The 139,450-nt window shown below is 35.1% G+C and overlaps 17 protein-coding genes, 2 long non-coding RNA genes and 3 pseudogenes across 37 annotated transcripts; 14 read left to right on the top strand and 8 right to left on the bottom strand.

Moving 5' to 3' along the window:
• Positions 1-100: 100 nt before the first annotated feature.
• On the top strand, positions 101-12,597 carry LOC116143271 (VPS35 endosomal protein sorting factor-like). The gene is made up of 22 exons (XM_031428728.1): positions 101-300; positions 936-1,199; positions 1,805-1,990; positions 2,443-2,602; positions 2,834-2,930; positions 3,599-3,768; positions 4,520-4,686; positions 5,081-5,269; positions 5,438-5,527; positions 5,988-6,068; positions 6,682-6,825; positions 7,764-7,846; positions 9,392-9,533; positions 9,641-9,724; positions 10,141-10,302; positions 10,379-10,466; positions 10,700-10,777; positions 11,061-11,127; positions 11,237-11,333; positions 11,572-11,688; positions 11,769-11,825; positions 12,155-12,597. Exons 1-22 carry the CDS (start codon positions 187-189, stop codon positions 12,290-12,292), a joined length of 2,775 nt encoding a protein of 924 aa, XP_031284588.1. The 5' UTR covers positions 101-186; the 3' UTR covers positions 12,293-12,597.
• A 2,651-nt stretch (positions 12,598-15,248) lies between these two features.
• Positions 15,249-19,614, top strand: LOC116143215 (protein suppressor of white apricot-like). 9 transcript variants are annotated; one of them, XM_031428647.1, is made up of 4 exons: positions 15,249-15,737; positions 16,447-16,604; positions 17,081-17,878; positions 18,078-19,614. In XM_031428647.1, the coding sequence occupies exons 1-4, from the start codon at positions 15,476-15,478 to the stop codon at positions 19,515-19,517; spliced, it is 2,658 nt and encodes an 885-aa protein (XP_031284507.1). In that variant the 5' UTR covers positions 15,249-15,475; the 3' UTR covers positions 19,518-19,614. The 9 variants fall into 9 exon arrangements, with proteins under 9 accessions (XP_031284507.1, XP_031284515.1, XP_031284516.1 ...); XM_031428655.1 differs by adding an exon at positions 16,752-16,844 and having other exon boundaries at positions 15,597-16,604; XM_031428656.1 differs by adding an exon at positions 16,746-16,844 and having other exon boundaries at positions 15,597-16,604.
• An 8,962-nt stretch (positions 19,615-28,576) lies between these two features.
• LOC116143224 (protein suppressor of white apricot-like) lies at positions 28,577-32,942 on the top strand. Of its 9 annotated transcripts, none has more exons than XM_031428667.1 (4): positions 28,577-29,065; positions 29,775-29,932; positions 30,409-31,206; positions 31,406-32,942. In XM_031428667.1, the coding sequence occupies exons 1-4, from the start codon at positions 28,804-28,806 to the stop codon at positions 32,843-32,845; spliced, it is 2,658 nt and encodes an 885-aa protein (XP_031284527.1). In that variant the 5' UTR covers positions 28,577-28,803; the 3' UTR covers positions 32,846-32,942. The 9 variants fall into 9 exon arrangements, with proteins under 9 accessions (XP_031284527.1, XP_031284534.1, XP_031284535.1 ...); XM_031428674.1 differs by adding an exon at positions 30,080-30,172 and having other exon boundaries at positions 28,925-29,932; XM_031428675.1 differs by adding an exon at positions 30,074-30,172 and having other exon boundaries at positions 28,925-29,932.
• An 11,502-nt stretch (positions 32,943-44,444) lies between these two features.
• On the top strand, positions 44,445-47,927 carry LOC116143239 (probable WRKY transcription factor 31). 2 transcript variants are annotated; one of them, XM_031428693.1, is made up of 7 exons: positions 44,445-44,803; positions 44,914-44,961; positions 45,088-45,252; positions 45,344-45,718; positions 46,096-46,209; positions 46,295-46,960; positions 47,909-47,927. In XM_031428693.1, the coding sequence occupies exons 1-6, from the start codon at positions 44,477-44,479 to the stop codon at positions 46,925-46,927; spliced, it is 1,662 nt and encodes a 553-aa protein (XP_031284553.1). In that variant the 5' UTR covers positions 44,445-44,476; the 3' UTR covers positions 46,928-46,960; positions 47,909-47,927. The 2 variants fall into 2 exon arrangements, with proteins under 2 accessions (XP_031284553.1, XP_031284552.1); XM_031428692.1 differs by lacking the exon at positions 47,909-47,927 and having other exon boundaries at positions 46,295-47,199.
• Positions 47,928-55,058: 7,131 nt separating this feature from the next.
• On the top strand, positions 55,059-58,220 carry LOC116143206 (aspartic proteinase A1-like). The gene is made up of 11 exons (XM_031428633.1): positions 55,059-55,421; positions 55,532-55,592; positions 56,013-56,107; positions 56,213-56,325; positions 57,037-57,205; positions 57,288-57,327; positions 57,435-57,499; positions 57,626-57,685; positions 57,762-57,857; positions 57,949-58,034; positions 58,136-58,220. The coding sequence occupies exons 1-11, from the start codon at positions 55,065-55,067 to the stop codon at positions 58,218-58,220; spliced, it is 1,227 nt and encodes a 408-aa protein (XP_031284493.1). The 5' UTR covers positions 55,059-55,064.
• Positions 58,221-61,711: 3,491 nt separating this feature from the next.
• Positions 61,712-64,717, top strand: LOC116143205 (aspartic proteinase A2-like). Its single transcript, XM_031428631.1, has 5 exons — positions 61,712-61,868; positions 63,343-63,724; positions 63,836-63,896; positions 64,351-64,444; positions 64,546-64,717. The coding sequence occupies exons 2-5, from the start codon at positions 63,353-63,355 to the stop codon at positions 64,715-64,717; spliced, it is 699 nt and encodes a 232-aa protein (XP_031284491.1). The 5' UTR covers positions 61,712-61,868; positions 63,343-63,352.
• Positions 64,718-64,780: 63 nt separating this feature from the next.
• Positions 64,781-66,610, top strand: LOC116143204 (annotated as a pseudogene).
• A 4,968-nt stretch (positions 66,611-71,578) lies between these two features.
• LOC116143203 (mitogen-activated protein kinase kinase kinase 18-like) lies at positions 71,579-73,002 on the top strand. Its single transcript, XM_031428630.1, has one exon. The coding sequence runs from the start codon at positions 71,704-71,706 to the stop codon at positions 73,000-73,002; it is 1,299 nt and encodes a 432-aa protein (XP_031284490.1). The 5' UTR covers positions 71,579-71,703.
• A 6,077-nt stretch (positions 73,003-79,079) lies between these two features.
• On the top strand, positions 79,080-79,880 carry LOC116143202 (annotated as a pseudogene).
• Positions 79,782-83,936, top strand: LOC116143260 (aspartic proteinase-like). 2 transcript variants are annotated; one of them, XM_031428714.1, is made up of 9 exons: positions 79,782-79,915; positions 80,023-80,087; positions 80,214-80,327; positions 80,425-80,489; positions 80,587-80,661; positions 83,069-83,150; positions 83,234-83,353; positions 83,453-83,541; positions 83,645-83,936. In XM_031428714.1, exons 1-9 carry the CDS (start codon positions 79,882-79,884, stop codon positions 83,727-83,729), a joined length of 729 nt encoding a protein of 242 aa, XP_031284574.1. In that variant the 5' UTR covers positions 79,782-79,881; the 3' UTR covers positions 83,730-83,936. The 2 variants fall into 2 exon arrangements, with proteins under 2 accessions (XP_031284574.1, XP_031284575.1); XM_031428715.1 differs by lacking the exons at positions 83,069-83,150; positions 83,234-83,353; positions 83,453-83,541; positions 83,645-83,936 and adding exons at positions 80,827-80,946; positions 81,046-81,134; positions 81,238-81,499 and having other exon boundaries at positions 80,587-80,743.
• A 5,496-nt stretch (positions 83,937-89,432) lies between these two features.
• Positions 89,433-90,774, top strand: LOC116143201 (mitogen-activated protein kinase kinase kinase 18-like). The gene has a single exon (XM_031428629.1). The coding sequence runs from the start codon at positions 89,476-89,478 to the stop codon at positions 90,772-90,774; it is 1,299 nt and encodes a 432-aa protein (XP_031284489.1). The 5' UTR covers positions 89,433-89,475.
• A 1,497-nt stretch (positions 90,775-92,271) lies between these two features.
• On the bottom strand, positions 92,272-93,276 carry LOC116143170. Its single transcript, XM_031428595.1, has 2 exons — positions 92,851-93,276; positions 92,272-92,646 (listed from the first exon to the last, which is right to left on the bottom strand). The coding sequence occupies exons 1-2, from the start codon at positions 93,131-93,133 to the stop codon at positions 92,483-92,485; spliced, it is 447 nt and encodes a 148-aa protein (XP_031284455.1). The 5' UTR covers positions 93,134-93,276; the 3' UTR covers positions 92,272-92,482.
• A 476-nt stretch (positions 93,277-93,752) lies between these two features.
• On the bottom strand, positions 93,753-96,405 carry LOC116143237 (syntaxin-61). Its single transcript, XM_031428690.1, has 8 exons — positions 96,263-96,405; positions 96,107-96,169; positions 95,774-95,887; positions 95,157-95,270; positions 94,755-94,945; positions 94,535-94,625; positions 94,250-94,315; positions 93,753-94,061 (listed from the first exon to the last, which is right to left on the bottom strand). The coding sequence occupies exons 2-8, from the start codon at positions 96,158-96,160 to the stop codon at positions 93,951-93,953; spliced, it is 741 nt and encodes a 246-aa protein (XP_031284550.1). The 5' UTR covers positions 96,161-96,169; positions 96,263-96,405; the 3' UTR covers positions 93,753-93,950.
• An 801-nt stretch (positions 96,406-97,206) lies between these two features.
• On the top strand, positions 97,207-102,992 carry LOC116143242 (imidazole glycerol phosphate synthase hisHF, chloroplastic). The gene is made up of 19 exons (XM_031428695.1): positions 97,207-97,483; positions 97,591-97,673; positions 98,149-98,243; positions 98,393-98,496; positions 98,939-99,108; positions 99,254-99,368; positions 99,511-99,566; positions 99,653-99,691; positions 99,876-99,974; positions 100,133-100,195; positions 100,309-100,371; positions 100,482-100,564; positions 100,735-100,843; positions 100,949-101,002; positions 101,126-101,213; positions 101,833-101,870; positions 102,085-102,190; positions 102,403-102,569; positions 102,680-102,992. Exons 1-19 carry the CDS (start codon positions 97,279-97,281, stop codon positions 102,737-102,739), a joined length of 1,797 nt encoding a protein of 598 aa, XP_031284555.1. The 5' UTR covers positions 97,207-97,278; the 3' UTR covers positions 102,740-102,992.
• Positions 102,993-103,465: 473 nt separating this feature from the next.
• On the bottom strand, positions 103,466-105,002 carry LOC116143243 (annotated as a pseudogene).
• A 1,795-nt stretch (positions 105,003-106,797) lies between these two features.
• LOC116143200 (dihydrolipoyllysine-residue succinyltransferase component of 2-oxoglutarate dehydrogenase complex 2, mitochondrial-like) lies at positions 106,798-107,846 on the bottom strand. The gene is made up of 3 exons (XM_031428628.1): positions 107,688-107,846; positions 107,342-107,459; positions 106,798-106,931 (listed from the first exon to the last, which is right to left on the bottom strand). Exons 1-3 carry the CDS (start codon positions 107,844-107,846, stop codon positions 106,798-106,800), a joined length of 411 nt encoding a protein of 136 aa, XP_031284488.1.
• Positions 107,847-108,209: 363 nt separating this feature from the next.
• LOC116143245 lies at positions 108,210-108,581 on the top strand. Its single transcript, XR_004130100.1, has 3 exons — positions 108,210-108,270; positions 108,384-108,446; positions 108,557-108,581. It is a non-coding gene; the product is annotated as an uncharacterized LOC116143245 (long non-coding RNA).
• An 8,648-nt stretch (positions 108,582-117,229) lies between these two features.
• On the top strand, positions 117,230-124,185 carry LOC116143244. Its single transcript, XR_004130099.1, has 4 exons — positions 117,230-117,311; positions 117,933-117,970; positions 118,185-118,290; positions 124,039-124,185. It is a non-coding gene; the product is annotated as an uncharacterized LOC116143244 (long non-coding RNA).
• Positions 124,186-125,042: 857 nt separating this feature from the next.
• LOC116143255 (probable F-box protein At4g22030) lies at positions 125,043-126,506 on the bottom strand. The gene has a single exon (XM_031428708.1). It carries the CDS (start codon positions 126,429-126,431, stop codon positions 125,178-125,180), a length of 1,254 nt encoding a protein of 417 aa, XP_031284568.1. The 5' UTR covers positions 126,432-126,506; the 3' UTR covers positions 125,043-125,177.
• Positions 126,507-127,880: 1,374 nt separating this feature from the next.
• Positions 127,881-132,909, bottom strand: LOC116143235 (dihydrolipoyllysine-residue succinyltransferase component of 2-oxoglutarate dehydrogenase complex 1, mitochondrial). The gene is made up of 14 exons (XM_031428688.1): positions 132,832-132,909; positions 132,657-132,722; positions 132,355-132,415; positions 132,206-132,251; positions 131,444-131,514; positions 131,161-131,235; positions 131,006-131,061; positions 130,846-130,890; positions 130,447-130,719; positions 130,204-130,298; positions 129,421-129,511; positions 129,205-129,315; positions 128,626-128,820; positions 127,881-128,397 (listed from the first exon to the last, which is right to left on the bottom strand). Exons 1-14 carry the CDS (start codon positions 132,892-132,894, stop codon positions 128,206-128,208), a joined length of 1,440 nt encoding a protein of 479 aa, XP_031284548.1. The 5' UTR covers positions 132,895-132,909; the 3' UTR covers positions 127,881-128,205.
• A 2,010-nt stretch (positions 132,910-134,919) lies between these two features.
• LOC116143234 (glycine-rich protein 23-like) lies at positions 134,920-135,385 on the bottom strand. The gene has a single exon (XM_031428686.1). The coding sequence runs from the start codon at positions 135,373-135,375 to the stop codon at positions 134,920-134,922; it is 456 nt and encodes a 151-aa protein (XP_031284546.1). The 5' UTR covers positions 135,376-135,385.
• A 2,904-nt stretch (positions 135,386-138,289) lies between these two features.
• LOC116143233 (glycine-rich protein 23-like) lies at positions 138,290-139,041 on the bottom strand. The gene has a single exon (XM_031428685.1). It carries the CDS (start codon positions 138,957-138,959, stop codon positions 138,438-138,440), a length of 522 nt encoding a protein of 173 aa, XP_031284545.1. The 5' UTR covers positions 138,960-139,041; the 3' UTR covers positions 138,290-138,437.
• Positions 139,042-139,450: the final 409 nt, after the last annotated feature.

Raw genomic sequence — 139,450 nt, 5'->3', positions numbered from 1 at the left:
CATTTATAGTGAATATGAGTAAAACGGTGCGTAGCGGCAATTCGTTTGATTGTATAAATGAACACGATCAAAACGGTGCGATTCCGAATAACCAAACGCAGACAAAACAAAACACTCTTGATCCCGATCCTATAGCTCGAGGCAAAATCAAAGAAGTTGAAGAAGCACAGTACAAGCTGAGCTCCAATGGAGTTCAGGCCTCGGGATTACGCGGCCGAAGATGAATCTCACGCGCTACCTCGCTTACACGCCGACGATCATCCTCTCTTCTCTCCATCTCCACTGTCAGACCACCATCAGGTCTAGTTCGATTTAAATTTATTCGACTTATTGAATTCGTAGCTAATTGCACACGTGGAATTCAAGCTTTGACTTTCTCTTCACTTTGTCGAATTTGAATTTGTTATCAAATTGACATAGTGTAGTTTTTGTTTCTGTTTGGTTCACGAGAAAATATTGCTTAAAATTTAAATTCTGATGACTGTTTTATTGAGTTGAATTTTTCTATTTCATTGATTTTCTCTGAAAAAAAGGAACATATACACATTAATTACGTGTCACATCATTACAAATTTTACGTTTAATTTAAACACTTTTAAATTTCACATTATATATCTTTTTAAATTTTTTCTAATTTTACTTTACGTCTGGTATCGATAAGCATTGGCATTGAAGTTGTATTTTGACTGTGTTTTATGTTTATATTGCAAGGTAGTTGTGTTATATTATATGAATCTAAGCAATTCATCTTTTAGCGTAAGAAGAAAATGTTTATAATGAAGCTGTAAATTGTTATTTTAATTGTGAGCCTGTTTGAGTGTCATTTCTGGCTTGCGAGTGTGGAAATTCTGTAGCATTTGACCATGGTTTGTTTGTTTAATTTCTTTTTGGTTATTTTTATACTTTTGGAGGAGTTACTTAAAATTGTTTTATAGGTTGAGGATGTTGTGGACTGCGAAAATAGTGATTTCTTTGATCCACTAAGAGCAGCGGATGTTAATGCGGTGGTTCCTATCGAGGATATAGAAGATGGTGAGAGTAGTTCAATGCTTTCAAGTGAAGCTTCAAGTCAAGTTTCAGTTAAAGAATGGATATCTTTCAAGAGATTCTTAATGCAGAAATTTCCTGTCTCCAAAATGGTTTCGCTCTCTTCAGTAAGTAAAATATTCATTTCTTTCCTATTTATATTTAAAATTTTAGTTCAAATTTAGCTTGCCATGCAACTGCATTCAAATCATCATTATTGCAGTAGTTTCTACAGATATGGATTTTGTGTTTTGACATATTCTCATGGGTATTCATTTTATTTGGTTGCAATGACACTGAATCAATGGTTGTGGTGGTTGTCATGGTAGTTTCCTTTGTAGGTTCCTATTTAAGTATGATATACTCCTTGTTAAATTTAATGGTTTATATTATGTTGAAGAATGCCTGTTATTTGGTCTCTTGGCTTAAGAAGGAAGTGTTGTGACTTCGTTGATAATAATATTCCCCTTTTTGAGCAAGCTTGATGATTACCTAGTACATTATACCTTTTCATTTTTCTGTCTTCTACTTATAAGTCATAACTTTGAAGATTTTTTTTTTTTTTTTTTTTGTCACAGTGTCTGATGTAATAATTAACTGGCACAGGTATGGTAATCATCTCTTATTTAGTTTTTAAGTTGTTTATTTATTTATTTATTTTTAAATCTGTAATGAATATTAATTATTTTGTTGGCAAGAATTATTTGCTGAATTTTTTTTTTTTTTTTTTTGGGTTGTGAATTACTTGGTTATCTTTAGCGATTTATTAATTTGGTAGGGCAGGCCAAAATCTTCAACAAGTATGCATCTAGAGGAACTGGATGATCCACAAAAATTTGCTGATGAGGGTGTAAAGGTCATAACTGGGAAAGAGTATGTCTCACGATTACATGAACTGAAGGATGAAATTAACCGTTCTTGGCATGCTGAAGATCGTGTAACATCACTGAAATTATCTATAAAGGTGAACATTATGTTTTAATTTCGGTTATTTGTTTTCAAAATTTTTATATGAATACCATTTTGAAGATCGAATCCAGGAGATTTGTGAAAAGAAAAAGCAAAGACCAAAAAGTAGTGGTGCTAGTTAGGTTTTTGTCTTCAACTATCTGTCTTGAGAAAATTATTTAGATTGTTTAGGATCCATTGCCAAGTGATAGTTTGTGAAGTTACTTGTTAGTTGTGCATTGCAGTTCTAGCTTTAATGTTTTACTCTTTTAGCTGATCTAAAGACTTCATTATTCTTTTGTTCAAATTTATGTAAATATCTTTTGTTCTTCTCACTCTGTTTGATGGAAAATTTCACGCAGCTGTTACTTTATCATCAGCATATATTTTTGAAATTTTTGGTCTGATAGCAATAACCTAATTACTGATTATTTATGTGATTTTCAAATCACTTCTTCCGCTCTACAGGTGGCTAGGCTTCTGATGGATACATCGGTTTTACAGTTTTATCCCACATTATTTATTCTTGCCACAGAGGTAATGGACATACTTGGGGATATGGTGTGGGAACGCATCAAGCAGAAAGCTGAATTTGCTGAGGATGGAACTAGATTTTGCTCTTTACCAGGTGACCATTTAATCAGTTTGGATGTTTCTCTCTCTCTCTCTCTCTCTCTTTCTCTCTCTTTTGCATCGCTTTCTCTGTTTGTGAGTTGGTATCTCTGCTTTTCACCTTTGTATGAATGGAACCAAATTTACCATTATTAATTTGTTTAAGATTTATATTGATACTAGCTGTTTACTTTCACCAAAGAAAAGGTTATAAATTTTCTTATGAAACCTTTGGGATTTATGGCAGAGAATTTTAAAGAGAGCAGTATTTGCTTTGATGCCAAAGAAACTTGCAATAACTGGTTTCATAAAGTTGGTACCATCCGAGAGCTTCTTCCACGCATGTGAGGTCCTTATCTTCTCATTTATTCTCATATTCTCTATATTTTTATTCTAAGCTTCACTGATAATAGTCACATGAAGTAGATTTTTTTTTAAATCATGAGACAGAAATATTTTTTTATATTGCTGTGTTGTTTCAGTTTAATCAGGACTCAAGTTACAACTCTCACGTGCAATGAGTTTGTAGATTTAAGTTTCATTTCAAATTAGAGTGGCCTCATGCTTGGTATTGCCTTGGTTCTAATTTGCTAGTACCAACCTGAATAATATGCTTTATCTCTAAAATTATATATGTTTTCTTAAAGACCATTCTATGTTTACTTATCATAAGAATTAAGTTACTGGAACAAAAACCCAAATATACAATTAAAATTTTACTCTATAAAATCTCATTACTTCTTATATGTTAGTCTGTAGTAACAATGCATGCAAACTCACCAGTTTTTTGAAAATTGAGTAAGGAAAGCTATTATGAATAAATGACAACAATGAAGTGAGGAAGTAATAAAGCAATTATTTGTCAGTTTTAGCTAAATACATGAGTGTCTTAGAGTTGGTTTCTTAAGATTGCCAGTGTTAGTATTAAATGTGCTGAACTAGTTGTGCTTGATGCACTTGAAGATATAGATTGCTGATATTTGTTATTTTTTTATTTGATAATGTACTTCAGTTATTTGGAACTGGCAATATTGCCTTGCTGGCGTTTTTTGCATGATCAACATGTTGATACTCTCCAGCGCCTGGTATTGATGACAAGAGGGTTAGGAGATCCATTGGCATCTGCGTATTGTCGTCTGTATCTGGCTCATCGTGCACGGAAGTTACCCTCATATGATATGGGTATATGTTTACAATTATTCTACAGACAGAAACATACGCTTTTCTTCAGAAATGGCATATCTATTTTTACATATATTCTAAACAGTTTTAGCTTGTGCAACCGGATGAACTTGGGGCATAATATGCTGTGGGTTTAGTCTATCTGGTTCAGGATTCAAATACTGGTGTAACCAAGTTTGATTCTTGCAATAGTGGCTATATATGGTTTTCTTATATTAGTTGTTCTCGCCTAAGGACACCATTTAACCAGGCATTTTAAATTTCTTTTTTGGCCTTGGTTGAAATGAAGATTGATTTTGGCTATCAAAGATTTTTTGCAACCCTTGATGATTGTTCTTTTTCTAAAAGAATCGTTTATCTTTTTATGTTATTTCATAGCCTATCGGGTTTTATTTTTGCCATCTTAATAAGATTAAAATGTACATAAAAATTAGGAGAGAAGATGTTTAAAGGACCTACGATCCTATTGACAGTTGTCCATTCTTTACAAATTTTCAAAACAGTGCCCAAGCTTGTATTTGGGAAATAGGTATCTAATAAATCCAATAGGCTCTATGATCCTATTAGATATGTATGAATTAACCTGGACTTTAATTTACATGTGTTATGGACCCGGGCAAGTGCTAGACCTTGGTTTTAACTCTTGCTGTATTTTCTTATCAAGCACTTAACTCGTTCCAATGGTAAAACAGGTCTCATAGAATGTTTATATCAGTTAATGTCAGAATGTTTATACTCAGATTTGTCACAGGACACTTAATTACATCTGTTAATGACATCAAAATCCTATTGATGTGGAATTCATCAACAAAGGAATCAACACATGGGAAATCTACAGATAACAAAAGGTTGCTTGTCAGTCTAATGGAACCAACTATTGAGTACATTATGAAGTGCATCTTTAAGGATGCATCTCAGGTCAGTAATTTAGTTTCCATGGTAATCTTGATTGTTTTAATCAATCTATTTAAAATGGTTTAAATTGCCATTTTCCTGTAATTCTTGTCCATAAAATATAGGCAGCAAATTGATTAGTTAGTTACCCCTGGTGCATAATTTACTAATTTTAAAGAACATAAATATTTTTTTACTCTGAACACTTAATAACACAAAAGTCATAGAGTGCAGCAGACTAATTTAGCTTTGGACTTCGCAAAAGTTGTTAAAGAACTTCCTTTATGATTATATTGAACCCCCATTTCATCTCTTTTGCATACCTGTATGATGCTGGTGAAGTTATTTTATTCTGAATTGTTTCTCTAGAATCTGCTGTCCTTGTGACATACTGACTTAATGATTTATATATTGAAAGAGGCAAGTGGGCAATGCCCTTGTGGAGCTTGGACTGGGAAGGAATCAAGTTGAGTTGTTTGGGAGTAACCCATATGTCTCAGTTATTCTTCATCATCTGCTCAAGGAACTTCCCACTGAAATAGTCAGCTCTAATGCTGTGGAGATCCTTCGTCTGATTGAGTGCAGCAATGATGATTCTTTTGATCAGGTCTTTATCTGATGAGTACATTTATCCATAAGTATTTTCATGTTTACTATGACTTTAATTTTCAATATCAACTATTAATTATTATTATTGGTGTTGTTTGTTATTATTATTTACTAATATTATTATTGTTGCTGTTCTTACTTACAACTATTTTTTGCACATGAGCAGTGTTTAAATCACAGATTACTTGGATTTAGATTGAGTGAGAGCAAACCTACAATTGGCATTATCCATGCAGTTGTTGATAGAATTATTCAGGTATTTAGAGTGTTCATTTCCTGTTTGCTTCTAAATTCTTTTATTATTTTTTCTTGCATGTGTTTTTATCAAGAATGCATAATCTCATTCAGTACTTTTTAAGTAGGTGTTACATCAATCTATGTTAGGGCCCAATTATTTGGTTTCTCTATATTTTATTTAAATGGTAGATGGGATCATTTGGGTGATTCTTCTAAGAATATCATTGGGTATAGTTAAAGTAGATTATTATTTATGGGGGAGAAAGAATGCAATTTAGTCAAACCGAGCAACTAAATTTCTTATAGTCAAACCGAGCAACTAAATTTCTTACAGTAAATGCTCAACTCTTGTACAAAAAGCAGTTAACTGGGTAGTAAAATTTCCTGTTGACAAATACATAAACACATACAGATGTGTTTGTTCTCTGTATTTGTTCCACTTGTAATTATTTTCCATTGTTTTTTGTGCTTTCAATCAGGTTGTAACTGTATATGATAAACTTGATGACTACCTTAAGGTTGTGGATGCTTATGTGGATATCATTCTTCAGGATCGGATGGTGAGTTTGAGTAGATTGTGGAATTGTGATACCCTTGTGGACCTCTATTTCTTCTAATGAATACAGTTTCGGCAGCTTGCTCTGCTGTTTTTATCTGGTGGATTATCAAAGTTTGTTTTGTTGGTCATGAGTTAGATCCTAGGTAATTTCTTGTATGCCCATGAAATGGATGTCTGTGATTGTTGAATTTGTGGTTATCTGATTAATTTGTACTTTTAAGATTTTTACTTTTTTTTATGAAGCTTCTGAGACAAAGTGAAACCGTGCTGTGTTAAGAAGAATGGAGTTCTTTTAGGTTATGCTCAATCTATGTTTAAAGTTTCATGAAACTAGGTTCAGCTTTAAATTCTACTGGAATATGTATGAAAAATTCTTCCAAAGTAGTATAATGAAAAATGGTTCTGAGAATAACTGGGATGCTACATTTTTTATTTGCTCTGCTGGAACTTCGTTTGCCTTCTCTCTATGATGTGTTCACTTTATCATTATTTCAAGTTCATATATTGCTGCACTTAAAATTAATGCAGGCTTGTACCTGTAAACATAGTAGTGTAAATGCTTCATTTCCATATGTTTGCTATGTTCTATTTTCTCTGAATCTAATGACTGGCAGGATAATCATCTGAACACCATTTTAGAAGGCATTTCAGAGCGAGCATGCTGTAAAGAGATTGTTGAAGATGAAGTGGTAGGCCTGCAGTCCATCTTGATGAAGTTTCTTTCTCATTTCAGGAACTTAGAAGATGTATTGGCTTTGGTAATACTTCTACCTTGTCTTCTGCATTTGTTTTTTGTTTTAATTCTACCAAAGTAGCCAAAAAATTGTAAAACCCGCCAAATTTTTAATGTTATCACCCCCACCCTTTTTTTTGTAAATATCTTGAAAATTCCGCTAAACCTTCAGTGATTTTATGGTTCTATATGATAAATAATAGATTATCCAAAGATTTTAAAATCTTAGGGGTGCGTTTTATATAATATAAATGAAAACAATTTTTTTTTAATTGAAAAAGGATAGGTAATAGAATAAATCTTAAAGGGTTTACATAATATTTAATAGAGATTCCGCTTTTCTCTTGATTGAAATTCATCTCTTGTTATTAAGAATTTTCAAACTATAGGGACTCCATAAAATTATGTCATACTATAGGAGTTCCTAAAATAGCATAAAACTATGGGGGCTTTTTGAATAGCGTCAAACTTTCATCAAACTATAGGTGTTTCTTGGAATAGCCTCAAACTATAGGGGTTTCTTAGAATAGCGTCGAACTATAGGGGTATATTGCTTCAAACTTTAGGGGGTTTTTATATAGTGTCAAACTGTAGGGGTTTCTTAAATTGCACCGAACTATAGGGATTTTTTTTTTCTTCAGATTTTTAAATTTCTTTGTATTCTAACAAACCTCAAGGGGATTTTGTAATATTTTTCCTAGAAAAAGGTTAATATTACTTAGAGCCCTGATTTTGTCATCAGAAACTAACTCACCACTTTGAAGCTAAACCTTGTTTATTCTAACAAACCTCAAGGGGCTTTTGTAATATTTTTCCAAGAAAAAGGTTAATATTACTTAGAGCCCTGATTTTTTCATTAGAAACTAACTCACCACTTTGGAACTAAACCTTGTGTATTCGGAGAACTTAACAGAATTTTATGATTGAATAACTTGTAAGCATTTAAAACTTTTTATTTTGTAGGGACATTTTCTAGAGATCTTGGATGTGATGTATGGGAACTCTCAAAATTTTATTTATATGCAAATCCTTAGTATGGCAACAAGGTACTGTTTTCTAACTTTTTCTAATCCTAACTACTCTAGCCGAAATCTTGCCTGCCCATTGCTCTGCCATTTATTTCTTCGACCACCCTTTACCTGCATGAACCCCATCTCACCTTGGTGGAGCAGCCACTGCTAACATTAAGCACTAGGAGAATAGTGGTGGGTTAATATTAGACCTGGCAAAAGGGTGGGCCGGGTGGGTACGGGGCCGGGTAGACACGGGTCATGGGTAAAACGGGCACAGATCCACGGGTCAAATTTTTCTACAGGTCGATACATGCATGTGCAGGTACGGGTTGACCCGCGAGTCACCCGCATATAATGGCATTTTCTGTTTTTTTTTTTTCACTGTTTTTTGTTATTCAAATTCGAAATCATACAAAAAAAACACAATGCTCACAATGCAAATAATGCATCAAAACTCAATGCTCATAGTGCAAATAATGGTAGTTAAATGTATTGTCTTGTTTGCCCAAAGCGTTTGCCAACTTGTGAAAGTGTTTACCTCTGAAAGTGACTGTTGTTGCTGAGAGTTAGGCGACGTTGGAGTGAGAGAGAATGAGAGTGAGAGGAGAGCAAAAGCTGTTTCGTCATCGGCCTAGGTTTAGGAGTTGCCGTTCATCGGCGTGACAGGGTGAGAGAGTTCAAACTGAGCTGAGAATCGCGTTGGAGCAGAATGAGAGTGAGAGGAGAGCTGCAGTTGCTGCTGTTTCGTCGGCAACAGCCTAGGTTTGGGAGTTGCCGTTCGTCGGCGTGAGCACGAGAGAGTTGAGACTGAGCTGAGAGTCGCGTTGGAGCAAAATGACAGTGAGAGGAGAGCTACAAGTACTGTTGTTTCGTTGGCAACAGCCTGGGTTTGGGAGCTGCAGTTCGTCGGCGTGAGTGAGCACGAGAGAGTTGAGATTGAGCTGAGAGTCGCGTCGGAGTAGAATGACAGTGAGAGGAGAGCTACAACTGCTGCTGTTTCGTCGGTGGCGGCCTGGGTTTGGGAGCTGCCGTTTGTCGGCGAGAGTGAGCTATGACCGTGGCTGTGTGAGTGAGCTGTGAGTGTGCTGCGTGAGTGAGCTGTGAGTGTGCTGCTTGAGTGAGCTGTGAGTGTGCTGCATGAGAGAGTTGAGTGTGTAGTGTCTGACTAAGTTGCGTTTAGACTTTAGGGTTTGTTAATAAATTGTATTTTAAATTTTTTTTTTTTTTTTTTTTTTTAAATTCAATTGCGGGCACCAGTGGGTATTACCCGACCCACCCACAAATTTCACGGGTAGGCTGGGTACGGGTAGCTTTGAAACATGCATTTTAGAGGGATTCGTTCACCCACGGGTCTGGGCCCTCTTTTACGAGGTCTAGTTAATATTGACTATTGAAGTTTTATTTAACACTCACACAATAAAGCATGTGTAGAATCCACTTTTTACCACTTTTTAGTAGGATATTTTTATGGTCCTTTAAATTTTTAATTTGTAATTTCCTCTCTCTCTTTCAGCTCACATTATGATTGATTAGTTTGTATATATAATAATATAACTTATACTTATTTTTGTTGTTCAGAAATGGTAATATACATGATCCAACCACTGTACAGCTAGTTTTTGAAATTTGTCAATCTCTACATGATGGTATGGATTTTGCAAACATGAAAGATGATGATCATCAACAACCAGCACGGCTGATTTCTCGTTTTGTCCAGATGGTATTACATTTAACTACATACTATCCTAGAAATTGATATTTATAAGTCAATAAAATTGTGGCTATCAATTTGAGTTGTGATATTCATTTTTTGCTCGTTATTGTTAGGTTGACTATGGAGTAGAGATGGAAGGGCATTTAACATTTTTAGTTGAATGTCGTGGTGCATTTGGCGGCATAAATGAACTGAAGGTCTGCATAAATTTTTTTTGTTTTACTTTTCTCTGCTTCAAGCAAGCATGGTAACAGAGGCCTTTATGAATTTCAAAATTTAATTACAAGTCCTTTAATACTCATGTATGAATGTTATATTAAAGTTGTGTAATTTTCTGAGAATACTGAATTACATGCTTCCCCCGTACAGCCCATTTTCAGTTGTGGTTACATGTTGTGCAGTTGCCCTTTATATTAAGGAGCATAAATGGAGCCAATATTTATTATTATATTTCAATTACAATTCCTTGTCAGTTCATATATCCTAGATTTGAGGGAAATTTTGGTCTTTGGATGTTGGCATTATAAATACATACATCATACATTCATAATTGTTTGTTTTATAAATATATTGATACATACATTCATTGTTGTGCTCTTTAATTTACTTGTAGGAAACTCTTGTTCACTCAAGCAATTGTTTGGTGACAAAAGCTTTGAAAGATGGAAGAAAACATCTTAGTTTTGTCAAATCTTGCATTGCATTTAGCGAAGTCACAATACCGTCTATTTCTACTCAAATTAGGCAGTTAAATCTTTACCTCGAGACAGCTGAGGTAATGCTTCTTTTTTGATATAGTTGTTCATGTCAATTGCACCATATTAATATACTTATTTATTTCAAGAATCCAGGTTGCCATGTTAGCTGGTTTGGTTTCTCATGCTGATGGATTGATAGATTCAGCAGTAAGCTGTTTAAAGAGTGTGGATTTGATTAATGGTTGGTTATTTACTTATTATTGCAGCACTTGCTTAAGTTACTTGCATCTGCACTCTTTTTATATTTTGTTTTTCCCTCTTCTGGTTTATAATGTCATTGCTCTTGTTAGATTGCTTATGCTCATTGTGTTTGTTCATTTCATCAATGATGTAATAGTTCATGTCCAGCTGTTATATGACATTTTGATTTCAATTGGTTTCTAAGTCATCTTTTCTTTTCTGTTTTTTCTGTAGGCTTCCAAGCGCAAGCTGATGTTGATGAAATCGTAATCTCAATTCGCAAACTATGCAGCCTCTTGGTTATGGTCCCAGGTCATTAAAATTTTTCTTCTTTTTCTTAAGTTGGTTATGATCCAGTTGTGTGATTGTTGTTTTCTATATAAAACCTTGGTTAGAAAAGTGACAAAAGAGGAATACAAGATGAAGATAGATTATTGGCTGAATATGGAGAACCCCCTTTTCTTTATATTTTCACTTATTTTGTCGAGTCTGAATTTAATTGAATTTCTCTCATATATGTATGCGTGTGCATGAATATGGAGACGATGTGTATATATATATATATATATCACTGACTTATTTTTCACATTTGAAGGTAATCCTGAACTTGGATTGACGTCCACTCTAAAGAACATACTTCCTCTTGTTAATTCGCAATCATGGTGAGCCTTGTTCTCTCATCTTTTAATGTTGAAAACAAACTTCAATTTCATTTTCTGATTCAGTTCATTATATTTGGTAATCATTTGATACTTTAAGACGTTATTGTAGGATGACATCAAGAATGAAGATAAGGATATTTTCTGCAATAGTATCATTGTCAGCCACACTTTCACAAAATAAGCTCCCATACCATACAGATCTTGAGGTAATTCCACACTTCTATTGAAAGGTTTCATGGAAATTTGCAATTTCTAAAATGATTCTGGGATTTGGTCCGAATATTGATATTATTTGTTGAAAAAGATATTTGATGCTCTTGAAATTTGGGTTGGCTTTGTATTGGTACAAAATAATTTTGGGATTATGCATTCCATAATCATATATCTACTAATACATTACTCCATCTCCTGGTCTCTTGTGTATCTTGCCCTTTTTCCTTCTAGATTCCGGGCAATGACTTATTGTTTTACGGCAATTCATCCTACGTAGAAGAACTTGCCTCTTTCTCTGAAGATGTACTTAAGAATTTAGTTGAAGCCATTGAACAAGAACCTTCAACGGTAACTCCTTTGATTAAATCATTATAATGTATACATACAACAATTTTTATATGTATTGACTTTCAATGCTGCAAATATAGGCTGCTCGAGGAAACATGGCTCTTGAAGCTTGCAACTGCATAGTATCATCTTTCAAGGTTCGGTATTCAACTTTCTCTACCATTTTAGGCTTTTTTAAGAGAATTTTGATTGGCTAGAGAGAAAAACTTCTCGATGTTTTCTCTGCTTTTTTAATCCTTTCATTTCCTCCGCTAGTAGTAAACCAGACATTGCATTAATGATTGTCTTACTGAATGAAAATGGCATGGGATCCGATCAAACATTGGTGAGATCCCATTGCCGATAAGCAAACATTCAAAGAGGACGATTTCATTTTGCTCTCCAGGGCTTCTATCGTACCAATTTTGATATGTTTCATTATTCGTTTTAATTATTAAAATCATCGCCATCTTTCAATTTTGAGCAGATTAATGAAGATATACGACCAATCTGCTCCAAACTGATAGAGACTGCCAAGCTGCATTTAAACTCTAACAACGAATATCTGCAATCGACCATCAAATTTTTGGATCAGCAGTCGCCAACTTCTGGAGTGGCAGCTTAACAAAACCATTAGAGTTTGAACTTGGTGAATGGTTCAATTATGCTTTATTCTGTTCTTTGAATGATAATTTGCAAGTATTTTTAGAGACATGAAATTAAATGCTATAACCAAACTAGTTTTGTATAGAAAATAATATTGCCGGTTGTATAGATTATTTTCAAGTGAATCTATTGTATTTGTTATCTGCCTTGTAAAGTTTTGTGCTGATTTTCCAAACTTGAATATGATAATTGATGGATAAGCAAAATTTGCGGAAATTTACCCAACTTATCGGAGGTTTATTGAAATGTTGTACAATATTATGAACACCCATACAATTTGTCTTAATATTAGGCTTATCCTTTTAAATTCTTAGATGTGGAACAATATTTCACTTTTTTTTTTATTTTTTATTTTTTTTGTGTTATTTATAAATAAGTAATTCTGATATAGTATTACTAATCGATAACTGTCTAAAATTAAGGATTATTTCAAGTAATTCACGTCTTTGTTAATAGGATAAGGGCATTATTGCAAAGAGTACGTAAGCACAAATGACTATTCCTGGAGAAGATTAATTGAAACAAAAAGAAGTTTTGAAAACCAGAAATTTGCAAAATGCCAACTTGATTTTGCAAAATAAATTTACTTTAATTTTGTTTTTTTTAATTTTTATTGCAAGTATGGATTCAAATTCAATATTAACTTCGTTTTCTTGATTTTGTTTTTATTACAAGTATGGATTCAAATTCAATGTTAACTTTGTTTTTTTAATTTGTTTTTGAGATGGGTTTTCATTTTTTGTGAGCGGGATGCTTCGGCCTATTGAATATTCTACAAGGTCAATGGGTTAAGTAAATCACATATGTGATAGATGAGCACTTCGTAAAACTCGAATATAAAATCTCTAAGCTCCGTTTGTTACGCATTTGGGAATACTATTAGGGTGCGTTTGGTTCAGGAAATGTTATATTATTGAGAAATATTGTATTACTAGAAAGATAAATTACTAGGGAATCTTTAGAGAAATGTGTTTGGTAGGTTGAAATAAATTGATGGGTATGTTATAATAATATGTTTGGTTGGGAGGATAAATGAGTGGGTATGTTATATAGATTATTAAATTACCCTCATTTTAAAAAAATAATATAATATTATTTTGATTATTATTTTATTATATTATTTTTAAATTATTTTTTTAACCCCCTATATTTGAAATTTTACTAAAACACTCCAACCATATACAACTTTAATTTATAACAAAATCACCCCTACTCACCCCAAGCCACCCCTGGTAGCCACCACCATCACCGGAAGCCGCCGTAAAGGCGCACGACCAGTTGGATCTGGCTGGTTGTACGCCAATATGGCATAATCCGGCCAGATCTAGCCGTGAATATGGTCGTTTCATGGTTAGATCTGGCCGTTAATATGGCCATTTCATGGCCAAAGATGTGGCCGTGAAAAGACCAGATCTGTGGCATTTCACGGCCACATCTTTGGCTGTGAAACGGCTAAACCTGACCATTTCCGGCCATGGATCACAAATCCATGGCCGGAAACGTCTTTATCGGCACACGACCGGCAAGATCCTGCCTGTCTTGTGCCGATATGATGAATTTCACCAACGGCCAGCGGTGGTAGCTAGCGGCCGGTAGTGGTCTTTGATGGTTGGGGGTATTTTGTTAACTTTTAAACTTTTTGTGACGGGGTGTTTTAGCTAAATTCTCAAATGTAAGGGGTCTGGGTAATTGTTATTTGGTAGACATATGAAGACAAATATATCCGAAATGATAAATTATTAAGGGCAAAATAGGGTCAAAATTAAGGGGGTGTTTGTCTGAGCTTATGAAAATTAGCTTATAAGCTAAAATTAACTTATAAGCATTTGAAATTTTAAGCAATTACGTGTTTGGTTAAAGTACTTATAATTGACTGATAAGTAATTGACGTGTTTGGTAAAATGTGACTTATAAGTACATTTTATTATAAAATTACTAAAAAAGGTACTACATTAAATAAGGGCATACTATAGAATTTTAAAATTAAACAAGGATAATGTGGTAATATACTTGGTCAAACTAGCTTATAAGCAAAGTGCTTATAAGCAAAAAAAAAAAAGTACCTCCCCCCAACTTATTTTTTTTAGTTTATAAGCTCAACTTATAAGCTCAAAAAAATTATAAACAAACAGGTCAACTTAATTTTAGAACTTATAAGCAATTTTGATCAGCTTATAAGCTTAGACAAACACCCCCTAAGATTACCTCGATAATCTTATAATAACACCCCTTAGGAAACTAATCTGATTACCCCCAATATTACCAACAGTAAACACTATTTGCAATAAAAGATTACGTAATATTTTATTATTTGACAACCAAACGAGGGAATATTGAAAATTAAACAAAGATTACAGGATTAATCTTATATCACTCTGAACCAAACGCTACCTTATTAGTATTCCCAATACAGTTAAACAATAAAATTGACTTATTATCAAAATATTGTTCTATATTATTCAATTTCTTTTAAAACCCCATAAATTTGTTAATTTAACTAAATACCCCTAAATATATTTTTTTTAAATTACAAAAAAACCCCAGCAACCCTCCAGCGGTGGTGGCCAGTTGTCCGTACTTAATGGGTGGATTGGGGGTGTTTTTGTTAACTTTTAATATTTTATTATAGCGGTGTTTAGTAAATAAACAAATATAGGAGATATTTTGTTAATTTTTAAATCTTATATAGTAATACCCATCTAATTTAATTTTTTTTTAAAATATTATTCTAAAAAGTATAGAATAATGAATTAAACGGATATTAAGTAACCTAAAGTCTTGTCATTTGACCATGAGCCAAGTGATTCGGATGGTTTTTCTATCATGTGGTGAAGACTATCGATGAAATGTACAGTTTTGCATGATGAATTTTTTACGAAGGACCTTATAATTCATTATGTGGCTAGTTTCTTTCAAGTCACCCTAACCTTTTGATTTTTAATGGACCCCCAACTTTGCTATATCTGGATACTTCCCCTCGCAAAATCGACTTACACGGTTACACCTTTCCTTGTAGACGAAGAAGATAATAAAAACCGCCTATTTGACCGTTTCTCTGTAGAAGTAAAATTAAAACGTAGGGTTCCATTCAATCTCCCTCTCCCACGCTCCAATCGAACGGAAAAAAAAAAAAATTCAATCGATGGATCTGGAGGTGATTGGCCGCCACGCGCTACTCTTCGACGACGACACCAACGCATCGTTCGTGAACTCCGCGGCCGCCTTGGTCGAGTGGAACTCGCTCTCCATCGACCGTTACGACGTCCGCCATCTCCTCTCTGCTCCTCCGCCTCGTGTCAAGCGCCGCCTCTCGCCTTCACGTCATCCGGATTCCCCGTCGGAATCGGAGCTCGATCACGAAAGATACCTCGATTTACCTTCCCCGTCAGCAGAAGACAAACAAGGTAGTACTTTACACGTCAATAGTATATATTTTTTTATATCAAAGTATTGCATTTTTGAAGTTCTATGTGTAAATTAGGGTTTTAATGAAAGTGTTATTTTTGTGCTTTAATTGTTGTATATAAAAAGAATATGTCATTTGTTTATTTGTCACATTATTGAAGTGTTACAATCAGTTAAAGTGAAATGTATCGGTCAGTGTTAAAATTGATATTCTCTTGGGCCGTTTGTTTGGCGACTGAGAATACGATTGAAAAGAAAACAAAATATTCAGTTTATGTTTCATGTCATTTCGTTATTTGTACTTGTTTGGTTGTATGGAATGGGAACTAGGAAGACAAGAAATTTTTGAATTTTATGTTACATTTAGTTATTTTTATTAAAAGTGTGAAGCCAGGCTTAATGAAGAAACATAGTCGATATTTCTTTTACAGAAGTCGCTTTTGAATGCATTATCAGGCCAAAAATTTGGAGCTTAGTTTTTAGTTTGTGTGGATGTTATTTATTTCGTCAATATTCAAAAGTTGCAGGAAGAATGGTAGTTTCCAACAGTTTCATCTTTCAGAGAGACAAGTAAGAATATTCTCATCTCTTTTCCTTTAAGTTTCTTGGGCTCTTTGCAGATATGGATTGCTATTTGCTAGTACCATTAAAGGTAAAATGGTTGTATTCAAGATCGGTTGTTAACTCTACTTTTCTTTTTATTTCCAGATTTGGATGATGGAGCCGGACCTGTGAATGACGGTGGCTATAATGCTGTTCCCTTTTCATATGGAAACACTGGTGAATCCACCGGTGAAAGAAATGCTGATGCTGAGTCTGGGTTTCGGCCACCCTTCCCAGTGCCAGAAAGTTTACTTCAAAACCTAGTAAGTAGATGGGATGATTTCTATTTATGTCATGATTTTCGATGTTGTCAGCATATAATTGTCTGTTTGATACTTAACCAGATTGGCCGAATGATAGTTGTGAAAGGTGCATTTGTTATTCTAAGGCTTACCATGTCTAAGTTTCAGATACTTGGAGCAGAGATGGAAGTTCTTGTGACCCAAGGTTGCCATTCGTGGGCTCCTTGTTTCCTTGTGATGTCATGACAAGGGGCCGTGCAGGTGGGATTAGGATGATAAAAATTTGTTGCTTTCACAAATCTTAACCCTTGAGAGCAAATGGGATGATACATATCTTCGTAGAGTTCTGTTTCTTGATCTTTGTGGTTATCTTAATATAAGTGAGATTTGATTGGTTTTTTCACTTGGGATATCTTGTTAGACTTTATTGGTTTTTGAATTTCTGGTTTATGTTTGATAGTATTGAGATAGACATATTGTTTTATTTGTTTTTTCAGCCACCAACAGAGAAGCTACATCAAATCATTGCAAGGACTGCTATGTTTGTAAGCAAGCATGGTGGGCAATGTGAAATAGTTTTGAGGGTCAAACAAGGAGACAACCCAACTTTTGGGTTCTTGATGCCTGATCATCATCTGCATTCATACTTTAGGTTTCTCGTTGATAACTCAGATCTTCTGAGTGAAGAAAACAAAAATGAAAGTGGGCTTGATCAAGCCAGTGGTATTGGAGGAGGTGGTGCATTGTCTTTGCTTGGTTCTGTGTACGGTTCTGGGGAGGATGAGGATGGTGGAGCTGAGGATACCCCAGAACTTAAAAGAAACGAGTCTGGGAGCGCTTCTGATTCTGTTAATGCAGCCATTTCAAAGGGTTCCAAACAGACAGAATTGCCTGGAGATATGGCTAGGAAAGATGAGAAAGTTTCTAGGCATTCACTTCCTTCTTCAAAAGAAAAAGCTCCTTTGATAAAAAGAAACCAATCCATTAGCGCGGTAAAGGTTAGAACTTCAAGTGGGACGAAAAAAGAAGGTGACTTGGCTTCACTTTGCCCTGCTGCTGATAAGTTACAAGCTTCTGCTTCACCAAGCATGCCCAAGGTTGAATTACCAGTTGTGGAGCCTCCATCTGATATGAAGAGAGCGGTTGATAAGATAGTTGAATTTATCCTCAGAAACGGGAAAGAATTTGAGACCATTCTTGTCGAACAGGATCGTACATATGGAAGATTTCCCTTTCTTCTGCCATCAAATTTGTATTATCCCTACTATCTTAAAGTTCTTCATAAATCTGAAGAGGTGAGTTTCTCTGATGTTATGTTTTCTGTTCTAATCATGAATTATTTTATCACAAGTTTGTCATCTATTTGTTTAAGATCTTCACATTCCAAATTCCATGTGCTATGACTACCCTTAGAATTTGTCCAAAATTTCATTATGTCCAAGAATTTTCTTTTCCCTTCTTTTTGCTGATATGTTGTTTATCATTGGTTTACAGTCAAAGTTACCTGGCAAGGGTTCCAGTTCTGATAGGCATGATTCAACAGGGCTGGGGGTGGACAAGAAAAAGGCTATATCCAAAGAGAGTGATATGCTATCCTTAGGATCTGATATACCTTATGATTCTGACAAGAAGGAAAAGTTTAAGATGGTAATAAGCAAGTCAAAGAAGGATGGACAAGAACAACCTTCAAAAGTCACCCAGCCTAATGTTGGTGTCACTATGGATGCAGCTGCAGCCGCTGCCATTCTTCAGGCAGCTACACGAGGCATTAGAAACCCCAATCTAGATATTCTATCAAAGACATCTTTAAATGGTTCCAGTCAAGGCCCTAGCAGTGAGGGTGGACAGGCTTCTCAGCCTCAGAGCTCTAAACAGTTGCTGGATCAGAAGGGGAAGCCAAGTATTCCTGTCCCTGTTGCGAATGCTATCGCAAAGTCAGCTGCTATTGCAGCTGCAAGTGAGGCTGACTCATCCGAAGCCAGCTTGACAGAAGAGCAGAAGTTGAAGGCTGAGAGATTAAAGCGGGCAAAGGTGTTTGCTGCCATGATTAAAGGTAAAGCAGCACCTTCAAAAGATGAAACATTGCGCGGCTTATCTGTAGAACCTCCAGATTCTGGGTTTTCTGGGTCAGGTGCTGAGTTTGCAAATCTCTTGGGCAAAGAAAGAGAGGGCAGTTCGGTTCCGGTTGATGTTGATACTTTTGACAAAAATGAGAACATTGAAATGAAAGATACTGGTGAAGATAGTGAAAGACGTTCAAAGAGGAAGTATCGTTCAAGATCTAATAGGGATGTAGAGGAGGAGGAAGAAGAAGAAGAAAAGGAAGAAAATGATCACAAGCGCTCTAAAAAGAAACAGCATTATCGTCGATCTTCACACCACAGCAGGGACAGAAAAAGACATTCCTCTTCGAAGGACAGAGATTCTCGGCATCGGCACTCACGACATCGGCATAAGCAACATAAATCCTCTGATGATGAATCTCAACAGTCCAAGGATTTACAGAAGCGTGATAGCTCCTGCGACAATGAGCATCACCATTCTCTATCTCGACACAAGCATGGTTGCTCCTCTGACGATGAGCACCACCGTCGTCGACATCGAAGCAAACACAAATATAGCTCCTCTGATGAGGAGCACAGACACCGAAGCAAAGGTCATAAGCATAGGAAGAGGTCTCACTCGGAAAGAGAAGTGGACTTGGAGGAAGGGGAGATTAAATCAGATCAATCAAAAGCAAGCAATATCAATGCCCGTAGTAGAGAAACTTCTGTGGATATATCAAAATCATATCATGCTAGTAGGGAACCATCTGTGGATTTATCAAAATCAAATCATGATGGAAGGGCTTCATCTCAGCCTTCCAATTCAACTAATGAAGTTCCTGATGATTTGAGGGCAAAAATTCGAGCCATGTTGATGGCAACCTTGTAATATTTACTTAAATTAGCAGCGTAACACTTTAACCTTCTTTTGTAATATTACTTATCATAATCTATATTTTTGTTTAATGTAAGCCAATTTTGCAATCTTTCTTGTACTAAGGATCTCTTTTCTAATTTACTATGATGAAGGCATGGTTTTAAAACCCAAACCGGCCCAACCGGTTTAGCCGGTTGGACCAGGACCCGGGGTCTTCTCTGGGTCGGGTCACTCTTTTTAACTATTTCAAGTTCAAAATATAATAAACACATCCCTGATTAATACGCATCAGTCCTTGAAGGTTTCAAATCTAGCAAACACACCCTCTGGCCAAATGCAAATCGGCAATGACTTTCCCTTTTCCGGTAACCTTCCACCTTCCCTTACTGTCGGAAACCACCTTCTGACTTTCTCTGGCGCTGTCACGCTTCATCTCTAGCCGTCGTGTGATGTTTCGTCTTCCACCTTCGCCGCCTGATTTTTCTTCCATTTCCCGGTGTCGATCAGCCTTCTCCGGCATCGACAGGCTTCCTCAGCCACTGATCTACCTTCACCCAAGCTCCCTTGCCGTCGTTCACGAAGATCCAGTCATTTCACCAAAAAAAGCCACCGCGACCATTGACTTCCACCATTGATCTGCCATTTTCCGGTGATGCCTCTACTTGCTAGCTGCCGATTCGCCCTCCCCATCATCCGATCCACCCTCCCTGGTGTGTCGCCGTTGCTTTCCCAATCAATCGTCGATTTGCATTTCGCCACGGTTGTGTTTGCTAGATTTCAAACCTATAGGGTCTGATGGTATTTATCAGGAGTGTTTTTGTTAGATTTTAAACATGTCAAACCATTGGTTCAACCGACGGTCCAACCGGTTGAACCGTGACCCAGCCATTAGAGCGGGTTGCCCATCGGTTTGGTTTTTAAAAAAGTGGATGAAGGTACCAAATTCTTTGTGTGTTTCATTCATTTAAATGGTTAAAAATAGTGTTTTAATAACCAACCCAAGTAAAACCTAGCAAAGTTGTCGGGTCCTAGGTTGACTAGTTTGACCGTTCGATCAAATCGGGTGGCCAAAAGTTAAAAATTTAGCAAATACACCTTTGAAAATTACAATTGAGTCCCTATAGATTTGAAATTTAGCAAACACATCTCATATATAAATCGGTGGTCGACTGGTTGGTGGTGGCGACACACCAAATGCAATCTCAATCATCCTCTGAGCCATTCCCCAAAAAACCTACCCAAGATATGATCGAAATCGGTTCGATTTCGGCTAGATCTCACCATTGCCAACATCGACAAACCTAGGTCAGATCTCACCACCACTAGCGTCGACAACCCTCCCTATCACTACGAAAATACTCCCCTCAGCCTTCTGACCAAAACCTATCTCACCCCACTCCCGTTAGCCTCGCCAATTGTCAACAAAAGCCAACTATTGCAGCCACGAGTTTTTTTTCGATTTTTGGTTGATTTACTCATCGGAAATCACCTCCGTCGCGATCATTGCACTCACTGGCCATTCCTCTTCAAAAGCCCCAACATCACAGCCTTCAATTGTTCGCTCATCACCATCCCAATTTCTAGGGTTTTCGATAAATAGAAAAATTGCTAACCTGGCCCCGTGAAGGCTGAGGGTCTTGGTTCAACAGGACGGGCCAGACCAGGTTTTAAAACATTGGTTAAAAATGAATAATACTATGCATACAAATTAGTTCATATAAACTGGCATGTTATAAAATAATTGAGGAACCTAAGATCAAAGATAAATAAAATAAAATGGATGATGAGGGTCAACTTATGAGGCTATTGTATCCGTTTGTATGAATTAGTATGAACAGAATCTAAATGCTGAGCCTGAGATTGTAAAAGACTTTAAGTTAGGTCGCTGAACCTAAGACATGATATTGTCCACAAGCCATTTTCTTTGGCAGGTCACCCGGGTTTGATCCTTAGTGGGCGTTTGATTCAGAGAATGTTGAATTACTGGAAATGTTGGATTACTGGGAATGTTGGATTACTGGAAAGTTAGATTACCTTGAAGATTACTAAGAATCTTTAGGAAAATGTGTTTGGTTAATTAGTGGGTATGTTATATTAATATGTTTGGTTGGGAGGAATAAATTGGTGGGTATGTTATTTAAATTATTGAATTGTCCTCTAATTAAATATTATTATTATATTATTTGGATTATTATAACCCCACTGCATTTAAAAACATAGTAAAAACAACCCCATAATAAAAGTTTGAAAAATAAACAAAGCACCCCCACCAACCTAGCTACTGTCAGCCGCCGGCAACCTAACGGCGCATGGTAGGTAGGAAATGACCTTCGTGCGTCGTATGACCATTTTTGGCCAGAGATCTGGTCGAAAATGGCCAGACGTGACAGATTTGATCGTCGATGGCCATATCTAATCTAGCCGTCAACGGCCAGATTGATGGCCGTTAACAACCACGTCTACGGCCAGATCGATGGTCATTGACGGCCATAGACGTGGCCGTTAACGGCCAGATCTGGCCATTTTCGGCCAGATATCTGGTCAGAAATGGCCATATCAGTGCATAGTAGCTATTTTCGGCCTTCCGTGTGTTGTTCCGGCGGTAGCGACGGTTGGCTGCGGCGGTGGTTGCCGGCGGCAGGTGTGTGGGGGTGGTGGCTTGGGTGGGCTACAATTTGTTTTGAATTCAAGGGTAATTTTGTCCAAAAATTTAATTAAATGGAGTGAAATAGTAAAAGCCATATTCATGAAAATAAATTTAAAAATAAGGGCATTATTGTCCTAAAATTTTATTAATAAGGGATAGAATTGTAATAAAAAAAGATAACCATGGTAATCTTAGAATACTTAAGAAAATAGAGGTAATCAGATTACCTCTAATATTACCAATAATAACTACTATTGGTATTTGAAGATTACTGATATCTTATATTACTTGATCTTATATTACTTAACAACCAAACATAGTAATTAAGTAATATAAGATGATTTAACCCCAGTAATCCTACATAACCCCCAACCAAATGCCCCCTTAAGCGTAGGATAGTGGTTCAAAAATGTTTTGGGCAATGACCCACCCATCACTTTCTTTGGTTGGCCACATATTTGATCTTTGGGAACAGGATAGGGGTTCAAAAATGCTTTAGGCAATGATCTACCCGCTATCATTTTAAAGGGGGAAAAAAAAAAAAAAAAAAAATGGTGTAAGGTCCTCTTTAGAAAATCTTAGGACAAAAAGTTTAATGGTCCTGTACATGCCTAACTTTGGGGGGGAAGAACTATTTCTTAAACTCAACTTTTGGGCTACTTTACTAGACCAGTGTTGATAATACAGTTACATATAGTATATAGAACAGTAAAGCTAGCAGGACCATGGCAGTAATGGTGATTCTGGGAGACCACTTTTCTGTTTTAATAAGACTTGTCTTTGCTTTGATTTTCTATGGAGTTTGGTATAAGTTACCTGGCTATAGCTTCCTTGTGTATTTTTGCCACATTAATTCTCATAAATCTAGTTTTGTAGCCACAACAGAATTCACCACAGTACCACACCAGTCTAGGCACTTCATTTTTTCTAATCTCCAAGAATAAAAGGAAACTTTAGTCACATTTATGTTAAAAATCACAACCTCGATAAAATCCTATATATATTTTGTTATAATACAAGCAGTCAGGAGAGACGAGAGTAAAGTACATGTATTTTATGTATGCTATATCAATTTATTGACTAGTTGTATTATAACAAGATACACATAAGATCTTCTCTATCAAGAAATACTTACAAGAGTCAAATGTCATCAAAGTTATCATACTAACGTAATGTGGTTGTCCAACTGAAATTAATCATATAAGTTGTATATTTTGCTCTGTTTTAAAACTTGAAACGGACTGGCCGGTCAGACCAGGACTCAACAGCTTCTTCGGTCCGATTCAAATTTTAGGAGGTTTTTGTAATATTCCAAATTTATAGGGGCTAATTTGTAATTTTTTAGGGCTATTCTGGAGTATGTCAAAAGTTTAGAGATTAATTGGTAGTTTTTTGGGGTATTTTTTAAATAAATAAAAATTTTAGGGATTAATTTGAAAATTTTAGGGGTATTTTTGTAATACACTAAAATTTAAGGGATTAATTGTAATCTTAAAAAAATAAAATTATTGTAGACGAACCGATTGACCTGTGACCCAATCAACTTACTGGGTCTCACAACGGATCGGGTTTTAAAACAATGACATTTTGATAATCTATAGATAGATTCACCACGTACGTTAGTGTGACCATTTGATAAGACCTTTTTATGTAAGTTTTTTTCTTCGTCGTCATTAGTTTAACTTTAGTTATTTTTTGAACCATGACTTTGAGCTAACATGGTAAACAAAATCTTACAAATTGAAGAAGAAACAAACAACCTTACAAGCAAGGTAACGTGACGGACCCGTGGTCATTATCAATTAGTTGCACCATTAATGGAGGCCAATTATTTGTTAGTGGTCAAATTAGGGAGCCTAATTAAGTTTAAGTTATTATGTAAGGAAATAGGTTAGTATTTTGAAGAGAGATTTTTTCTTTAATGTCAAATCCCAGTAGTTTTGGCTTTGATCAGAACTTTGCAACAAACAGAAAGATTTTTTTTTCTCAATGGTCAAGGACTTAGACTTGAGATGAGAGCATGCATAAATATAAATATATACAAGAACGTATAATACAAGTTAATTAGCTTCATTGACTCTTTATTAATTAGCTTGCTAGATGAATTATTTAGTTGTGTCATACCACTCATTTTCACCGACAAAATTTCTCTTTCGATAATCTATAATCCCTAACTTTCTTTTTTTTTTTTTTTATTGACCGTAGGTGTTCGAGCCAGCTTATCCACACCTCAACTAATGTTTCGGGATCCTGAAACTACCAACTAGGTAAGAATTCCAATGACTACCTCTATTAGCAACGTACCGAATAGGGACTCAAACTCAGGACTTCTTGAATAATACACTCAAGACCTCTATCGAAAAACTCGACCACCCAGAAGTAGTTAAAATGGAGCTTATGTCGAATCTTGCATGACTGCTTGGTTAAAACCCCTTGTGGATTCATTTTCACCGTCTAAATCATATGATTAATTTTAAGAATCGTCTTACTATTTCTTTATACAAGTTTCGACACAACTTTTCAGCATTCATATTGATGTATTTAAACTACTTAGATATTATAATTAAAATTTTAAAACTATATCAAATCTCAACCATTCAAAGTACCTTAATCTAAAGCATTTTCAAATTTTTCTAAAGTCTACTATGTTTCTTCATTAACTTTAACTTTAATTTAAACCTAATGCCTAACCCCAAATTTTCAAACCCACCTTAGTTAAAATCCCTTTAAGTAAAGGTCAACACAAAATTACTAATAATTAATTATTGTATTATCAGTCAGTCAAGTTCTAACCCTAGCTCACTTTTTTTTAATAATTAAATTAAATTCTGTTTAGTTTAATTTTTAATTTAATAGAGGTTGATTGTTGGAGCAATATGAAAACAACAAATTATATGTATATATATTCTCCTCTAGACCTAGTCAAAGTCTTCAATTCTTAAATATTATAATATAATTAATTAATTCAAACTCATGTATTATAATATGTAAGTTGATTTTGGTAAGCAAAGTACTCTCCAGCCACCTGAAGAAAGCTATATCACAGTTTTTAATTTGGACTGTTTGAGTGACTTCTATTTTGTTTCATCCCCATCTCTTCATAATTTTCATCTATTTTTTTTATAATATAAATCAATTCATGTTGTATTTGAGAGTCATTTTAGTTTATATTTGTTGATGCTTGATTTTGACATCAACGACTCGCACGTACAAAGTACTAAGAGAGTGTTAGAAATTACACGTGATAGATTCATAAGATTTAAATATGGTGCTGAGATTATATATGTTTGCAGAAACATAAATAATAGATATACAAGAAGGATTTTTATAGTGGTTCGAATGCTTAAAACGAATCCTATATCTACTATTATTTTATTATTCTCTGATTATTTCCATGATATTGTCTGTAAGGCGTACAAATATAGAAAAATACTTTGTTTATAGAGAAAAATAAGCTCTCATGTGTCTAACTCTCATATGCTCAGCCTCTTCTTTTATGAAAAGAGGTGCTAATTTATACACATTTGAGGTCGATGTAATGAGTGCTTTTGCAAGTTGTCTTAACACATGAAGAGCTCTCATTCATCCTTATCTTAAAATGACTTAGGGTTGGTATAAAATAACTTTGAGGCAGTATGAGCTTGACAACTAGTACACTTAGTCTTTTAGGCACTTGTTGAGATAACATTAGTATGATTTTTTAGGCATAACAGAACCTCCCTAGTTTTTGGAGTGCGTAATCGCACTTCAAAAACTCATGTCTTAGATCTAAATGGTTGTCACACTATAGGCTACAGTCTCGAACTGAAGAGCTTGAACTATGCCTGACACGATCGGGTGCTGAGAGCTAGGACTATGATCTGAGCACTTGGAGCGATTCGAAACTGAGCGCGATCTGACAACTGACATAACATGTTTAGTAGATAAATTGCTGAAGTCAAAAGCCCAAACGCACGACTTAAAGGCCTTAAACGAACAAGCCAACTTAAAATAATCATAACTTTTGATTTGGGAGAAGTTTTGGAGCCTGTAAGATATCAATGGAAAGCTCGTTCCGTGCTCTACGTCATGGCAATTGGGGAACCTAAAATCGAGTTGGGACCATTTTCAGGGCCAAAATCCACCGTTTCGGCATGTTTTGGGGATGTTTTGAGTTTTCTATGCGTTTTTTCTGACGCTGGCAGTTAGTCTCAATCTAAGAACTGAGAACTGATCACGATTCGAGAGCTGAGAACACAACTTGAGGCTATTCGCAATCTCAGAGCTAAGAGCTAATCGCAATTTGAGAGCTAGAAGCTGATCGCGATTTGATAGGGGCTCGACTTGAGAGTTTGAGGTGTGCGATCTGAACGATCTGATGCATGCGATCTCAAGCAAACGAGCGAACTTATGTGCCCAATCAGAGAGCATAAGGAGCTCAATCAGAGAGCATAAGGAGCTCAATCAGAGAGCATAAAGAGCTCGATCTGAGATCATAAAGAGCGCGATCAGAGAGCATAAGGAGCATGATCTAAGATTACAAGAAGTTTGATCAGAAAGCGCAGAGCTTGATCTGAGAACAGAAGGACTTTGATCAGAAATGGCGAAGATTGATCTGAGAACAGAAGGAGTTTGATTAGAAAGCGGAAGCTTGATCTGAGAACAGAAGGAGTTCGATCAGAAAACATGAAGCTTGATCTGAGAACAGAAAGAGTTCGATTAGAAAGTGCGAAGCTTGATTTGAGAACAGAAGAAGTTCAATCAGAAAACACGAAGCTTGATATGAGAATACAAAGAGATCGATTAGAAAGCGCGAAGCTTGATATGAGAATGCAAAGAGTTCGATCAGAAAGCGTGAAGCTTGATCTGAGAACAGAAGGGGTTCGATCAAAAAGCACGAAGCTTGATCTGAGAACAAAAGGAGATCGATTAGAAAGCGCGAAGCTTGATATGAGAATACAAAGAGTTCGATTAGAAAGTGTGAAGCTTGATTTAAGAACAGAAGGGGCGATCAAAAAGCACGAAGCTTGATCTGAGAACAAAAGGAGATAGATCAAAAAGCGCGAAACTTAATCTAAGAACAAAAGAAGTTCGATTAGAAAGCGCAAAGCTTGATCTGAGAACACAAGGTGTTCGATTAGAAAGCGCAAAGCATGATCTGAGAACACAAGGTGTTCGATCAGAAAGCGCGAAGCTTGATCTGAGAACTCGAGATCAGCGATCTGGCTGCTCGAAAATGCGATCTAAATTATCTAAACGCATGATCTCAACGATCTTGAATGCGCGATCTGGATGATTTGAGCACGCAATCTGGGCAATCTAAGTGTGTGATCTCAATGATCTTGAACTCGCGATCTGAACGTGCGATCTGCGATCTAGCCACGCGATCCGAGAGCTCTGATGTGTGTGATCTAATCAAGCCATCTGAGAGCTAGAGATCTAAGCGATCTGAGTGCGTGATCTCAGCGATCTTGAATGAGCGATTTGAGCATGCGATCTGCGATCTGGACATGCGATTTGAGAGCTCTGATACGTGCAATCTGATCACGCCATTTGAGAGCTCTGATGCGTGTGATCTGTGATCTGACCACACCATCTGAGAGCTTTGATGCATGCGATCTGCGATCTAGCCGCACCATCTGAGAGCTTTGATGCGTGCGATCTGTGATCTAACCACGCCATCTGAGAGCTCTAATGCGTGCAATCGCATCTGAGAGCTTTGATGTGTGCGATCCATGATCTAGCCACATAATTTGAGAGCTTGGATGCAGGTTCGAGACCTACATGGGCCACCAAACTATTGATGCTTAATTTTGACACCAACGACTCGCACTTGCAAAGTGCTAAGAGAGTCTTAGAAATTACACGTGATGGATGTTAGGAAACGACCCGGTTACGCAGCGGAAAACAAAAACATAAACTCTATGGATCGTTCCTTAGAACCAAGATCCGAGTACAAAAATCACAGTTTATATAAAATAATCAAATCTGCAAAAATTCAGTTCAAGGTTTGAGAAACCATACCCACGTTTGGAGGCTCCACCAATNTTCTTGATTCTGTTTTTATTGCAAATATGGATTCAAATTCAATATTAACTTCGTTTTCTTAATTTTGTTTTTATTGCAAGTATGGATTCAAATTCAATGTTAACTTTGTTTTCTTAATTTGTTTTCAAGATGAGTTTTCTTTTTTTTGTAAGCGGGATGTTCCGATCTATTGAATACTCTATAAACTTAAAAGGTTAGTAAATCACAGATGGATACTTCGTAAAATTCGAACATAAAATCTCTAAATAACCTAAGGTCTTGGAATCAGACCACACAAGTCAAGTGGTTGGGATGGTTTTTCTATCATGTGGTGAATACTCTCGATGAAATGTACAGTTTTGCATGATGAATTTTTTACGAAGGACCTTATAATTCATTATGTGGCTAGTTTCTTTCAAGTCACCCTAACCTTTTGATTTTTAATGGACCCCCAACTTTGCTATATCTGGATACTTCCCCTCGCAAAATCGACTTACACGGTTACACCTTTCCTTGTAGACGAAGAAGATAATAAAAACCGCCTATTTGACCGTTTCTCTGTAGAAGTAAAATTAAAACGTAGGGTTCCATTCAATCTCCCTCTCCCACGCTCCAATCGAACGGAAAAAAAAAAAAATTCAATCGATGGATCTGGAGGTGATTGGCCGCCACGCGCTACTCTTCGACGACGACACCAACGCATCGTTCGTGAACTCCGCGGCCGCCTTGGTCGAGTGGAACTCGCTCTCCATCGACCGTTACGACGTCCGCCATCTCCTCTCTGCTCCTCCGCCTCGTGTCAAGCGCCGCCTCTCGCCTTCACGTCATCCGGATTCCCCGTCGGAATCGGAGCTCGATCACGAAAGATACCTCGATTTACCTTCCCCGTCAGCAGAAGACAAACAAGGTAGTACTTTACACGTCAATAGTATATATTTTTTTATATCAAAGTATTGCATTTTTGAAGTTCTATGTGTAAATTAGGGTTTTAATGAAAGTGTTATTTTTGTGCTTTAATTGTTGTATATAAAAAGAATATGTCATTTGTTTATTTGTCACATTATTGAAGTGTTACAATCAGTTAAAGTGAAATGTATCGGTCAGTGTTAAAATTGATATTCTCTTGGGCCGTTTGTTTGGCGACTGAGAATACGATTGAAAAGAAAACAAAATATTCAGTTTATGTTTCATGTCATTTCGTTATTTGTACTTGTTTGGTTGTATGGAATGGGAACTAGGAAGACAAGAAATTTTTGAATTTTATGTTACATTTAGTTATTTTTATTAAAAGTGTGAAGCCAGGCTTAATGAAGAAACATAGTCGATATTTCTTTTACAGAAGTCGCTTTTGAATGCATTATCAGGCCAAAAATTTGGAGCTTAGTTTTTAGTTTGTGTGGATGTTATTTATTTCGTCAATATTCAAAAGTTGCAGGAAGAATGGTAGTTTCCAACAGTTTCATCTTTCAGAGAGACAAGTAAGAATATTCTCATCTCTTTTCCTTTAAGTTTCTTGGGCTCTTTGCAGATATGGATTGCTATTTGCTAGTACCATTAAAGGTAAAATGGTTGTATTCAAGATCGGTTGTTAACTCTACTTTTCTTTTTATTTCCAGATTTGGATGATGGAGCCGGACCTGTGAATGACGGTGGCTATAATGCTGTTCCCTTTTCATATGGAAACACTGGTGAATCCACCGGTGAAAGAAATGCTGATGCTGAGTCTGGGTTTCGGCCACCCTTCCCAGTGCCAGAAAGTTTACTTCAAAACCTAGTAAGTAGATGGGATGATTTCTATTTATGTCATGATTTTCGATGTTGTCAGCATATAATTGTCTGTTTGATACTTAACCAGATTGGCCGAATGATAGTTGTGAAAGGTGCATTTGTTATTCTAAGGCTTACCATGTCTAAGTTTCAGATACTTGGAGCAGAGATGGAAGTTCTTGTGACCCAAGGTTGCCATTCGTGGGCTCCTTGTTTCCTTGTGATGTCATGACAAGGGGCCGTGCAGGTGGGATTAGGATGATAAAAATTTGTTGCTTTCACAAATCTTAACCCTTGAGAGCAAATGGGATGATACATATCTTCGTAGAGTTCTGTTTCTTGATCTTTGTGGTTATCTTAATATAAGTGAGATTTGATTGGTTTTTTCACTTGGGATATCTTGTTAGACTTTATTGGTTTTTGAATTTCTGGTTTATGTTTGATAGTATTGAGATAGACATATTGTTTTATTTGTTTTTTCAGCCACCAACAGAGAAGCTACATCAAATCATTGCAAGGACTGCTATGTTTGTAAGCAAGCATGGTGGGCAATGTGAAATAGTTTTGAGGGTCAAACAAGGAGACAACCCAACTTTTGGGTTCTTGATGCCTGATCATCATCTGCATTCATACTTTAGGTTTCTCGTTGATAACTCAGATCTTCTGAGTGAAGAAAACAAAAATGAAAGTGGGCTTGATCAAGCCAGTGGTATTGGAGGAGGTGGTGCATTGTCTTTGCTTGGTTCTGTGTACGGTTCTGGGGAGGATGAGGATGGTGGAGCTGAGGATACCCCAGAACTTAAAAGAAACGAGTCTGGGAGCGCTTCTGATTCTGTTAATGCAGCCATTTCAAAGGGTTCCAAACAGACAGAATTGCCTGGAGATATGGCTAGGAAAGATGAGAAAGTTTCTAGGCATTCACTTCCTTCTTCAAAAGAAAAAGCTCCTTTGATAAAAAGAAACCAATCCATTAGCGCGGTAAAGGTTAGAACTTCAAGTGGGACGAAAAAAGAAGGTGACTTGGCTTCACTTTGCCCTGCTGCTGATAAGTTACAAGCTTCTGCTTCACCAAGCATGCCCAAGGTTGAATTACCAGTTGTGGAGCCTCCATCTGATATGAAGAGAGCGGTTGATAAGATAGTTGAATTTATCCTCAGAAACGGGAAAGAATTTGAGACCATTCTTGTCGAACAGGATCGTACATATGGAAGATTTCCCTTTCTTCTGCCATCAAATTTGTATTATCCCTACTATCTTAAAGTTCTTCATAAATCTGAAGAGGTGAGTTTCTCTGATGTTATGTTTTCTGTTCTAATCATGAATTATTTTATCACAAGTTTGTCATCTATTTGTTTAAGATCTTCACATTCCAAATTCCATGTGCTATGACTACCCTTAGAATTTGTCCAAAATTTCATTATGTCCAAGAATTTTCTTTTCCCTTCTTTTTGCTGATATGTTGTTTATCATTGGTTTACAGTCAAAGTTACCTGGCAAGGGTTCCAGTTCTGATAGGCATGATTCAACAGGGCTGGGGGTGGACAAGAAAAAGGCTATATCCAAAGAGAGTGATACACTATCCTTAGGATCTGATATACCTTATGATTCTGACAAGAAGGAAAAGTTTAAGATGGTAATAAGCAAGTCAAAGAAGGATGGACAAGAACAACCTTCAAAAGTCACCCAGCCTAATGTTGGTGTCACTATGGATGCAGCTGCAGCTGCTGCCATTCTTCAGGCAGCGACACGAGGCATTAGAAACCCCAATCTAGATATTCTATCAAAGACATCTTTAAATGGTTCCAGTCAAGGCCCTAGCAGTGAGGGTGGACAGGCTTCTCAGCCTCAGAGCTCTAAACAGTTGCTGGATCAGAAGGGGAAGCCAAGTATTCCTGTCCCTGTTGCGAATGCTATCGCAAAGTCAGCTGCTATTGCAGCTGCAAGTGAGGCTGACTCATCCGAAGCCAGCTTGACAGAAGAGCAGAAGTTGAAGGCTGAGAGATTAAAGCGGGCAAAGGTGTTTGCTGCCATGATTAAAGGTAAAGCAGCACCTTCAAAAGATGAAACATTGCGCGGGTTATCTGTAGAACCTCCAGATTCTGGGTTTTCTGGGTCAGGTGCTGAGTTTGCAAATCTCTTGGGCAAAGAAAGAGAGGGCAGTTCAGTTCCAGTTGATGTTGATACTTCTGACAAAAATGAGAACGTTGAAATGAAAGATATTGGTGAAGATAGTGAAAGACGTTCAAAGAGGAAGTATCGTTCAAGATCTAATAGGGATGTAGAAGAGGAGGAAGAAGAAGAAGAAAAGGAAGAAAATGATCACAAGCGCTCTAAAAAGAAACAGCATTATCGTCGATCTTCACACCACAGCAGGGACAGAAAAAGACATTCCTCTTCGAAGGACAGAGATTCTCGGCATCGGCACTCACGACATCGGCATAAGCAACATAAATCCTCTGATGATGAATCTCAACAGTCCAAGGATTTACAGAAGCGTGATAGCTCCTGCGACAATGAGCATCACCATTCTCTATCTCGACACAAGCATGGTTGCTCCTCTGACGATGAGCACCACCGTCGTCGACATCGAAGCAAACACAAATATAGCTCCTCTGATGAGGAGCACAGACACCGAAGCAAAGGTCATAAGCATAGGAAGAGGTCTCACTCGGAAAGAGAAATGGACTTGGAGGAAGGGGAGATTAAATCAGATCAATCAAAAGCAAGCAATATCAATGCCCGTAGTAGAGAAACTTCTGTGGATATATCAAAATCATATCATGCTAGTAGGGAACCTTCTGTGGATTTATCAAAATCAAATCATGATGGAAGGGCTTCATCTCAGCCCTCCAACTCAACTAATGAAGTTCCTGATGATTTGAGAGCAAAAATCCGAGCCATGTTGATGGCAACCTTGTAATATTTACTTAAATTAGCAGCGTAACACTTTAACCTTCTTTTGTAATATTACTTATCATAATCTATATTTTTGTTTAATGTAAGCCAATTTTGCAATCTTTCTTGTACTCAGGATCTCTTTTCTAATTTACTGTGATGAAGGTACCAAATTCTTGGTGTGTTTCATTCATTTAAATAGTTACAAATAGTGTTCTAATAACCAACCCAAGTAAAACCTGGCAAAGTTGCTGGAGTTGACCGGTCGATCAAACTGGGTGGCCAAAAGTTAAAAATTCAGCGAATACACCTTTAAAAGTTACAGTTGAGTTCCTATAGGTTTAAAATTTAGCAAATACACTTCAAATACAAATTGGCGATCGATTAGTTGGCGGTGGCGACATACCAAATGTAATTCCAATCATCCTCTGAGTCATTCCCTAGAAAATTTATCCAAGATCTAGTCGAAATCGGTTCGATTTCGGCTAGATCTCACCATCAACAACCTAGGCCAAATCTCACCACCTTGGCGTCGACAACCCTCCCTATCACCACGAAAATACTCCCCTCATCCTCCTAACCAAAACCTATCTCACCCCACTCCTGTTCGCCTCACCAATGGTCAGCAAAAGCCAACTGTTGTTGCCATGGGTTTTTTTCGATTTCTGGTCGATTCACTCACTGAAAATCACCTCTGTCGCTACCATTGCACTCCCTAACCATTCCTCTTCGAAAGCCCCAACATCGCAGCCTTTAATTGTTCGCTGATCACCGTTCTAATTTTTAAGGTTTTCGATAAATAGAAAAATTGCTAACCTGGCCCTGTGAAGGCCGCGGGTCCTGGTTTAACCGGCCGGGCCGGACGTAGTTTTAAAACATCGGTTAAAAATGAATTATACTATGCATACAAATTAGTTCATATAAACTGGCATGTTATAAAATAATTGAGGAACCTAAGATCAAAGATACATAAAACAAAATAAAATGGATGATGAGGGTCAGCTTATGAGGCTATTGTATCCGTTTGTATGAATTAGTATGAACAGAATCTAAATGCTGAGCCTGAGATTGTAAAAGACTTAAAGTTAGGTCGCTGAACCATCTTCTTTGGCAGGTCACCCGAGTTTGATCCTTAGGGGTAGGATAGTGGTTCGAAAATGTTTTGGGCAATGACCCACCCCTCACTTTCTTTGGTTGGCCACATGTTTGATCTTTGGGAACAGGATAGGGGTTCAAAAATGCTTTAGGCAATGATCTACCCCCTATCATTTTAAAGGGGGAAAAAAAAAAAAAAAAAAAATGGTGTAAGGTCCTCTTTAGAAAATCTTGGGACAAAAAGTTTAATGCTCCTGTACATGCCTAACTTTGTGGGGGAAGAACTATTTCTTAAACTCAACTTTTGAGCTACTTTACTAGACCAGTGTTGATAATACAGTTACGTATAGTATATAGAACAGTAAAGCTAGCAGGACCATGGCACTAATGGTGATTCTGGGAGACCACTTTTCTGTTTTAATAAGACTTGTCTTTGCTTTGATTTTCTATGGAGTTTGGTATCCGTTACCTGGCTACAGCTTCCTTGTGTATTTTTGCCACATTAATTCTTATAAGTCTAGTTTTGTAGCCACAACAGAATTCACCACAGTAACATTTATGTTAAAAATCACAACCTCGATAAAATCCTATATATATTTTGTTATAATACAAGCAGTCAGGAGAGACGAGAGTAAAATACATGTATTTTATGTATGCTATATCAATTCATTGACTAGTTGTATTGTAACAGGATACACATAAGATCTTCTCCATCAAGAAATATTTACAAGAGTCAATGTCATCAAAGTTATCATACTGACGTAATGTGGTTGTCCAACTGAAATTAATCATATAAGTTGTATATTTTGCTCTGTTTTAAAACTCAAAATGGACCTGTTGGTCTGACCAGGACCCATCAGCTTCTCCGGTCCGATTCAAGTTTTAGGAGGTTTTTGTAATATTTCAAATTTATAGAGCCTAATTTGTAATTTTTAGGGCTATTTTGGAGATATGTCAAAAGTTTAGGGATTAATTGGTAGTTTTTGGAGTATTTTTGAAATAAATACAAATTTTAGGGACTAATTTGAAAATTTTAGGGGTATTTTGTAATACACTAAAATTTAAGGGATTAATTTGTAATTTTAAAAAAATAAAATTATTGTTAATGTCACTGATCCAACCAGTTGAACTGATCAACCTGTGACCCGGTCACCTTATCGGGCCTCACAATAAGTCGGGTTTTAAAATAATTATATTTTGATAATCCATAAACAGATTCATCACATACGTTAGCGTGACCATTTGACGAGACCTTTTTATGTAACTTTTTTCTCCGTCATCATTAATTTGACTTTATGAACTATGACTTTGAGCTAACATGGTAAAAAAAAAATCTTACAAATTGCAGAGGAAACAAACAACCCTACAAGCAAGGTAACATAACCGAGCTGTGGTCATCATCAATTAGTTGCACCAGTAATGGAGGCCTATTATTTGATTAGTGGTCAAATTAGGGAGCCTAATTAAGTTTAAGTTATTATGTAAGGAAATAGGTTAGTATTTTGAAGAGAGAAATTTTTTCTTTAATGTCAAATCCTAGTAGTTTTGGCTTTGATCAGAACTTTGCAACAAACAGAAAGATTTTTTTCTCAATGGTCAAGGACTTAGATTTTATGATGAGAGCATGCATAAATATAAATATATACAAGAACGTATAATACAAGTTAATTAGCTTCATTGACTCTTTATTAATTAGCTTGCTAGATGAATTATTTAGTTGTGTCATACCACTCATTTTCAACGACAAAATTTCTCTTTAGATAATCTATAATCCCCAACTTCTTTTTTTTTTTTTTTTTAATTGATCGTAGGTGTTCGAGCCAACTTATCCACACATTAACTAATCTTTCGGGATCCTGAAACTATCGATCGGGTAAGAGCTCCAGTGGCTACCTCTATTAGCAACGTACCGAAGAGGGACTCAAACTCATGATTTCTTGAATAATACATTCAAGACTCCTATTAAACCACTCGATCACCTAGAAGTAGTTAAAATGAAGCTTATGTCGAATCTTGCATGACTGCTTGGTTAAACCCCTTGTGGATTCATTTTCACCGTCAAAATCATATGATTAATTTTAAGAATCGTCTTACTATTTCTTTATACAAGTTTCGACACAACTTTTTAGTATTCAGATTGATGTATTTAAACTACTTAGATATTATAATTAAAATTTTAAAACTATATCAAATCTCAACCATTCAAAGTATCTTAATCTAAAGCATTTTCAAATTTTTCTAAAGCCTACTAGGTTTCTTCATTAACTTTAACTTTAATTTAAACCTAATGCCTAACCCCAAATTTTCAAACCCACCTTAGTTAAAATCCCTTTAAGTAAAGGTCAACAAAAAATTACTAATAATTAATTATTGTATTATCAGTCAGTCAAGTTCTAACCCTAGCTCACTTTTTTTTTAATAATTAAATTAAATTCTGTTTAGTTTAATTTTTAATTTAATAGAGGTTGATTGTTGGAGCAATATGAAAACAACAAATTATATGTATATATACTCTCCTCTAGACCCAGTCAAAGTCTTCAATTCTTAAATATTATAATATAATTAATTAATTCATATATTATAATATGTAAGTTGATTTTGGTAAGCAAAGTACTCTCCAGCCACCTGAAGAAAGCGATATCACAGTTTTTAATTTGGACTGTTTGAGTGACTTCTATTTTGTTTCATCCCCATCTCTTCATAATTTTCTTCATTATTTTCATCTATTTTTTCTATAATATAAATCAATTCATGTTGTATTTGAGAGTCATTTTAGTTTATATTTGTCGATGTTTGATTTTGACACCAACGACTCGTACGTATAAAGTACTAAGAGAGTGTTAGAAATTATACGTGATAGATTCATAAGATTTGAATATAGTACTGAGATTATATATGTTTGCAGAAATATAAATAATAGATAGGTAAGAAGGATTTTTATAGTGGTTCGGATGCTTAAAACGAATCCTACATTCACAATTATTTTATTATTCTCTTATTATTTCCATGATATTGCCTGTAAGGCGTACAAATATAGAGAAATACATTGTTTACAGAGAAAAATAAGCTCTCATGTGCCTAACTCTCATATGCCCAGCCTCTTCTTTTACGAAAAGAGGTGCCCATTTATACACCTTTGAGGTCGATGTAATGAGTGCTTTTGCAAGTTGTCTTGACACATGAAGAGCTCTCATTCATCCTTATCTTAAAATGACTTAGGGTTGGTATAAAATAACTTTGAGGCGGTATGAGCTTGACAACTAGTACACTTTGTCTTTTAGGCACTTGTTGAGATGACATTAGTATGATTTTTTAGGCATAACAGAACCTCCCTAGTTTTTGGAGTGCGTAATCGCGCTTCAAAAACTCATGTCTTAGATCGAAATGGTTGTCACACTATAGGCTATAGTCTCGAACTGAAGAGCTTGAACTATGCCTGACACGATCGGGTGCTGAGAGCTAGGACTGTGATCTGAGCGCTTGGAGCGATTCGAAATTGAGCGCGATCGAACAACTGACACAAAATGTTTAGTAGATAAATTGCTGACGTCAGAAGCCCAAACGCACGGCTTAGAGGCCTTAAACGAACAAGCCAACTTAAAACAACCATAACTTTTGATTCGGGAGAATTTTTGGAGCATGTAAGATATCAATGGAAAGCTCGTTCCGAGTTCTACGTCATGGCAACTAGAGAACCCAAAACTGAGTTGGGACCATTTTTGGGGCCAAAATCCACCGTTTTGGCATGTTTTGGGGATGTTTTGAGTTTTCTATGCGTTTTTTCTGACGCTGGCAGTTAGTCTCAATCTAAGAACTGAGAACTGATCACGATCTGAGTGCTGAGAACACAACTTGAGGCTATTCGCAATCTCAGAGCTAAGAGTTGATCGCAATTTGAGAGCTAGAAACTGATCGCGATTTGATAGGGGCTCGACCTGAGAGTTTGAGGCGTGTGATCTGAACGATCTGATGCATGCGATCTCAAGCAAACGAGCAAGCTTATGATCCCAATTAGAGAGCATAAGGAGCTCAATCAGAGAGCATAAAGAGCTCGATCTGAGATCATAAGGAGCGCGATCAGAGAGCATAAGGAGCACGATCTAAGATTACAAAAAGTTTGATAAGAAAGCATAGAGCTTGAACTGAGAACAGAAGGAGTTTGATCAGAAATGGCGAAGCTTAATCTGAGAACAGAAGGAGTTTGATCAGAAAGCATGAAGCTTGATCTGAGAACAGAAGGAGTTCGATCAGAAAGCATGAAGTTTGATATGAGAACAGAAGGAGTTCGATCAGAAAGCGCAAAGCTTGATTTGAGAACAAAAGAAGTTCAATCAGAAAGCGCGAAGCTTGATATGAGAATACAAAGAGTTCGATCAGAAAGTGCGAAGCTTGATATGAGAATACAAAGAATTCGATCAGAAAGCGTGAAGCTTGATCTGAGAACAGAAGGGGTTCGATCAAAAAGCACGAAGCTTGATCTGAGAACAAAAGGAGATCAATCAAAAAGCGCGAAACTTAATTTAAGAACAGAAGAAGTTCGATCAGAAAGCGTAAAGCTTGATCTGAGAACACAAGGTGTTCGATTAGAAAGCGCGAAGCCTAATATGAGAACTCGAGATCAGCGATCTGGCCGCTCGGAAGTGCGATCTAAATTATCTAAACGCATGATCTCAACGATCTTGAACGTGCGATCTAGATGATCTGAGCATGCAATCTAGGCAATCTAAGTGTGTGATCTTAATGATCTTGAACTCGCGATCTGAACGTGTGATCTACGATCTAGCCACGCGATTCGAGAGCTTTGATGTGTGCGATCTAATCACGCCATCTGAGAGCTAGAGATCTAAGCAATCTGAGCGCGTGATCTAAGCAATCTGAGCGCGTGATCTCAGCGATCTTGAACGAGCGATTTGAGCATGCGATCTGCGATCTGGACATGCTATTTGAGAGCTCTGATGCGTGCAATCTGATCACGCCATTTGAGAGCTCTGATGCGTGTGATCTGCGATTTGACCACACCATCTGAGAGCTCTGATACGTGCGATCTGCGATCTGGCCACACCATCTGAGAGCTTTGATATGTGCAATCTGCGATCTAACCACGCCATTTGAGAGCTTTGATGCGTGCGATCGCATCCGAGAGCTTTGATGCGTGCGATCCACGATCTAGCCATGCAATTTGAGAGCTTGGACGCAAGTTCGAGACCTACATGGGCCACCAAACTATTGATGTTTGATTTTGACACCAACGACTTGCACTTGCAAAGTGCTAAGAGACTCTTAGAAATTACACGTGATGCATTCATGAGATTTGAATATGGTTATGAGATTATATATGTTTGCAGAAACATAAATAATAGATAGATAAGATGATTTTTATAGTAGTTCGGATGCTTAAAATGAATCCTACATCCACTGTTATTTTATTATTCTCTTACTATCTCCATGATATTGCCTGTAAAGCATACAAAGATGAAGAAATACTTTGTTTATAGAGAAAAATAAGCTCTCATGTGTCTAACTCTAATATGCCCAACCTTTCTTTTTACGAAAAGAGGTGTCCATTTATACACCTTTGATGTCAATGTAATGAATGCTTTTGCAAATTGCCTTGAAACATAGAGAACTCTCATTCATCCTTATTTTAAAATGAGATAGGGTTGATATAAAATATCTTTGAGGTTGTATGGGCTTGACAACTAGTATACTTTATCTTTTAGGCACTTGTTGAGCTGACATCAATATCATTTTTTAGGCATAACAATATTTTTCTAAGAATAGTCATAGAAAATAGTGTTTTCTTTGTACACGTTTTATATAATGATCAGTATATATATATATTCTTTTTGTCTGATCTCAAAAGTATATTCTTAGTCAAATAAATACAACTATTTAGGTGTAAAGATATGTTTTTGCTCATTTTATAGAGTTGCTTGCATATTTGTATCTGATTTTCAGAAAATTTTATTCAAAGAGGGATATAACTAATACAAAAGCTATAAGTTCTATTAAGGATATAGAATTAGATATAAGTTTTATTAGAAATAAAATATTATTTAATCATAGAAAAGAAAGGAAAACACCAGTATTGAAAACTATAGTATTATAATATGTAATTATGTTTGTCGATCTCGGTTTACATTATTATTGTAGACAATTTATGCATCAAGCGATGTTAAATAGATATGTTAACTTATCATATCTTTTTGTGTAATGTGATTTATTATTTACACTTAAAATCTCGATAGATATTTATTATATACTTCTGCATGTGATTTCTCTGAACATTAAAAACAATTAATATTAACTCTTGAAAAATACAAAAAATGCGTATCTAATTAAGTTAACACCCACCTTGTTCAAATTATATATATATATATTATATATATATATATATATATATAAAACATGTTTTGAGAGTTTAATACTTTGGAATATCAGTAATAACAAGATCTTAATTTTCTCATATATATAGTGTTGGTATTAGCTATTAACTATTAATAATCCAAGTGTTATTAATTATAAACAGTAATTAATAAGGTAATAAGGAGAAAGAGAATTAAAAAGAACAAGTAATAATTAGATAAATGGCACGAGAAACATAAGTAATATTGCTTTTTACTATTTTCGTGTGCTTTTGGTTAATTGCTACAATACATACATACATACAATAGCAGATCCAGAAATTTCTGTTAAGGTGTGTCAAAATAAAAACTAATTGTACATTAATATTTTTGTTCATTAATATTTTATCCATTAATATTTTGTTAGAATGAGTCAAAATCTAGAATTTGTACATATATTAGTATTTAAAAAAAAAAAATTGAGCATGGGCCATGACTAGGCTAGATCCACCCCTGCATACATACATAACCCTAATTCATTTATATATATATATACTCAATTGTTTTCTCCTACTTTTAGTTATCGTCACGTTGTTAATATTTGACATTCCGAATTCGAAACTAGAACTTTCTTCAAATTCTATAATTTGGGAAGTGAGAAATAATAACCAAATTAGATTTGAATCCCGAACCTCTTGGGATTAATTCAAGGATCTTGCTATCCATCCCTCACAAGTATATAATTATTTATTAATATAATCTATCATATGTATAATAATGTATGTATTACTCTATAAAAAGGAAAAAAAATCACCATTTAAGTTTTGGATATATTTCAGCTTAATTAATTAATTAGTTTTTTTTTTCGGAGATAAATAGTGACTTCTAACAAAACTCGAAAGCCAGCTAATTAATTAATATGTAACAAGTAAATATAGAGAGGAGGTAGCCCAAGTTTTGACTTTGCATTGGCCAATAAGTCCCCGAGCCTAAGCTCAACTAAATCAATTAGGCATATATTACTTTGAATAATGACTGAAATTTAGATGACCTATTTAACAGGGTAGATAAAAAAAGTCATTTTTGGTCACATGTTCTTGCTAATTATCGTAGAGGCATCCTAAACATGTCTAAGTCGGCTCTCTCTTTACCCTCTTAAAGTCTTACTCCTGACAAATTTTCAATCAACTTATTGATTAATTGACATAATCAAGAATACAAGATATTAACTGTGCACTTATTGATTAATTTGGTTTGATTCAACGACGCCTAAATCATGCGTATAAAATAGTCGACATGGGATATTGCTTATTGTCAACTAAGTAATGCCCTATTGTAAAATAGTCAACAAACTACCACAGGATGACCTGATGGTTTCCTGAGTTCGAGTCCTCTAAGCATTAATAGGGGTGGTTATTGAGAAGATCTATCCGATCGTTCACTTTAAACCTCAGGAGATTAGTTGAGGTACGCACAGAGTCGTTCACTTTAGAGTCTCGAGGGATTAGTTGAGATATACATAAGCTGATCTTAACACTCCCGATCACCCAAAAAAAACTAAAAAAAAAAAGAAGTAGTCAACAAAGAACATTTCGTATCATCGATTAAGTAATGCCTACTACGGTCGACTATTCTATTTTATACTACTATTTTCAATAAGAAAAACAACAACAAAGAAGTATTAAGTCCTTTTAAACCCTAAGTATAAAATTCTATATATATATAAATAAATCGTTTTCATATCGTTTTAACTTGAAATAATAACGAATCCACGATTTGTGGATTCGAAAATATTTTTCTTTTGACTCTTAAAATCGCTAGCTTTTGTTGATTAATTTCAACTGAAAACAGAAGATCCTTTCAACAATTACAATCAAATTTACTGTAGATCATGTGAATCTCACAGCTTTCAAAAATCCAAATCCATTAGTAAATAGTAATTTACAGCTAATGATAAATTAAATTTTCAAATATAGCAGCTTCCATTCATGCATGCACGAAACTAACATTGAAATGGTCAATTTCCAACCACGATCAATTAATCTAGAAAATTTTCTTTCTGCTGATCCCAAAAATGAAAAGCTACGTATAATCATACCGCTAACAGTAAACGAAATATCAGTATTCAAGTTGGTGTAAAATTCAAGTCTTATACACAGTCTGCAGAGGAGTAGACAAAATAATAACTGAAGGAGACCAGACTACACATGAAATTTCGTGATTAGCTTTTTACAGATGAAGTTTGATTTGAACATTATTATTATTATTATTACGAGATGAGAAAGGAAAAAGTATGAAGATTATTGATCGTGACTATAAATACTTTTTTTCTTTATATATATTTATAAGATAAGATGATAATAATGTTAACGTGACACAATCTCTTTTTTTGTAGTATTTCATTGACTTTATCTAGAAGAAATTTTTCTACTGTTACTTTGAAGATAGACACCAGGATTACGAGAGACCCAGACAAAAGAGTCTTTTTAGTTTTCTTATTAGGGTTTGCAGTATAAAAAAAACACTGACCATAGAACCTGCCCAATAAGTGGACTACATTAGTTGTCCAGTCTCAGGTTAGATAGTTAAGGGTCAGAAAATAGCAATTACTCATTCTTAAAATCAGCGGTCGAACAAGGAGTAATCACTCATTCTTAAAACCAAAGAGTCGGGGCAAAATCTGTAGCTGGATCTTTCGAAACCACAAGAATCCTTACTAAATTAATTTTTAATGGCTTTTCCAACACCGTTTCAACATCAAAAAAACTAAAAATGTGTCAAATAATGTAAATACGGGGTTTTCTTGTGACAGGAAAAAGTTTATGATACTATATTAGTGGTATCACGGATCAAAACATACATGTCAAATAATTTTATTTTCTTTTTAATTTAATTTTCACGGTCAACAAAGATAAATTAGAGAGAAAAAATATTCACGTAAGATACGTATTTGTGAGATTCTAAATTTTCTCTTCAAGCATTAGGTATTTAGTTGAGTGATGGGTGTAAAACAAATTTTATTTTTATTTTCAATTACAAGTTATAGGAAATAAAGGAAAAATTGTTTTGTTTATCCTTTTATTTGCTTCTTGTTTATGGTATAACAAACGTGGGCGTTCTAAGTATGTGGTGGTGCTGTAGGTGAGAGCATAATGGTCGGAGAACCCTGGCCGTCAATCCATTGACTTTACTCTCTTCACCCTGAATCAGTCAAACTCACGACTCTCAATTTTTTTTTTTTTTTTTTTTTATACACGACTTAATTGAAATTACAAACTCTTCAATTATTCTATCTTATTATATATATTCTTTAATTTGAACAAACTAATAAATAAATAAATTATTTGAAATAAATATTAGATTAATTTTTAAGATGCTTTAATAAAAACCTTTTTTATTTATTAAATATATTTTAAAATCATTTTGAAATCATCAATCTATTATAATTTAGTAGTTAAAAATAATAATCTTTAATTAAGAAATATAGTTGACAAACATTTCTCAATAACTTTCTTTTATAAACGTAACGTAATAATTTGTAAGAGGTTCGACAAGACCTATTGTTAGTTAAATATTACTTATTATAAACTGTCATTTCACTTTTGTAAGAAAAAGTTAATAAGAAGTATTTGTCAACTTAATATTATTCATCTTTAATTTCTTTCGAGAATATATTAGTCATTAGATTATTCTAAATCTATGGTCAATAATCAATGTCGTCTCAAACTAATTATAGATTTCAACACTTAATAATTAAGTTTTTAATTTAAGAAAAAAAAAAAATCTTTCTTGTGTTGCTAAACTTTCTGTCACAATTTGTCTCAAATATTAAATATTAAAATTTAAAGTTAAAGATCTCTCTTTGATTCCATCTCTCTTTCTATGTTTGACATAAACTCATAAAATCTCTCTCTCTATCTCCTTTGACTTTATACTTAAACAAGCCACGTGTAACCTTGACGCACTACCTTACCTCATACATTACAACTAGAATCTTGTTTCACATATGCACTCTTTAAAGACTTCACACAATTTCTTCCTTTTTACATTATTAATTACTTCTTCTTGTTCTTGTTGTTCTTGGTCTTAGTCCAAACCCCTTTTATTTGCCGAGTCTTTTGCATTTCTTGTTTATATTATTATTATTATTTACACAAGTCTTCAATCATCTCTCTCTCTCTCTCTCTCTCTCTCTCTACAGAAGCAATAACCCTTTTATGGACAAACGACTAGGACTCTTCTTTGATACTCTTTCTCCTACTTTCTTCCATCCCTTCACAAAACCACAGCTCAACTCTAATTCTTCTTCGTTTCAGTTCAATACCATCAAGAAAAATTTGACCATGGACGTCCACGCTGCTGCTCCAGATCGAATTCTCATCAATTCAGCAGGAGGAGATGGGGATTCTGAGAAAAGGGTGGTCAATGAAATGAACTTCTTTGCTGCTGATGATCATAAAGAAACGTCGTTCTCGCTTGATGTCAAGAAAGAAATAGCTTCTGTTCCTGATAGAGATGCGCAAGAAATCAAACTCGATATTAATGTAAGTTTTCGACCTGAGATTTTTTTTTTTTTTTTTTTAATCATATTAGTAATTCAGTGTTATTTTTCTTTCTAATGTGTATAAATTTCTTTTTTTCTTTTTTATTGTAGACTGGTTTAAATCTTTCAACAACCAGCACGAGTAGTAAAACGGATCAGGTTTGTGTCTGAGACTGTGATAATTAATATATTGTTATTCGTGATGACCTGTGTATATTGTTTTGTGTTGTTGATCAGTATATTTTCTTCTTCTTCTTCTTCTTCTTCTTCTTCTTGATGCTACAGATGGCAGTTCTCCGAGCTGACTTGAACAAGATGAACGTCGAGAATCAACGTCTAAAGAGCCTGCTTAATCAAGCCAACAATGACTATCGTGCTTTACAGATGCATTTGTACACATTTATGCAACGCCAACACCTTTTAAAAGCCGGAAACTTACAATCTCCTGAGGTAATTAACTTTACTGCAATTACGCCATTAATAATTTTGTACGCCTTTATTTACGAAGCTAGTTTTGATATGAGGCCTGTTGATTAATTAGATGGTGAAGAGGAATGAAGGTGTCACTGTTGCAAAGCAGTTTATGGATCTGGGTCAAGCTGAAAAAGATAATCATGAACTTGTTCAATCTTCTTCAGAGAATACAAGATCACAGGAATTTCCTATATCGCCTGAAAACATCATAGTTGAGTCCATGAAGACACCGAAGATTAACAACAACAGTAACGAAATTGTTGCACTTGATCGTTTGGATAATAGAGAAGAAAGCTCAGAGCGAGCTCATACATCTGGATGGATTTCAAACAAAGTTCCCAAGTTTAATTCTTCAAGAGATGTTGAACACGCCTCAGAAACCATGACTTCCATGATCAGAAAAGCTCGAGTCTCAGTTCGAGCTCGATCAGAAGCAGCCATGGTGAGTTTTAATTAAATTAAGTTTGAAGATCAAATTTTTCATTGGAGGTTTTACAACTACTATTTAGAAATCATCATCTCATTTGACAATAATTGCAATATAAAAAAAGAAAACAAATGAAAACACATGGGCCATGGCAGACATAGATGCACGAGCACACAATTACACCGCACACAATTCTAGGTTTATACCGCGCCTGCTTTTGTTGAAGTAAAATTCAAGAAAGAGACAAAAAGGAGACTGACTACTGAGGCTACATTGTATACTATTCCTCCCTAGTTATATATAACTTTAGCAGCCTTAATTTAAACCCCATTTATATTGAGGTTGAATAATTTTTGAACTCATTTTGCTCTTTATTTATTGCTATATAACAGATCTCTGATGGATGTCAATGGCGAAAATATGGGCAGAAAATGGCTAAAGGAAACCCTTGTCCTCGCGCTTACTATCGTTGCACCATGGCCTCTGGTTGCCCCGTTCGCAAACAGGTGCATACTTGTTAAGACCTTAACAAAATGAGAAATTTATCAATAGATTAGCTTAAATACTGATTCATTTTTGTGTTCGAAATAGGTACAACGATGTGCGCAAGACCGAACCGTTCTTATAACGACTTATGAAGGTAATCACAACCATCCACTGCCACCGGCTGCCGTGTCGATGGCATCGACGACATCTGCCGCGGCGTCGATGCTGCTTTCGGGATCAATGCCGAGCGCTGATGGAATGATGAGCTCACATTTCAGTAATCTAGCTAAAACTGCACTCCCTTTTTCACCAAGTTTGGCATCACTTTCTGCTTCAGCACCATTTCCTACTGTTACATTAGACCTCACTCGTCTCAATCCCAACAATCCCTCACAGTTTCAGCGCCCACTAAGCCAAGTCCATGCCGCTTCTCAAAACTTGCCTCTCAATTCTGTCACCATGCCACATGTTTTTGGTCAGGTTAATAACGAATCAAACAATTTTTTGGGTCTTCTTAGATCATTGGGAGTTGAGACTCCTCATTCACCGCAAAATCAGATGCAGGCGCCTGCGGCAAATGACACCATTAGCGCGGCAACGGCTGCCATTACTTCGGATCCGAGCTTCACTGCAGCTCTAGTGGCCGCCATCACTTCTATCATCGGCAATTCTCATCAAAACCAGCATACTGGTAACAACTCTACAAGTACAAGAAACAACAGCGACACCAACTCGTGACACCATCAGCTTGAAGAGATTTATATATCTAGGGTTAGCTACTTTCTTTTTCCTTTAGAAAACCTGCAATCTTTTTTATTTTATTTTAATTTTTCTTTTTTCACTACTTTGTCAAGGATGATAATCAATAGGCACAATCCTTCATGTTTCTCCTATACATATGTAGGACATGAAGCAAAAGAGAATCAATAGGATTTGTTCTAACACTTTGATATTGTTGAATGAATTAATTACCTTTTGTACAAAGTAAATGGTGAGTGTTTTGTTTACTGTATTTTGCAAATTAGGCATGCAAATTATATAGGTACTCTTTTATGTGGGTAAGACTATACTTACCGATTCTGCATACCGACTCTCCATCTCGACTGACATGGAGTGCAACGTGGTTGGGTTGGGGACTCCCCACGTGTCAGAATGGGGAGTCGGTATGCAAAATAGGTAAGTTCCTAAATAATTTTAATGATTTTACTTACCTGTCTTTTCTATCAAATTATTTCCTATGGTGATGAAAATTTTGGTGTGTTTGTTTTATTATTTTGAATAGTATTTTTGAAAAAGTTGAGTTAGGTTATTATTAAGAGGATAGGATTTAAATTTGAAAATGTGTTTGGTAAGACTCTTTTTTAATCCCCTATATCTGTTAATTTAGTTAAACAGCTCTTACAATAAAAGTTTTAAAATTAAAAAAAAAACACCCCCACCCACCCATTAAATGTCGGCAACCAGCCACTGGCTGTTGGGAATATGTGGAGATGTTTTTGTCAAATTATAAACTTTTTTTGTTGGGGGTGTTTAGTCAAATTAACAAATTTAGGGGGTTTAAAATTATTGAATATAATATAATTTGATTTTAGAATAAGGAAATAAATATGTATTTTGGGTAGGATAGGAATATGATATGGTAGAAATATTAAAACAAACATAGCATATAATATGTTATTTATGCTGTATGAATGATGATCCCTTTTTTTTTTTCACAAGGTCAAGTGATATAAAATTAGCCTGTGATTATTAGTTAAACAGCCAGAATTATACAGGTACTATATTATGTTTTATTTTATTATTATTTTTTTTTTTTTTTGGGAGACTACACTTACCGGTTATGCATATCCGAATCTCCATCCCTACTGACAGGGAGTGCGACGTGGTTGGGCTAGGGACTTCCCACGTGTCAGGACGAGGAGTTAGTATGCAGAATTGGTAAATTTAGTATTTTCCTTTTTTTTTAGCTAATTTTTACTGTATAACACTATTTAAATTCTTGAGAAACTGTTGATGAATAATGAATAGAATTTGAGACGTGTTATAGAGTTAAGCTAAAGGTATATAATCTCACCTACTTATGTATACATTCAAAGAATCTAATCTCTACTAACATAGACAATTAATTAAATTAATTAAAACATGCACTAACTTCTACACTGGACAAACAGTATCCCATTATTTAATTATTAATACATCAACCCTCTTGTTACAAGATCAATTAACAGATCTCAAATAGTTATAAAATAGAACCAATTAATTTTAAATCATCTGAATTCTGCTCATTTTTATACATAAATAAACTGATCATATATATCTTGTGAAATATTTAGTTGCACTTAATGTAATGTTAGAAAATAAATGTGATTCATATTATATTACTTTTTTTTTTTTTTTTAATGATCAAGGGTGTCCGTATCAGTTTACATGCACCTCAATTAATCTTTTTGAATCCTAGAACTATCAGCAGAGTAAGAGATATAATGATTATCTTTATTAGCAATCGAGGTGAAACTCGAACTCATGACCTTTTAAGTAATATACTTTAAAGTCTCTATCGAACCATTCGATCACTCAGAAGTAGTTTATATTATATTATTCGGTTCTAAGATTTATCAAACACAATATGAATCTCCTCTTATGCAGAGACAATTCAATTGTGTTCATTGAATGAATGAATTATTACTGTAATTAGTAATTAGCTTAATTAATAAGAAACCAAAGGGATCGATATAACATGTATAAATCAATGGTGGAGGTTGCTTAAGCTAGTTGAGAAAACAAACGATTTAAACGTTGTCGTAGAGCTGAAAGATCAGCAGCCCTAATTTTTTTTCTTCGTCTTTTCAAAGTATATATCAATATTGGTGGAGGTTGTGAGTTCTTCTGCAGTTAACTGATCACTGAGATAATTAATTACTTCTATGGAAGGTCTTTAATTAGTTCAATTATAAATTAATAAGGTAGGTCGCAATTGCCGGCCTATTTGTATTAAGGTTTATCTGTCTTGCCTTGTATGATCTTGACCTAGAAGGTGTTTTGTAAGAGAAGAACATGGAGGAAGTGCTTTTTTCAAAAGCTGTGCCTGTACCCACCTAATCTAACCTGATTTGTAGTTAACACAAAGTGCTTAAGCAATTAAGCTTGCTTAAAGGCCAAAAATTAGGCTACTGTAAATGGCCTCTTTGGATAGCTTATATATATATATATATGAAAATATCATATATTTCTTTGTTTCATTTACTAAAAAACTAACAATCATTGACTTATATCAACTGAACCGTTCAATATAGAGAAAAGACTAGGAGATATTTTGATTTCCATCATAGCAAATTAAGATGTCCTCTTAGCATGTAGTAGGGTTTATGTGGCTTACATTGATTTCATACTATGTTTGAATAATTGTTTTTTTTTTTTTTTTCCGCTTTCCTCAAGGTCCACTTTAAGCCGAACTCGAGAAATGCCAAACCCATCTAGTTTTTTATATCAATTGAATACTCTACAAACCCAATAGACCGGGTAAGCAGTGACAAATGTGATAGGTGTGGTCACTCCTTTGGTGAATCAAACAAAATATCTCCAGGTCCATTGATAAGCTAAACCCAATGGTCCACTGTCCGACCACAAGGGAATTGGTTGAATGATTGTTTTTGTGAATAAAGAAAAAAAAAATAACAGATATTAACATGGCTGATCTTGAAGACAAATTCTCAAAATAGTTGTTGGGCAAGAAGTCAACCAATTCATAGGTAGAGAATCTGATGTTACTAACCTAGCAACTTCATGCATTGACAAATTAGCTTTCCTTCTTGTCCATTGAAAACCAACTAAGGAATAACTGTGGGCTATATCTCTCACAATTCCGTCAATCTCCCAAAAAGCTTTTTCCATCTTGTAAACCTTAATAAGATCTAAACAGCAATACATTAGTCAAAACCGAATCGCAAGTCAAAGCTAATAAACAAGAAATTATATAGGCTGCATTTGTTTAGTTATTTTTTATATCCTATTCCCATCCTACCCAAAATACATATTTGTTTCATTATTCTCAAAATCCAATCTTATTCTATGTAACTCAAAATATTTAAATTTTTTAATCCCCTGGGTTTGTTAATTTAACTAAACAGCCCTCAATGACCATATCTACTTATATTTGACTAGAAAAAGCTAGATCAGTGTACTATCGACCAGATCCCGTCGGTAGTATGCCATTACGGTGAATTTCTACCACCTTTTAATGCTAGTGACTGGAATCTAGCAAATGCGGGTGGGTGGGGTTGTTTTTGTTAATTTATAAGTTTTTTTGGGGGGGTGTTTATTTAAATTAACAAATGTAGGAGATGTTTTTGTTAATTTTCAATTCTATCATAACAATCCAACTCAACTTTTTCAAAAATATTACTCAAAATAATAAAGGGTGCATTTGGTTCATTATTCTAATACTTTTTAGAATAATATTTAAAAAAAAAAGTAGGCTCCGTTTGTTTCACAATTTTTCACTACTCTATTCCTTATTCTATCCAAAATACACATTTATTTCCCTATTCTCAAAATATTATTCTATATTATTTAACTCTTTTTAAACCCCCTAGATTTATATTCTTTAAACCCCCTAGATTTGTTAATTTAACTAAATACCCCCGAAAATTGTTTTTTCTAGAAATTCAAAAAAACACCCCAGCAACCCATATTTGCCAGATTCCGACCACCACTGTCGGAAGCTGGCCGGAATCTGGTATAATGGCGCACTATAGGATGGATCTGGTCGGTAGTTCTCCGATCTAGCCTTTTTTGGCCAAATCTACGGCAAAAAATCTAGTCATCTTTGGTCGTAGCCAGTCGTTGATGACCAAATCCATAGATCTGACCTTTTCCAGCCAAATCAACCGTGGATCTGGCCGAAAAAGGTCATGTTGACACACGACCGGTCAGATCCAGTCGATCGTGCGTTGATACGGCGACTTTGGCCACCCTTCGGTGGTGGTGGATGGCTGTCCGTACTTAATGGGTGGGTTAGGGGTGTTTTTGTTAATTTTTAATATTTTATTATAGATGTGTTAGTAAATAAACAAACATAGGGGGTATTTTTATTATTTTTCAAATCCTACATCGTAATGAACCAAACGAACCTGTAAAATTGGGTGGATATTACGATGTAGGATTTAGAAATTAATAAAAATACCCTCTATGTTTGTTTATTTACTAAACACCCGTATAATAAAATATTAAAAATTAACAAAAACACCCCTACCTACCCATTAAATACGAACAACTAGCCACAATCGCCGAAGGGTGGCTGGAGTCGCCGTATCAACGCATGATCGGTTGGATCTAGCCGATCGTGCACCGATATGGCATTTTTCTGCCAGATCGGTAGATCTGGCCGCCGCATTTGGTCGTCAACGATGGCCAAAGATATGGTCGTCGTTGACGACTGGCTACGGTCAAAGATCTGGCTGTCAACGTCCAGATCTTTGGCTGTAGATCTGGCCTTTTTTGGCCAGATCCATCATGGATCTAGACAAAAAAATGCTAGATCGACGTACTACCAGCTAGATCCAACCAGTAGTATGCCATTATATCAGATTCTGATAAATGTGGGTATTTGGGGTGTTTTTGTCAATTTCTAAATTTTTTTTTTTTTTTTTGGTGTTTAGTTAAATTAACAAATCTAGGAGGTTTAAAAGAAATTGAATAATATAGAATAATATTTTGAGAATAAGGGAATAAATATATATTTTAGATAGAATAGATAATAGAATATTGAAAAATTGTATACCAAACCGAGCCAAAACAAATACAGTTATGACTTTTGAAATGTTAAGTGGCTTGGACCCATGGACTTAAAAGAAGGGTGGGTGGACTTCTTTAGCCCAACTTATTAAAATTTCAAATCAAGTACTCCTGAGCCCAACCCAAAGGTGTATAAACATATGAAGCCAATTCATGCACTCCTATAATAATGCTGCCTTCCAATAATGAAGTTTGCGCGTGACTCTTTAATTTAATTTTGAATAACAAGTTTCTTATCAAACTCTTATATTAAAAAGAATAATATTATATTTACACCTTTCTTTACACCATTTTCATTATATTATGATTATTTTACTAATAAAAATTTTATTATAATATTAAAAATTAAAAATAATTAAAAATTTGTATGAACATGACATATATCACATCATGATATAATGAAAATTATATAAATAATGATATAAGGTAGTATTACTCATTAAAAAATCTGACCTAATTATTATTATTATTTTAATTGGAAAAACAAATGGTCATTTTAACGTGTCAGCGTCAAGTTTGGTAGTCACCGACTGTGGTTGGAAAAGACCAGATCTGACTGTCGTTGTTAGTAGTCCTTGACAGCCAGATCTAGACTTTTGAGACCGTCAACGATCAGATCTGGCTATAGATTTAGCCTTATCCGATTAGATCCGTGGTGGATCTGGTCAAAAAAAGTCATATCGACGTCCTCCTTGCCAGATCTGACCAGTCTGCATAGTAACGTTATTTTTCGACCAGATTTTGACAGTAGTGATCAGAATTTGGTATTGTGAGTGGATGAGAATATTTTTGTTATTTTACAAAATTTTTATATATTAGAATGTTTAGTTAAACTGGTAAACTTAAGAAGTTTTTTTATAAATTTTTAAATTTTACTTCGTAATATTCGTTTATTCAACTATCGATATAATTTCTAAAATTCTATTTAAAATAATAAAACAAACGGATCAATAACTACCAAGGAAAGAATATCCGATCATCACCTACACGTGAACGGGGTTCGTGTCCTAAAATAACCCGCTCAACCGACTCTCCAGCGCTTTAATAACTGCACCAAAAGTCCAAAACTGCAGTAATCCTTACCCCACAATTCTTACTCACTTCGACAACTCTCTCTATCGCTTCTCGACCAACTGCGCGGGTAATTTTAATTTTTTATTTAATGATCTCGCATTAATTTCTGATTGTCGTTTCGATTACTCATGATCAGTGTTTTTTTGCGAGTTTGACTTTTTTTTCTTTAATGTAATCGTTCTGTTTGGTCGCTGAGAAAATGCGAGAAAAAAAAGACAATCGGAAGTAATATGTGGAGGGGAAAACTATTTACTGTCTCTATTGATTGTGTTTTGATTATTTTGACGGTAGTTTTATGGTAGATATTGATATTTCGTGGAGTGTTGAGGTATTTTTTTTTTTGGGAATTGAACTTGCGGATAATGGAGTTATTATTGTGCTTGGTTGCTGAGAAAATTCGGTAAAATAAATCGATAGGAAGTAATGATTAGCGGAGAATATTAAGTACTGTCTCTACGGATTTTTCGATCATTTTGACTTTTATTTTTAATTTCATGGAGTTTAAGATTTGACCGAAGTTACATAATAGAGTTTATTTCCTATGGTTTGAATGGAATAACCTTGTGTTTTGTCAGCACTGTAGCTCTCGCAGAGATACGGTCTTAGTTATATGTGATTTAGTACATGCCAAGATATTGGGATTAGCACCCAAGTATGAGATCTCGGACCAGCTCCATGCGATTTGGCATCTTCCTGATTAGCTTTGTGGGAAGTCTGCGTGCTCTTTTATGCCGATTTGTGGCTTTGTGGTCTATGGCATCTTCCTGATTTGTTTTGTGGAGAGCCTGCGTGCTCTTTTATGCCAATTTGTGTTTTGTGGAGAGCCTGCGTGCTCTTTTATGCCAATTTGTGGCTTTGTGGTTTTCTTCCATGTGTTTTTTTGATTGAGTTTTATCAGTCTTTCTCTTCCTCTTGGGGTATGCCCCTCGTATTTGTACATTTTTTTGTCTCTTTTATAAAATTCTTACCATTACCCCAAAAAAAAAAAAAAAAAAAAAGTTTATTATTCTGTTTGGTTGCTGAGAAATAATGAAAGAAAATAGAGAATTGGAAGTACTAAGTGGTGGAGAGATGTACGGTCTACTCCTGTGTTTTGATCATCCTGAGTCCTGACTTTAATTTTACGGAAGATATTAATTTTTTATTTTACTCTTGTGGTGCTTCAAGAGTTCATGGGAATCAAACTTTTGGAAAATATTATAATTTTATTTTATTTCTTTAATAGGAAAAGTAGAAATGTATATTAATGAAAAAAACTTAAGACATTGGATCATAAATGCACTCCTACAAAAACTTATAATTTTAATTCTGTTTTGTTCGACATGTTTATTTGTTTGCTTTTCTCAGTAACTAAAGACCATGAAAGGAGGGTTTTGGTATATATTTTATTTAAAAAAAAAATTGCTTATTTTTTATCTGGAGTTTTGAATTCCTGTTTTCTGTCACTTCTACTTGTATTCTTTGCAGTCTCCGCAACAAAAAGTAGCTTAAAAAAAATGAACTTTTTTATAAGTTGGGTGTATTTTATTCAGGCTTGCCTGTTTCCTACAATTTATTATTATGAAATGCTAAACTGAAGTTGTTGACGCTAGATATTGAGGAGTTTTAGACCGTTGGTGTGCATGCTATGAGCATTTGAGCATGATACACTAGTGAAGCTTAATTTTTTGCTCTTTTGATCAGTGTTGATGTAAGCACATGTTTGTGTTTCCTCGTAAAATATAATAGAAGTTAGTATGTGTAGTAGCTCGTACAACAGAATGGAGTTTTCAGTATTTGTAATGCTAACCTCTGTTTATTTTAAATCAATAGAGTGTTGTTAATCCAATTATCTTGCTATGAAAACAATTTTCTTCAGTTGTGAATAATATTTTAGAAATTATTTGTTATTCTAGGTTATGTAAAACAATACTCAATTAGTAACATGCGCATCTTTTTTTACCTTGTAGTTAAGATTAATATAGTTAATATATAATGATTTTGCCTTTAAATTTACAGTTTTGTCAACATGGGAACAAAATTGAAATCCATTACAGCCAGTTTCTTCCTTTGTTTGCTGCTTTTTCCTGTGGTTTTCTCTACCCCAAATGGCGGGTTGTATAGAATTGGACTCAAAAAGAGGAAATTCGATCAAAACAACCGGCTTGACCCCAAGGAGGGAGAATCACTCAGAGCTTCTGTTAAAAAATATTATCTTCGTGGAAACTTAGGAGAGTCGGGGGATGCTCATATAGTAGCGCTTAAGCTGAAGAACTACAAGGATGCTCAGTACTTTGGTGAGATTGGTGTTGGTACACCTCCACAAAATTTCACTGTTGTGTTTGACACTGGTAGTTCAAATTTGTGGGTGCCCTCATCTTTCTCGGTGAGTATTCTGCTTTTCACTGGATGAATCTCTTAAGTGGGATTTATGTGTTGGGCAATGTATGTATAAATTTTTTTATCAGGGTAACATCATTGTGCATCTGGGTGCAGGATGTTTTCCAGAACCATCCCAAGTACAAATCAAGCAGCTCAAGTACTTACAAGAAGAATGGTTCGTAGTGCTTCCTATCAATTTGAATGTTGCTTAATTTTTTAATTTTATGATTGCCAAACTTTTTCCCTTGCAATCATACTGCTCATATGTGGGTTTTCTGTATGCCCTTTTGATGACCAAATGTATTTTATGGCTGAAGAATTATCATAGTTTGATTCCCTTTCTTGGGATATTTGCAGATGTATACATTCTAGTACTCTCAAACATGTTAATCATGCACATCGTGTAAAGCTCTTTTAATCGGTGTTTAAATATGTAGATGATAGTTGGCAGTATTATGGTCCTTTCTCTCTTTCCATCACTGTTTTTATGTGTGATTGTATGAATGTTCATGTGCATGGCAATTCAATAAGAAGTAGGTAGTAGGAGTTTGTCTATAGATGGCAGAGAACTTATTCAGTTTTGACCCTTGCACAGGTAAATCAGCCGATATCCATTATGGAACTGGAGCTGTTTCGGGGTTCTTTAGTGAAGACCATGTCAGAGTTGGTGATCTTGTGGTTAAAGATCAGGTAATTTTAAGGTCTTGGTCTTCTGTTGTAACTGCAGTAATAATAAAAATATCACTTTTTAGCTTTTGGCTTTTGCCTTTGCTTGATAGCTATGGTATGTTTCAGGAATTTATTGAAGCAACGAAAGAGCCTGGCCTTACATTCCTGATGGCCAAGTTTGATGGAATACTTGGACTTGGATTTCAAGAGATTTCTGTTGGACATGCTGTTCCTGTGTGGTAAAGTGCTGCACCTTAGCTCTTATTATTTGCTTTTCTCGATTTTTTATTTGAGTTTTATTGGTTAGTGTTATCCAATCAACCTAAAATGCAAACTGAAACAAACAAGAAACCAGAAAACCACAAACAATAAACACCGGATTTTTACCGTGGTTCACTTGCCCGATTTGAGTAAGTTACATCCACATTGAACTCTGGAAAGGGAGTTCGCTGATTAAAGAACAACCGATTACAGTCACGATTACAAAGAATGACACCCAAGAAACCCAGATCGAACAACTCTGATCTGAACCCATAATCTGCCCTAGGACTCCTCTAACCTGGAAATCCCTATAACAAGAACACAGTAGTTCTTCCCTTGATTGATTAACCCAAACCACTCAAGAAACCCACAGATTACACTGAAATCAAACCCAAAGAAAGAACCCTAGTTTTTCCAAAGAAAACGAAAAAACTGCTCTCGACCTTTTCTGTTTGATCTACTGTTACAATAGGAAACCCTAATCCTTTTATAGTGTTGACTGGAGGCTTGATCTCAGCCGTTGGCTTTTCCTCTGAATCAGCGGTCAGGATCATCCACGAACTGTCTCAAAACGACACCGTTCCATTAATTCAGTACGACGCCGTTTCAGCATTCACTCACAACAGTTAGAGATGAGTAGGTGGTGTAGAAATTCCATTTATGAGATGCCTAACTTAGAAGTGCTTCAGGTACAATATGGTGAATCAGGGTCTTGTTAGTGAACCAGTTTTTTCATTTTGGTTTAACCGAAATGCTGATGAAGAAGAAAGGGGTGAAATAGTTTTTGGTGGGATGGATCCTAACCACTACAAGGGTGAGCACACATATGTTCCTGTGTCGCAGAAGGGGTATTGGCAGGTTTGTGGTCTTCTTTTGCTATTTATTTTACGATGTGTCCATCTCAATTTTTTAAATATGATCTGCTTGTCTTTGTTGGCAGTTTGATATGGATGATATCTTGATTGATGGTAAAACAACTGGTAAGTAAACTATTTATCACTTTTTATATTTTGTTTTATGGAGTCACTGAGTGCAGTTCTTGGTCATGAATTGGTTTTCTTCCTTACTGTTGGCTTTCTTTTTCCAGGGTTTTGTGCTAGTGGATGTGCAGCAATCGCTGATTCAGGAACCTCTTTGTTGGCTGGCCCACCGGTGTGTATCAATATTTTTGTGGAGGATTTACGATTTTCAGCCATCGACTGCAGTTTTTACATACATAAGAGTACATACTGCTGTTACATGGTTGATTGAAGTACCTTTTATCTATTTAACTTGCAGACTATCATAGCTGAAATCAACCATGCCATTGGAGCTAAGGTATCTATAAGCAGCTGGGATGCCTTTACTAGAAATGGTTTAGAATAAATTATCGTGATCGTGTTTGGTTTTTAATTGTCACTGATATGTTTACCAGAACGGGACTCGAGCTGTTGATTGTGGCAGTTTGTCTTCTTTGCCTAATGTTTCCTTTACAATCGGTGGAAAGACATTCGACCTGAGTCCTGAGCAGGTATTTATTATAAATTAGTTTGGACTAGTGTTTGTGTTTATTGTATTTGTCATGATTATTAACAAATTTCATTTGGTCGATGGCAAAACAGTACATCCTCAAAGAGTGCGAGGGAGAAGCAGTCCAATGCTGTGGCGGATTTACAGATCAGGCGCCCGAACCAGGTGGACCTCAATGGTACGGCTATTCTTATAAATTGTTATTTTATCTGTATCTACGTACATTGTCATGAAATGCCACTTACTGGAACCTTGCCATTTGTATTTGTTGAAATGCAGGATCTTGGGGGATGTTTTTATGGGCACCTACCATACAGTTTTTGACTTTGGCAATATGAGTGTGGGATTCGCAGAAGCCGCGTAAGCATATATAGCTTTCTTTGTCTGTCTAAGGTGTCGGAGTGAACCTTAAATGACTGTCGCAGTGCAAATAGTTGTACTGTCTGTCTTACGTTCTATTTCAAGTTGCAATTTGGTAGACGGAGATATAATCACGGAATATCCGTGGGAAGTACTTAATTATGTTTAAATCTTTTTATAATGATATTTTTTATAGAAATAATTTTTATGCAGTTATAAAAAACTATAGTCTTAATTTAGATAGTTATAAATAAGAATAAATTTTATATTGTAATAGGTTAATATTTTTTTTTAATTCTTGACTTACAAAAAATTGTTTTTATATAATAATAATTATTTGTTTATTGTAAAAAAAAATATATTATATTATATTAAAGGTTTAAGATGAAATAAAATATTTATTTAAAATTATTTTGTATAATTATTTATGCTTAAAGTTATTATTTCATTTTTTAACTTGTGAATATGCAATAAGTTGTTAGTATAAACATTTTTGTTAAAGTTAAAATATTTTTAATTTTTTAACCATATTTAGAGTTTTCTAACAATAAATTTTATTGTAGTTATTAAAATAATAATTAAAATCTTAATACGTCCTACTAAAATATGAATATAAAAATAAAAAATCTAAAACAGTAATTATACTTTTAATTACTTTTTTATAGTAATAAATTAGTTTCATTTTAACATTATGACCGTAAAGGAGCTTTATTGTATAGCAGTGAACTTATTATTATCTTTACTTAACATTGGAATTTTTTGTCGAGAAGGCGGGATTATGCTTTCAGTATGTGACGTTCGTTATGGAACTTATGGTCACTATATTATATTCGTGTCCAAAAGGTAGTTATGTTGACTAACAGAAGTTGATTTTGTTGTCAATCAACAACGTTAGTATGGCCGTCAAAGCGAAAGTTATCCTTATCGGTATCAACAGACGTTAATTCATTAGTCAAATAACTTAACTCTGATGTCAGTTGATGGAAGTTAAGCGGGGGTCTACTCTATGGTTGTTAGTATCTTATTATATCCGATACATATCATACGATACAATTTGATACAGGTTATCAATAATATATATCAGAGAATATATTCTTAACCTTTTGATACATTAATATATATCTTACAATACAATACGTATTCGTTCGTGTCTTTAAAAATATCGATATGATTTTATTAATTTTGGCCAAAAGCTCAAAAAATATTTTGGATCAGAACCGGACCATCCAATCTAGTTCATTAAAACCTTTCCAAATTTATCCATTTTGCATGGTGAAAGTGAAGAAGAACATGTGTTGCCCATTTTGCATGATAATAATAATTCAAGTAGAGATATAGATATTGACATTGATCTTGAAAATGATATGAATGGTTGAAAAAAAATATTATAGATTCTTAATTTTGTGATTAATTTTAATTATGTAATACCATAATTTAAAGTCAATAATACCACAAAATTCTTTAATTAATTTTGGAGATAATATTAATTTTTAGAAAATTTTGATTATTTTATTATTTTTTTTTGAAAAAAACGTATCCTACTATACTATACGTGATATAAGATTCAAAAAATTAAGTTTTCCACATATCGACAACTATGATTCACCCTGCCACTGACAATGTACAGTTAAATAACGGACTCTTTGCGACAGTTGACAAACGCCGTCAGGGTCATACAAAACTTGTTTTTCATTCACTAGAGCAACCCATTTTCTAAAATTTCCCATCGAGATCTTACCCAGAATTCATCGCTACCCAAAATTTCACATTTCAGGATCTCCTGCAAAGCAAAATTCTAAACACCAGCACCTACGTGATTCGTGAAACCAATAAAAAAATTAGGCTACTGTAAATGGCCTCTTTGGATAGCTTATATATATATATATATATATATATATAAAATATCATATATTTCTTTGTTTCATTTACTATAAAACTAACAATCATTGACTTATATCAACTGAACCGTTCAACATAGAGAAAAGATTAGGAGATATTTTGATTTCTATCATAGCAAATTAAGTTGTCCTCTTAGCATGTATTAGGGTTTATGTGGCTTTCTTTGATTTCATACTATGTTTGAATAATTGTTTTTTTTTTTTTTTTCCTGCTTTCCTCAAGATACACTTCAGGCCGAACTCGAGAAATGTCAAACCTATCTAGTCTTTGATATTTATTGAATACTCTACAAACCCGATAAATCGGGTAAGCAATGACAAATGTGGTAGGTGTGGCCACTCCTGTGGTGAATCAAACAAAGTATCTCTAAGTCCATTGATGAGCCAAACCCAATGGTCCACCATCAGACCACAAGGGAAAATTGGTTGAATGATTGTTTTTGTGAATAAAGAAAAAAAAAATAACAGATATTAACATGACTTATCTTGAAGACGAATTCTCAAAATACTTGTTGGGCAAGAAGTCAACCAATTCATAGATAGAGATTCTGATGCTACTAACCTAGCAACTTCATGCATTGACAAATTAGCTTTCTTTCTGGTCTATTGAAAACCAACTGAGGAATAACTGTGAGCTATATCTCTCACAATTCCATCAATCTCCCAAAAAGCTTTTTCCATCTTGCAGACCTTAATAAGATCTAAAGAGTAATACCTTACTCAAAACCGAATCGCAAGTCAAAGCTAATAAACAAGAAATTATATAGGTTGCGTTTGTTTAATTATTTATTCCTATCCTACCCAAAATACATGTTTGTTTCATTATTCTCAAAATTTAATCTTATTCAATTCAACTCAAAATATTAAAATTTTTTAACCCCCTACTTTGTTAATCTAACTAAACGGCCGTCAACGACCAAATCTGGTTGTATTTAGTCGGAAAAAGCTAGATCGGCGTATTACCGACCATATCCAACTAATAGTATGCCATTACAGTAGATTCCGATCACCTTTTGATGGAGGTCGCTGGAATCCATCAAATGTGGGTGAGTGAGGGTACTTTTGTCAATTTATAAACTTTTTTTATTGGAGTGTTTAATTAAATTAACAAACTTGTAAGGTGCTTTTATTAATTTTTAAATCTTACCTCGAAATAACAATCCAACTCAACTTTTTCAAAAATATTATTCAAAATAATAAAACAAATATAATTATAACTTTTGAAATGTTAAGTGGCTTGGACCCATGGACTTAAAAAAAGGGTGAGTGGACTTATTTAGCCCAGCTTATTAAAATTTCAAATCAAGTATTCTTGAGCCCAACCCAAATGTGTATAAACATATGAAACCCATTCATGTACTCCTATAATAATATCGCCTTCCAATAATGATGTTTATTGCGTGACTCTTTAATTTAATTTTGAATAACAAGTTTCTTATCAAATTCTTATATTCAAAAATCTTACCTAATTATTTTTTTTTTTTTATTTGAAAAAACAAATGGTCATTGTAACGCGTCAGCATCAAGTCTGATAGTCAACTGAGGCATGGCATCAACTTTACTTATTTCAATCTCTTAGCTACCAAGAAAAGAATATCCGATCATCAACTACACGTGTACGGTGCTCGTGTCCTAAAATAACCCGCTCAACCGACTATTCAGCGCTTTATTAACTGCACGAAAACTGCACTGATCCTTGGCTCACGATCGTTACTCGCTTCGACAACTCTCTCTCTCGATTCTCAACCAACTGCGTGAGTAATTTTAATTTTAATTTTTTGTTTAATGATCTCGCATTAATTTCTGATTGTCGTTTCTATTACTCATGATCAGTGTTTTTTTGCGAGTTTGACTTTTGTTTTTCTTTAATGTAATCGTTCTGTTTGGTTGCTGAGAAAATGCGAGAAAAAAAAGACAATCGGAAGTAATATGTGGAGGGGAAAACTATTTACTGTCTCTATTGATTGTGTTTTGATTATTTTGACGGTAGTTTTATGGTGGATATCGATATTTCGTGGAGTGTTGAGGTATTTTTTTTTGGGAATTGAACTTGCGGATAATGGAGTTATTATTGTGCTTGGTTGCTGAGAAAATTCGGTAAAATAAATCGATAGGAAGTAATGATTAGCAGAGAATATTAAGTACTGTCTCTACGGATTTTTCGATCATTTTGACTTTTATTTTTAATTTCATGGAGTTTAAGATTTCACCGAAGTTACATAATAGAGTTTATTATTATGTTTGGTTGCTGAGAAATAATGAAAGAAAAAAGACAATTGGAAGTACTCAGGGGCCGAGAAAAGTACGGTGTATTGACTGTGTTTTGATCATCCTGACTTTAATTTTACGAAAGATATTAATTTTTTATTTTAATCTTGTGATGCTTCAAGAGTTTATGGGAATCAAACTTTTGGAAAATATGAGATTAGAATTTTAATTTTTTTTTTTTCAATAGGAAACGTAGAAATGTATATTAATGAAAAAAACTTAGAAAGTGGATCATAAATCCACTCCTACAAAAACTTATAATTTTAATTCTGTTTTGTTCGACATGTTTATGTGTTTGCTTTTCTCCGTAACTAAAGACCAGGAAAGGAGGGGTTTGGTATATATTTTATTTAAAAAAAAAATTGCTTATTTTTTATCTGGAGTTTTGAATTTCTGTTTTCTGTCACTTCTACTTGTATTCTTTGCAGTCTCCGCAACGAAAAGTAGCTTTAAAAAAAATGAACTTTTTTATAAGTTGGGTGTATTTTAGACAGGCTTGCTTGTTTACTACAATTTGTTATTATGAAATGCTAAACTGAAGATGTTGACGCTAGATATTGAGGAGTTCTAGACCGTTGGTGTGTATGCTATGAGCATTTGAGTATGATAAACTAGTGAAGCTTAATTTTTTGCTCTTTTGATCAGTGTTGATGTAGGCACATGTTTGTGTATCCTGGTAAAATATAATAGAAGTTAGTATGTGTAGTAGCTCGTACACCAGAATGTAGTTTTCAGTATTTGTAACACTAACCTCTGTTTATTTTTAAATCAATAGAGTGTTGTTAATCCAATTATCTTGCTATGAAAACAATTTTCTTTAGTTGTGAACTATATTTTAGAAATCATTTGTTATTCTAGGTTATGTACAACAATACTGAATTAGTAATATGCGCATCTTTTTTACCTTGTTGTTAAGATTAATATAGTTAATATCTAATGATTTTGCCTTTAAATTTACAGTTTTGTCAACATGGGAACAAAATTGAAATCCATTACAGCCAGTTTCTTCCTTTGTTTGCTGCTTTTTCCCGTGGTTTTCTCTACATCAAATGGCGGGTTATATAGAATTGGACTCAAAAAGAGGAAGTTCGATCAAAACAACCGGCTTGCTGCCCGGCTTGACTCCAAGGAGGGAGAATCACTCAGAGCTTCTGTTAAAAAATATCATCTTCGTGGAAACTTAGGAGAGTCGGGGGATGCTGATATAGTAGCGCTGAAGAACTACATGGATGCTCAGTATTTTGGTGAGATTGGTGTTGGTACACCTCCACAAAATTTCACTGTTATATTTGACACTGGTAGTTCAAATTTGTGGGTGCCCTCATCTAAGTGTTATTTCTCGGTGAGTATTCTTCTTTTCAGTGGATGAATCTCTCAAGTGGGATTTATGTGTTGGGCAATGTATGTATAAATTTTTTTTATCAGGGTAACATGATTGTGCATCTGAGTGCAGGTTGCTTGCTATTTCCATCCCAAGTACAAATCAAGCAGCTCAAGTACTTACAAGAAGAATGGTCGTGTGGTGTTCCTATCCATTTGAATGTTACTTAATTTTTTAATTTATGATTGCTCTTAGCTATGATGCCAAACTTTTTTCCTTGCAATCATACTGCTCATATGTGGGTTTTCTGTATGCCTTTTTGATGACCAAATGTATTTTATGGCTGACGAATTATCATAGTTTGATTCCCTTTCTTGGCATATTTGCTATGTATACATTCTGTACTCTCAAATATGTTAAAATGCACATCTGTAAAGCTCTTTAACCGTGTTTCAACATGTAGATGATAGTTGGCAGTATTATGGTCCTTTCTCTATTTGCATCACTGTTTTTATGTGTGGTCGTATGCATCACTGTTTTTATTGTGGTCGTATGAATGTTCATGTGCATGGCATTCAATAAGAAGTAGGTAGTAGGAGTTTGTCTATAGATGGCCGAGAACTTATTCAGTTTTGACCCTTGCACAGGTAAATCAGCCGATATCCATATGGAACTGGAGCTGTTTCGGGGTTCTTTAGTGAAGACCATGTCAGAGTTGGTGATCTTGTGGTTAAAGATCAGGTAATTTAAGGTCTTGGTCTTCTGTTGTAACTGCAGTAATAATAAAAATATCACTTTTAGCTTTGGCTTTTGCCTTTGCTTGAAGCTATGATATGTTTCAGGAATTTATTGAAGCAACGAAAGAGCCTGGCCTACATTCCTGATGGCCAGTTTGATGGAATACTTGGACTTGGATTTCAAGAGATTCTGTTGGACATGCTGTTCTGTTGTGGAAGTGCTGCACTTAGCTCTTATTATTGCTTTTCTCGATTTTTATTTGAGTTTATTGGTTAGAATGAGTAGGTGGTGTAGATTCCATTCTGGGATGTCTTAACTTAAAAATGCTTCAGGTACAATATGGTGAATCAGGGTCTTGTTAGTGAACCAGTTTTCTCATTTGGTTACCGAAATGCTGATGAGGAAGAAGGGGGTGAAATAGTTTTTGGTGGATGGATCCTAACCACTACAAGGGTGAGCACACATATGTTCCTGTGTCGCAGAAGGGGTATTGGCAGGTTTGTGGTCTTCTTTGCTATTATTTTACGATGTGTCCATCTCAAATTTTTAAATATGATCTGCTTGTCTTTGTTGGCAGTTTGATATGGGTGATGTCTTGATTGATGGTAAAACAACTGGTTAGTAAATATTTATCACTTTTTTTTTTTGTTTATATGGAGTCACTGAGTGCAGTTCTTGGTCATGAATTGGTTTTCTTCCTAACTGTTGGCTTTTTTTCCAGGGTTTTGTGCTAGTGGATGTGCAGCAATCGCTGATTCAGGAACTCTTTGTTGGCTGGCCCAACGGTGTGTATCAATATTTTGTGGTAGTTTTTACGATTTTCAGCCATCGACTGCAGTTTTTACATACATAAGTGTACATACTGCTGTTACATGGTTGATTGAAGTACCTTTTCTATTTAACTTGCAGACTATCATAGCTGAAGTCAACCATGCCATTGGAGCCTCGGGGTTGTTAGTCAGGAATGCAAGGCTGTAATTTCACAATACGGAGAAACTATATGATATGCTTTTAGTAAGGTATCTATAAGCAGCTGGCATGGCTTTACTAGAAAGTTTTAGAATAAATTATCGTGTTCATGTTTGGTTTTAATTGTCATTGATATGTTTGCCAGGAGGGCCTAAAAAATTTGTTCACAAATTGGTTTGTGCACATTTGACGGGACTCGAGGTGTAAGGTGAAACTCTTAACATGCATCTTCTTGTTGGATGTCTTAAAAGAATTTTTGTTTTAATTGCTTATGAATGTTTCTAAATGTGATGTGATCAGTATGGGAATTGAGGCGTTGTTGATGAGAATTCGAAGAGATCATCTGGTGGTGTGCGTGATGCAATGTGCTCTACATGCGAGATGACAGTTGTATGGATGCAGAATCAGCTCAAGCAGAACCAAACACAGAGCACATCATTGCTATATCAATGAGGTGAAATATGTTGTTTTTATTCGGTATATTTTCTGAGTGTACCAGTTTTGTTGTTCTCCACAACTTTCCTTCGATAATCCAGCTCTGTGATCGGCTGCCTAGTCCAATGGAGAATCAGCTGTTGATTGTGGCAGTTTGTCTTCCTTGCCTATGTTGCCTTTACAATCGGTGGAAAGACATTCGATCTGAGTCCTGAGCAGGTATATATTATAAATTAGTTTGGACTAGTGATTGTGTTTATTGCATTTGTCATGATAAACGAGTATTAACAAATTTCATTTGGTCGATGGCAAAACAGTACATCCTCAAAGTGGGTGAGGGAGAAGCAGCCCAATGCATTAGCGGATTTACAGCTCTGGATGTGCCCCACCACGCGGACCTCTCTGGTAGGCTATTCTTATAAATTGTTGTTTTATGTATCTACGTACATTGTTATGAAATGCCCCACTAACTGGAACCTTGCCTTTGTATTTGTTGCAATGCAGGATCTTGGGGATGTTTTTATGGGCCCCTACCATACGGTTTTTGACTATGGCAATATGAGAGTGGGATTCGCAGAAGCCGCGTAAGTATATATAGCTTTTCTTTGTCTGTCTAAGGTGTCGGAGTGAACGTTAAATGACTATCGCAGTGTAAATAGTTGTACTGTCTGTATTACGTTCTATTTTAAGTTGCAATTTGTTAGACGGAGATATAATCACGTAATATCCGTGTGAAGTACTTAATTATGTTTAAACCTTTTTATATAGAATACCTTATTTTATATAGAAATAATTTTTATGCAGTTATAAAAAATTATAATCTTAAATAAGAATAAATTTTATATTGTAATAAGTTAATATTTTTTTTAATTGTCAACTTAAAAAAAAAAAATTGTTTTTATATGATAATAATTATTTTTGTATTATAAAAAAAAAAATATTATATATTATATTAAAAGTTTAAGATGAAGTAAAATATTTATCTAATATTATTAAACACAATAATTTATATTTAAAAGATATTATATTATTTTTTAATTTATTAATATGTAATAACTTGTTAAAATAAATATTTTGTGTAGATATCTTTTATTGAAGTGAAAATATTTTTAATTTTTTAAGCATGTTACGAGTTTTTTGACAGTAAATTTTATTATGATTATGAAAAAAAAAATTGAAATCTTAATTCGTCTTACTGAAATGTGAATATAGAATAAGAAACTAAAGCAGTAATTACATAATAACTTTTTTATAGTAATAAACTAGCTTAATTTCAACGTTATAACTGTAGAGGAGCTTTATTGTATAGCCGTGAACTTTTTGTCATATTCACTTAACATTGGAATTTTTTGTCGGTAAGGTGGAATTATGCTTTTCAGTATGTGACGTTCGTTATGGAACCTATGGTCACCATATTATATTCGTGTCCAAAAAGTAGTTACGTTGACTAACAGAAGTTGATTTTGCTCACTCAACAACGTTAGTATGACCGTCAAAGCGTAAGTAACCTTTATCGGTATCAACAGACGTCAATTCATTTGTGTATAGTTAAATAACGGACTCTGTGCGACTGTTGACAAACGCCGTCAGAGTCATACAAAACTTGTTTTTTCATTCACTAGAAACCACCCATTTTCTAAAATTTCCCAACGAGATCTTACCCAGTATTCATCGTTACCCAGAATTTCACATTTCAGGATCTACTGCAAAGCAAAATTCTAAACACCAGCACCCACGTGATTCGTGAAACCAATAAAGAAATTCATTTTTAACTGGTTCGTGAAAAAAAAAAAAAGTTTCGGATTCAAATTTAGAAAAAGTTAAGATTTTAATAAAGGGATTTTCGTTTTTGTGGTTTTTGCTGCGGAGAGCGTCATGTCTTTCTTGTAATGGGATTGACTAATTATTGCAAGTTTTAAATTTAAACAATCATGGTGGTGAAGAAAAGAAAAAACAAAAAGAAGAGTATACAACTATACATGGTTTAGCTTTAATGGGATGGTCGTTAAATGATGGCATATGTCGGTATGAAATTTTTTCTCCGGGAACTCCGGTTTATCAATCCTCAAAGGAGTGGGCAAATCCCATTTCTATAGTTTCGGCGGAAACAGTGATGTAATAAAATCTTAAGTAAAGATGTTATAGGAAAAGATATATAATAAATTGTCTCATTAACAGCCCGAAAACCCCCTCGAATTAATGGATCAATGATTCTTAGTGGGGTTTTGCTATCATCTTGTTGGGTGGTAACACTTTTAGGTAAAGATTAGAGTAAAATTCCCATCTTAAAGACGTCACACTGACCTCGTAAAGATGTCACAGATCATATTAGGGGGGAAAAATTGTTCTAGAAAAGATGAGCACTTAGTGATTGTTGTGAAGATGATGAGTCAAAAGACTTCAAATTTTTCTCAATTGAAACTAAAGGGTCAGCTTCAATTTAGGCATTAAAATTGTTACGTGGCGGAAATGTGTGAACACAAAGTGGCTAGATTAGATGTTTTGTGGATGATGATAAAGCTTTTGACTTGAAAAGAGTAAAAGCCAGGAACAGTTTTGGAGTTATTCCAAGTAAGAAGAAGTGGGTCTCTGAAATTTGCTTAACCGAAAGTATATGTTTCCCCTTAATTTATTCATATAATTATTCTATTGGTTTAAAGTACTTGGGAATTTGGTTTTGAACTGATTCTGGTCAGCCTTGTTGATTACTATAATCACCTCTTTTTCTGAATTTCGAGGTTTTTGGGTCAACATAGTTTAGGGAAAATACACAGAAACCCATTTCTTAAAGCAGTTGACTCACTCTATTGTTTTGACTATCTCAAGGGTTTAAGATTATTAAGTGTTTCTAACCTTGTTCTAGGTAAATTCTATGGGCACACCTAACTTATTTTAAAAGTTAATATAACAAATTCATTTGAGTTAGTGTCTAAATCAAGTAATATCTATTCAATTGGGTCTAAACTATTATAAGTCGATGATTGTGTAATGTAATAATTACACAAAAGACAATAGATCTCCAACGTAACAGTTCGTAAATTTGATAACCCTCGTAACATAGCCTAAGACCTTTGAAATGTAAATTGAATTCTAGAAGACGTGATGCTAAGTGATGGAGGAAAACTAAAAGTGGGGGTGGTCCTGTTTATTCCAAATGAAGATGAAAACAAAAAATGAGAAAAAGATTGTGATTCAAGTGATGGATGGATGTAGCTGGAAAGTTGAAGATGACTAAAAAGCAAAGATGAGATTCAGTTGCGGCCAGGCCAGCCACTGGTAAGAAAGAAGGAATAGCTGCCTGCCACCGACTCGTTCAAAGGATAAAAAAAATCCATCTATCTGTCTTGAGAATAGTGATTTAGATAAAACGACTTTCACTTTATCATCCAAAAGAAGGTAATGGAGGAGAGATGGCTGCAACAAAAAGTAACCTTTCATAATTGGAATTGCTTCAATCTCACTCATACGTATACGTCTAATCATCAGTATGAATCACTTTTGCCTTAAATTAATGAAGAATTAGACGACTAAAACCCAGTTTTGTAATATCAAATTCAATTCAAAAATCTTGATTGATTCTTCACGTCAAAAAGTATACTTATGCATGAGAAGAGTGGCCATGTGAAATTCACGCGGTTTCATTTGGTAATAGGAGTATATAATAATGCCCCATCAAAATAAAAATTATTATGTTCAATTTGTTCTCACATTGGAACATGATTAAAGTAGTAATTTTTAAATGCCGGGGTGTTGAATTTATGTGGCGGCAGGCAAGTCACCAAACCTATTATACCACATCATTTTTATTTTTTTTAATGGCCGACGGTGTTCAGACCCTGATAAGAGTTTTGGTGGTCATGCCTATTAGGGGTGATGGGAACTCAAATTCAAGATACCATATTAGATCTTCCTCTTACTTTTTTTATTGGTTATCGGGAATGTTCGGACTAACTTACGTGTATCTTGACCAGTCTCTCGACCTTAAATAAGACTTCCGGAATAGGGTAACTCCTTACAGTTCATGACCAACAATATTAATAACTGTTCTTGTGATTCGAACCTGAGACTACAAGGGGAGCAAACCCCTTGACGTCAAGCCTTTAGGCACTCAACCAATCCATTGTTACTCTTTTTTTTTTTTTTGGTTATCGAGAGTGTTCGAGCTAGCTTACGTGCACCTTGCCCAATCCCCCGACCCTGAATAAAGCTTTCAGAACAGGGCAAGCCCTACAGTTCATGACCAACAATATTAATAACTGTTCTTGTGATTCAAACATGAGATCATAAGGGGAGCAAACCCCTTGGCGTCAAGCCTTTAGCACTCAGCCAACCCATTGTTGGTTCTTCTTTTATTCTTTTACCATTAAGAGGACTTGAACTAAGAAGATTATGTTAATTATAAATAGGGTTTTCTTAATTTCATTCATCATCAACAAATTTAATCAAAATTTGGTCTTGTATTCTAGATTCAATACTTTTCTTAGTTCACACTACATTTATCCCTTATCCATCTAGAAAGTAAAAAAAAAAAAACCCTATAATATTAAAGTCTAACCTAATCAATTCTGACCTAGATATAACATTCTGATTTATTTAATATATTTATAGTTTTTCTTTCTCAAAGATATTCGTAATTCTCTTAGGCAAAAATAAATTATTTATTACAAGGATTTTTATTCTTTTCTGAAAATTGATCCAATCTTAACATTCCTCTAAACTTAGAAAATGTTTTACTACTAAAAAAAATCAATAAGTTAAATAAATGTTTTTAATAGTTTAATAGAAAGATTGAATTGGATGCTCTAAAAATCAATAAATAATTATAAAAATCATGGTGCTACGTATCATACCATCATGTTACAAATTACAACTACATACACCTGTACAAATAACAATGCTAAAAAAAGAACATACATTTTAAAAATAAAATATTCAAAAGAATACAAATCAAGCTAGGCTATGAATCTAGAAAGCTTAAGAAATAATTAAATAAATAAAAAACTATAGGATAAACAGCTTGCATACACATTACACAAAAAAAAAAAAAAAAGTGTAACGCGATTTTTAATTTTTGGTTTCACATTGTGTTAATTGCCGCCGCAAAACCCAGTTCCTTAATTAAGGATATTCTCTCTTTCAATCTTCCGCCATTAACGCAATCTCGCCACGTGCTCACGTGTCTTCATGTGCCCGTCTTTACTCTTTGTAGTTTTTAACTTTTTATTCCTTCCCCAAGTTACCGGCTTACCGCCGTCCACAGGCGGCCATTCACGCGCCTCTTTTCACTTCCTCTCCCCTTTCGCCACGTGGCCCATTTTCCAATTCTGTTATAACTATGGGATATTTCCTTCACTCCCTCAAGGTTTGGGTTTAAACATTCACATACCCGAAGAAATTTAGAAAATATCTTGTGTAGAATTAGTGAAGATAATAGTGGGTAGAGTGATAGAATGGGTAGGAAATGTGTGATTTATAACATTTTTCCAAATTTAACTATAATAAGATAATTATATAACGTTATCAATATAGTAGTTAAATCCAGTAAATTAACTGAATGAAATAGTGGCTAAAATGAAAAAAGAAAATAAATAAACGAGTGAAAATTTATATGTATGTTTGTTTTATCTAAGATATTTTCGAAAAATTAATGATAGCATCTCTCTGTTTGAGTATTTTGTTATAGTTCTTTTTGACTATTTGTTAGGACTGGGTGTTTTTGTTATTTAATAAAGTATGTGGGAGTTAATTGTCATCAAAATAGACAAATGACACATCTCAAACGTATTTAAATACCAACTAAATTACAGATTTTTCACTACAATTGTGAGTTCTGTGTTTTGTGTATTGTTTTATTCTTTATGGAGTGGAGAAGAGGACCCGTCATTGGCCGTGGCTCCACCGCCACGGTGTCACTGGCCACGGTGGTTCCTTCTGGCGAGCATATAGCGGTGAAGTCCACGGAGCTTTCCAAGTCTGAGTTTTTACAAAGAGAGCAAAATTTCTTGTCCAAAATGAACTCTCCTTACATAATTAAGTACGGAGGGTTCAGTGTCACAGAACAAACGTACAATCTTTGCATGGAGTTTGCGCCCGGCGGCTCACTTTTCGATGAAATTCAAAGGCATGGAGGAAGATTAAACGAGCAGAGGATTAAATTCTACACGAGCCAGATCCTCGAAGGCTTGAATTATCTTCACATGAATGGATTGGTGCATTGTGACATCAAAAGCAAGAACATTTTGATAGGCAAAGATGGTTTTGCAAAGATTGCCGATCTGGGTTGTGCTAAATTTGTGGAGAAATTTGATGACAATAAAAATTTTGCAGTGTCAGAATTTTGTGGTACACCGGTGTTCATGGCGCCGGAGGTGGCAAGACGAGAGGAACAAGGGTTTGCAGCTGATATATGGGCTGTTGGGTGCACAATTATTGAAATGGCCACTGGAACTAATCCTTGGCCGGAGCTGAATGACCCGGTTTCCGCCCTTTACCGGATCGGATTCTCCGGTGAGGTACCAGAGACACCGCGGTGGTTGTCGGGGGAGGCGAAGGAGTTCTTGAGCAAGTGTATGAGAAAAGATCCCAATGAGAGATGGACAGCTAAAGAGCTTCTTGAACATTCATTTGTTAGTGAAGTATTTGAGTCTCACAGTTGCTTTAATGAAGAAGTTGATATGAGTTCTCCATGCACAGTTTTGCATCATGGCATTTGGGATTCCACATTAAGCCCAGAAAACTCAACACATAGAGTTAGCTCTTTGAATTCTTCCGGCGAAAAGATTCAGAAATTGTTTGGAAGTGCCGCAAATTGGAGCTGGGATGATGAAGATTGGATCACAGTTAGAACAAATGAGGATCATACTATTGAAGAAACAAATGAATTATCAGCTCCAACAACATTAGTTTTAGATTTTGCTTCTGCAGAAGAAGTTCAAAGTTCAATTTTTTATGAAGATTTATTGTTAGAATCCTCTGTTGAAAGTACTACTTTCACAGATGATTATTTTGTATTGAGAAATATTTGTTTTGAGACAGATAATAATGAAGATTCATGTTTGATTCAATCTCAGTTATATTTTCCTTTACTATTTTCATTTCAGATTCCATTTTTCTGGTTTAATTTTGGTTTCTTCACTGTTCCTACTGATGAGTTTTGAACAAAGTCATCTCATGGGTCGTTGGGTTTAGATTTTTTTAAGTGTGTGAACAGAGGAGACTTTTGATTTTGACAAACTGTGCAAGTCAATGGTGGTTCCTTGCAATTAATTTAAGTCCATGAAAGTCTAGGAACATGATCCAATTGAGATGGCCAAATTGGCCAAGTTGGAACCAGTCAGAATGGCACTGCCATGACCATGTAATGCCCAGAGACGACTGGCATTTAGCCCACAAGAACAGAAGTAGAAATTAAATTAATTATAAATGCTGGATGGATCCACAAAACTTTCCCTTGTAGTTTATTTTACTGAGTCTTGGCTGATGAGTAGATTATTTGCATTGATGAATACTAGTATAATCTGTAATCTCAACATCCAGAACTCGTATTTTTCACATCCTAGGAATTACAACCCCGGTAACCCAGTAACATTACCGGAGGGGTAACGAAGTAGTGTCATAAGCCTGTTGGCTAAACAATAGTCCAAACTTGCACAACATGAGAGGGGAAGGATTTGAAGCCTTTTGACTTTTAATTTCTTATATTAATATGATGAAAATAAAGAAACTTCGAAGTTTAAAAAGTCAACTACTTTTTTGGTAATGTGAACTCAAGAGATTAGGTGTATTAAAAGCAAAGTGGTGGAGGGTCAACAATGTTTTTGAGTTTATCTCTTCTTCTTCCAAATTTCTAGAATTGGTGGTTGAATTATGACCAAGTGTTTTAAAATTTGAGGGATTTGGTCATGACTCATGATGGGAAGAGGGAAGTTTTCTGTGGTTTGGTAATGTGCGCCAGCTTGACCATTCCGCTTTGCTTATGATTTCAGGGCAAACTTGGGTTGGTGATATAACAGATATGGTGAAACTTTTCTCCAACCAAATCATTTGGCCCCATTTTGTTGAGTCTTGTGTTTACATTGGTTAAGATTTACAGGTTTAAATTGGAAGCTTCATTGACTCATCTTATTATAGCTTAGGTAACTTGTTATTCTGGTTGTTTTCTCATCAATTTGCTCAACCCTCTTGGCTGATATTCTGTTGTTTCAATGTTACAATAAGAAGCTCCGCTGGTAGGATCAGCAAATTTCATATAGCTTTATATATAATGTCACAGAACAGTTGTCAAACATCGAAAATATTAGTTAATCACGACTCACCTCTGAGTTGTTTTAGGGAACTAACATAATAAGCTCAAATCTTCCCTTTTATTGGTTTAGGGAGCTTGCGGAACTTTTGTCGGACGTTTGTCAACTACTATCTAAAGACTAGTGTGTACTCAACTCACCCCTTACTCAATTTAGGGCGTTTCCAATTCTATTTCTAGTCCGATTCAACATATGTTGGTTTGGTTGCTTGCCCACCCTTATAAACTCAAGTTCTAACTCATTCCTATCCTACGAGGGATCGCAACAGTAAGTTATATACTTATTTTTAGATAATCAGGATCATTATCGGCTACTCAGAATGCATGAGCATAGATAAACTATTAAGGCATCAATCTGTGTTAGTAGGGGACTGCATTCTTCATATTTGTGATGTTATTATCATATGTATGTACAATAATTATATTATTACAATATACATTTTTATCTATTCTCAATATAAACTAATACATAAGTTATTTAAATTATTATTAAGGGAAAGAAACATTCATGTCCAAAGTTTAATCTTGCATCAATGTTGCTTGAAGAACCTGCTTGCCTTTGCCTAGCTTTTGTCTTCAGGATCTAGTTGGCTAACTTTCGCCTTCTTGCTCTCTTCATGATCCTTGTTGATGTTCATTGCTTGTTCCAATTGCCTCCTCACCAAATGGACCTCTTTGATATAGTAGTGTAGTCTATCTACCATTAGTGCAAGGAAAAGAGAAAATCCTGCAAAACATACATTGAAGGAAGTTTAAATAACGGACTCTTGCGACGTTGACAACGCCGTCAGAGTCATACAAAACTTGTTTTTTCATTCACTAGAAACCACCCATTTTCTAAAATTTCCCATCGAGATCTTACCCAGTATTCATCGTTACCCAGAATTTCACATTTCAGGATCTACTGCAAAGCAAAATTCTAAACACCACACCCACGTGATTCGTGAAACCAATAAAGAATTCTTTTTACTGGTTCGTGAAAAAAAAAAAAAGTTTCGGATTCAAATTTAGAAAAAGTTAAGATTTTAATAAAGGGATTTTCGTTTTTGTGGTTTTTGCTGCGGAGAGCGTCATGTCTTTCTTGTAATGGGATTGACTATTATTGCAAGTTTTAAATTTAACAATCATGGGGAAGAAAAGAAAAACAAAAAGAAGAGTATACAACTATACTGGTTTAGCTTTAATGGGTGGTCGTTAAATGATGGCATATGTCGGTATGAATTTTTTCTCCGGCTCCGGTTTATCAATCCTCAAAGGAGTGGGCAAATCCCATTTCTATAGTTTCGGCGGAACAGTGATGTAATAAAATCTTAAGTAAAGATGTTATAGGAAAAGATATATAATAAATTGTCTCATTAACAGCCCGAAAACCCCCTCGAATTAATGGATCAATGATTCTTAGTGGGGTTTTGCTATCATCTGTGGTGGTAACACTTTTAGGTAAGATTAGAGTAAAATTCCCATCTTAAAGACGTCACACCGACCTCGTAAAGATGTCACAGATCATATTAGGGGAAAAATTGTTCTAGAAAAGATGAGCACTTAGTGATTGTTGTGAGATGATGAGTCAAAAGACTTCAAATTTTTCTCAATTGAAACTAAAGGGTCAGCTTCAATTTAGGCATTAAAATTGTTACTGGCGGAAATGTGTGAACACAAAGTGGCTAGATTAGATGTTTTGTGGATGATGATAAAGCTTTTGACTTGAAAAGAGTAAAGCCAGGAACAGTTTTGGAGTTATTCCAAGTAAGAAAAGTGGGTCTCTGAAATTTGCTTAACCGAAAGTATATGTTTCCCCTTAATTTATTCATATATTATTCTATTGTTTAAAGTACTTGGGAATTTGGTTTTGAACTGATTCTGGTCAGCCTTGTTGATTACTATAATCACCTCTTTTTCTGTATTTCGAGGTTTTTGGGTCAACATAGTTTAGGGTAAATACACAAACCCATTTCTTAAAGCAGTTGACTCACTCTATTGTTTTGACTATCTCAAGGGTTTAAGATTATAAGTGTTTCTAACCTTGTACTAGGTAAATTCTATGGGCACACCTAACTTATTTTAAAAGCTAATATACAAATTCATTTGAATTAGTGTCTAAATCGAGTAAATATCTATTCAATTGAGTCTAAACTATGTAACGATTATACAAAGACAATAGATTTCCAACGTAACAATTTGCAAATTTTGTATCAAACGATAACACTCGTAACACACCTAAGACCTTTGAAATGTAATTGAATTCTAGAAGATGTGATGCAAGTGATAGGAAAACTAAAAGTGGGGGTGGTCCTGTTTATTCCAAATGAAGAAAACAAAAATGAGAAAAAGATTGTGATTCAAGTGATGGATGGATGTAGCTGGAAAGTTGAAGATGACTAAAAGCAAAGATGAATTCAGTTGCGGCCAGGCCAGCACTGGTAAGAAGAATAGCTGCCTGCCACCGACTTTGTTCAAAGTATAAAAAAAAATCCATCTATCTGTCCTGAAATAGTGATTTAGATAAAACGACTTTCACTTTATCATCCAAAAAAGGTAATGGAGGAGAGATGGCTGCAACAAAAAGTAACCTTTCATAATTGGAATTGCTTCAATCTTACTCATCCGTATACGTCTAATCATCAGTATGAATCACTTTTGCCTTAATTAATGAAGAATTAGACGACTAAAACCCAGTTTTGTAATATTAAATTCAATTCAAAAATCTTGATTGATTCTTCACGTCAAAAAGTATACTTATGCATGAGAAGAGTGGCCATGTGAAATTCACGCGGTTTCATTTGGTAATAGGAGTATATAATAATGCCCCATCAAAATAAAAATTATTATGTTCAATTTGTTCTCACATTGGAACATGATTAATAGTAATTTTTAAATGCCGGGTGTTGAATTTATGTGGCGGCAGGCAAGTCACCAAACCTATTATACCACATCATTTTTATTTTTTTTAATGGCCGACGGTGTTCAGACCCTGATAAGTTTTGGTGGTCATGCCTATTAGGGTGATGGAACTCAAATTCAAGATACCATATTAGATCTTCCTCTTACTTTTTTTATTGGTTATCGGGAATGTTCGGACTAACTTACTGTATCTTGACCAGTCTCTCGACCTTAAATAGACTTCCGGAATAGGGTAACTCCTTACAGTTCATGACCAACAATTAATAACTGTTCTTGTGTTCGAACCTGAGACTACAAGGGGAGCAAACCCCTTGACTCAAGCCTTTAGGCACTCAACCAATCCATTGTTACCTTTTTTTTTTTTTTGGTTATCGGAGTGTTCGCTAGCTTACGTGCACCTTGCCCAATCCCCCGACCCTGAATAAACCTTTCAGAACAGGGCAAGCCCTACAGTTCATGACCAACAATATAATAACTGTTCTTGTGATTCAAACGAGATCATAAGGGGAGCAAACCCCTTGGCGTCAGCCTTTAGCACTCAGCCAACCCATTGTTGGTTCTTCTTTTATTCTTTTACCATTAAGAGGACTTGAACTAAGAAGATTATGTTAATTATAAATAGGGTTTTCTTAATTTCATTCATCATCACAAATTTAATCAAAATTTGGTCTTGTATTCTAGATTCAATACTTTTCTTAGTTCACACTACATTTATCCCTTATCCATCTAGAAAGTAAAAAAAAACCCTATAATATTAAAGTCTAACCTAATCAATTCTGACCTAGATATAACATTCTGATTTATTTAATATATTTATATTTTTTCTTTCTCAAATATCGTATTCTCTTAGGCAAAAATAAATTATTTATTACAAGGATTTTTATTCTTTTCTGAAAATTGATCCAATCTTAACATCCTCTAAACTTAGAAAATGTTTTACTACTAAAAAAATCAATAAGTTAAATAAATGTTTTTAATAGTTTAATAGAAAGATTGAATTGGATGCTCTAAAATCATAAATATTATAAAAATCATGGTGCTACGTATCATACCATCATGTTACAAATTACAACTACATACACCTGTACAATAACAATGCAAAAAAAGAACATACATTTTAAAAATAAAATATTCAAAAAATACAAATCAAGGTAGCGATGAATCTAGAAAGCTTAAGAAATAATTAAATAATAAAAAACTATAGGATAAACAGCTTGCATACACATTACACAAAAAAAAAAAAGTGTAACGCGTTTTTTTACTTTGATTTTAATTTCACATTGTGTTAATTGCCGCCGCAAAACCCAGTTCCTTAATTAAGGATATTCTCTTTCAATCTTCCGCCATTAACGCAATCTCGCCACGTGCTCACGTGTCTTCATGTGTCCGTCTTTATAGTTTTTAACTTTTTATCCTTCCCTAATTTACCGCCGTCCCGCAGGCGGCCACTCACGCGCCTCTTTTCACCTCCTCTCCCCTTTCGCCACGTGGCCCATTTTCCATTCTGTTATAACTATGGATATTTCCTTCACTCCCTCAAGGTTTGGGTTTAAACATTCACATACCCAAGAAATTTAGAAAATATCTTGTGTAGAATTAGTGAAGATAATAGTGGGTAGAGTGATGGAATGGGTAAGAAATGTGTGATTTATAACATTTTCCCAAATTTAACTATAATAAGACAATTATATAACGTTATCATATAGTAGTCAAATCCAGTAAATTAACTGAATGAAATAGTGGCTAAATGAAAAAAGAAAATAAATAAACAGTGAGAATTTATATGTAGTTTGTTTATCTAAGATATTTTCCAAAAATTAATAATAGCATCTCTCTGTTTGAGTATTTTGTTATAGTTCTTTTGACTATTTGTTAGTATTGGGGTGTTTTTTTGTTATTTTATAAAGTATGTGGGACTTAATGTTATCAAAATAGACAATGTGTGCATCTCAAACGTATTTAAATACCAACTAAATTGCAGATTTTTCACTACAATTTTGAGTTGTGTGTTTTGTGTATTGTTTATTCTTTATGGAGTGGAGAAGAGGACCCGTCATTGGCCTGGCTCCACCGCCACGGTGTCACTGGCCACGGTGGTTCCTTCTGGCGAGCATATAGCGGTGAAGTCCACGGAGCTTTCCAAGTCTGAGTTTTTTACAAAGAGAGCAAAATTTCTTGTCCAAAATGAACTCTCCTTACATAATTAAGTACGGAGGGTTCAGTGTCACAGAACAAACGTACAATCTTTGCATGGAGTTTGCGCCCGGCGGCTCACTTTTCGATGAAATTCAAAGGCATGGAGGAAGATTAAACGAGCAGAGGATAAATTCTACACAGCCAGATCCTCGAAGGCTTGAATTATCTTCACATGAATGGATTGGTGCATTGTGACATCAAAAGCAAGAACATTTTGATAGGCAAAGATGGTTTTGCAAAGATTGCCGATCTGGTTTGTGCTAAATTTGTGGAGAAATTTGATGACAATAAAAATTTTGCAGTGTCAGAATTTTGTGGTACACCGGTGTTCATGGCGCCGGAGGTGGCAGACGAGAGGAACAAGGGTTTGCAGCTGATATATGGGCTGTTGGGTGCACAATTATTGAAATGGCCACTGAACTAATCCTTGGCCGGAGCTGAATGACCCGTTTCCGCCCTTTACCGGATCGGATTCTCCGTGAGGTACCAGAGACACCGCGGTGGTTGTCGGGGGAGGCGAAGGAGTTCTTGGCAAGTGGGTATTGGCAGGTTTGTGGTCTTCTTTTGCTATTTATTTTACGATGTGTCCATCTCAATTTTTTAAATATGATCTGCTTGTCTTTGTTGGCAGTTTGATATGGGTGATGTCTTGATTGATGGTAAAACAACTGGTTAGTAAAATATTTATCACTTTTTTTATTTTGTTATATGGAGTCACTGAGTGCAGTTCTTGGTCATGAATTGGTTTTCTTCCTAACTGTTGGCTTTCTTTTTCCAGGGTTTTGTGCTAGTGGATGTGCAGCAATCGCTGATTCAGGAACCTCTTTGTTGGCTGGCCCAACGGTGTGTATCAATATTTTTGTGTAGTTTTTACGATTTTCAGCCATCGACTGCAGTTTTTACATACATAAGTGTACATACTGCTGTTACATGGTTGATTGAAGTACCTTTTATCTATTTAACTTGCAGACTATCATAGCTGAAGTCAACCATGCCATTGGAGCCTCTGGGGTTGTTAGTCAGGAATGCAAGGCTGTAATTTCACAATACGGAGAAACTATACTTGATATGCTTTTAGCTAAGGTATCTATAAGCAGCTGGCATGCCTTTACTAGAAATGTTTTAGAATAAATTATCGTGTTCATGTTTGGTTTTTAATTGTCATTGATATGTTTGCCAGGATGGGCCTAAAAAAATTTGTTCACAAATTGGTTTGTGCACATTTGACGGGACTCGAGGTGTAAGGTGAAACTCTTAACATGCATCTTCTTGTTGGATGTCTTAAAAGAATATATTTGTTTTAATTGCTTTATGAATTGTTTCATAAATGTGATGTGATCAGTATGGGAATTGAGAGCGTTGTTGATGAGAATTCGAAGAGATCATCTGGTGGTGTGCGTGATGCAATGTGCTCTACATGCGAGATGACAGTTGTATGGATGCAGAATCAGCTCAAGCAGAACCAAACACAGGAGCACATCATTAGCTATATCAATGAGGTGAAATAATGTTGTTTTTATTCGGTATATTTTCTGAGTGTACCAGTTTTGTGTTTTCTCACAACTTTCCTTCGATAATCCAGCTCTGTGATCGGCTGCCTAGTCCAATGGGAGAATCAGCTGTTGATTGTGGCAGTTTGTCTTCCTTGCCTAATGTTGCCTTTACAATCGGTGGAAAGACATTCGATCTGAGTCCTGAGCAGGTATATATTATAAATTAGTTTGGACTAGTGATTGTGTTTATTGCATTTGTCATGATAAACCGAGTATTAACAAATTTCATTTGGTCGATGGCAAAACAGTACATCCTCAAAGTGGGTGAGGGAGAAGCAGCCCAATGCATTAGCGGATTTACAGCTCTGGATGTGCCCCCACCACGCGGACCTCTCTGGTACGGCTATTCTTATAAATTGTTGTTTTATCTGTATCTACGTACATTGTTATGAAATGCCCCACTAACTGGAACCTTGCCATTTGTATTTGTTGCAATGCAGGATCTTGGGGGATGTTTTTATGGGCCCCTACCATACGGTTTTTGACTATGGCAATATGAGAGTGGGATTCGCAGAAGCCGCGTAAGTATATATAGCTTTTCTTTGTCTGTCTAAGGTGTCGGAGTGAACGTTAAATGACTATCGCAGTGTAAATAGTTGTACTGTCTGTATTACGTTCTATTTTAAGTTGCAATTTGTTAGACGGAGATATAATCACGTAATATCCGTGTGAAGTACTTAATTATGTTTAAACCTTTTTATATAGAATACCTTATTTTATATAGAAATAATTTTTATGCAGTTATAAAAAATTATAATCTTAAATAAGAATAAATTTTATATTGTAATAAGTTAATATTTTTTTTAATTGTCAACTTAAAAAAAAAAAATTGTTTTTATATGATAATAATTATTTTTGTATTATAAAAAAAAAAATATTATATATTATATTAAAAGTTTAAGATGAAGTAAAATATTTATCTAATATTATTAAACACAATAATTTATATTTAAAAGATATTATATTATTTTTTAATTTATTAATATGTAATAACTTGTTAAAATAAATATTTTGTGTAGATATCTTTTATTGAAGTGAAAATATTTTTAATTTTTTAAGCATGTTACGAGTTTTTTGACAGTAAATTTTATTATGATTATGAAAAAAAAAATTGAAATCTTAATTCGTCTTACTGAAATGTGAATATAGAATAAGAAACTAAAGCAGTAATTACATAATAACTTTTTTATAGTAATAAACTAGCTTAATTTCAACGTTATAACTGTAGAGGAGCTTTATTGTATAGCCGTGAACTTTTTGTCATATTCACTTAACATTGGAATTTTTTGTCGGTAAGGTGGAATTATGCTTTTCAGTATGTGACGTTCGTTATGGAACCTATGGTCACCATATTATATTCGTGTCCAAAAAGTAGTTACGTTGACTAACAGAAGTTGATTTTGCTCACTCAACAACGTTAGTATGACCGTCAAAGCGTAAGTAACCTTTATCGGTATCAACAGACGTCAATTCATTTGTGTATAGTTAAATAACGGACTCTGTGCGACTGTTGACAAACGCCGTCAGAGTCATACAAAACTTGTTTTTTCATTCACTAGAAACCACCCATTTTCTAAAATTTCCCAACGAGATCTTACCCAGTATTCATCGTTACCCAGAATTTCACATTTCAGGATCTACTGCAAAGCAAAATTCTAAACACCAGCACCCACGTGATTCGTGAAACCAATAAAGAAATTCATTTTTAACTGGTTCGTGAAAAAAAAAAAAAGTTTCGGATTCAAATTTAGAAAAAGTTAAGATTTTAATAAAGGGATTTTCGTTTTTGTGGTTTTTGCTGCGGAGAGCGTCATGTCTTTCTTGTAATGGGATTGACTAATTATTGCAAGTTTTAAATTTAAACAATCATGGTGGTGAAGAAAAGAAAAAACAAAAAGAAGAGTATACAACTATACATGGTTTAGCTTTAATGGGATGGTCGTTAAATGATGGCATATGTCGGTATGAAATTTTTTCTCCGGGAACTCCGGTTTATCAATCCTCAAAGGAGTGGGCAAATCCCATTTCTATAGTTTCGGCGGAAACAGTGATGTAATAAAATCTTAAGTAAAGATGTTATAGGAAAAGATATATAATAAATTGTCTCATTAACAGCCCGAAAACCCCCTCGAATTAATGGATCAATGATTCTTAGTGGGGTTTTGCTATCATCTTGTTGGGTGGTAACACTTTTAGGTAAAGATTAGAGTAAAATTCCCATCTTAAAGACGTCACACTGACCTCAAAATGCCCTCTCGTATGGATGCCTACATGCGAGATGACAGTTGTATGGATGCAGAATCAGCTCAAGCAGAACCAAACACAGGAGCACATCATTAGCTATATCAATGAGGTGAAATAATGTTGTTTTTATTCGGTATATTTTCTGAGTGTACCAGTTTTGTGCTTTCTCACAACTTTCCTTCGATAATCCAGCTCTGTGATCGGCTGCCTAGTCCAATGGGAGAATCGGCTGTTGATTGTGGCAGTTTGTCTTCCTTGCCTAATGTTGCCTTTACAATCGGTGGAAAGACATTCGATCTGAGTCCTGAGCAGGTATATATTATAAATTAGTTTGGACTAGTGATTGTGTTTATTGCATTTGTCATGATAAACCGAGTATTAACAAATTTCATTTGGTCGATGGCAAAACAGTACATCCTCAAAGTGGGTGAGGGAGAAGCAGCCCAATGCATTAGCGGATTTACAGCTCTGGATGTGCCCCCACCACGCGGACCTCTCTGGTACGGCTATTCTTATAAATTGTTGTTTTATCTGTATCTACGTACATTGTTATGAAATGCCCCACTAACTGGAACCTTGCCATTTGTATTTGTTGCAATGCAGGATCTTGGGGGATGTTTTTATGGGCCCCTACCATACAGTTTTTGACTATGGCAATATGAGAGTGGGATTCGCAGAAGCCGCTTAAGTATGTAGCTTTTCTTTGTTTGTCTAAGGTGTTGGACTGAACCTTAAATGACTATCGCTGTGTAAATAGTTGTACTGTCTGTATTACGTTCTATTTTAGGTTGCAATTTGTTAGACGGAGATATAATCACGTAATATCCGTGTGAAGTACTTAATTGTGTTCAAACTTTTTTATAATGATATTCTATATAGGGATAATTTTTATATAGTCATAAACAAATTATAGTTTTAACTTAGGTGGATATAAATAAGAATAAACTTTATAAGGTAATAAATTAATATTTTTGTTTTAATTCTTAACTTAAAAATATATTTTTATATAATAATAATTACTTTTATAAAAAAGTATTATATTATATTAAAAATTTAAGATAAAGTAAAATATTTATTTATAGTTGTTTAACATAATAATTTATATTTAATGTTATTATCTGATCTTTGAATTTGTGGATATATAGTAACTTGTGAAAACGAACATTTAGGGTAGACATTTTGTTGAAGTGAAAAATAATTTAAATTTTTCAAGCATGTTTAAATTTTTTGTAGTAAATTTTAATATGATTATTAAAAAATAAATTGAAATCTTAGTACGTCCTGTTAAAATGTGATTATTGAATATTAAATAAGAAACTAAAGCAGTAATGACGCTTTTGATAAGTAATAATTTTTTCATAGTAATAAACTAGCTTGTTTTCAACATTATGATAGTAGAGAAGTTTTATTGTATGGCGGTGAATTTTTTGTTATATTTACTTAACATTGGAATTTTTTGTCGATAAGGCGGAATTATGCTTCCAGTAGACGTTCGTTATGGAACCTATGGTCACCATATTATACTGATGTCCAAAAAGTAGTTATGTTGACTAACAGAAGTTGATTTTGCTGTCAATCAACAACGATAGTATGATAGTCAAAGTGAAATTTACCTTTATAGGTATCAACAGACATTAATTCATTTGTTAATGGAAAATAATATAGTTATCGATGATAATACATCAAATTTATATATCGAATAACGTAATAAAATCTTGATTATTGATTAATTTTAATTTAATATTAATTAACTGTTAGAATTTTGTTATATCATCTGATGCATAAATTTGATATACTATTTCAATGATTATAACATTACTTTTTGTCAAGTAACTTAATTTTGACCTCAATTGACGGATATTAAGAAGGGGTTGACTGATGATATATGTGTACAGTTAAATAACGGATTACTGTTGACAAACGCCGTGGGTCATTCAAAATTTGTTTTTCATTCACTAGAGCCACCCATTTTCCAAAATTTCCCATCGAGATCTTACCCAGTATTCATCACTACCCAAAATTTCACATTTCAGGATCTGCTGCAAAACAAAATTCTAAATACCAGCACCCACGTGATCCGTGAAACCAATAAAAAAATTCGTTTTGAACTGGTTCGTGAAAAAAGAAAAAAAAAGTTTCGGATTCAAATTTAGAGAAAGTTAAGATTTTAGTAAAGGGATTTTCGTTTTTGTGGTTTTTGCTGCGGAGAGCGTCATGTCTTTCTTGTAATGGGATTGACTAATTATTGCAAGTTTTAAATTTAAACAATCATGGTGGTGAAGAAAAGAAAGAACAAAAAGAAGTGTATACAACTATACATGGTTTAGCTTTAATGGGATGGTCATTAAATGATGGCATATGTCGGTATGAACTCCGGTTTATCAATCCTCAAAGGAGTGGGCAAATCCCATTTCTATAGTTTCGGCGGAAACAGTGATGTAATAAAATCTTAAGTAAAGATGTTATAGGAAAAGATATATAATAAATTGTCTCATTAACAGCCCGAAAATCCCCTCTAGTTAATGGATCAAGATTAGAGTAAAATTCCCATCTTAAAGACGTCACACTGACCTCGTAAAGATGTCACAGATCATATTTGGGGGAAAAATTGTTCTAGAAAAGATGAGCACTTAGTGATTGTTGTGAAGATGATGAGTCAAAAGACTTCAAATTTTTCTTAATTAAAACTAAAGGGTCAGCTTCAATTTAGGCATTAAAATTGTTACGTGGCTGAAATGTGTGTGAACACAAAGTGGCTAGATTAGATGTTTTGTGGCTGATGATAAAGCTTTTGACTTGAAAAGAGTAAAAGCCAGGAACAGTTTTGGAGTTGTTCCAAGTAAGAAGAAGTGGGTCTCTGAAATTTGCTTAACCGAAAGTATATGTTTCCCCTTAATTTATTCATATAATTATTCTATTGGTTTAAAGTACTTGGGAATTTGGTTTTGAACTGATTCTGGTCAGCCTTGTTGATTACTATAATCACCTCTTTTTCTGAATTTCGAGGTTTTTGGGTCAACATAGTTTAGGGAAAATACACAGAAACCCATTTCTTAAAGCAGTTGACTCACTCTATTGTTTTGACTATCTCAAGGGTTTAAGATTATTAAGTGTTTCTAACCTTGTTCTAGGTAAATTCTATGGGCACACCTAACTTATTTTAAAAGTTAATATAACAAATTCATTTGAGTTAGTGTCTAAATCAAGTAATATCTATTCAATTGGGTCTAAACTATTATAAGTCGATGATTGTGTAATGTAATAATTACACAAAAGACAATAGATCTCCAACGTAACAGTTCGTAAATTTGATAACCCTCGTAACATAGCCTAAGACCTTTGAAATGTAAATTGAATTCTAGAAGACGTGATGCTAAGTGATGGAGGAAAACTAAAAGTGGGGGTGGTCCTGTTTATTCCAAATGAAGATGAAAACAAAAAATGAGAAAAAGATTGTGATTCAAGTGATGGATGGATGTAGCTGGAAAGTTGAAGATGACTAAAAAGCAAAGATGAGATTCAGTTGCGGCCAGGCCAGCCACTGGTAAGAAAGAAGGAATAGCTGCCTGCCACCGACTCGTTCAAAGGATAAAAAAAATCCATCTATCTGTCTTGAGAATAGTGATTTAGATAAAACGACTTTCACTTTATCATCCAAAAGAAGGTAATGGAGGAGAGATGGCTGCAACAAAAAGTAACCTTTCATAATTGGAATTGCTTCAATCTCACTCATACGTATACGTCTAATCATCAGTATGAATCACTTTTGCCTTAAATTAATGAAGAATTAGACGACTAAAACCCAGTTTTGTAATATCAAATTCAATTCAAAAATCTTGATTGATTCTTCACGTCAAAAAGTATACTTATGCATGAGAAGAGTGGCCATGTGAAATTCACGCGGTTTCATTTGGTAATAGGAGTATATAATAATGCCCCATCAAAATAAAAATTATTATGTTCAATTTGTTCTCACATTGGAACATGATTAAAGTGGTAATTTTCAAATGCCGGGGTGTTGAATTTATGTGGCGGCAGGCAAGTCACCAAACCTATTATACCACATCATTTTTTTTTTTTTTAATGGTCGACGGTGTTCAGACCCTGATAAGAGTTTTGGTAGCCATGCCTATTAGCGGTGATGGAAAGTCAAATTCAAAAGACCATGTTAGATCTAAGGGTGTTAAAAAAAATTCAAAAACTGAACCGAACCGGTAACCAAACCAAAAAATCGGTTAACAGAAAAAACGGTTTGATAACGGTTTGATTACGGTTTAAAAAATTCAAAGAACCAGATTTTCAGTTCAGTTACCAGTTCGGAAAAAAAATAAAAAACGGTTAACCGAAACCGGTTTTTTGAACCCCATATATATATATTAAATAAAAAAATAATTTCATTTTGGACTTTTATTTGTATCAATTTTTAATGTATTGTTAATAGTGGTCAATGGATATGTATGAATGTTTAATTTTTATTTAGGAAAAAATTTAAAAAAAAAATGAAAAATTGGTTCAGAACCGGTTAACCGCTTTTTTTAAAGTGGTTTATCAAAAAACCGGTTTTCCCTCCAAACTGGTTCGGTTTCGGTTCAGGAATCTTCTCGAACCGAAAAATTGGTTCGGTTAAAAAAAGCGGTTAACCGCTTTTAAACACCCCTAGTTAGATCCTCATCTTACTTTATTTATTTATTTTTCTTTTGTTATCAGGATTGTTTGGACCAGCTTACATGCACCTCGACCAGTCTCCCGACCCCGAATAAGGTTTCCAAAACAGAGCAAGCCTTGTAATTTATGGCCAACAATAGTAGCAATCGTTCTTGTGATTCAAATCTGAGACCACAAGGGGAGCAAACCCCTTGGCATCAAGCCTTTAGCACTCGGCCAGCCCATTGTTGGTTCTTCTCTTATTCTTTTACCATTAAAACAACTTGAACTAGGAAGACTATGTTATATACTCTTTGACTGTTTTACCATCAGGTCACCCACTGTCTACTGGTTGTTTACACCACATCATTTTAATTATATATAGGGTTTTCTTAATTTCATTCATCATCAACAAATTTAATCAAAATTTGGTCTTGTATTCTAGATTTAATACTTTTCTTAGTTCACACTACATTTTATCCCTTATCCATCTAGAAAGTTAAAAAAAAAAAAAAAAAAAAAAAACCCTATAATATTAAGTCTAACCTAATCAATTCTGACCCAGATATAACATTCTGATTTATTTAATATTTTATACTTTTCTTTCTCAAAGATATTCGTGATTCTCTTAGGCAAAATGATATTTCATTCTTTTATGAAAGTTGATCCAATCTTAACTTCCTCTAAACTTGAACAAATTTTACTACTAAAAAAATCAATAAGTCAAATAAATGTTTTTAATAGTTTAATAGAAAGATTAAATTGGATGCTCTAAAGTCAATAAATATTATAAAAATCATGGTGCTACGTATCATACCATCATGTTACAAATTACAACTACATGCACCTATACAATAACAATGCTAAAAAGAAAATACACATTTAAAAATAAAATATTCAAAAGAATACAAATCAAGCTAGGCTATGAATCTAGAAAGCTTAAGATAATTAAATATAAAAAACTATAGGATAAACAGCTTGCATTAAAAAAAAAAAAAAGTGTAACGCGATTTTTAATTTTGGTTTCACATTGTGTTAATTGCCGCCGCAAAACCGAGTTCCTTAATTAAGGATATTCCTCTTCAATCTTCCGCTATTAACGCAATCTCGCCACGTGCTCACGTGTCTTCATGTCCCGTCTTTACTCTTTGTAGTTTTAACTTTTTATTCCTCCCCAAGTTACCGCTTACCGCCGTCCACAGGCGGCCATTCACGCGCCTCTTTCACTTCCTCTCCCCTTTCGCCACGTGGCCCATCTTCCAATTCTGTTATAACTATGGGATATCTCTCTTCACCTCCCCAAGGTTTAGGTTTAAACATTCACATAACCGAAAAATTTAGAAAATACTTGTGTAGAATTAGTGAAGATAATAGTGGGTAGAGTGATAGAATGGGTAGGAAATGTGTGTTTATAACATTTTTCCAAATTTAACTATAATAAGAATAACATATAACGTTATCAATATAGTAGTTAAATCCAGTAAATTAACTGAATGAAATAGTGGCTAAAATGAAAAAGAAAATAAATAAACGAGTGAAAATTTATATGTATGTTTGTTTTATCTAAGATATTTTCGAAAAATTAATGATAGCATCTCTCTGTTTGAGTATTTTGTTATAGTTCTTTTTGACTATTTGTTAGGACTGGGTGTTTTGTTATTTAATAAGTATGTGGGATGTTATTGTCATCAAATAGACAATGACACAGCCAACGTATTTAAATACCAACTAAATTACAGATTTTTCACTACAATTGTGAGTTCTGTGTTTTGTGTATTGTTTTATTCTTTATGGAGTGGAGAAGAGGACCCGTCATTGGCCGTGGCTCCACCGCCACGGTGTCACTGGCCACGGTGGTTCCTTCTGGCGAGCATATAGCGGTGAAGTCCACGGAGCTTTCCAAGTCTGAGTTTTTACAAAGAGAGCAAAATTTCTTGTCCAAAATGAACTCTCCTTACATAATTAAGTACGGAGGGTTCAGTGTCACAGAACAAACGTACAATCTTTGCATGGAGTTTGCGCCCGGCGGCTCACTTTTCGATGAAATTCAAAGGCATGGAGGAAGATTAAACGAGCAGAGGATTAAATTCTACACGAGCCAGATCCTCAAAGGCTTGAATTATCTTCACATGAATGGATTGGTGCATTGTGACATCAAAAGCAAGAACATTTTGCTAGGCAAAGATGGTTTTGCAAAGATTGCCGATCTGGGTTGTGCTAAATTTGTGGAGAAATTTGATGACAATAAAAATTTTGCAGTGTCAGAATTTTGTGGTACACCGGTGTTCATGGCGCCGGAGGTGGCAAGACGAGAGGAACAAGGGTTTGCAGCTGATATATGGGCTGTTGGGTGCACAATTATTGAAATGGCCACTGGAACTAATCCTTGGCCGGAGCTGAATGACCCGGTTTCCGCCCTTTACCGGATCGGATTCTCCGGTGAGGTACCAGAGACACCGCGGTGGTTGTCGGGGGAGGCGAAGGAGTTCTTGAGCAAGTGTATGAGAAAAGATCCCAATGAGAGATGGACAGCTAAAGAGCTTCTTGAACATTCATTTGTTAGTGAAGTATTTGAGTCTCACAGTTGCTTTAATGAAGAAGTTGATATGAGTTCTCCATGCACAGTTTTGCATCATGGCATTTGGGATTCCACATTAAGCCCAGAAAACTCAACACATAGAGTTAGCTCTTTGAATTCTTCCGGCGAAAAGATTCAGAAATTGTTTGGAAGTGCCGCAAATTGGAGCTGGGATGATGAAGATTGGATCACAGTTAGAACAAATGAGGATCATACTATTGAAGAAACAAATGAATTATCAGCTCCAACAACATTAGTTTTAGATTTTGCTTCTGCAGAAGAAGTTCAAAGTTCAATTTTTTATGAAGATTTATTGTTAGAATCCTCTGTTGAAAGTACTACTTTCACAGATGATTATTTTGTATTGAGAAATATTTGTTTTGAGACAGATAATAATGAAGATTCATGTTTGATTCAATCTCAGTTATATTTTCCTTTACTATTTTCATTTCAGATTCCATTTTTCTGGTTTAATTTTGGTTTCTTCACTGTTCCTACTGATGAGTTTTGAACAAAGTCATCTCATGGGTCGTTGGGTTTAGATTTTTTTAAGTGTGTGAACAGAGGAGACTTTTGATTTTGACAAACTGTGCAAGTCAATGGTGGTTCCTTGCAATTAATTTAAGTCCATGAAAGTCTAGGAACATGATCCAATTGAGATGGCCAAATTGGCCAAGTTGGAACCAGTCAGAATGGCACTGCCATGACCATGTAATGCCCAGAGACGACTGGCATTTAGCCCACAAGAACAGAAGTAGAAATTAAATTAATTATAAATGCTGGATGGATCCACAAAACTTTCCCTTGTAGTTTATTTTACTGAGTCTTGGCTGATGAGTAGATTATTTGCATTGATGAATACTAGTATAATCTGTAATCTCAACATCCAGAACTCGTATTTTTCACATCCTAGGAATTACAACCCCGGTAACCCAGTAACATTACCGGAGGGGTAACGAAGTAGTGTCATAAGCCTGTTGGCTAAACAATAGTCCAAACTTGCACAACATGAGAGGGGAAGGATTTGAAGCCTTTTGACTTTTAATTTCTTATATTAATATGATGAAAATAAAGAAACTTCGAAGTTTAAAAAGTCAACTACTTTTTTGGTAATGTGAACTCAAGAGATTAGGTGTATTAAAAGCAAAGTGGTGGAGGGTCAACAATGTTTTTGAGTTTATCTCTTCTTCTTCCAAATTTCTAGAATTGGTGGTTGAATTATGACCAAGTGTTTTAAAATTTGAGGGATTTGGTCATGACTCATGATGGGAAGAGGGAAGTTTTCTGTGGTTTGGTAATGTGCGCCAGCTTGACCATTCCGCTTTGCTTATGATTTCAGGGCAAACTTGGGTTGGTGATATAACAGATATGGTGAAACTTTTCTCCAACCAAATCATTTGGCCCCATTTTGTTGAGTCTTGTGTTTACATTGGTTAAGATTTACAGGTTTAAATTGGAAGCTTCATTGACTCATCTTATTATAGCTTAGGTAACTTGTTATTCTGGTTGTTTTCTCATCAATTTGCTCAACCCTCTTGGCTGATATTCTGTTGTTTCAATGTTACAATAAGAAGCTCCGCTGGTAGGATCAGCAAATTTCATATAGCTTTATATATAATGTCACAGAACAGTTGTCAAACATCGAAAATATTAGTTAATCACGACTCACCTCTGAGTTGTTTTAGGGAACTAACATAATAAGCTCAAATCTTCCCTTTTATTGGTTTAGGGAGCTTGCGGAACTTTTGTCAGACGTTTGTCAACTACTATCTAAAGACTAGTGTGTACTCAACTCACCCCTTACTCAATTTAGGGCGTTTCCAATTCTATTTCTAGTCCGATTCAACATATGTTGGTTTGGTTGCTTGCCCACCCTCATAAACTCAAGTTCTAACTCATTCCTATCCTACGAGGGATCGCAACAGTAAGTTATATACTTATTTTTAGATAATCAGGATCATTATCGGCTACTCAGAATGCATGAGCATAGATAAACTATTAAGGCATCAAGCTGTGTTAGCAGGGGACTGCATTCTTCATATTTGTGATGTTATTATCATATGTATGTACAATAATCATATTATTACAATTTACATTTTTATCTATTCTCAATATAAACTAATACATAAGTTATTTAAATTATTATTAAGGGAAAGAAACATTCATGTCCAAAGTTTATTCTTGCATCAATGTTGCTTGAAGAACCTGCTTTCCTTTGCCTAGCTTTTGTCTTCAGAATCTAGTTGGCTAACTTTCGCCTTCTTGCTCTCTTCATGATCCTTGTTGATGTTCATTGCTTGTTCCAATTGCCTCCTCACCAAATGGACCTCTTTGATATAGTAGTGTAGTCTATCTACCATTAGTGCAAGGAAAAGAGAAAATCCTGCAAAACATACATTGAAGGAAATTAGTCTGATATTGCTTTAAACCATGCGCCCTTCTATCCATCTGGCCACAAGTGGATGGTTTGAAAGATCGATTTTTTGAGATTTGAGTGTTGAATTACTTGATAAAAGACTAACGTAACTTAGAATAAAAAAATTATACATCCTAGGACTAATATTCAAAGGCTATGAAAATAAGTTACCCATAAGAGATGATTGAAGAAGGAGATTAGCCATGAGAACTTCATCTGTTGGATTGATAACACCACCATCCTTTGAACGTTTCTGAATCTCCATTGCAGTGAATAAGGTTGAGGTAAAAACAACCACTACAGTTGCTCCAACAGTCCTTGCAATCAAGGGACCTGTCCCCTGCTTCAGCAGGTCCAACCCCATGACCAGCAAATTCCTTAGAGGGTTTCTGAACAGAAGGATCAGAATCAAACTCATTTCTGTCAACACAATTGTAAACAGAAGATAAATCATCTCTTCAGAGTTCTTGAAAAAACTTTCAATTTGGTTTCAGAGAAGTGCAATGAATTTTTATATGGAGAATTTTGGGATGAATAGTTGCCCACATTTTGGTTCTTGTCAAGAGTTTTTGGAACACTTCAACTGCTTTTTCTAAGCTTACAGTTCAATTAAGGAACTTAATACTTTTCGCTACTTGAGAGGTACAGAATTTCTTTACAGGAGGAAAGTTGAATAAAAAAACAAAAAAAGAAAAAAAAAATTCTCAAACTTGTTTCAAAAACTAAAACCTTCCCTGAACCCTACTGGGAAGCTGAAAACCCGGATTCGAAACTAAAACCTTCACCAAACCCTACAAACTTCATCATCCAACTAACCTGTCCGGGTAATTACAAGGTTCTTTTTATCAAGTAATGAAGATAATTTTGTAAAGTAATCCTACTGATTTGCATTATAGGGTGGGATCAATTGTGCCTTCATGCAACAATTTGTTAAATATTCTCTCAAAAAACATTGATTGTAAGAGGCTCAAGGCATCGAGACAACGGCAATACCATTACATATAAGAGAACTTGAAACATAGATACAAATACTATATGCTACGGAGAATTATATAAAACTCTTATCCAACAAATTTGAACTCAAAATTTATATGAAATTCTGGTCAAGTTTAAAAGTAATTAAAAATCTTCATGAACACAGATTCTTTCTTTGGTTGAGCATTTCCACGCCACAAATCCAGTTCAACCATTCCATTCTTCTGTATTCCTCTTCTCAATGATTAAATGCCTTCTCTATCTATGAACATTGTGGTTTGGTTTCGCTCTTTAGCTTAGGTAAAGAAGACGAGAACAAATAGGATGATGAACAGAGCTAGCAAAAAACATATCATCATTATCTGACCCTTGACACCAGCCTTCTTCATGACCATAGCCACTTTTTTCTGCAAAGGAGAATAATGGTAACTTTAATTTAACACTAAATTAATTTAATTAAACGACTGCAATTTATTTCAAGTTATCATTAGAGGACTCAAAGACAGTGTCCTCTATTTCATATCATGGATAAGATGGTTTCATCATATGCAAATGAAGATAACTCACAGAACGAAAAGTACATGAAGAAAATAACCTGAACAAAATCCAGACGAGTTGATGTACTATCCATTTCTGTACCCAGTTCATCAACAATCTTCTCCTGAACACCAAAATATTTGAAGTTTACCATTTAAATCAGCAAAAATGACCCTCAACTGGAGTTGAACAAAGATAGTTCACACATATTTATTGTTTGTAACTTAACCAAAATGCATGAAGAAACACACACGAACTACAACTTTTCTGCCAGCTCCTACCAGAGGGATGGTGGTGGAGGGCCTGAAGGCATTAAAAATAACAGAAACTCATTAATCCAAACCTGTGCAAGGAGTTCATCGTGTATGGTAAGCCCAACGCCTCCAATTCTCTCCACACTTGCACTAAGCTCATCCAACTCCTCATCTTGTTGCCTAAAATCAACAAATTAGGAGGTCATCAGAGACAAATCCAACATAGTTCAAAATTGAAACACTTTTACAGATAGAAACAAAAGGAAGAACAAGAAAAAAAATATAAGGGGAACAGTAAAAAGACTTTACTTTATGAGAAGCATTTGTCTATCTGATTCTGATTGGATAAAATCATCATCTTGGGCTGCATACTGGTTGGATCTGTCTGTCTGATTATTGTTAGGCATCCTCATTAGTTCCCGGCGCATTCCACTTGCACTAGTAGACCCAAAACCATTCAGATCCCGTCCAGCTATGACAGTTTTCTTCATGTTGCCAACCTAATAAAGTACGGCAATCCTTTAGGGTTCCATAACTGAAAAAATTTAAAGCCAGGATTCACCATGCGGTACACTGTCCAAAACTTAAGATAGAACTGAGAGTGACCATGGTAGCAAACAAATTTTGTTTATCTTTACAATTAATTATTATTTAACACATCTTTACAAGTTTACTAAAACCTTTTGTGTACTAAACTTATTTAATTGATACCTGAGTACGAGCGGTGCTGGTCCATCTCCTTCGTTTTTCAAGTTCCACTTCATCAATGCCATACCAAGAAGGGTCTCTACTTGCAACACCAATTGCTTTGTCCAATTCATCCACCTTCCTATCAAGAAAGAAGGGTTTCAGTGGTTGCAGATAAAAAACCATTAGTCTAAACCAAGCTATAAAGTTGCATCAAGAATCCAACCAAAAGATTTTGAAACAAAATGGTAGCATTCGATTTAATGAAGTTCAACTAGAATGAGATTCAGTTATCAGATTAGAAAATAAGCCTGCTGAGGGTCACAGCTCGGGTGCACACACACCAGGCTTTTGTTGAACTACTCAAACTCAGCTGGATTTGTTGACAACTAGATCTAGAATGTCATTAAGCTTCATTAAGTATCACAAATAGATTGCTTAATATTCTCGAACTAGACACTAGATTTTATTTCTTTTTGCTATAAGAGAACACCATAGAGTTTGATTCAAAGCTGAATAACAAAGCCAATTCTCATCAAATCTTATACTTAATTTTTATAGTATCCATATGTCGAAAACTACCCCATTCATTCATACTCAAGTTCAAGCTTCAACTACAAAAATACAATAATTTGCTGTACCTGCCACTCAATGCTCTCGCAAGAGGCAAGTAGCTCCTTCGTGAGATGCACGTGCTCACCACTATCACCAGGACTATTTTCCCATTGACGAAAAGTAGACTGCAACTTATCAATCTGGCCAGAAAAAAAATAGAAAGGAAAGAAAGAAAGAAATAAAAATACAATTTAATTATATCAGTATCAATCATTTATTCAACAAATCCAGTAATTCAGTTTAATTTATCCATAAATCAACATTTTTAAAAAACCTAATAACTACTCAGTAAAAATAAATAAAATCAGAGGAGCTGCAGATCTAAATAGAATTTTTAGAAGAAAAAAAAAAGAACTTACAGATTCTTGAATCTCTTCCTTGACGATGTAAAATGGATCTTGAGCGGACGACATAGCGTATTTCTACACAGCAATGATTTCATAAATTATGTTTTATGAAAAATTATTAATAAATTCGAATTCATCGAAGAATTTAAAAGAGAAAATAAATTTTACCGGCGACCGGAATAGGAGATGGCGATGGGGAGATAGATTTTGTTTCTCTTCAGTGTCTCTATCTCTCTCTGGTGCAGAGATCGCGCTCCTAAAACTGAAAAGGAATTGTAGACGAAGCCAACGATGTTTTACGAAAACTACAAAAAGACTAAAATACCACTGTGATTGTTTTCGGTTACGAGAGGTAGGAGTGTTAAAAAAAATTTAAAAACCGAACCTAACTGGTAACCGAACCGAAAAATCGATTAACTGAAAAAATGATTCGATTACGATTCAAAAAATTTTAAAAACCAGATTTCTGATTCAGTTACTGGTTTGGAAAAAAATAAAAAACGGTTTACCGAAACCAGTTTTTTGAAACAATTATATATATATATTAAATAAAAATAAAAATATATATTAGATATAAAATAAAAAATAATAATATTATATATTAAATAAAAAATAATAATATTTTTAATATATTGTTAGTAGTGATCAATGGATATATATGAATGTTTAATTTTTATTTGGATATATATTTTTTATATTTACAATTTAATTTAGGAAAAATAAAAAATAAGTTTTATAAAAAAAATAAAAAATCAGTTTAAAACCATTAACCGTTAATTGGTTTTCCTCTAAACTGATTCAATTTCGGTTCGAAAATTTTTTCGAATCAAAAAACTAGCTCGGTTAAAAAAAAAGGTTAACTACTTTTGAACACTCGTAAATTGAAAGGTAAATTTGTGGTCAACAACTTTTAATAATTAATATTATAACATAGAGTGGATCAACCCGAATCCAATACCAAATTGATCCGGGTCAAACCCTAATACATACAAAGAAATTATTTTTTACTTGGTATTTTTTATTAATGAATGAATAATTAAATTCGTCAGTCAGAAAGAGGGGATAAAAACGCTGCGTTTCATTTACAGATTAAAGTCAGTTAAGTCATTTGCTCGAGCAATAACATCAACTCAGAGACGGCGCAAACTACGCACTCCATATTACATTAGAAAGAGCCGCCGCAAATGGAGGCGGCGCCACAACCACCATTTGCTTCAGTTTCAGATTCACGACTGAACAGAAACACTCGATCATTCTCCTCCTTCTCTTCTTCTTCATCTCTTCTTTTGTCTCGCAAAAATGCTTTCTACAGAAACAAACACAGCAGAGTCAAGTTCAAATCATCCTCAACTCTCTGTCTTCGCGCCTCCTCTTCTTCTTCAGATTCGGGTCCTCTCTCATTCTCTACTTAGCTTCTTATCCTTGTTACACTACTTTTTTTTCCAAATAATTCTGAGAGACTGATAATTTTCTTTGTTATATGTATTTTTATACAGTTGTGACTTTGCTTGATTACGGTGCTGGAAATGTTCGTAGTGTGAGGAATGCAATTCGTTTTTTAGGTTTTGACATTAAAGATGTAAGTAAGTTTCTTTATTTTTTTATTAATCCGTTAATATCTGAGGTCATTGTGAATCCAGAAATAGTTTAAAGCTGAAAATTTTGGCACATTGGTTTATGATTTGAAAATTATACTAAAAATTAATATACAATTAAAAATTCTATCCGATATGTTAAAAATTTTAAATTTTTAACTCTATAAACGTGTTTGATTTATTATTTAAATATTATTATTTTTTGAAAACCAAACGCGTTTTTCTACCCCAAAAAAATTCAAAAACAGAACTTTATTTAAGTTTTATATCAAACAAGATTTTTTTCTGTAAAGTTCTTCACTATGTAATTGTTTGTTTGTTACTTAGTGTTCATATGTTGCAGCAATGTATATGTTTGACATAAGAAACGTTAAAGCCATACTGATACATGCAATTTTAGTCTCAACAAGTAGGCAATTATTCAAAAAGTTTTTTTTTTTTTTTTTTCCCTCTGTGAAGGTGCAAACGCCGGAAGATATTCTAAATGCAAACCGGCTTATATTTCCTGGTGTTGGTGCATTTGCTGCAGCCATGGATGTACTCAACAAGACAGGGTACCTTTTTTCGCTTAACTTCTGATTAATTCTTTTCTTACATTTGGTTTCAGTTTTGATCGGTTTACGACTTTCTGCTATGTGATTTAACTACTTAGTTACAAGTTTGGTATGTCAATGTGAAGGTTTTCTGCTGTTTGATGTTGCAGAATGGCAGAAGCATTATGTACTTATATTGAGAAGGATCGCCCATTTTTAGGCATATGTCTTGGACTTCAGCTTCTTTTTGAGTCTAGCGAGGAGAATGGACCAGGTTAGTTTTTGAATTTTCTGAGATGCTGCTTCTTGTTTGTTGACATGCATTTAATCTTGGTTGTCAAAGGCTTGGATAATAATGATGCTTGTCTGTACCATGTTTTCCAGTGAACCAGAATTGTAGTTTCTATTTTAGCATGTTATAAGGGAATCTTATTGTAATATTAGATTGTAGATGAAAACATCATTATTGTTGTTGTCATTACATAATAGGTGATATATTTAGATAGGGGGAGATCTGCAAGCAATCAGGAAGGTGAAAAGGATTAGTAAAAAGTTAAAAGATAACTACTTTATATTCTTAGGTAGATGTTCAAAAAGTTTCATTTTCAGCATTATGTATACGTATATAATGCTTATCTTTTTCTTCTTTGAACTCAAGTTCACATTTTTTCTAATGAAAAAAGAAATTTGAATCTGCTGTTATATATGTGTTGCAGTGAATGGTCTTGGCTTGATACCAGGTGTGGTTGGGCGTTTTGATTCATCTGGTGGCTTCAGAGTGCCACATATTGGCTGGAATGCTTTGCAAATCACAAAAGACTCTGAAATTTTGGATGATGTTGGAAACTGCCATGTTTATTTTGTCCACTCTTACCGTGCCATGCCAGTATGCTTGCCCCGCAACCTCCCTCCTTGCTCTCCTTTAATATTTTTCCTTGCTAATGTTTCTTGAGCACATCAACTATGTTTTCTTAATTTGGAATTGAGTTCGGTGATCCCGTTCTTATTTATATATTTATTTATTTTCCTAGTCAGAAGACAACAAAGAGTGGGTTTCATCTACATGCAACTATGGTGACAAATTTATAGCATCTATTAGAAGGGGGAATGTGCATGCAGTTCAATTCCATCCGGAGAAGAGCGGAGGTAAGATGTATTTTGCCTTTGAAGTTTTTTTTTTTTTTTTTCGTTTCTGATAAATATTTTTGATCTAGAGCAAGTGCTCTGAAAATGTTTAGTATCTGGTAAGCATTCTTCTTCATACTCTTAAATGAATTGAATGATTCAGATGTCGGCCTTTCCGTATTGAGAAGGTTCTTGTATCCAGAGTCGACTATGCTAAAGGTAGCCTTTGTAATTGACTTATATGTAACTCATGTTTTCCCTTGCTGTCATTCCATCTAATGATCAAATGGTTTGTATGAAGACAGAAGCCAACTGAAGGGAAGGCCTCACAGCTTGCAAAGAGGGTAATAATTGTTGAACCTTTAATCTCTTACAAGTTCTTTCTTGTTCTTCTGTGAAATTATAAATTTGGTAGTATATATCGGTTTGGCTGATAAAGACATAAAATGGCTTTATTGATTATTCACCTCTCATTATAATATGTATGCTGATTATGTGGGCCCTCAACTGTAATATTAATTCTGACAGGTTATTGCTTGTCTTGATGTGAGAGCAAATGATAAAGGAGATCTTGTTGTCACCAAAGGAGACCAGTATGATGTAAGAGAGAACACAAAAGAGAATGAGGTACTTCATAGAATTCTAGATCACTGTTCATGTGATTTGTATGGATATCAGCATGTGATATGTGGGCGAATATGGTTGCGCATAAAATAAATATATGAAGCACCCTTACTTATCATATGTATATTTGGTTGTGATAGAGAGTACATAAATTTTTGCAGGTTAGAAACCTTGGCAAGCCTGTAGAGCTTGCTGGACAGTACTATAAAGATGGAGCTGATGAGGTATGCTATCTTAGTATAAGACAAAGTTGATAGTTAGATTTTATTAAAAAGAACATACGGCTAAGTTCAATGTTGATCTCACAGTTTTGTTTATTGGATTGATCGATTTTCAGATTAGTTTTTTGAATATCATCGGTTTCCGTGATTTCCCGCTAGGTGATTTGCCAATGTTGCAGGTATTTGAAGTGACTTTGTAACAGATTTTCCCTCATAAATCATTTAATTTTGACAAGTATGACATCTTTTGTTCTGTAAACTCTTTTCATCCGCTTCTTGTGCCTTGTAGGTGTTAAGGTTAACTTCAGAGAATGTTTTTGTGCCTTTAACTGTTGGAGGTGGGATAAGAGATTTTACCGATGCAAACGGCAGGTATACGATGGGGTGTTATGGTCTGGATTGCTGTTTATATTTTTGTTTATCGTCTTCAACTCCTCTTAAGTGATTATCTTTGTATTGTAATTCTTTAGTTTCCAATAGGTTTTTATGTAACATTTTCTTGTTAAATGCATGGACGCTTATTTTAGTTGCTCTTTTTCCAGGTACTATTCTAGTTTGGAAGTAGCCTCAGAATATTTCAGGTCTGGGGCTGACAAGATTTCTATTGGAAGTGATGCAGTTTATGTTGCTGAAGAATATTTAAAAACTGGAGTATGCAATACTTTTGATCATCTGTTTCCATGATAGTTCTGGAGCTGATCTGATTGTTCATATCTACATATATGCCCCTGGTAATAGTTTTAAATGCTTTTTCAGGTGAAGACTGGAAAAAGCAGCTTAGAACAAATATCTAGAGTTTACGGGAACCAGGTAATATCCAGAGTTTGGGTAAAACTGGGTGGTTAGTTGCAATTTGCACTTAAGAGAGTGGTGATTATTGTTAGGGAGGCTGGAGATTTGACATTATTAGTTGATTGAATGCTTTTTTTGTAGGCAGTGGTTGTTAGTATTGATCCTCGTAGAGTATACCTTAATAATCCTGATGATGTGGAGTTCAAGGCTATAAGAGTGACAAACCCAGGTGAAGAAGCAATTATCTTTTTTTCTTATTCCTTCCTTTTTTTTTCATTTTTAGGTTGGATTAGCCATTAAGATGCATTATTACAGTGTCCATAAAACCCCTATTTGCCAATTTTTTTGAATTTGATCAATTCATTGTTTATGTTGAAATCAAATCAAATAATGTAAACAGTCATTACTATTACTAGTCTGGTTTTCAAAGTCTATTATGAACAGTAGTAAGGTTGGGTGTGTTCCAGACCAGAGATTATCAGCCAGTGCCATGACAAGTCCTAGATTCACCATGGATCTTTTCTGGCTACTTTTCTGTGAGCTTGCTTATCCTTCATATCTTTTCTTGAAATGGTCATCAATCAAAAATCTTTTCCCTTTGTTCAAATTGTCTTTCAAATAGCCATTGGGCAATTATAAGTATCTCTAGTTGCATGTCAAAGTTATATGACAGTTTGAAGAAAAAAATAACTTATTCTTCCTGCCTCAGTAGTTCGTGAGACTGCCTGATTAGGTTTGGATAGAAGCCACATCAAAAAAGTTAATTATACAAGTCATGTGATATTTCAATAACTTGTTCCAGATTTTACCTGTATTGTTAGTAACCATTTTTCTAATGGTGGTGTTAGGTCCAAATGGAGAAGAATATGCTTGGTATCAGTGTACAGTAAGCCTGCTTTGCTTTCTTCGTATTTGCAGTTTTATTGTTCATATGTGATTTAGAGATGACCAAGTTTCTATTGTGACATGAGTAAGATAGGCTGGGTGAAATATCATAATCACCAACTCCTTCGTTTGATTAGATTTTGTGAGGCTATAGTTTGAATTCCACAGGGCTATATTGTTGAGCATTTTAAATGACTTCCTATGATATTTTTTAGGTTAGTGGTGGGCGAGAAGGTCGACAAATTGGAGCTTATGAGCTTGCAAAAGCAGTTGAAGAGCTGGGAGCCGGAGAGATACTATTGAATTGCATTGATTGTGATGGTAGAAAGAATTCTTTGCTTAACAAGTTACAATTATATGTTTTATTTTTTAGCTTCAAATTGTAATTTGAAGCATGTGTGGATATTTTATATTATAAATTTATGAATACGTTTAATGAGTGCTTGATTCTAATATTGTAAGGGCATTCAAATCATCAAATTTTATTTTAATTTTGTTTCTGTGGATGTAATGCAATCATGTTGCTTTTTTAGGTCAAGGCAAAGGATTTGATGTAGATCTAATAAAGTTGATCTCAGATGCCGTGAGCATCCCTGTCATCGCTAGTAGTGGTGCCGGTGCTGTTGAACACTTCTCTGAAGTGTTTAGGAAAACAAATGCATCAGCTGCCCTTGCTGCCGGCATTTTCCATCGGAAGGAGGTAACACATCCAGTTTTTGTTATATAGAGTGAACTAGTTCTGTGACAATCTTTCAACATCTTTGTGACTACTATGCTCTCTAATACCCTTCATAATTCTGTGGGTTGCAGGTGCCCATTCAATCTGTAAAAGAACACTTGTTCAAGGGAGGCATAGAGATCAGGATCTAATTTAATCAAACCTGTGAAAGCAAAGAGAAATTTATCTGACTGAAGTTCGAAGAGCATAGAAGTGCATCGTTTTCACCAGGCGCCTGCTGCATGTATTAGTAGTAATTTTTTGCAGCTCCGTAATCCAGGTTCAAATAAATTCACTTTGAATTATTCACAATATAAATTATGGGAATCATCTGATGCTAAGAACTTCCCTTGAAATTTCTTTTCTGTTACTATGTATTCAACAGTTTTATCCGAAAAGTTGATAGACAATTTAAAAAAAAAAAAAAATAATGAGACATTTTTGCTTGCAAGAACATATGTTATATAACCACCATTGGATGGTCGAGTGGTCAATTAGGATTCTTGAGTGTATTACTCAAAAGGTCCCAAATTCAATTCACCTCGACCTTTAATATGGTGGTCACTAGAGTTTTTACTTGGTCAGTAGTTTTAGGGTCCCAGTGGATTAGCTGAGGTACACGTAAGCTAGTTTGACATCCCCAATCATTAAAATTATAATAATAATAATAAAACATATGATATATTCAAATTTATGGCGATTGTGTGGCTGAAAAAATGAGTTGACTTCAGTTGATATTGGCGTTCTGCTGTTGGTTTGTGTCTCTGGTGTCTGTCTCAATTCAAGTTAGGTGGTTTGTTTGACCAATTTGCTTTCAAAAATATGTGAAGTCAAAAAAGTATTTTCAGAGACTAATAGAAATTATTTCACTATTTTCTATTACTGTGAGGCTACTGGTTTAAATACATGATTGAGAAATTACTTTTGCTGCACAAATTGCAAGTATTATATTTCTTAGAACCCAAAAAATGGAGTATTAGAAATCAAAAGAGCTTGCTTGCAAGCTCTTTTTTCTCCTCCCTGTATGATGAAGGTAAATGTGAATCATCTGCAAGTTTTTTCAGCTCCAGTAAGCTCCGTCCAAGTTCAAGAGCTACTTTCACTTCAAACACTTCTCCATTTTCTCTCTTATTAACTTCCCTTTCCTTCAACGTCGATTCTATTGACTCTTCCATGAGCTTAAAGAATCCGGCGGAGCCTCGATACATCTCGAAAATCATACCGACTTGCCCGCCATGCTCCAAAGTGTTCACCACATGACCACAGTAGCCATGGCTCCAAAAACCACCCCAATTACTGCTCCCAGTGAACCACAAAAAGGTGATCCCACAAAAGCTGAAGCTATTGCAGCAGAACCAGTGAATAAAGGGCCACAAATTGCCAGAATTTTGTCAACCTTTAGTACTATTTTGCTTAGTTTCACATATTCTGCTGAATCTTTCATCTTTAGAATCCCGACAATCTCCTTCATTTCCTCTTCAAGATTCCCATTCCAACCATTTTTGTCATCCTTTTTAACAGTCCTTTCTGCTTGAGCCTTCACTTGTGGCCACCACAGAGCAGGCTCTACATGTTCTGGAAACTTATTAAGCATATTTCCCAGCAAGGGAAGTGGGTATGCTTCCTCAAGAGCCAAAACTCTCCATTGCATCCTTCACATGAACCGGAGTCGGGTTCCGAAGAGCAATGGTTGATTTGATCTCTTCATGAAGCTGCTTAAAAAGTCTTGTAGCATTCCTTTGTTCTTCAGCCAACTGAGATGGCTGAATCTTATTCATCACCAGTAAAATCCCAGTCACTGCAGTGTAAAGTAAACCAGAAGAGAGCTTCACAGCCACCAATGTTGCTCCAACTCCATTGCTGACCGCTGCAAGACCAGCCATGGTTGCAGCTATAACCGTCATTCCATTAACAGAATTCAAAAGAAGACTGTTCCAATTGTCGCGTTGCCTCCTGATGTTCTTGTGCATCTCAGCTCTATCCGCAACAATTTACATTATTGTATATAGCTCTTGCACCACCATTGAATTTGAAATTTCTTCATTTTTTCTTTCTTTCACTTCTAGTTTAGGCTTCACTCCCATATGGGTAGAATCTGCTCTCAATATTTGCAACTCATTTCGCCTATTGACACTGAGTTTATGAATTGGAAGATCTGAAGTATAGGGTATAGCTTTTACGTCATCACAAAAGGAAGAAGCTGAGGAAGAACAAACTATAGGGAAGATTTTAAGGGTGGCCATGAGAATAATTATTCTGCCTCGTTCGAGAATATTGAGGGTTCAAAATTCAAGGAAAGCCGTTATGGTGAAAATGGGAATTGTGTTACAAAGATTTATATAGGAAAATTTGGTTGGGTGTGAAAGAGAAGGTGTTTTTTCAACAATTTGAATATCAGTTTGCTTTGACATATACTTGTATCTAACGTTGTGAAGATTGACCTCAAAAGTTTATGGTTAATTATAATACGGAAGTCAGTTCTATTGAGTCCAATGAATACATTCATTCAACACGCTAGTAAAAACCGAGTTTGATCAGTAAAGGAGTCTTAAATTTTACGATTCGGACAAAAGCAGAGAGAGTCTGGCAGTTTTAGGGTTGAAATGGTGATCACTTCTCCTTTTTCTAATCCATATAACACTGAAATGCTGGTCCGCAGGACGTTTTTATTTTTTATTTTTAATATTAAAAGAGAAACTATTGGAGTAATATGTGTGACTTTTGAAGATCTCAAGAGACTCAACCTAGTCATGTTTTTCCTTCTTGAGTTTTAATAAGGATAACCATTGAAACTCTTATCCAGTTTACGGTTTCAGAATCTCAAAAAATTAATTGAAATACACATAAACTGGTTCGAACACTTCCTATCATTGAAAAAAAAAACAATCTAGTCCGACACCTCAGAGGTTTTTTTTTTTTTTTAATTATAGTAAATTAACTTTAGATTACTTGACAAAGATTTCTGTTTAACGTTGTAAAGATTGACCTCAAAATACAAGAGGTAGCTCTATTGAGTCCAATGAATACATTCATTTAACACGCTAGTAAACCGAGTTTGATCAGTAAGGAGCTTTAAATTTTACGATCGGGACAAAAGCAGAGAGAAGTCTGAAGTTTTAGAGTTGAAATGGTGATCACTTATCCTTTTTCTGATTTTGCAACCACCAACCCATATAACACTGAAATGGTAAGTGCAAACTCCAAAGGAACTCCCTTTCTTTGTTTTTTTTTTTTTTTTTTTTTTTTTTTTTTTTTTTGTTTTTTTTTTTTTTTTGAGTTTAAAACTTAAAAGAGAAAACATTGGAGTAATATATGTGACTTTGCTACCTACCTAGCAACCCCCCCCCCCCCCCTTCTTTCAATCGCTAATAAAAATAAGGAAATAATTGTAACTCTTATCTGATCAATAATTTTAATATTTATATATATGAAACACCCTCAATCATTAGAAAGAAAGAAAAACCTCCGCTTTGGTCTTTTTAAAAAATTTTATTAAATATGACTATTTTTTACTGTTCTCTTCAACCTTGGATTGCAATAAATGAACATAAAAAAATGTGTTAAAAAAAAAAAAAAAACACCTGTGGTTTATTGAGGGTAATATTCTCTGCTTCAACAGACATGCAAAAGCGAGAAAATCTTGAACACAAAAGCGTAGGTGGCCGACCAAAAAAATAAAGCACAAAAATGTCTTAGGACAAACGTGTTTAACATTGGATCATTCGATCAAAAAACAAAATGTCAATACAGGTAACCTTTTCTTCAATGTTGATGTTTATTTAGGAAAAAATATTCTATATAATTCATACACATTGGTCTTATACATGCCGCTAAAACAGAAAATAAACGTTTCCTTTATGTTTTTTTATCAAAATGAAAGTGATACACAAAATGGAACGACCATATCTTTTTTCTCATTTCCAATTCAACTTGGCCAGCCGCATTTCAAGAACTCATGAAATAAACCTTACAAAACTTCAAACTCAAGAAATTTATTTTTTGTTCCATAAATTATACGGGTATTTGATCCTAGGTTTACCAGAAGAGTGTGATATTAAACGACATAGCAGCTTGGTTTTCTATATATCAAGTAGCAGTCTGCATGGATCCTCAACGACATCTTTGATGCGATGCAAGAAGAAAATTGCCTCTTTTTCATTGTTATGCCTGAAAAAGTAAGGCTGACGTAGAGCCCTGTTAGCACAAGCGGTCAGAGCTCAGGTATATCCTGCAGCCATTCAGACGCAGCCACATCGCATGCTGGCATGAGCAGCATGCTCCTGTCAGTGCAGTGGGTGTGCGCTAGAATGACGAAGGGCTGAAGATGGTCCACGTATCCAATCCCTGCACACGTCAAGTAAATCACTCAAGCAGGTGAACAACGTGACACAAGGAAGGATTTGCACAGCAATCTGACCCACTCACAGATTTAGTAATCATTACCTTAATTCATCCCACTACAAATAGAGGGCTCCTCTCCCGTTTGTGGGATTAGCTAATTTCTCTCTAGAATAGCACATATACTCCTTCCCTCTCTCTTGTAATCACTTGTAAATCAGCTCGTTAAACGCGACCTGACCTCACATATTAATACAATATCATGGACGTAGAATTCGCTTACTCAAGCATCCGAACCACTTTAAATATTGTTTCTCCATCTTTTACTCATTTCAATACTCCCATACACGTGTGTTTTTTGAGTCAGCTCAGCATTTCCCACGTGTGTTTAGTTGGTGTCAAAATCAAGAATCAACATCCATCAATCAGTCGGTGGTCATACGTTAAAGCAACGTACATCATTGGCCTTGGGACTACATCGCCACCGACAACCATTGGGCGAGACACTATTGAGAGCATACCAAGAATGGCCAACTGCAAAATATGTTAATCAAATTAGATTTCATCTTCCAAAACACCACAGAAGGAGTAAATAAAAGAAAAAAAAAAATCCTATGCCCATAAATATGTGGATCAGCCAAAAGTCAAATGAAAACAAGGAAAGCATTTTTATGTGGCTGAGTCAGCAACTTACCCAAGGAGATTAAAGTCTCAACTTATGAAAGTTCATGAAATTTCGGTTAAAAATAAAAGCAGCCAAACCTGAGGAGGGTTAATGATGGGTGTACTCAAAAGGCTTCCATAAACACCACCATTAGATATTGTAAATGAACCTCCAGCCATTTCATCAATTGATATTGATCCATCATTTGCTTTCTTCGCAAGGGTGTTGATCTCTTTCTCTATATTGGCAAAATTCATCTTATCAGCATTGCGGATAACTAGAAACACAAGGCCCTGATGAGAAAAGAATTAAAATAAGAAGTTAAGATATACGGATCCTGCAACTTCACCATGAGCACAAGAAAATATAAACACAAGTGACACACAGCACATGTATATGCATACGCATAAAATGCTACTACAACCAAAAAGACAAGACTTCCAAGGTTGTTAGACTAACATTAATCAGTAGACACCTACAATCCCAGAAGCATTGACAAATCCATCTGATATAACTTTTCATTCAAATATTTTCACTACCACTTTCGAGGCTAATGATGTGATTGGGCTTGGAAATTTAAATATTTGGTTGTGATAGAGAGTGTATAAATTTTTGCAGGTGAGAAACCTTGGCAAGCCAGTAGAGTTTGCGGGACAATACTATAAAGATGGAACTGATGAGGTATGCTATCTTAGTATAAGACAAAGTTGATAGTTAGATTTTATTAAAAAGAACATACGGCTAAGTTCAATGTTGATCTCACAGTTTTGTTTATTGGATTAATCGATTTTCAGATTAGTTTTTTGAATATCACCGGTTTCCGTGATTTCCCGTTAGGTGATTTGCCAATGTTGCAGGTATTTGAAGTGACTTTGTAATAGATTTTCCCTCATAAATCATTTAATTTTGACAAGTATGACATCTTTTGTTCTGTAAACTCTTTTCACCTGCTTCTTGTGCCTTGTAGGTGTTAAGGTTAACTTCAGAGAATGTTTTTGTGCCTTTAACTGTTAGAGGTGGGATAAGAGATTTTACCGATGCAAACGGCAGGTATACAATGGGGTGTTATGGTCTGGATTGCTGTTTATATTTTTGTTTATCGTCTTTAACTCCTCTTAAGTGATTATCTTTGTATTGTAATTCTTTAGTTTCCAATAGGTTTTTATGTAACATTTTCTTGTTAAATGCATGGACGCTTATTTTAGTTGCTCTTTTTCCAGGTACTATTCTAGTTTGGAAGTAGCCTTAGAATACTTCAGGTCTGGGGCTAACAAGATTTCTATTGGAAGTGATGCAGTTTAAAGATTTCTATTGGAAGTGATGTAGTTTATGTTGCTGAAGAATATTTAAAAACTGCAGTATGCAATACTTCAGATCATCTGTTTCCATGATAGTTCTGGAGCTGATCTGATTGTTCATATCTACATATATGCCCCTGGTAATAGTTTTAAATGCTTTTTCAGGTGAAGACTGGAAAAAGCAGCTTAGAACAAATATCTAGAGTTTACAGGAACCAAGTAATATCTAGAGTTTGGGTAAAACTGGGTGGTTAGTTGCAATGTGCACTTAAGAGAATAGTGATTATTGTTAAAGAGTGTTGAAAAAAATACAGAATAACAAATATTCTAAACTAATACCAAGATCATGTTCATAGTCACCCATTGCAATCACATTTTGTATACAAACGAATTACAATGTATTTACACAGCATAAATACCTCTTCTCCTTAACTCTGAAGCAAAAGTTGAATCTTGGAGTGAAAACTACCGTAGAGTTTTCTTTAACTAATTTTCAGAGAGAGAGTGTGTGTGTATATTGGTGTGTATCTACTAAAAGAAAAAAAACTTTTCTTTTTATATGGACGGCGGTTAGTGAAAAACTGCCTTTGGCAGTTTCCACTTCACATGCCATTTGGGTTAATCCATCATGGGTACACTCTTATCCAATATCTCCCACTCACACATGATGAGACTATCTTCTCTGTGCTTCTTTAAGGTTCATACTTTAATAAATATGCCGTGTGACCATGCATACTTCGAGATCACATTAGTCATATATCTGTTAGGAATATATAACTTCTCGAATTGTGAAACTTATGTTGTATGTTGTATGCAATACCCTAGATTACTTATCACATTTTTTCTAACAATCTCATTTATAATAAATATTTGTTGTATTCATAATTATGTTCTGTCTTTACATAAAAGTAAAACATAATTGGTCGACTAATGAATACACGTGATTATAGTGTGATAATTTAAAAACATAATCTTCCTCTTTTCTCGATTTTTGCAACTTTCATTTAACTTGCTTTTCTAGAAATGTCTCAGCAGATTGAATTTATCTTAATCCTTTGGTAACACTCTAAGATAACAATCATTAAATGAGGTTTTCAAGAAACAAAATAGAGTAATAAGGGTATTCTATGAGATTTTATTCTTAAAAAAACTCAGGGTCTCACACAATGTTAAAGTTGAGATTTTGACTTTCATTACCCCTTTTGTCAATGTTTTGCACATGTGGTATGAATCACATGCTACAACATTTCCTCCTTTCCCATGGAGTGCATGTCTCTTTTCTTGTAAATGTTGTACAGATTTTAGTTCAGACATACCTAATGTCTAACTTGAGTTCACTTTACATACTTTTAATTCATCAGAACTCTAATCTGACAATTAGACAGATAAAGTGATCATTTATCACTTATTGTCACATTTCATTATGACATTATTTTAATTCTATTTTTTTTTCTTTTTTAGGCGACGTTAAACATTTTAAACTTGGCTCTTTATTATCACCTAGATAATAAGCTTAAAATCGTCTCATCTCCATTCCTAAGAAGTAATGGAGGCAATTGCCTGTGTAAGAAGACCAATCTTTTAACTGTCTGACATGCTTTCAAAATAGACATATATAATATTTACATAACTAATATATATATACTCCTTCATGTATGTTCCATAATAATCGAAATTGAGCATTGACAATATTGTTATTTAATATTGATAAGACAAACGTGAACAATTTTGGGAAATCTCAAAGTATGAGTACATTTAACACCTATGTAAGCCTAAAGATCTAACATGTCTATCGAAAGTATCTCTTAGTATAGGCTTTGTAATGCGTAGATATATACTTCATGTTCACCTCCTTTTGTGCCACCAAGTCTCGCACAAAATTATATTTGATATCTATGTGTTTCGTTTTACCATGATATTTGGGATCCTTAGTGTATGCTATTGCTGCTTGACTATCACAGTTTATTCTTACTGGTTCAATAGCAACATTAATTATTCCCAAATGATTCATGAACCGTCTTAACCAAACGGCTTCTTGCATTATAGCTGAAAATGCTACAAACTCAACCTCCATTGTAGATAAGGCTATACATGATTGTTTCTTACTGCTCTAAGATATGGCCCCACCATTTAGTAAGAAAACATATCCGAAAGTAGATTTCCTTTCATCCAAATCTCCTCCCTAATCAGCATCGGTTTGGCCTCTCAAATGTAAATCATTTCTTTGATAACATAATGAGTAATCAGCTATTCCTGTTAGATATCTTAAGATTCTCTTCACTACTTTCCAATGTGCTTATCCTGGGTCAGACTGATATCTACTTACCAACCCAACGGCATAGCAGATGTCGGCTCTAGTGCACATCATGGAGTACATGAGACTTCCGACGACACTTGTATAAAGAACATTCTTCATTTGTTCCTTTTCTTTTGGAGTCTTTGGACACATTTTACGACTCAAAGTCTTGCCTTTTGCAATAGGGTTGTCTATGGGTTTACAATCTTGCATATGAAATCGTTCAAGAATTTTCTTAATGTATGGTTCTTGTGAAAGAGATACTAATTTTCTTGAGCGATCTCTTGAAATCTTGACTCCAAGAATATATGCAGCTTCACCCATATCTTTCATCTCAAAATGAGATGACAACCATAATTTGATTTCATTGACAAATCCCTTATCATTTCCAACTATAAGTATATCATCAACATATAATGATAATATAACAAATTTGTTATTGGATCTCTTTGTATATACACAGTGATCTTCGTCTATCATTTTGAAATCATACGACATTATAGCGTTATGAAATCAAATATACCACTGTCTTGAGGATTGTTTGAGGCCATAAATTGACTTTAAAAGTCTACACACTTTGTGTTCTTGACCTTCTCTAATAAAACCTATTGGTTGGTCCATATAGATTTCTTCTTGTAATTCTCCATTAAGAAAAGCAGTCTTTAAATATATTTGATGCAATTCAAGATCCATGCTAGCAACTATATCTAGAATAAGTCGGATTGAGGTAAACCGCACAACAGGCGAAGAAGTTTCTTCATAATCTATTCCTTCCTGTTGTATATACCCCTTCGCGACTAAGCGAGCTTTGTATCTTTCAATACTACCATCAGCTTTACGCTTGATTTTGAGAACCCACTTGTTCCCAATGGCTTTGCATCCTTTTGGTAAATCAACCAATTCCTATACTTGGTTTGATTTCATAGACTCCAATTCTTCTTCCATTGCTTTCATCCATTTTTCCTTAGAAGGGCAATTGAGAGCCTCTTTTACATTCTTTGGCTCTTCTTCATCTTGTGGAGTAACTAGAAAAATTTCCCCCTCAATCTCAAATCATCGACGTAGAACTTGTTTCCTGTTTGATCGATGTATTGGAGATTGATTGGTGTTACTCCCACTTGGACCAGCTATCATAGTTGGATCGATAGTAGGGAATGATGGAGGATCTGAAACTGATTCATCAACTTCCATATCGCTCCCACTGGAATGTAGTATAACCTATTGATTGTCGGCAACAGAATTGCCTTGGTCTTGTGTTTCATATAGAAACAAGTCTTTACCTATCTCGTCCTTCTTAGGAAAATTGATTTCTAAGAATGTGACATCTCGTGATTCAAACTCGGTGATGCTACCACTTTCTTGTTCTCCTATGAAGATGTATCCCTTTGAATGTTCTAAGTATCTTATGAAGATAAATTTCTTCCCCTTTGGACCCAATTTTCCATATTTATAGGAAGGATCATGAACATAGGCAGCACATCCCCATGGCTTTAGGAGACTCAAATCGGGTTTTTGAGTTATCCATAACTCATATGGTGTAGTAGTAATAGATTTTGAGGGCTCGATTGAGGATATATGTGACAGTCAATAAGGCATCACCCCAAAAGGTGATTGACAAGTTTGCTTGTGCCATCATAGACCTCACCATCTCAAGTAGGGTTCTGTTTCTTCGTTCTACAATACCATTTTGTTGCGGAGTTCTTGGAATAATTAATTGATGTTCTATTCCCATTTCATCACAAAAATTTCTGAACTAATCAGATAAATATTTACGACCTCGATCGGTTCATAGAACTTTTATCTTTATCTAATTGATTCTCAACTAAGTTTTTAAACTTTTGAAAGCATTCTAAAGCTTCTGATTTTTGAGAGATCAATAAAACATAACCATATCGAGTGAAATCATCTATAAATATGATGAAGTAAACAGCCCCATGTCTAGCCCTCACATGCATTGGACCACATATGTCAGAATGAATTAATTGCAATGGAACTTCAGCTCTTATCTCTTTTCCAAATGGTTTTCTTGCTGTTTTTCTAGCTAGGTAATGTTCACAAGTAGTCAAGTCTAACTTTGTTAAGGATCCTAACAAGCCTTCTCTTGCTAGTATATTCATTCCTTGTTGGCCAATATGGCCAAGTCGTGCATGTCATATATTCACATCATTATTATTGGAAGATGTAATGAAGGAAAAAAAAACATTACTATAATTATGAGCAATGTCAAGTACTATAAAACCATCAGAAATATAACCACAACCATAGTATGTTGTGTCCAAAAATAAATGGACACTATTACTTGAAAATTTTAAATTAAAACCAAGTTTAATAAGTTCTAACACGGAAATCAAATTTCGACGAATATCGGGTACATATAACACGTCATGTAGGTATAGGATTCGACCTCCATGCATGATCAATTTGCATGTGCCGATCCCTTTAACTTCCACTTTTGAATTATTACCTACATATATCCATTTTGTTTTCCATGGTATTCATCAAAACTCCACAAAAACACTCTTGTCTTTCGCTATGTGGTCTGTTGCTACTGAATCTACAATCCACAAAGGATGAGATTCAGTTAGAAAAACAGAATTAGAAACATTTATATAACTTACTTGTGCAAACAAGTAATTTACCTTCTTCAGCTCGCTACAATCACGAGCAAAATGTCCCTTGTTACCACAGTTAGATTGTAGTAGTCTTGGTCCCTCCCTTTTCTTTTAGTAGTGGCTAGCAGTGGTGGACAATCTCTCTCTTCCCGTGGAGGCATTGCCATCTTCATCCCTTAAAGCCCCATCACCTAGACTCATTCGAAGCCTGTCCTCGCGGATAAAGAGATGTCCCTCTTTAGTCTGATTTTCCCACTAAGAAGTTAGCTTAGGAAAACAAAGAAAAAATCCCCATTTTCGACCTTGGACAAAATCGATTTCAGGTAGCTTGCACGACCAGCATAGGGGTCCGTACAAAAAAAAAAGTCAGACCATAACAAGGGAAAAGACTTCCACGATTGTTGGAATTGACATTAAAATCCCTTCCCATCATGTGAACTAGAACCAGCCATATACACATCAGTATTTGCCTTACTCACATTAAGGCGATCTTCTTCCAGTTTCAAATGTCGTGTGGCATCTTCTAAATTTCTGATGCCCTCATTGTGGATAAGGTGTATTTTCACGTGTTCCCAATTTTGAGGCAATGATCTTATGACAGCTTGAACCTATTGTTCATCAGTTAGGACATGACCTGCATCTCTTAGCTCACTAATCATGTTTGACAAGTGCCGTAAGTGTACTCTCATAGTATGTTCAAGCGTTTTCTTATATGTGTCAAACTTGATAGTGAGTGATCGGAGTTTGGTAATGGACATACCGCCAAACTTTGTAGCAAGGGCGGACCACATGTCCTTTGCTAATTCGTAATCCCGGTACTTTTTCATGAGATCATTGTCCATGCTACTCAACAAAGTGATGCAAGCAATGGAATTCTTCTTCTTCCACATGTCATAAGCTGCACGGTCTCTTCTATGTTGAGCCGTGCCTCCTTCTTCAGGCTCTTCCATGGTCGTGGTAAGAGCTTCAAGAACTTCTTGTTCTTCCAAGACATATTGGATTTTCATGCTCCATATCTCATAATTGTCGCTGTTAAATTTTTCTCCTTTATTAAGTTCGGTGACAATGTTCTTAGATGCAGATTTCATTTCTAAAAAAAATTACACATTGGATAATGCATGTTATTCAATGCTCGGAACGTATATATATATATATATATATCAATAACAATTGTATATTAGATTTGGAATCAAAAGTTAACAATGTCAACAATCATCATCCAAAATTCCAATTTCCAATTATCATAGATATAATTGATTGCAATTCTAAAATAATATTACGACACAATCATATAAGTATAATTCAACATAAATTCACATAAAAATTTAAATTTTAATAAATAAAATAAAATTAATTCCATTATGTAAATAGAATTCAACATGTAGTGAAATTAAAAACAAACAGTTTCAAAAAAAACTAAGTGTACTGCCACATTCCATAAACTGGGAAAGATCTGATAATCCTTATCCTAAGGTCTTTATCTAACTTGTAATTAACCCTAGGCAAGGGAACTCCCAGTTTTTAGTGATGTCCTTTACGAGTGGAGACTCCTATAGATGCACCAGCCGTCCTTTTGGCACCCCAATCTATGTACTCCTTGATGTAGTTGTTGACTAAACGTCTATAATCTTTATTGTCATCTTTAAGGTTTTGAACTTTCAGTTTGTTCCAAACCAGATCAAGGAGACCAACGAGACTAGGGTAACCAAGAGTCTCTCTAAGGACTTTGTATTTCAACTCATCTTCCTGTAATCCCCCTATCCAGACAATTTCCTGAATCTTTTCATTCACATGAATGAAATGATTTACGAGTTGCACAAACTCATCCTCCGTGTCTCTTAATATTAAGGTGTGAGTTTGTAGAGTTCTAATCATGTTCATAACCCTTTCCTTTTGAGTGGGTGTTCTAGCAGCCATTGCACGTCTATAATGTAACATTTTTCTGTAACAAATACAAAAATAACAATTTATTTATCAAATAAAGGTTAACTATATTTGATAAATAATATATATACGTGTTTATGGCTTAATAACTAAATTAGACTCATAATAACATACCACGTATGCATTTTATTCTTTACAACAAAGAAAGAAAAAAAAATTTAGAACACTTCACGCCCTCACGCGCTGGCAGAAGCAGCCACGCGTGGCCACGCGCCAGCAGAAGCGGCCACGCGTTGACACGTGCCGATCAGGGTCCTCCATGCGCTTACCTTGCACCTCACACTGAATTCAGGTCGATTAGACCCGTTTCACATTTAATCGGGCAATTTTGACCTGATTTGACCCGTTGACTTGTTGACCTTATGGGTCAAGCGTTGACTGGGTTTGGCTAACCCATTTGACCTTATGGGTCGAGCGTTGATTGGGTTGACTGATCCATTTGACCTTAGGGGTTGGGCGTTGATTGGGTTTGACTAACCCGTTTGGTCATAGGGGTTGGGTTTGACTAACCCGTTTGATGTACTGGGTCAAATCCGCAAGTCAACTTGACCATTTTTATTTTGGTTTTTGGGATGGGCCGAAGATGAATATATGTAGTTTGTAAGTATGGCTAACACAAATCAAACATGTAGCCCAGTGGTTAGGGAGTTGGGCTTTATTTGGGAGACTTGGGTTCAACTCTCACCACCCACAATTGTTTGCATGTTTTATTAAAAAAGGAAGTAAAACAAAACGACTTGTCATTTATAAGGCTAGGAGTAAAACGACATGTCGGTCCTTTATCATCTTCTACCTCTATCCGGGTGTGCAACTTGGTACCCGACCCGGAAATCAACCCATACAGAAATCCGAAACTTTAAAAAGGCATATCTAAGTCATTTTAACTCCATTTTTATGATTCAAAAGCCATTTTCTTCATAATTTCATAAGGAATCTAATAGTCTAATTATCATTACCAAAAAGACAACTTTTTACGCACAAAATTTGAAAATTCAGAACTGTATTTAATCAACAAGCAACATGCTTTAACATCACAGTACGAATTTAAAACAATATAAACCACGACTCTGATATCACTGTTGGAAAAAATACAAAATCACAAATATTCTAAACTAATCCCAAGATCATGTTCATAGTCACCCATTGCAATCACATTTTGTATATAAACGAATTACAATATATTTACACAGCATAAATACCTCTTCTCCTTAACTTTGAAGCAAAAGTTGAATCTTGGAGTGAAAACTACCGTAGAGTTTCTCTTTAACTATTTTTCAGAGAGAGAGAGCGTGTGTGTATATTGGTGTGTATCTACTAAAAGAAAAAAAAAACTTTTCTTTTTATATGGACGGCGGTTAGTGAAAAACTGTCTTTGGCAGTTTCCACTTCACACGCCATTTAGGTTAATCCATCATGTGTGCACCCTTATCCAATAGAGAGGATGGAGATTTGACACTATTAGTTGATTGAATGCTTTTTTTCAGGCAGTAGTTGTTAGTATTGATCCTCGTAGAGTATACCTTAATAGTACTGATGATGTGGAGTTCAAGGCTATAAGAGTGACAAACCCAGGTGAAGAAGCAGTTATCTTTTTTTCTTATTCCTTCCTTTTTTTTCATTTTTAGGTTGGATTAGCCAATAAGATGCATTATTATAGTGTCCATAAAACCCCTATTTGCCAATTTTTTTTGAATTTGATCAGTTCATTGTTTATGTTGAAATGTAATCAACTAATGTAAACAGTTATTGTACTATTACTGGTCTGGTTTTCAAAGTCTACCATGAACAGTAGTAAGGTTGGGTGTGTTCCAGACCAGAGATTATCAGCCAGTGCTATGAGGAGTCCTAGATTCACCATGGATCTTTTCCGGCTACCTTTTTATGAGCTTGATTATCCTTCATATCTTTTCTTGAAATATTCATCAATCAAAAATATTTTCCCTTCGTTCAAATTGTTTTTCAAATAGCCATTGGGCAATTATAAGTATCTCTAGTTGCATGTCAGAGTTATATGACAGTTTGAAGAAAAAAATAACTTATTCTTCCTGCCTCGGTAGGTAGTGAGACTGCCTGATTAGGTTTGGATAGAAGCCACATCAAACAAGTTAATTATATAAGTCATGTGATATTTCATTAACTTCTTCCAGATTTGACCTGTATTGTTAGTAAGCATTTTTCTAATGGTGGTGTCAGGTCCAAATGGAGAAGAATATGCTTGGTATCAGTGTACAGTAAGCCTGCTTTGCTTTCTTCATTTTTGCAGTTTTATTGTTCATATGTGATTTAGAGATGACCAAGTTATAAATGTGACATGAGTAAGATAGGCTGGGTGAAATATCTTAATCACCAACTCCTTCGTTTGATTAGATTTTGTGAGGCTATAGTTTGAATTCCACAGGACTATATTGTTGAGCATTTTAAATGACTTCCTATGATACTTTTTAGGTTAGTGGTGGGCGAGAAGGTCGACAAATTGGAGCTTATGAGCTTGCAAAAGCAGTTGAAGAGCTGGGAGCCAGAGAGATACTATTGAATTGCATTGATTGTGATGGTATAAAGAATTCTTTGCTTAACAAGTTACAATTATATGTTTTATTTTTTAGCTTCAAATTGTAATTTGAAGCGTATGTGGATATTTTATATTATAAATGTTATGGAAATTCACTATCAATTATCTGCTTAATCACATGCACAAATAACACAGACAACACACACAATATCAAATCAAAACACAACCAACTCAATAACACCAAATATACTGTGGTTCACCTTTTCACAAAGGAAAGATTACATCCACGTTGAGCTCTAAGAATTTTGGGGCTCACTATACTAGGAATAAAACGTTATTACAGATTACAAAAAACTCTCACCGATTTACCCAAATATCAATCAAGAAACCCACTCACACAAACCTGAAAAATCCCTAGAGATGACCTAACCCAGTCTCTCTAAACCTGAAGGAACAACCTACCCTCACCCAAGATTACACATATTTGCAACTGAAACAAGATTGAAACAAACTCTCAATACAAAAGGCAAAAACTAGATCTGTTGCGCAAAAGAGAAGAAGAAAAAATTACTGTTCTGTGTAAAAAAAAAAAATCTCTCTTTATATAGTTTGACCTCATGAGCCAATCTTGGCCGTTGGATATGCTTCATTTCAATGCCTGAGATTTGTTCTTATTTGCAGTGAAACGGCAGCATTTTTTTTACTAGTCTGCTGTAGAAACTTTTACGTTTTGTGCTTCAACTATTAACAATTCTCCACCTTGAAGCTCAAAATTTTTACAACTAGATTTCCTAAATGCAGCTCACCATCCTAAACTCCGTTCACAGCTTGGTTGCTGCCTATTACTTGACAAACAGTAGGTTCAAGCAATGCTTGAACTTGGCAGCAGTGACGATCTTGGTACCCATATTAGCAGGATTATCTTCAGTTGTGACTTTTTCAAGATGATCAATCATTGGGCAACTAGATCTCTGACGAAATGAAATCTCACATCCACATGTTTGGTCCTGTCATGGTTGTCAGGATTCTTGCTCAGGTGAATAGCACTTTGGTTGTTTGAATAAATTGTGGCTACTTCATCAATCAAATTCACTTCAGTTAGTATTCCTTGGAGCCACAGTGCTTCCTTGAATAATCAGCAACAGCCACATACTCTGCCTCAGTTGAGGAGAGTGCCACAATAGGCTAGAGCTGGGATTTCCAGCTCACACAGTTTCCTCCCAACATGAAGACATAAGCAGTGGTTGATTTTCTTGTGTCTTTATCCCTTACAAAATCAGAATCTACAAAACCCACAAGATCAAGTGAATTATATCTTTTACAATATTCCAAACCAATATGTGAAATTTCATTAATATATCTCAGAACCCATTTAAGAGCTGACCAATGCTCTGACCCAGGATCTGACATAAAACGGCTCAGCAATGACATAGCAAAGGAAAGGTCAGGTCTGCTGCTAATCATGGCATACATAATTGACTCTATTACATTTGCATAAGGGACTTGTTCCATTTTTATTAACTCAGAATCTGTTTTGGGACATTGGTGTTTAATAAGTGTGAAATGACTTGCTAAAGGCATAGATACAACCTTTGATTCAACTATATTAAACTTAGAAACTAGTTTTTTCAAGTAGGAGCTTTGAGTTAATCTTAATTCATGATAGTTTATGTTCCTATGTATTACCATTCCTAATATCATTTTAGCACATCCTAAGTCTTTCATGTCAAACTCAGCCTTAAGTTTACCCTTTAGTCCATCTATTCTAGATTTAGATTTGCTAATCAAGAGCATGTCATCCACATATAGAGTAAATACAAAAGGCATATCATTATCCAAAGCAAAATAAAAGCAACTATCATATTTGCTCCTATTAAACCCAATGCTTAAAACAAATGCATCAAACCTCTTATACCACTACCTAGGGGACTGTTTCAGTCCATAAAATGACTTATGAAGCAAACACACATAATTTGGAAGTCTTTTATCAACAAATCGAGTAGGTTGTCCCATATATATTTTCTCTTCTAGGTTTCCATGTAGAAAAGCAGTCTTAACATCTAGTTGCTCTAGTTCTAGGTCATAATGGGCAACTCTAGACAACATAATCCTAATTGTTTTATACTTAACTACTTGTGAGAAAATTTCATTAAAATCAATGTCTTCCCTTTTTGTGTAACCTTTAGCTATAAGTCTAGCCTTATACCTAGGAGAGTCAGAAGAGTTTATACCTTCTTTTACCTTGAATAGCCATCGACATTCAACTGGTTTCTGATCCTTTGGAGTTGGGACTAAGGACCAGGTTCTGTTGACCTTTAGAGACTGTATTTCTTCCTCCATTGCGGCCTGTTATTTGTCCTTGTCCTTTGATCTGATTGCTTCCTCATAGCTATCATGTTCTGATCTTAGTACTTCAGCTCCAGCCACCAATGCAGTGAAGATCAGACCAGCATAGGAATATCTTGTTAGAGGTCTGATCTCTCTACGGGTCTTGTCTCTGGTTAGCTGATATTGTGCCAGGGGTTCTTCTTGGGTTGGTTCTAAGTTCTCAACTGGTTCACCCTCTTGGTCATGATCCAGGGCTACCATTTCAATTTCTTCATCTGGATTTTCTTCATCAAGTTGAATACTTGAGGGCTCCACCTCAATTTGTGTCTCTGCATTTGGTTCTTGACTTATAAGATCAATGCTAGAGGTACCTGCATCAGGGTTAGTAGTTTTGCAAGGAAAAATATTTTCATTAAAAATAACATCCCTACTGATTATTACTTTAACCCCTGGTGATGTTCTTTCCCATAATCTAAACCCCTTTGTCCCTTCTTGATAATCGAGGAAAACATACTTTAGTGACCTAGGTTCAAGCTTCCCTTCATTTGTGTGTGCATAGGCTGCACACCCAAAGACCCTAAGGTGGTTTAGGTTTGGCTTTCTTTTGGACCATCTCTCCTCGGGACAGGTGAAACCTATTGCACTAGAGGGGCTTCTGTTGACTAAATATGCTGCAGTGTTGAGGGCTTCTCCCCAAAAGGTCTTAGGTAATCCTGATGTGTGAACAGTAAGCATCTCACCTTTTCTAACAACGTCCTATTTATTCTCTCAGCTACTTCATTTTGTTGAGGAGTTCCCCTGACTGCTCTGTGTCTCAATATACCCTGATCACTACGGTGTCTATCAAACTCTGAATTGTAGAACTCTAGCCCATTATCTGTCCTAAGGGCTTTAACCTTTCGGTCAACTTGGTTTTCTACAAGTGTTTGCCAATTCTTGAACCTATCTAAAGCCTCATTTTTAGATCTAAGCAAAAAAAACCCACACTTTCCTACTGTAATCATCCACTATCGATAGGAAATAACTATTACCCCATGAGATTTTATCTTTTCTGGTCCCCAAAGATCAGCATGTAAGTATTCTAAACAGTTAGTGGCCTAGTGTGTCCCCTTATGAAAACTTAGCCTATGTTGCTTCCCCATTATACAAGTTTCACATAACTTCAGATCATTAATGACATCTCTACCAAACAACCCCTGTTTACTTAGAGTATCTAGGCATTTTTGGCTCATATGTCCTAACCTTATATGCCATTTTTCAGTGTCTGTTAGATTTGTAGTAAGCAAACAATCAGAACAGTAAGCCCCACTCATGATGTACAGCCCATTCTTCTTTACCCAACTAAGTACTATGTTGTTACCCTTATAAACATTTAAGCACCCATTTTCTGCCTTATAACAATACCGAGATTCATCCAAGGTTCTTAATGAAATCAAGTTTCTCTTAAGATGTGGAATATACCTAACCTTAGTAAGTTTGACTAGTTTTCCATTATTCATCCTCAAAGATATGCTACCAACTCCCTGAACCTTGCATGCATTGTTGTTTTCCATAAACACAGTCCCACAGTCATTTGGTTCAAAATCTTGGAACCAATTTTTGTTTGGACTCATGTGGAATGAGCAACCAGAATCTAACACTCATTCCCCTATGGTATCAGCCTTAGACACTATTAGGACCTCAGATTCGTCAATGCTATGTTCGGTGATGGCTAAATTGCTCTCAATGTTAAACTATTTCTATTTCCTAATCCACTCAAAACAGTTTTTCTTTAGATGACCAGTCTTATTGCAATAGAAACATTTTCGGGTTTCCCCTTTGGATTTATTAGTGTTTTTACCCTTCCTTTTGTTCCTAGAGCCACTGCCATGATAAGGATTACTACCCACCTGACTAATTTCGCCCTTACCCTTAACAAATAGGCTATTACCACTCCTTTTTTGAACCCTAAGTTCTAACTCCCTAGCTTTTAACCCAGCAACATAATTAAATCTACACTAGTTATAGTGCCAGTGTACTGCAAAGCATTCTTTACTACCTGATATTCATCATTCAAAGAATTTAAAAGAATCATGGCAAGGTTGGAATCACTGAGTTCTTGATCAATACCCTTGAGAACCAGGGTCATTTTCAAGAACTCATCCAGGCTCTCCTCAATAGTCCTATTACTATCTATTTTATACGAAAATAGGGCACCTTTTAAGTATGCTAGATTAGGAGCTAATTGTAAAGAATAGAGAGATTCAAGCTTATCCTTGAGGTTGATTGGTGTTTCAAACCCATCTACCTTTTGCATTACACTTTCGGTAAGGTTCATGATGATTAAGTTTTAGGCCTCTTCATCCACTTTGGCTTTTTTCTCCAGCTTCTCCTCCGACCACTTGGTGGAATCCTTCTCCATCTCGATAGACACTTTGTTTTGGGACAATAAAGCTTTCTTCTTCTTCTTCCAACTGCCAAAATAAATTTTTCCATCATACTAGGTGATCTCAACCCTAGTTGTACTCATGACTGAATGTGTGTTTGTTTTTGTGTTTGGTGATTACTAAACAGAACCCAAGACAGAAACCAAGATTTGCCTCTCCTTCTCAAATTGATATCTCGAATTCACAGAATTTCTAATCCTAGACTCTCCTAAGCCTTTAATCAAGAAATCCCCAATTTATGACCAAACCCTAGATTTTGAAAAATCAAGAAACCCGAGGATTGGCAACACTAACCTCGCTTTGATACTACTGTTATGGAAATTCACTATCAATTATCTGCATAATCACATGCACAAATAACACAGACAACACACGCAATACCAAATCAAAACACAACCAACTCAAGAACACCAAATATACTGTGGTTCACCTCTCCACAAAGGAAAGATTACATCCACGTTAAGCTCCAGAAATCTTGGGGCTCACTACACTAGGAATAAAACGTTATTACAGATTACAGAAAGCTCTCACCGATTTACCCAAATATCAATCAAGAAACCCACTCATACAAACCTGAAAAATCCCTAGAGATGACCTAACCTAGTCTCTCTAAACCTGAAGGAACAACCTGCCCTCACCCAAGATTACATAGATTTGCAACTCAAACAAGATTGAAACAAACTCTCAACACAAAGGGCAAAAACCAGATCTGTCGCGCAAAAGAGAAGAAGAAAAAATTATTGTTCTGTGTAAAAAAAAATCTCTCTTTATATAGTTTGGCCTCATGAGCTAATATTGGCCATTGGATCTGCTTCATTTAAACGGCTGAGATTTATTCTTATTTGCAGTGAAACGGCAGTGTTTTATTTACTGATCTGCTGCAGAAACTTTTACGTTTTGCGCTTCAACTGTTAACAATAAATTTATGAATACGTTTAATGAGTGCTTGATTCTAATATTATAAGGGCATTCAAATCATCAAATTTTATTTTTATTTTGTTTCTTTGGATGTAATGCAATCATGTTGCTTTTTTAGGTCAAGGCAAAGGATTCGATGTAGATTTAATAAAGTTGATCTCAGATGCCGTGAGCATCCCTGTCATCGCTAGTAGTGGTGCTGGTGCTGTTGAAAACTTCTCTGAAGTGTTTAGGAAAACAAATGCATCAGCTGCCCTTGCTGCCGGCATTTTCCATCGGAAGGAGGTAACACATCCAGTTTTTGTTCTGTGACAATCTTTCAACATCTTTGTGATTACTATGCTCTCTAAAACCCTTCATGATTCTGTGGGTTGCAGGTGCCCATTCAGTCTGTAAAAGAACACTTGTTCAAGGAAGGCACAGAGGTCAGGATCTAATTTAATCAAACCTGTGAAAGCAAAGAGAAATTTATCTGACTGAAGTTAGAAGAGCATAGAAGTGCATCGTTTTCACCAGGCGCATGCTGCATGTGTTAGTAGTAATTTTTTGCAGCTCTGTAATCCAGGTTCAAATAAATTCACTTCATTTGAATTATTCACAATATAAATTATGAGAATCATCTGATGCTAAGAACTTCCCTAGAAATTTCTTTTCTGTTACTATGTATTCAACAGTTTTATTCGAAAAGTTGATAGACAATTTAAAAATAAAAAAAAGATAATGAGACATTTTTGCTTACAAAAGAACATAGGTTATATAACCACCCCTGGATGGCTGCACTCAGGAGATCATAAGTTCAATTCACCTCGACCCTTAATACAGTGGTCACTAGAGTTTTTACCTAACCGGTAGTTTTATGGTCTCAGAGGATTAGCTGAGGTACACGTAAATTAGTTTGAACACCCCGTCATCATAAAAATAATAATAATAAATAATAAATAAAAAAACATATGTTATATTCAAAATTATGGCGATTGTGTGGCTGAAAAAATGAGTTGACTTCAGTTGATATTGGCGTTTTGCTGTTGGTTTGTGTCTCTGGTGTCTGTCTCAATTCAAGTTAGGTGGTTGGTTTGACCAATTTGCTTTAAAAAATATGTGAAGTTAAAAAAGTATTTTCAGAGACTAATAGAAATTATTTCACTATTTTCTATTACTGTGAGACTACTGGTTTGAATACATGATTTAGAAATTACTTTTGCTACACAAATTGCAAGTATTATATTTCTTAGAACCCAAAAAATGGAGTATTAGAAATCAAAAGAGCTTGCTTGCAAACTCTTTTTTCTCCTCCCTGTATGATGAAGGTAAATGTGAATCATCTGCAAGTTTTTTCAGCTCCGGTAAGCTCCGCCCAAGTTCAAGAGCTACTTTCACTTCAAACACTTCTCCATTTTCTCTCTTATCAACTTCCCTTTCCTTCAACGTTGATTCTATTGACTCTTCCATGAGCATAAAGAATCCGGCAGAGCCTCGATACATCTCGAAAATCATACCGACTTGCCCGCCATGCTCCAAAGTGTTCACCACAGTAGCCATGGCTCCAAAAACTACCCCAATTACTGCTCCCAGTGAACCACAAAAAGGTGATCCCACAAAAGCTGAAGCTATTGCAGCAGAACCAGTGAATAAAGGGCCACAAATTGCCAGAATTTTGTTAACTTTTAGTACTATTTTGCTTAGTCTCACATATTCTGCTGAATCTTTCATCTTTAGAATCCCAACAATCTCCTTCATTTCCTCTTCAAGATTCCCATTCCAACCATTTTTGTCATCCTTTTTAACAATCCTTGAGCCTTGAGCCTTCACTTGTGGCCACCACACAGCAGGCTCTACATGTTCTGGAAACTTATTAAGCATATTTCCCAGCAAGGGAAGTGGGTATGCTTCATCAAGAGCCAAAACTCTCTCCATTGCATCCTTCACATGAACCGAAGTCGGGTTCCGAAGAGCAATTGTTGTTTTGATCTCTTCATGAAGCTGCTTAAACAGTCTTGTAGCATTCCTTTGTTCTTCAGCCAACTGAGATGGCTGAATCTTATTCATCACCAGCAAAATCCCAGTCACCGCAGTGTAAAGTAAACCAGAAGAGAGCTTCAGAGCCATCAATGTTGCTCCAACTCCATTGCTGACCGCTGCAAGACCAGCCATGGTTGCAGCTGTAACCGTCATTCCATTAACAGAATTCAAAAGAAGACTGTTCCAATTATCGCGTTGCCTCCCGATGTTCTTGTGCATCTCAGCTCTATCTGCATCAATTTCCATTATTGCATATAGCTCTTGCACCACCATTGAATTGGAAATTTCTTCATCTTTTCTTTCTTTCACTTCTAGTTTAGGCTTCACTCCCATATGGGTAGAATCTGCTCTCAACATTTGCAACTCATTTCGCCTATTGACACCGAGTTTATGAATTGGAAGATTTGAAGTATAGGGTATAGCTTTTGCGTCATAACAAAAGGAAGAAGCTGAGGAAGAACAAACTATAGGGGAGATTTTAAGGGTGGCCATGAAATTATTCTGCCTCGTTTGAGAATATTGAGGGTTCAAAATTCAAGGAAAGGCGTTATGGTGAAAAGGGAAGTGTCTTACAAAGATTTATATAGGAAAATTTGGTTGGGTGTGAAAGTGTTTGTTCAGCAATTTGAATATCAGTTTGCTTTGACATACACTTGTATCTGACGTTGTGAAGATTGACCTCAAAATTTTGTGGTTAATTATAATACGGTAGCCAGTTCTATTGAGTCCAATGAATACATTCATTCAACACGCTAGTAAAAACCGAGTTTGATCAGTAAAGGATTTTTAAATTTTACGATTCAGACAAAAGCAGAGAGTAGTCTGGAAGTTTTAGAGTTGAAATGGTGATCGCTTCTTTTTCTATTCCATATAACACTGAAATGCTGGTCCACAGGACTTTTTTTTTTTTTTTTTTTAATATTAAAAGAGAAACTATGGGAGTAATGTGTGTGGCTTTTGAAGATCTCAATGGCCTCAACTTAGTCATGCTTTTCCTTCTTGATTGTTAATAAGTATAACCAGTGATTTTATAATCTTGAAAAATTAGTTAAAAAAAAAAAACAACCTAGTTCTGCATCTCAGAGATTTTTTATTTTTAATTATATTGAATTAACTTTAGGTTACTTGACATAGATTTATGTTTAACGTTGTAAAGATCGACCTCAAAAAGTTTATGGTAAGTACGGGAGGTAGCTCTATTGAATCCAATGAATACATTCATTCAACACGCTAATAAACCGAGTTTGATCAGTAAGGAGCTTTAAATTTTATGATGGGGACAAAAGCAGAGAAAGTCTGAAGTTTTAGAGTTGAAATAATGATCCCTTGGTTTGCTGATTTTGCAACCACCAACCCATATAACACTGAAATGCCAAGTCCAAAGGAAATTTTATTTATTTTTTTTTATTTTTTTATTTTTTTGAGTTAAAACTTAAAAGAGAAAATATTAGAGTAATATCTGTGACTTTGCAACCTAGTCATGCACCCCATCCCCCTTGCCCCCTCTTTTCAGTCGCTAATAAGGATGAGAAAACTATTGAAACTCTTATCTAACTAATAGTTTTAACATTTATATATGTAAACCGGTCGAAACATTCCCGATCATTAGAAGGAAAAAAAAAAAAAAAAATCCTACGCCTTACTCTTCTTAAAAAGTTTTATTAAATATAACTATTTTTACTGTTCTCTTCAACCTTGGATTGCAATAAATGAACATAAAATAAAAAAGTGTCAAAATTTTAGACAAAAAAAAACTGCGGTTTATTTAGGGTAATATTCTCCGCTTCAACAGACATGAAAAAGCGAGAAAATCTTGAACAGAAAAGCGCAAGTGGCCGACCAAAAAAATCAAGCACAAAAACGTGCAAGGACAAACGTGTTTAACGTTGGATCATTCGATCAAAAAACAAAATGTCAATACAGGTAACCTTTTCTTCAATGTTGATGTTCATTTAGGAAAAAATAATCTATATAATTCATACACATTGGTCTTATACATGCTGTTAAAACAGAAAATAAACGTTTCCTTTATGTTTTTTTTATCAAAATGAAAGTGACGCACAAAATGGAACGACCATCTGGGCAAAAATATCTTTTTTTCTCATTTCCAATTCAATTTGGCCAGCCGCATTTGAAGAACTCATGAAATAAACCCTACAAAACTTCAAACTCAAGAAATTTATTTTTTGTTCGATAAATTATAAGGGTATTTGATCCTGGGTTTACCAGAAGAGTGTGATATTAAACGGAACAGCAGCTTGGTTTTCTATATATCAAGGAGCAGTCTGCGTGGATCCTCAACGACATCTTTGATGCGACGCAAGAAGAAAACTGCCTCTCTTCCATCAATCAGCCGGTGGTCATATGTAAGAGCAATGTACATCATTGGCCTTGGGACTACATTGCCACCGACAACCATTGGGCGAGACACTATTGAGTGCATACCAAGAATGGCCGACTGCAAAATATGTTAATCAAATTAGATTTCATCTTCCAAATCATCACAGAAGGCGTAAACAAAAGAAAAAAAAAATCCTATGCCCATGAATATGTGGATCAGCCAAAAGTCAAATGAAAACAAGGAAAACATTTTTATGTGGCTGAGTCAGCAACTTAGCCAAGGAGATTAAAGTCTCAACGTTATGAAAGCTCATGAAATTTCGGTTAAAAATAAAAGCAGCCAAACCTGAGGAGGGTTAATGATGGGTGTACTCAAAAGGCTTCCATAAACACCACCATTAGATATCGTAAATGAACCTCCAGCCATTTCATCAATTGATATTGATCCATCATTTGCTTTCTTCGCAAGGGTGTTGATCTCTTTCTCTATATCGGCAAAATTCATCTTATCAGCATTGCGGATAACTGGAACCACAAGGCCCTGATGAGAAAAGAATTAAAATAAGAAGTTAAGATATACGGATCCTGCAACTTCACCATAAGCACAAGAAAATATAAACACAAGTGACACACAGCACATGTATATACATACGCATAAAATGCTACTACAACCAGAAAGACAAGACTCCCAAGGTTGTCAGACTAACATTAGTCAGTAGACACCTACAATCCCAGAAGCATTGACAAATCCATCTGATATAACTTTTCATTCAAATATTTTCACTACAACTTTCGAGGCTAATGATGTGATTGGGCTTGGAAATTTAAGGGGAATATGTAATGTGCCAATGCAAAAGTGTTTCACTGCTCTATTTTGTAAAAAATGTTGCAAACAAGTTACTAAATTAAAGAAAGGCTAACAAACCTTAGGAGTTCCAACAGCTATACTGATATCTACATAATCCCTGTATATGATATCATCCCCATCAATAACTGCATTTATGATTGGCTGATTCTGGAGCCCACTAACAGCAGCCTGAAATATTTATAAGGAGAAAAATAAAATATGTTACCTCACAAAAGATGTGTGCATATTTTCATCCATATTCTATATAAGCAATTAAAAAGTTATACTACGTACTTTTACAAATCCTGACATAAGTCCCAATTTGACTCCATGCTTTTCAACAAAAGCATCTTTGTAATCAGAACGGAGTTTCATCAAATTAGTCCTACAATAAGCAAACATACGAAGAAATTAAAGAATAATCTTAGAAAAATCGCAAGAAACACAAAGATGGTATTTTAGGGATCATGCATCAAAGAAAGGAGCAGATAAGTACAGTCCTAGAACCAACCAGCCCACAAGTTTTCTGAGCACTTCAATTTACAACTCAATAAATCAATGAGTACCACTCAAAATTTAAATTCACTTAAAGCAACATGTAATCTGCAAACCACAAAACCAAGCTTGAAAGGAATTGATATATATGTAATACTATGTTGAACTAAGCAGCAGAAACACTCCTAACAAGATGCCATGCCCCGTGAAGGACAGCGGAGCTTAAAACACAGGGAGACGCATGGACATATGAAGAGTTGCTCCTTGTTTTAATTTGGAAAAAAAAAAAAAAGCATAATAAAAAAAGTTCATCCAGAAGTTGCAAGAGACATAGATTAGTTTATATAGTAGTCTAAGCACAAGGTAAGAGATATATCTAATTACAAGGTGGAGGCGGATTAGAAAAAGGAGGATAATATGTTTGCATGAATATAAAAATTAAAACAGCCTTCTATATTTGTTGGCAAGAACACATGCACACCAGATGTAGAAAATGAGAAAAAAGAAAGTTGTAATATCTAAGTACCATAAATATGAAAAAAATTGGCACAGGCACAGTCAATACAGTAGGATTGAACTTACATATCAACTTCATTGAAAGTTGTCAACATTGCAAATGTATTCTGAGAGTCCTTCAATCTTGTAGCAACCCTTTTTCGTAGCCTTGTCATAGGAACCTGCAATCATGAACATTTTGAAGTGACAAGTAAGATCATCTGGTTTCTTCAATAAGATGTTTTCTTTCCTAAATTATGTCTGTGAGAAAATAATAGTAGACGTCCATGAACTTTTTTTATCTAAGTAGAGAACCATTACAAAACTCACCCGTCTTTCCCTGTCCTTTGGGGGAAGCTGGGGCTCAGTTGCAGTGCGCTTAGGAGGTGGCGGAGATGGTGCTTTAGACTTCTCCAAGACAGGAGCTGTTTCAACTTTAGGTTTTGGCTTCTCCTCTTTTATCTTCTCAGCAGGAGATGGCTTAGGAGCAGCCTTCTCTGGTATTTTCTCTGAGGGAGCTACATGTGCTACACCTTCACCAGACTTTGAAATGATAGCAAGTTTGAAACCTGGTTCCACCGTATCCCCTTCTTTGGCTACAAGCTGCAGAAATTAAAAGACAGAAGCTAGCATCAACATTAATAAATCTAATCACAGTAGAGATGGGGGAAAAGGTAACCACTTTGAAATAAGCTAGAAAAGTAATAAGAATAGACATTTATGCGTTACCTCTTTAATCACACCTGATTCTGGACTTGCAACATCAATTGTTACCTGACAGGAAATTAACATTACAAGTATTAAGAAATATCCCAGTTTTCTAATTCACTGATAAAAGGAAAAATAGGGGGGACTGGCAGGGGGAAAAAGGTGGTGGGGTACACAGTACCTTATCCGTTTCAATTTGAGCAATAGGCTCATCAACCACAACAGTGTCACCAGGATCTGTTTTCAAAAACCAGAAGTACACACAATCAAGCAGTTGCAATGATGGATGACAAAGAGTACAAACTTGTACAGGAAAATGGATACTGAAAAACATACTTTTCAAGAATTTCGCCAAAGTTCCATCAGTTATGGATTCACCCATAAAAGGGACAACAGCATCAACTAAATCCCCTTCAACAAGCAAAGAAAAGGAAACAACAGGAAAATTTTGAGATTCAATGTAAATTTAATATAAAAAGAGTGCACAGCCCTTAAGAAAACCAATCCTTTCTCTTTGTTACTAAAGTAAACAGGATGACAGCAATCCATCCGTCCCATTATCATGAAGAGTGCCATAAAGACTACAATTTTGAAAAACATAATAAAGTCAATGTCATACCGCTTTCTGAAGAAAATAGCCTGCTCCAAATTCGCACATTAATTGCTCGCTGGGTGTTGGAAATGGAATCCCTGCCCACGAGGAATATCATGAGGAAAAAGGCTGAGTATGCGTCAAATTAGAAAGCAAAAGCAGAACCATTAACATTAACATTTTATTGTCTTAACCTCTCAATAATTAATTCCCATTTGCTTATCAATAAATTGAACCACAATACATAGTAATTGGGCCAAAGAATAAATAAAAATGAAACTCTAATAATAAAAAGGAACAAAGAAGGTTAATCAAAATTGAAAGAGCAAAAGCAGGCTCTTTTGCATAAACTTGCTTTTTAATGGCAAGTATGGATCACATAATTAGGCTTAAAACAGATGCACTCAAAATCTCAACAGCGGGGATCAAATTCACTTCTCATGAACTCACAAAGCACAAGGAAAAGGGGCATAGAATTGTAAAACTGTTTTTTCAAAAAAAAAAAAAAAAAAACTAATTTTTTAAACAATTTGTCAGTTTCTCCTCGTGATCATCGTATAAAACACCCCTACTGGGCCCAAAGGTTTGGTTTTAAGACTGGAAAATCACATTTTAGTCAGGTTTGAGAATAAGTATTTAACATCTAATCCAATGAAAAGAAAAAAAGCCATGTGCTTATATTGTGCCGTCCTAAGCTTACAACATAATCATTCTCATATGTAATCTTAAACATATCACTTAGTAAAGTCCATAAAATGATAAGTGAAACAATAAAACATCTTTACTAACCTCATTGGTCTACAACCTGCAATCACCTTTAGATTAATAGAGCAGCCTGCAATCACCAAAAATTCTTTTTCATTAATCTAAAGATGATCCACATGATATGCCTATGCATCAGCTCCTGATGCGGAGGGTACAAGGACTCATAAGATTACCTGGTAAAATAACATGACTAAATTTCCGAACATGCCCAAGTCCTCTCGGACGGAAAAGTATCTGTTCACATGCTTCAAATGTAAATCTTGTAAACAAGATAAATACAAATATAAAATTAACTCAGATTTGGATTATAAATTTCCGATGCATATAAACTTGTAGAAGTGTCATATTCAGTATTCCTCCCTGTCTTACACCAAAACAGTATTTTCATAAACTTAATCAGACATGCTTGTATGAATAAGATAGGGGCAGATGACAAGACAATGGAAAAAGGAAATTTACAGAAAGAAACACGCACCTCCCTCCCTGAAACTCTACAGGCAGACACTGAAGGCTCAACTGTCTGCATCGACTTCCTTAAAATCTGGAAAGGTTTTAAAAAAGAAAAATAACTAGTTTAGAACAGCATAGTTCACAATGGAAAACCAAAGTCCTATTTCCAACAACTTCAATCAAAACAAAATGAAAAGAACAGTTCTAACCGAAGCAGACGAGCCTCCATTGGCGACTCTTCTCCGTATAACCCCCAGCATCATGGTTTATATCTCTGCATTCACAAATATAAAAAGCTCCAATAAGATATACACAAACACATCGAAATTTTCAAATAATCTCAAAACATACACAAAGCAAACATTTCCCTAATTTGCATCACTTATAACCGTGGATAGCCCTTTGCTATTTACAAAATCAATCACAGGATAACATATTCTCAAAACACTCATAGCACAGGCCACGTTTCAATTTCACCACAATTTTGAAGCTATCCTCAGTACATGTAAAATTTGAGTACATAAATTGAATATTTACAAGTCCAATACATCCATAACATATTAAACATATTACAAATGCATTATATAGAATAGGTTGAGTACCAAATACTAAATTCTACGAAAAGGTAATTAATAGCGCAATTTAAGAAAGTTTAACAGCAGGTTTTTACTTTGATCTTATGTAAGCATATATTACATTATATAATATTTGTGATTGAATACACTTTGTTTGGTTCCCGAGAAAATGCAACAAAAATAAAAATAAAAAAAGAAAACCAAACCAAGATTTAACAATATCCGACTTATTACTATATTTCACAATCATTTGTAACTACATCAAGTGGGCGCGTGTAACTACGTACGTCTCGCGTGCGTTCTGTTTGGTAGCAGAGAAAGTGCAGGAAAAAAACACAACAGAAAACTCCAAAATTCAAATCTGAGCTGAGACAAGACAGTATAGTAGCTTCTTCCAACAAAAACGAAACGAAACAACGGACAGATATAAAAGTACGATTTCATTTTTCATTTTCTCTTTCACTTTCTCGGTAACCAACTAGAAAAATTAAAAATATATAAAATTAAAAAATTAAAAAAAATATTAAAAAAAGTGAAATATCTACATAAATAAATGTAATGAGGTTAGAGAGAGTTTGACCTGAAAGATTTATAGAGAGAGTCGTTGTATTTTGAAGAAACGAGAGTCTTGGTAAGCAGCCACTGCCAAAGTTGATGATAAATATTTAGGTAGTCTGATTTTTATATATATTTGGCTCTGACTTCTGGCCTTTTGGCCAGGAGCCGCGGAGATGCGTTTGAGCATTTCTGTTTGATCTGGTGAGCTCGTGAGGTGGCGGGATTTCATGGTTGGAATCGAACTGTCAGAAGAAGTGGCGTGTGGTTTCCTTAAGGAATTTTGGAAAGTGATAGGGACTGGAGTACGGCGTCGTTTTATGAAAATGGGCCCGTTTGGTTCAGCTGAGATCAATTTTTTATAAACTGGGCTGCCTAGGAATGATAGAAATGGGCCTGAAGAGTTTGATTTAAGATTACTAAAGCCCAAGTTAATTACCAAATTAATAAAAAGTTTTTTATTGATAATAAGAAACACTACGGTCTGTTATTTTTGAAATAATTTTTAAGAATTAAATTATAATTCAAATTTTGAGTCGTATATTAATATTTAAACGCGTGTTTGTATAGTATTTAAAAATTATTAAAAACTGTGAAAATGATATTTAATTGTTTAAATATTACAATTATTTTTAAATTGTATCTTATAATTATTTTCAAAAATTTTGACTCATTTCTGTAAATTATTTTTACATATTTTTCTCTCTCTTATTTCCAAAAAAAAATATATACATATTTAAATTTTGTCAAGATGTGGAAAACTCTTGATGCTAACTACCTTTGGGTGGACGAGTAGTTTTGATAGGGACTCTTGATATATTACTCAAGAGATCTTGAATTCGAGTATTTTCTCAGTTATTAATAAGAGTAGACACTGGGCTGTTACTTGATCATTAGTTTCAAGTTCTCGAGATATTTAAAATACATGTAAGCTGTTTCAACACTCTCAGTCATGAAAACAAAAAAAAAAATATCTTGATGCTGTAAATTAAAATGAAAGCTTTATATCTTGGTTAACATTTGGAACAACAGTATTTAGAATACAATTGGTGATCATTGAAACAATAAAAAAAAAAAACATTATGCATTATTCCTAAACAGTTGTCAAGTAATTAACTTGCTTGCATTGAAGAGTAACAATCGGTATAAATATTGTTTTCAAGGAATTGATCCACTTCCAAGTCCACCACCAAAACCAGCTCCTCCTCCAAACCCACCACCAGCGCCACCACCACCACCGCCTCCAAACCCTCCTCTACCTCCACCACCTAGTCCACCGCGAGCACCAGCACCAGCGCCGCCTCCAAATCCAGCTCCTCCTCCAAAACCGGAACCACCACCTACTCCTCCTCCACCACCAAACCCACCTCCACCTCCTCCTCCAAGCCCGCCACCTCCACCTAGTCCACCTCCAGCACCAGCACCAGCACCTCCACCAAATCCAGCTCCAAACCCACGACCGCCTCCGCCTCCAAGACCGCCACCAAATCTTGGACGTCGGAAGAAGGTTTTCTCATCCTCAAAAGAATTACCCTTTTCACTCCCAAGTTTCCTGGCATTAACGGTGCACATAAGAGCACCAACAAGCATGAGAATTATAAACTTAGCAGTCATCTCTATTGTCTGGAAACTGATAAACAGTTGAAGAGTTCGTTTGTGAGAAGTGTGAGCTCGAAAGTCGACTTATATAGAGTAGCCAAGGCCCAAGAGAGATCTAGTACGGTTGACAAGCTCTTAAATTTTACTCATCGCCACAGCTAAAACGTAAAAACCGCGTGGCGAGAATTAATACAAGCAACTGTCACTTAAAAAAAATAGAAAAACCCTAATTTGATCCAAACCTGACCAATCAGAAGACAAGAAGAGAACATTTATGATTATAAAGAAGACTTTTGATCTGGATTTGCATGGACTTGTTATTAATTTGCATGGGCTTGACGTGCAGCTTGAGACTAGCTTTTTAGCTGACTTTTTTTTTATGTAAAATTGCGTGGACTTTTGTTCGCCATTAATTGCTTGAATATGTCTGCTGCTGGATAAGTGCATAATCCCCCAAGAACCTCAAGCTAATTTTCAGATAAGAGTGGTATTGGTTACCCTTATTAGAAATAGAGAAAGAATTTGACTCAAAACCTCTTAAATAATACATCCAAAAATCTTTATTGAATCACTTAACTAGTTAAAAACTTATTATTATCTCTAAAATAACTAAAATACAAAGCCAGTTTGAATGGGGCAGAAGAGATTGCAGTGTTTGAGGTTAGGTGGGTTCAATTAAAACTAACGAAATATGATATCATTTCACTAACGGCAAGGGTCGAGATTTATATCCAAAACCAGAAGGTTTCAATTTTATTAAGGCAAACCGCAAACCTCAGGGGGTTGAGTTGAGGATATTCCCTGAACTTTATTTCTTCATTAACTTATGTTCCATTACAATTCTTGATGAGGAAGCGATAATAAAACAGTAGAAAGCATAATGCATCATTCCTGAACAATAGGCAATGAATTAATTAACTTGCTTGCATTGAAGACTAATAATCACTAATGTTTTCCAGGAGGTACAGCCGTACAGGTCCAGCTTGAAGCAGTCCAAAACCAAAACCAGCACCACCTCCTTCTCCACCAGCTCCACCACCTAGTCCACCACCACCACCACTACCACCGAAACCGAACCCCACATTCATTCCAAATATTAGTGTTGCATATGTCTTTAATATTACGTGGTTTCACAAAAATGTGAAAAGAATTGTTAGGTTACAAGTTATGAATAAATATTCAAAACCTAAACTGGTTTCGTATTTCAGTAATGGTTTGGTTGATATATGAAGAAGGTATAATATTCTAACCTTGATTAATTAATTAGTTCGATGTACATAGAACTAAAAGTCTAACGTTTGCCAGTATTAACACAAAATTAGCAGCGACAAAATTATTAATTAGTTAGAAAATACGTTAATTTCATGTATATATTTATTCAATAATTATTTTGTTAACCTTTTATTTATTCGAAAAACTGTAAATCCTGATGGTGATTAGAAAACTTAGATCAATTATGTGGAATGAATTTTTTATATAGACAACTAAAAGAGAATTTCATGTATGAATAGTCCAAATGGTTCTAATAAATTCAAAATAGTATAGGTAAACGTATAGTTTTATGTTCGATTCCCGTCTAAGTATTTCCGCCAGTGTGGATATATAGCATAAAGCAAATCGGATACTTGCATGGTGTGATAACATATCACTAGTTTTTCTTTTTCCTTTTTTTGATAAATCAAAGAATAATTTAACAACAAAAATATATGTTCTAACGGCTCATTAAAGATCTATTAACAGCAACAACAACAACAACAAAAATATTATTTCGGAAACTTCAAAGAAATGTTTGTTATTAAATACCAAACATATCGGGGGTTGATGCTTTAACTGTATTAATTATTAAGTTGTTTCACAAAAAGTGAAAAGAAATGTTAGGTTCTCCTCAAGTTATGTTAATCTATACGAAGTTGGAATTTAAAACCCATATATGGGAAATCTGCACGTAAAATTTCATGGTGTTTCAAAAAAAAAGTACTGAACAAGTTATGAATAATATTTTTATTTTATAAGCTTTTGAACCCAGTGGTTCCATATTTCAGTAAGGATTTGATTGATATATGAAGAAGGCTATAATTAATTGTATGTACTGAGTTTATACTTTATGGACAATTCACAAGGTTAAATAGGATAATGCCAGTTTCCTGCTGCTTTATTAAGCCCCCCCAATTAATCTTTCATTAAATGAGATAATCCAGAAACTTATTTGAAGGAATTGAAATTTGAAAGCCTGATCATCAATTTCCTGATTATAAAGTAACAAGTTCTGCATAATTAAGTACTATGGTAAAGAATATTAAGCTTGATTATTTGTTTATCTCAAGTTCTTTTTTTTTTTTTTTTTTTTATGATAGAAAGTGTTCAGACTAGCTTATACGTACCTCAACAAATCTCCCGAGACTCTAAAATTACTGGTCAAATAAGACCTTGAAACTACCAACCATATAAAAGCTTTAATGACTACCCTTATTAGCAACCGATGAGGACTCAAACTCAAAATTTCTTTATTAATATACACAACAGTTCATATCGAACCACTCCATCACCCAGAGGTTAATATGGTATTCTCAAGTTCCCAATCTGGTAAGTATGCCGACAGCAACTAATAAATATGGATCAATTATGTACAAGTAGATCATTGGATCTCCATTTATTAACACACCAACTTTTTCAACTGCACAAATTGTATTCAAACAGCGAAACTCTTTCAATCCCTTCTGGTTTTCAGCTGTTTAATTAGCATAACTTCAACTATCTTGCTTAATGCATGCTTAATATAATTTCACGTACATCTTAAAAGACAAAAGTTATTAATATTAATGGTGGGAGATTAATGTTAGCTAATTAAGTAATTAATGCAAAGGGAGAGAGAGTAATTAACAAGGAAAAACAGTAATTATCGTACATTTGATTTGGTACAATACAATAATTAAACTACAAATTAAGCTCATTTCTGCTGCAAAGAACTTATTTAATTTCTCCATTAACATTTGGAACGAAGATAATTAAGAAAAAACACTTAGAAAATCAATGGTACATATTCGTAAAGAGTAACAATTGCTTAAAGAGTACTGCCTTCAAGGAAGTCCGCCGCCAAGGCCGCCACCAGCGCCACCTCCAGCTCCAAAACCACCACCAGCACCACTGCCAAGCCCGCCGCCACCGCCGCCTCCAAATCCTCCACCACCACCTCCTCCAGCTCCCCCACCTAATCCACCACCAGCACCAGCACCACCTCCAAATCCAGCTCCACCTCCAAAACCGGAACCACCACCGACTCCTCCTCCACTGCCTCCACCAAATCCTCCACCGCCACCTCCCCCAAGTCCCCCTCCTCCACCTGATCCACCTCCAGCACCAGCACCCCCACCAAACCCTGCTCCACCTCCAGCACCACCACCTGACCCACCTCCACCGCCGAGCCCCCCACCACCGCCTCCACCTTGTCCACCACCACCACCAAACTTAGGACGGTGTCTGAAGTTCTTCTCCTCCTCAAAACCACCCTTTTCACCCCCGATTAGCTTCCTCCCATTAATGTTGCATACCAGGACACCAAGAATAAAGAAAACAAGAAACCTAGAAGAACAAGAAGCCATCTTTTTTTATGCAGACACTTTAAAAAGGTGACTTTTGGGTGAGAAGTGGAAGCTTGAAGGCGGATTATATAGAGATTTATGAAGCGGGTAGCACGGTTGAGGTCTTAAATTTTGTTCATCGGCTCATGTAGAAACCGTGTTGAGATAGTTAATGCACACAACTGTCACTTTTGAAAAAGAAAACCCTAAAGCTGCCCCACTGGGGTCGATCCTGACTAATCGGGTGAGCTTGTTTTGGTGATCTTTTATGATTATTACGAGACTTTTGATCTGGATTTGCATGGAATTTTTTCTACGTTTGCATGGTTATTAGCTGCTTCTGCAACTTTTTAAGGCAAGTTAGCTTTTATCCATATTGCATGGCCTGTTGTCAATCAGTTCATGAATTTTTGGTTGCATTTTTACGGCAACTGTAGTCTCTATTCCTGCCCACATATCTCGAGATTTTTCTTTCCAAATTTTTTTTTGAGAAAAATATATGTAAATATGTA

This window comes from Pistacia vera, unplaced genomic scaffold (genome assembly GCF_008641045.1).
Source record: "Pistacia vera cultivar Batoury unplaced genomic scaffold, PisVer_v2 Contig427, whole genome shotgun sequence".
In the NCBI taxonomy this organism is placed as follows: Eukaryota; Viridiplantae; Streptophyta; class Magnoliopsida; order Sapindales; family Anacardiaceae; genus Pistacia; species Pistacia vera.
Note: the sequence above shows the minus strand (reverse complement) of the source record. Positions and strands in the feature narration are given on the sequence as shown.

Excerpts from the sequence above, each read along its gene's own strand:
- LOC116143233 (XM_031428685.1), bottom strand. The coding sequence starts at position 138,959 with ATGGCTTCTTGTTCTTCTAGGTTTCTTGTTTTCTTTATTCTTGGTGTC.
- LOC116143170 (XM_031428595.1), bottom strand. The coding sequence starts at position 93,133 with ATGATTTATCTTCTGTTTACAATTGTGTTGACAGAAATGAGTTTGATT. Across the intron at positions 92,647-92,850 it reads TCTTCAATCATCTCTTATGG|GATTTTCTCTTTTCCTTGCA; the intron begins GTAACTTATTTT and ends TATGTTTTGCAG.
- LOC116143224 (XM_031428667.1), top strand. The coding sequence starts at position 28,804 with ATGGATCTGGAGGTGATTGGCCGCCACGCGCTACTCTTCGACGACGAC. Across the intron at positions 29,066-29,774 it reads GTCAGCAGAAGACAAACAAG|ATTTGGATGATGGAGCCGGA; the intron begins GTAGTACTTTAC and ends TTTTATTTCCAG. Across the intron at positions 29,933-30,408 it reads AAAGTTTACTTCAAAACCTA|CCACCAACAGAGAAGCTACA; the intron begins GTAAGTAGATGG and ends TTGTTTTTTCAG.
- LOC116143215 (XM_031428647.1), top strand. The coding sequence starts at position 15,476 with ATGGATCTGGAGGTGATTGGCCGCCACGCGCTACTCTTCGACGACGAC. Across the intron at positions 15,738-16,446 it reads GTCAGCAGAAGACAAACAAG|ATTTGGATGATGGAGCCGGA; the intron begins GTAGTACTTTAC and ends TTTTATTTCCAG. Across the intron at positions 16,605-17,080 it reads AAAGTTTACTTCAAAACCTA|CCACCAACAGAGAAGCTACA; the intron begins GTAAGTAGATGG and ends TTGTTTTTTCAG.
- LOC116143235 (XM_031428688.1), bottom strand. The coding sequence starts at position 132,894 with ATGATGCTGGGGGTTATACGGAGAAGAGTCGCCAATGGAGGCTCGTCT. Across the intron at positions 132,723-132,831 it reads CGTCTGCTTCGGTTAGAACT|ATTTTAAGGAAGTCGATGCA; the intron begins GTTCTTTTCATT and ends AAACCTTTCCAG. Across the intron at positions 130,720-130,845 it reads AATCAGGTGTGATTAAAGAG|CTTGTAGCCAAAGAAGGGGA; the intron begins GTAACGCATAAA and ends TAATTTCTGCAG.
- LOC116143255 (XM_031428708.1), bottom strand. The coding sequence starts at position 126,431 with ATGGCCACCCTTAAAATCTCCCCTATAGTTTGTTCTTCCTCAGCTTCT.
- LOC116143260 (XM_031428714.1), top strand. The coding sequence starts at position 79,882 with ATGGGTGATGTCTTGATTGATGGTAAAACAACTG. Across the intron at positions 79,916-80,022 it reads GATTGATGGTAAAACAACTG|GGTTTTGTGCTAGTGGATGT; the intron begins GTTAGTAAAATA and ends TTCTTTTTCCAG. Across the intron at positions 80,088-80,213 it reads CTTTGTTGGCTGGCCCAACG|ACTATCATAGCTGAAGTCAA; the intron begins GTGTGTATCAAT and ends TTTAACTTGCAG.
- LOC116143201 (XM_031428629.1), top strand. The coding sequence starts at position 89,476 with ATGGAGTGGAGAAGAGGACCCGTCATTGGCCGTGGCTCCACCGCCACG.
- LOC116143206 (XM_031428633.1), top strand. The coding sequence starts at position 55,065 with ATGGGAACAAAATTGAAATCCATTACAGCCAGTTTCTTCCTTTGTTTG. Across the intron at positions 57,206-57,287 it reads CGCAGAAGGGGTATTGGCAG|TTTGATATGGATGATATCTT; the intron begins GTTTGTGGTCTT and ends CTTTGTTGGCAG. Across the intron at positions 58,035-58,135 it reads GAACCAGGTGGACCTCAATG|GATCTTGGGGGATGTTTTTA; the intron begins GTACGGCTATTC and ends GTTGAAATGCAG.
- LOC116143271 (XM_031428728.1), top strand. The coding sequence starts at position 187 with ATGGAGTTCAGGCCTCGGGATTACGCGGCCGAAGATGAATCTCACGCG. Across the intron at positions 7,847-9,391 it reads ATCCTTAGTATGGCAACAAG|AAATGGTAATATACATGATC; the intron begins GTACTGTTTTCT and ends TTTGTTGTTCAG. Across the intron at positions 11,826-12,154 it reads GCATAGTATCATCTTTCAAG|ATTAATGAAGATATACGACC; the intron begins GTTCGGTATTCA and ends AATTTTGAGCAG.
- LOC116143237 (XM_031428690.1), bottom strand. The coding sequence starts at position 96,160 with ATGTCGTCCGCTCAAGATCCATTTTACATCGTCAAGGAAGAGATTCAA. Across the intron at positions 95,271-95,773 it reads GCGAGAGCATTGAGTGGCAG|GTGGATGAATTGGACAAAGC; the intron begins GTACAGCAAATT and ends CTTGATAGGAAG. Across the intron at positions 94,626-94,754 it reads AGACAAATGCTTCTCATAAA|GCAACAAGATGAGGAGTTGG; the intron begins GTAAAGTCTTTT and ends TGTTGATTTTAG.
- LOC116143239 (XM_031428693.1), top strand. The coding sequence starts at position 44,477 with ATGGACAAACGACTAGGACTCTTCTTTGATACTCTTTCTCCTACTTTC. Across the intron at positions 44,962-45,087 it reads CGAGTAGTAAAACGGATCAG|ATGGCAGTTCTCCGAGCTGA; the intron begins GTTTGTGTCTGA and ends TTGATGCTACAG. Across the intron at positions 45,719-46,095 it reads CTCGATCAGAAGCAGCCATG|ATCTCTGATGGATGTCAATG; the intron begins GTGAGTTTTAAT and ends GCTATATAACAG.
- LOC116143242 (XM_031428695.1), top strand. The coding sequence starts at position 97,279 with ATGGAGGCGGCGCCACAACCACCATTTGCTTCAGTTTCAGATTCACGA. Across the intron at positions 99,567-99,652 it reads CAGAGTCGACTATGCTAAAG|AAGCCAACTGAAGGGAAGGC; the intron begins GTAGCCTTTGTA and ends GTATGAAGACAG. Across the intron at positions 100,372-100,481 it reads GTGATTTGCCAATGTTGCAG|GTGTTAAGGTTAACTTCAGA; the intron begins GTATTTGAAGTG and ends TGTGCCTTGTAG.
- LOC116143205 (XM_031428631.1), top strand. The coding sequence starts at position 63,353 with ATGGGAACAAAATTGAAATCCATTACAGCCAGTTTCTTCCTTTGTTTG. Across the intron at positions 63,725-63,835 it reads CATCTAAGTGTTATTTCTCG|GTTGCTTGCTATTTCCATCC; the intron begins GTGAGTATTCTT and ends ATCTGAGTGCAG. Across the intron at positions 64,445-64,545 it reads ATCTTGTGGTTAAAGATCAG|GAATTTATTGAAGCAACGAA; the intron begins GTAATTTAAGGT and ends GATATGTTTCAG.
- LOC116143200 (XM_031428628.1), bottom strand. The coding sequence starts at position 107,846 with ATGAATTTTGCCAATATAGAGAAAGAGATCAACACCCTTGCGAAGAAA. Across the intron at positions 107,460-107,687 it reads CCATCATTAACCCTCCTCAG|TTGGCCATTCTTGGTATGCT; the intron begins GTTTGGCTGCTT and ends CATATTTTGCAG. Across the intron at positions 106,932-107,341 it reads CCACCGACTGATTGATGGAT|GGATTGGATACGTGGACCAT; the intron begins GTTGATTCTTGA and ends TGACGTGTGCAG.
- LOC116143203 (XM_031428630.1), top strand. The coding sequence starts at position 71,704 with ATGGAGTGGAGAAGAGGACCCGTCATTGGCCGTGGCTCCACCGCCACG.
- LOC116143234 (XM_031428686.1), bottom strand. The coding sequence starts at position 135,375 with ATGACTGCTAAGTTTATAATTCTCATGCTTGTTGGTGCTCTTATGTGC.